The following is a 141,824-nucleotide window of genomic DNA, read 5'->3' as shown; positions in this document are numbered from 1 at the left end:
GTTTGCTTTACAATTACAGTAGGGTACTTGGAAGTCTACAGACCTACCTGATCTAAAAGTGGATGACACTGTGTACTTTATATACGCTGATACTTTGTGTTAAATCAACCATTAACAATATAAATCTGTACCCTTATTTGATACAGTTCAATGACGAGGAAGAACTTCAAACCCCAGACTTCTACCAAGACAATGACAGTGCCAACGGTGGCCCGGAGGAGCCAGAAGAATCCATTGCCAGTGTTCTACCAGGTTCTATTTTTTTTTTTTACTATATTCAATTGTATTTTCTATCCTATTATAGTCTATTATAGTCTATCCTATTATAGTCTATTATAGTCTATCCTATTATAGTCTATTATAGTCTATCCTATTATAGTCTATTATATTATATCCTATTATTTTCTATCCTATTATAGTCTATTATAGTCTATCCTATTATAGTCTATTATAGTCTATCCTATTATAGTCTATTATATTATATCCTATTCTTTTCTATCCTATTATAGTCTATTATAGTCTATCCTATTATAGTCTATTATAGTCTATCCTATTATAGTCTATTATATTATATCCTATTCTTTTCTATCCTATTATAGTCTATTATAGTCTATCCTATTATAGTCTATTATAGTCTATCCTATTATAGTCTATTATATTATATCCTATTATTTTCTATCCTATTATAGTCTATTATAGTCTATCCTATTATAGTCTATTATAGTCTATCCTATTATAGTCTATTATAGTCTATCCTATTATAGTCTATTATAGTCTATCCTATTATAGTCTATTATATTATATCCTATTCTTTTCTATCCTATTATAGTCTATTATAGTCTATCCTATTATAGTCTATTATAGTCTATCCTATTATAGTCTATTATAGTCTATCCTATTATAGTCTATTATAGTCTATCCTATTATAGTCTATTATATTATATCCTATTCTTTTCTATCCTATTATAGTCTATTATAGTCTATCCTATTATAGTCTATTATAGTCTATCCTATTATAGTCTATTATAGTCTATCCTATTATAGTCTATTATATTATATCCTATTCTTTTCTATGCTATTATAGTCTATTATAGTCTATCCTATTATAGTCTATTATAGTCTATCCTATTATAGGCTATTATATTATATCCTATTCTTTTCTATCCTATTATAGTCTATTATAGTCTATCCTATTATAGTCTATTATAGTCTATCCTATTATAGTCTATTATAGTCTATCCTATTATAGGCTATTATATTATATCCTATTCTTTTCTATCCTATTATAGTCTATTATAGTCTATCCTATTATAGTCTATTATAGTCTATCCTATTATAGGCTATTATATTATATCCTATTTTTTTCTATCCTATTATAGTCTATTCCAAAAAAATAATATTGTAAAGACTACTGTAATATTCATATTATCTCTATTTTATTACCTATAATATGTAATTCATGTATTGATTAACAATCTTTCCTTACTATTGCATTATTATTTGAATAGTTTTGACCTTTATATTCACTGCATTATTCCAGAGGAGGACATGGTGAACAGCAATCCATTTACACTATTCAACAAGGCCTGTCTGAAGAACGTGTTCACTGTCCTGCTGCTGTTCATCTACCTGGTGCTGACTGCTGTGGCTGTGTTCCTGGCCTATCAAACCATCACTGACTTCATGGAGAAGCTCAGTCACCCTGTCATGTCTGTCACATACAAGGAGGTGGATGCCTTCTCTCCCCCAGGTTGGTGGAACTGCTCTTAAGTACAGATCTAGGATCAGCTTCCCTCAATCCTAACCTTAAACATTTAGTGTGGGGGGTGGGTTGCAAAAACTGACCCTAGATCAGCGTCCAGGGAATTACAGAATTACATGCTTATATTTACACTTTTTTGAGAGAACAAGTTCATTTTGATTTCATTCTTAGTTTTCTTGATGAAACTTTTCTTGTCTTTGTTTGTGAGCAGGCATCGCCCTGTACCCTGGTTCGGCTCAGCTACTGAGCTGTAAACACCACTACCACGCCCATATCCCACCACTGGTCACCCCAGGGAAGCCCCAGCCAGGAGATTGTGTCATGGAGGAAGTGACCTACACTGGCCCCTACACCAACCACACTGTGGTGAGAATCATACTATTATAGAGCCCCTACACCAACCACACTGTGGTGAGAACAACACGTCTATAGAGCCCCTACACCAACCACACTGTGGTGAGAACAACACGTCTATAGATAGATCACGGCAACATTTCTTCTAAGCATTTTCATTCACTCATTAGTCGCTTGCTTGGTTGATTGGTCGGTTGGTTGCTTGGTTGATTGGTCGGTTGGTTGATTGGTCGGTTGGTTGCTTGATTGGTCAGTTGGTTGCTTGATTGGTTGCTTGGATGGTTGCTTGGTTGGTTGCTTGAGTGGTTGCTTGGTTGATTGGTCGGTTGGTTGATTGGTCGGTTGGTTGCTTGAGTGGTTGCTTGGTTGCTTGATTGGTTGCTTGGTTGATTGGTCGGTTGGTTGATTGCTTATTAATCTCTCATGGACAGGGCACGTAACATAAATGGTATTGGATGGAGTTCTGTAATATTTTAGTTCTGGGTTTCTGAAATTAGTTGGTTGGTTGGTTCAGTCAGCCATTCAGTCATTCATTTAATACATTAATTCCTCTCCTGGTTGTTGTAGAAGCAAGCCTTGGTGGTCAGCGGTCCAACAGATGTCAGAAACAGAGAGTTGATCTTCCTGCAGTTCAGTCAGAACGAGACAGAAGAGGATTTTAGTGCCATCACATACATGCTCTTCGACAAATACAACGACCTGTCCGGGAGGTAATGCACTGGCCCAGTTTAATACAAAGACCTGTCAGCCCAGTTTACTACAACGACCTGTCAGCCCAGTTTAACATAACGACCTGTCAGCCCAGTTTAACACAACGACCTGTCAGCCCAGTTTAATACAACGACCTGTCAGCCCAGTTTAATACAACGACCTGTCAGCCCAGTTTAATACAACGACCTGTCAGCCCAGTTTAATACAACGACCTGTCAGCCCAGTTTAATACAACGACCTGTCAGCCCAGTTTAATACAACGACCTGTCAGCCCAGTTTAATACAACGACCTGTCAGCCAAGTTTAATACAACGACCTGTCAGCCCAGTTTAACATAACGACCTGTCAGCCCAGTTTACTACAACGACCTGTCAGCCCAGTTTACTACAACGACCTGTCAGCCCAGTTTACTACAACGACCTGTCAGCCCAGTTTAACACAACGACCTGTCAGCCCAGTTTAACACAACGACCTGTCAGCCCAGTTTAACACAACGACCTGTCAGCCCAGTTTAACACAACGACCTGTCAGCCCAGTTTAACACAACGACCTGTCAGCCCAGTTTAACACAAAGACCTGTCAGCCCAGTTTACTACAACGACCTGTCAGCCCAGTTTAATATAACGACCTGTCCAGAAGGTAATGCACTGGCCCAGTTTAATACAACGACCTGTCAGCCCAGTTTACTACAACGACCTGTCCAGAAGGTAATGCACTGGCCCAGTTTAATACAACGACCTGTCAGCCCAGTTTACTACAACGACCTGTCAGCCCAGTTTACTACAACGACCTGTCAGCCCAGTTTACTACAACGACCTGTCAGCCCAGTTTACTACAACGACCTGTCAGCCCAGTTTAACACAACGATCTGTCAGCCCAGTTTAACACAAAGACCTGTCAGCCCAGTTTAACACAACGACCTGTCAGCCCAGTTTAATACAACGACCTGTCAGCCCAGTTTAATACAACGACCTGTCAGCCCAGTTTAACACAATGACCTGTCAGCCCAGTTTAACACAACGACCTGTCAGCCCAGTTTAATACAACGACCTGTCAGCCCAGTTTAACACAACGACCTGTCAGCCCAGTTTAATACAACGACCTGTCAGCCCAGTTTACTACAACGACCTGTCAGCCCAGTTTACTACAACGACCTGTCAGCCCAGTTTAATACAACGACCTGTCAGCCCAGTTTAATACAACGACCTGTCAGCCCAGTTTACTACAACGACCTGTCAGCCCAGTTTACTACAACGACCTGTCAGCCCAGTTTAACACAACGACCTGTCAGCCCAGTTTAATACAACGACCTGTCCAGAAGGTAATGCACTGGCCCAGTTTACTACAATGACCTGTCAGCCCAGATTAATACAACGACCTGTCAGCCCAGTTTAATACAACGACCTGTCCAGAAGGTAATGCACTGGCCCAGTTTACTACAACGACCTGTCAGCCCAGTTTAATACAACGACCTGTCCAGAAGGTAATGCACTGGCCCAGTTTAATACAACGACCTGTCCAGAAGGTAATGCACTGGCCCAGTTTAATACAACGACCTGTCAGCCCAGTTTAACATAACGACCTGTCAGCCCAGTTTACTACAACGACCTGTCAGCCCAGTTTAATACAACGACCTGTCCAGAAGGTAATGCACTGGCCCAGTTTGTTCGTTTAGAGCACAGGTTTCAAACTTAATTCCTGGAGGGCCGAGTGTCTGCAGGTTTTTTCACTCCCCCTTATACTTGATAATTGATACTTGGTAATTGATTAGTTAGGAACTCCTCTCACCTCCCCTTATCTAGGTCTTGATTGGACATGAATTGAAAGGAGATTTTAAAAAACACCAGCACAAACTCAGCCCTCCAGGAATAGAGTTTAAAATCTCTGGTTTAGAGTAATAGAGTTTTAAATCCCTGGTTTAGATTAATAGAGTTTTAAATCCCTGGTTTAGAGTGTAATAGTTTTAAATCCCTGGTTTAGAGTAATATTAAAATCCATGGTTTAGAGTAATAGAGTTTTAAATCCCTAGTTTAGAGGAATAGAGTTTAAAATCCCTGGTTTAGAGGAATAGAGTTTATAATCTCTGGTTTAGAGTAATAGAGTTTTAAATCCCTAGTTTAGAGGAATAGAGTTTTAAATCCCTGGTTTAAAGTAATAGAGTTTTACATCTCTGGTTTAGAGTAATAGAGTTTTAAATCCCTGGTTTAGAGTAATAGAGTTTATAATCTCTGGTTTAGAGTAATAGAGTTTTAAATCCCTAGTTTAGAGGAATAGAGTTTAAAATCCCTGGTTTAGAGTAATAGAGTTTATAATCTCTGGTTTAGAGTAATAGAGTTTTAAATCCCTAGTTTAGAGGAATAGAGTTTTAAATCCCTGGTTTAAAGTAATAGAGTTTTACATCTCTGGTTTAGAGTAATAGAGTTTTAAATCTCTGGTTTAGAGTAATATTTAAATCCCTGGTTTAGAGTAATAGAGTTTTACATCTCTGGTTTAGAGTAATAGAGTTTTAAATCCCTGGTTTAGAGTGTAATAGAGTTTTAAATCCCTGGTTTAGAGTGTAATAGAGTTTTAAATCCCTGGTTTAGAGTAATAGAGTTTTAAATCCCTGGTTTAGAGGAATAGAGTTTAAAATCCCTGGTTTAGAGTAATAGAGTTTTAAATCCCTGGTTTAAAGTAATAGAGTTTTACATCTCTGGTTTAGAGTGTAATAGCGTGAATCCTACGTGTAATGAGATGTGCGTTACAACAACAACCGTTTTGCCCTCGACCTTCTATTGTAGCGTGGATAAATCAGGGTTCATGCAGGACTGTGAGAGGAACTACTCCATGGTGACGTTCTCTGGAGGCTTCAGGACCTGGGTCAAGATGTCACTGGTCAAGACCTCTGGGAAGAAAAACGAGTCCATGGAGTTCCGGCAAGAGGTCAGTATATCGTTTGTAAACATTCAGGTGTCCCTTAAATATTGTCAATTTTTTTACATTTTTTTTAAATAAGATTAGCAAAATTATTAATTTTAGCATCTACTGTGGCAGAAAACATACAACATGTCGCACAAAGATGACATGTTCCTTGTTGTAGCTGACATTATTTTGTAACGACAGCTTACAAACATTTTTTTTTCATTTTTTTTTTTTTCATCGTGACAAAGTTCTAGAAAAGTTGTCTGTTCTTCCCAGTCTAGTGTGGTCAAGTACAATGACAAGAGGCCTGTATCAGAGCAAAAAGCCATTCAGCTTTTCTTTGTCGTGTTTGAATGGAGGGATCCTTTTGTACAAGAAGTCAGAGATGTAAGTGAACACATTCATATCGTATTATTAGAAAAGTATCTGGGTTTTTTTTCTCCCCCCTTCTATATTCAGTTTTATTCCATTCTATCCTATTCTGGTTTATCTTATTCTAGACTACTCGTGTAGTTATTTCTCCTATCTCCGTTCTGAGAGGAAGGGGGGGAGGAGCCTATAGTCGTACTCAATTAAATATTTGCCCCATTGTCTCCTCCTCAGATTGTGACAGCCAATCCGTGGAATACCGTAGCCATCCTGTGCGGCGTGTTCATGGCTCTGTTCAAGGCGGCTAACTTTGCCAGTTTTAGTGTGAAATGGGTCATCAAGATTCGTAAGAGGCATCTGAGGAACAGAAACGGGGAACCGACCACATCGTCTCAGAGATACGTAGTAACTAATACCGACATTAATAGAATAGAAGAATAACTTTCATTTTTTCCCCGTGAACGAACTTCTTTCAACAATCAACGAGGCACCTGCTTTGAACTGTATATATTGCCCTAGGTTATGGGCAGCGTTTTAAAAAAAAATGTTGTTTTGGGATCATCAACGTCAACATTTTGTATGTTTAAGTATGGATGAGATTGTAACGTATCTGATTTTAGACAACTCAACTCAAGGTCAAATTCACAACGATTTTTGTTCCTTTATTCATACGTCATATGTAGCGTTCCAAAATGGGACTGGGGAAAATAGGATTGTAAAAAATGTATTTATGAATGTTATGAAACTGGTTTATACCATCAACAGCTGACATGAACTACTGACATGTAAGCCAAAGGGAACTCCCTCAGTTTACCTTCCATAACATTCTTAAATCTGAGTTTCAATTGAGCAGTGAGGTGTTTTAAAACGTGTTTTTATTTTTTTTATTTTTTTTAGAATAACTTAAATTCTTAAGTATCTTATCACCTCTAAATTACTGGATATTTTATGTATATACTGTATATAAAAAAAAATGTAAAGGGAACAATGAGTAATACTTACCAAATGTGGACCATGATGCAATTGCTTATTTGTTTGTTTTTCCGTTGTTTGTTTCCTTTTTTTTATACAAAGAATGGGTGAATCTAGAACGAAGGAGTCAATCTCACTGGATGACTCATACGACTGAACAACTGACTCATACGACTGAACAGGTGCTTCTACACCTGCATTGCTTGCTGTTTGGGGTTTTAGGCTGGGTTTCTGTACAGCACTTTGAGATATCAGCTGATGTACGAAGGGCTATATAAATACATTTGATTTGATTTGATATACAGTCTCATACGACTGAACGACTGACTCATGACTGAACAACTGACTCATACGACTGAACAACTGACTCTTACGACTGAACAACGGACTCATGCGACTGAACAACGGACTCATGCGACTGAACAACGGACTCATGCGACTGAACAACGGACTCATTCGACTGAACAACTGACTCATATGCCTGAACAACTGACTGTTACTGAACCCAGAGTAATAGTCTACTACTGTTTTCTTTGCTTCTACACACTAGGCAAATATTTACGAATACCACCTCATCCTGCCTGTGGGCTTTCTACTTTATTTACACATCTTGGAAAAACTGGACTGATCAACAAGCACCTGGGATTTACTTGAAATTGTGTAGAGCTTTTACTGTGAAATAAAACCATTTGCTGTGCAAATTGATTGTGTTTAGTCACTTTCTATGACCGTGCGCCCCAAATCCACTATAAGAATCTGCAAAACATACTTGCAACTGTACCTACATCAACGTTATGGCCTTCATTCATAAGCAGTCAGTTGTTGGTTAACGAATGATTTATATACAGAATACACTAGATGACTGCTTTGGGGGGAGGGGGGCGCTGTTGAAGCCACCGTGCCTCCATCTTGGAACTCCCCCACCATAGTAACACGTATTTAGGAATCTATAGAAATCCATTTATGAATGTCTACCTTCGTCTTTGCCACATTTCTTCTATTACAGACACCTTCATTCATACTTTTAAATTATATTATGTGAGCTAAACATAACAAATTAAAAATAAAAAAATCCTTTCTAAAGTATATACTTAAATACATGTAATTTTGTCCTTGAAATATTTAATTGAAATATTGTAGAATTCTATTCATTCCTATGGAGGACTGCTCCTACTGGGGAGTACCAAAATGGCCGACCTGGTGGCTTCAATCCCATCAGTACCCTGGGTTGGGGAGTGACAGGTTACATGTAATCCGTCACATGTAAGGGATTACAAAAACGATTGGTAACTGTAATCCGTTAGGTTACCAGCAAAAATATTGTAATCAGATTACAGATTCTTTTGAAAAACTAGATGATCACTTCGAGGATAAAAAAACAAAACACTTCTCTGTTTTCTCAATGTCATTCAAATAAGCATTGAAGAAAGGCGCAAGTTTAAGTTTGTTCCACCTGAGCGAGTTTGACCACTATGATGACACATCAAATGATGACCACCAATCAGAAACCACTATGATGACACACCAAATGATGACCACCAGTCAGAGACCACTATGATGACACACCAAATGATGACCACCAATCAGAAACCACTATGATGACACACCAAATGATGACCACCAATCAGAAACCACTATGATGACACACCAAATGATGACCACCAATCAGAGACCACTATGATGACACACCAAATGATGACCACCAGTCAGAGACCACTATGATGACACATCAAATGTGTTTGATGGACTGCGGGAAAAGAGCAGGAATATACTTTTTTGTGGTCTACAAAATGTATAATACAAAATAAGTGTGCAAAGCCGCCTTCGAGGGAAAGGCTGGCTACTTTGAATAATCTCAAATATAAAACACATTTCAGGTTTGTTTAACACTTTTTTGGTTACTTTCTGAATGGTTCCTTTGTTTGCCATTGGGCATGCATCTGTAGTGTTTTAATTTAAATATCTTAGTGTTGTATTGGCATCCTGGCATCCCCTAATCTACATTGACACACCCATGCACACACACACACACACGCAGATATGCACCCACTCATGCATACACACACTTGCACTTCTACACTTGCATACATTCACACACACACACACACACACACACACACACACACACACACACACACACACACACACACACACACACACACTCACACACACACACGCAGATATGCACCCACTCATGCATACACACACTTGCACTTCTACACTTGCATACATTCACACACACACACACACACACACACACACACACACACACACACACACACACTCACACACACACACGCAGATATGCACCCACTCATGCATACACACACTTGCACTTCTACACTTGCATACATTCACACACACACACACACACACACACACACACACACACACACACACACACACACACACACACACACACTCACACACACACACACACACACGCAGATATGCACCCACTCATACATACACACACTTGCACTTCTACACTTGCATACATTCACACACACACACACACACACACACACACACACACACACACACACACACACACACACACACACACACACACACACACACACACACACGCAGATATGCACCCACTCATACATACACACACTTGCACTTCTACACTTGCATACATTCACACACACACACACACACACACACACACACATTTTCCACCCACACCCGTCTGTTTAAAACATGTATATGTTATCTCTTGTTAGGGTCTATATATATATTTCATAATATAACGTTCGTTCCATCATCGTGTCTCAAATAGTAATTCTATGAGTTATTATTTCCACACTATATTTTTTATTAATTGTTTCTTTCCATTTGGTTATTTGTGGTCCCAGCTGTTTAAGCCAGTTTCTTTCTAGTTATCTGTTTAAACGCTGTTATTCTCATGATTCTGAAGAGGTATATTTATCAGAGTAGAGGAACAGTGCATGAGGGGTTCTCCCCTCAGAGTATGTGTTCTGGATTTAGAGAAAGCGCCAAACGTTTGAAAGTATCGTCCAATACTTTGTATACTTCAATCCAGAAATGATTGAGGACCGGGCAGGAATATAATATGTGAGTTAGCTCTGCTCTCCCTACAGTAACGGCAGCAACTTGGTGTGATGTCACGGTTGTATTTTCATTGTATTATAGGAGTTTTCCAAGAATATTACCTCCTCCAAAGTAGAGAGTTGGTTATCTTGGACGTGTCTCTTGATATGTCCTCTCAGTCCTCTTTGGTTATTACTATTTGCAGCTCATCTTCCCAATTAGTTACCACTGTAATATTCTCATATTTTGTTTCTTCTTGGATAATTCTGTATATGTCCCCCAGCACATTCTTAGCTTTTACTTGGTTATAGGTCTTTGTTATATGTTTAATTAAAGGATGTATATCACTAAGCGTTTTATTACGTTCCACTGCTTTAGTAAGACTTTTTACTTGTAAATAATTGTAAAACTGAGAGTTCTGGATGTTGCACTTTTTTGATAGATTCTCAATTCTATTCAATCAAATAAGCCTCACATAGTAAATTAGCAATTACATTTATTGCTGACCAATTTCGACAATCTCTCTCGGTGACTTCAACACAACAATTCCACACTTCTTGGGCTTATTTTCATGGACAGATTTTGGGTTGAATGAAACCAAAGATTTTATAACTAAACCAAGATAACCCACAGGCTGTCGTTTCAAACGGAAACAAATGAGTCATAGTGGGCAGAACCAAGCACGATTTAGCGAGAACCTATTGGTTCGTTCTGTCATGTATTTGCATATTTCCGTTAGAGAGCGCCTACTCTGCGAAGTGCGCTTGTGCCTTTGCGCCCCTTCTAAACAATGCGAATTTAAAAAAGTCTAACCGGGTAAAGTCTGTCGTAACATATTTTAGTTTTTGGAAAAGAAAACTGTATTGAGATTAAATATTTAATCGATGAGAAAATTAGTAAAATGTTCGAATACATCCAATCTTCTCCCCACTGATTTTGGTATTGGACATATTTGGTAGTGAGGGGAAATGCCAAGCGGAAGCTTCAAATAGATACATCCGGTGAAATATTTGTCTCATTGTTCTATCTGCGGTAAAAACCTTTTTGGCTTCGCGTCTTCACGGCCCGGTCCACATCTGGGAGGGTCAACCGGGTCGATGCAGCGACAAGACGGGAAGTGGATGAACTTGCGCCACTAAACGAGATATTTTCACAGGTATTCTTGCTAAATGTACATGCGTTTAGCTACATACACACAGTTATAACTTAAAATGAGAAGTTTGTTTTGGGTCAGTTTTGAAGACCTTCCGTGAGAACAGTGCGTTTGTTTCCTTGCTAGATAGAAGTAACGTTAGCTAATGTAGCTAGTTAGACATACTTATTTTAGCTAATGGTAGCTAGCTAGCTAACGTTATGTAGTTAGTAGCTAACCTCATGCATATACAAACAACAATATAACAAAGTAGCTAATATATTTACATTTGTGTCTGAAGTAGCTACGTTGGCTAGCCACTTGTTCGCCAGAGCAGTTAGCTAGTTGTGAACAGAGCCATGTGTACGGAAAGGCTCCATCCTAAACAAGGCTAGCTTTGCTAGCAAAACAATGGACTGGATATGGCTGGTGTTGGTTGATAGCCACGCAACGCATGTATTGACAACCCACGCCCCCTCACACACAAAGCAGTGGCGATTTTAGCATGTCAGTCTTGGTGGGCAAACTATTTTAATTTTATTTTTTTAGGTACATGTCAGCAAAGCCAGTACACAATACAACACATTATTTACACTATAACGGTGACGAACGGTGCCCACCAACTGTTAGGGCATACATAAAGCAGTCCCAACAGCAGATATTTTTTTGTTCAGCACCATGGAGTGAATCCTTACCACTGCTACATCTTAATATCAGCAGAGCCTTTTCTGGCAGTGAAACAGTTAGTTCAGCTTCATTTACTGCCTTTGAAAGAAACATAGCTGACATGGCTGACTTGTTTAAACAAATGTGGTTTCTACTGACAATTGAGATGTACAAACTATGGCATAAGGGGATGAGGAGCAGATAAGAGGCCATCTGTAATTTCGATTAAGAAATTAATGGCCGAGCTAGGACGGACGTAGTCAATATAACTAGTTGTTCAGCACTTTTGAAATGTATAGTGACAGAATTCAGAACATGAGCCGTTCTTACAGTATTCTCCCGGTACACCAAGTCATAACTGCGGGATAAATAAAGGGGGCTTATAAGCAGACATTGAAAGCTCTTACAATATTATGTTTATCTTAAACAGGCGATAAGATAGACGTGCACCACCAATTCAGAACAGTAGGCTAAGTTATGAGGGGGAAATGGACCAAATTATTAGGGTGATGCACATGGGCTACTAACAGCTTACTACACAACATACACTTAGTATTACTATCTTAGCTACAGTATACATATCTCCCTGGCATATTACATCATATATGCAGCAGCATACAATGCATATTTGGACTCACCTTGTTGTGCTGTGCTCACTTGAACAGGAAGGTGGCACGGCGGCCCTTCTTGTGGGCAAATTTTGTCAGCAAATTGTGGCGGGGGGGGACGACGACACAATGTTGAATCATGACGTCAGGGATCTTCAGGTTGGAGATCTAGAAAGAGGCCAGAGTTCCCGACTTGGAATACCGAGTCGGAAGACCGTTTTCTTCCCCAGAGTTCCCAGAAGTCATGCAGGATTGACAGCATGACCAATGTTCTCAATCTTTTCTGGCTGATGGTGTTGCATGTGAATGTTTATCCTTTTAAGCTTGGAAAAGAGACCCTTACACACAGCAGGGTATTGATTGCTTTGCAGTTAGCCACTGATTCCTTCCAAACCACTCCGCGTTGAATTTGCGATTTCCAACTTGTTGTGTAATGTTTGTCCAATGGCCGATGAGCTAAGATTTTGAAAGTATGATGTTGACGTGATCAGCCCAATCAAAGCTACGGTAGATATAGTGTGATTTGACCTCATTTTATCTGTGGCCAATGACCTTGAGCGTTCTTGGATGGGCACTTTTAATGTAACTATGGCAGCACCCAAGGGGCTTGAATGTTCGAGCTCTACCCTAAGATTTTGCAGTGATGGGGTGTCCCCATGAGTGACAGAACACTGAGCCAATCACAGCACAACTAGAGAACATTACCAACCCCCATGCTCTGTTTTTTCTGCATTGCTGCCAACCACCACCACCACCACAGAAAGCAGGGATCTAGGCTGAAACACCTGTATTTTGGAGCTGCTTTACTCAAAGAAAACAAAAGAGACCATGTTTGTATGCGGCTTTATTAACTCAATTATTATTATGTATTTTTTTACATTGTTTTCAAACTGATATGTGACATGTATTAAGGCCAAAATAACAAGCAAAACAGGCAATAATAAACTAAAATCTTTATTTTTTTAATAGCCAAACAGGTCAAAGCCCTGAATGACGGGTCGCTACTGGGCGCACACACACACACACACAGCTAGTTAGCAAACTACTAAGGTTCGTCTTATGAATCGGGCTGTAATACACAATGAATTGGTATACATCCTGAAACTAGGTAAAGTTAATTGTATATTTGATGTTCGGTTTTTACCTTTGTGGTAAACTGAACTATGTACACTGCCTTCAGAAAGTATTCACACCCCTGGACTTTTTCCACATGTTGTTGTTGTTACAGCCTGAATTTAAAATGGATTCCATTGAGATGTTTTGTCAATGGCCTACACACAATACCCCATAATGTCAAAGTGAAATACGTTTTCGCCATTTTTTATTTATTTTTAATAATAAAACATTTTAAAAAGTTGACATTTCTTGTGTCAATAAGTATTCAATCCCTTTGTTATGGTAATCCTAAATAAGTTCAGGAGTCAAAATTAGCATAAGTTGCATGGGTTTTGACCCCACGCATAGAATTCTTTAAGGTCCCTTAGTCGAGCAGTGAATTTCAAACACACAGACCAGGGAGGTTTTCCAACTTCCTCACAAAGAAGGGCACCTATTGGTAGCTGGGTAAAAAGCAGACATTGAATATCCATTTGAGCATGGTGAAGTTATTAATTACAATGTGGATGGTGTATTAAAAAACCCAGTCACTACAAAGATACAGGCGTCCTTCCTTACTCAGTTGCTGGAGAGGAAGGAAACCGCTTAGCGATTTCACCATGGAGGGCAATGGTGACTTTAAAACAGTTAGAGTTTAACGGCTGTGATAGGAGAAAACTGAGGATGGATCAACAACATTGTAGTTACCCCACAATACTAACCTAAATGACAGAGTGAGAAGAAGGAAACCTGTACAGATACAAAATATCCCTGGCCTCCCAAAGGGACAACCGGCTGACTTCGGTCGTCAGTTGAACAGCGTTTCCTCTCATTGGTGTTGCTGGCTTCCGGGTTAGGGGAGGGTTTGGCCAGGGGCGGGCTTTACTTGGCTCATCGTCCTCTAGCGACCCCTTGTGGCAGGCCGTGCACCTGCAAGCTGACTCGGTCATCAGTTGACACATTGGTGCTGCTGGCTTCCAGGTTTAAGCGAGCGGGTGTTAAGAAGCGTGGTTAGGCGGGTCATGTTTCGGAGGACGCATGACTCTACCTTCGCCTCTCCTGAGCCCGTTGGGGAGTTGAAGCGATGAGACAAGATGATAATAATCACGAAATTTGAAAAAAAAATACAAATAAAAGACATACTAATATTCCAAAACATTCATCCTGTTTGCAACAAGGAACTAAAGTAAAACTACAAAACATGTGACAAAGCAATTGTTCCTGGAGAGATACCGTCCTGTGAGTTCTCATTCCAGCCCTGTTCCTGGAGAGATACCGTCCTGTGGGTTCTCATTCCAGCCCTGTTCCTGGAGAGATACCGTCCTGTGGGTTTTCACTCCAGCCCTGTTCCTGGAGAGATACCGTCCTGTGGGTTTTCACTCCAACCCTGTTCCTGGAGAGAGACTGTCCTGTGGGTTTTCACTCCAACCCTGTTCCTGGAGAGAGACTGTCCTGTGGGTTTTCACTCCAACCCTGTTCCTGGAGAGAGACTGTCCTGTGCGTTTTCACTCCAACCCTGTTCCTGGAGAGAGACCGTCCTGTGGGTTTTCACTCCAACCCTGTTCCTGGAGAGATACCGTCTTGTGGGTTTGAACTCTAACCCTGTTCCTGGAGAGGGGTTGGAGTTGTTCTCTCCACCAGCTTCTCCACCAGCCCTGCTGTCTGGCTCTAGAGCTGTTCTATCACCAGGTCATCCAAATGGCACCCTATTCCCTATGTAGTGCACTACTTTTAACCACAACTGGCACCCTATTCCCTATGTAGTGCAGTAATTTGTAACAGCAGTGCACTATATATAGGGAAAATTACCATTTGAGATGTACTCTGAGTCTGGAATTAGGCTAGTGTGAACTCTGTGGCACTCTGTGGACTGGCAGAGTCTGTGCTGTAGGGCTGGCATTCAGGGGAGGCCAGATTGGGTTAGGGTTGGGTGGTGATCTTAAGCATGTTGAGGAAGAGCCAGCTAGACGTGGGCGGTGGGAAAGAGCTGACCTCCGCTCCCCTCTGTCCCAGCTGACGGGGCAGAGATGACCTCCGCTCCCGTCTGTCCCAGCTGATGGGGCAGAGATGACCTCCGCTCCCGTCTGTCCCAGCTGATGGGGCAGAGATGACCTCCGCTCTCGTCTGTCCCAGCTGATGGGGAAGAGATGACCTCCGCTCCCCTCTGTCCCAGCTGATGGGGCAGAGCTGACCTCCGCTCCCGTCTGTCCCAGCTGATGGGGCAGAGATGACCTCCGCTCCCGTCTGTCCCAGTTGATGGGGCAGAGATGACCTCCGCTCTCCTCTGTCCCAGCTGATGGGCCTTTGCCAGTCAAGTCTCATATGCACACACACACACACACACACACACACACTCTGCTGGGGCTTTGGGCAGTCAGAGGATAGCTGGTCACTTGGCAGCAGTCCTGCATGCTTGTACGTAACATAATATAGTCCACATGTATTTGGGCAGCTGACGTTTATATATAATTGAGGCAGCCGTGTTATACAAACAATTTGCACAGTGTCAGTTCAGTCAGTGAAGCTTTTTATATCGACCGTTTTCAATAATTCTCCTTTTTTTCCCCCTCTCTCCCCCAACAGTACGTAATGGCCTGATCTCTTTTTGAAACCCATCACCAATATCCACCATGGGGAGGGAAAGGAAGTGTATTCTCTGTCAGATCGTATACAGCTCCAAACAGGTAAAAAAAAACTTTTCAAAGCCCCCTGGAAAGAAATCGAGTCATATAAAACATTTTTATAGCGCTTTTCTAAAACGTAAAGACGGCGTTTTCATCCCCATGGCCTTTTTTGTTGTGATAAATATCATGTCGTCTTTAGGTGTGAATGGTTTGTTGTGATAAATATCATGTCGTCTTTAGGTGTGAATGGTTTGTTGTGATAAATATCATGTCGTCTTTAGGTGTGAATGGTTTGTTGTGATAAATATCATGTCGTCTTTAGGTGTGAATGGTTTGTTGTGATAAATATCATGATGTCTTTAGGTGTGAATGGTTTGTTGTGATAAATATCATGTCGTCTTTAGGTGTGAATGGCTTGTTGTGATAAATGTCATGTCTTTAGGTGTGAATGGTTTGTTTTGATAAATGTAATGTCTTTAGGTGTGAATGGTTTGTTTTGATAAATATCATGATGTCTTTAGGTGTGAATGGTTTGTTTTGATAAATATCATGATGTCTTTAGGTGTGAATGGTTTGTTTTGATAAATGTCATGTCTTTAGGTGTGAATGGTTTGTTTTGATAAATATCATGTCTTTAGGTGTGAATGGTTTGTTGTGATGAATGTCATGATGTCTTTAGGTGTGAATGGTTTGTTGTGATAAATATCATGATGTCTTTAGGTGTGAATGGCTTGTTGTGATAAATATCATGTCTTTAGGTGTGAATGGTTTGTTGTGATGAATGTCATGATGTCTTTAGGTGTGAATGGTTTGTTGTGATGAATATCATGATGTCTTTAGGTGTGAATGGTTTGTTTTGATAAATGTCATGTCTTTAGGTGTGAATGGTTTGTTGTGATAAATATCATGATGTCTTTAGGTGTGAATGGCTTGTTGTGATAAATATCATGATGTCTTTAGGTGTGAATGGTTTGTTGTGATAAATGTCATGTCTTTAGGTGTGAATGGTTTGTTGTGATAAATATCATGTCTTTAGGTGTGAATGGTTTGTTTTGATAACTATCATGTCTTTAGGTGTGAATGGTTTGTTGTGATAAATATCATGTCTTTAGGTGTGAATGGTTTGTTGTGATAAATATCATGTCTTTAGGTGTGAATGGTTTGTTGTGATGAATGTCATGTCTTTAGGTGTGAATGGTTTGTTGTGATGAATGTCATGTCTTTAGGTGTGAATGGTTTGTTGTGATGAATATCATGTCGTCTTTAGGTGTGAATGGTTTGTTGTGATGAATGTCATGTCTTTAGGTGTGAATGGTTTGTTGTGATGAATATCATGATGTCTTTAGGTGTGAATGGTTTGTTGTGATAAATATCATGATGTCTTTAGGTGTGAATGGTTTGTTGTGATAAATATCATGTCTTTAGGTGTGAATGGCTTGTTGTGATAAATATCATGATGTCTTTAGGTGTGAATGGTTTGTTGTGATGAATATCATGATGTCTTTAGGTGTAAATGGTTTGTGTTCTTGTCTCCAGGAGATGGATGAGCATATGAAGAGTATGCTGCATCATCGGGAACTGGAGAACCTTAAGGGCCGGTGAGAACTACTGCTGAACTTACACTAACTTACCCATGCACTGAACTTACCCATGTACTGAACTTACCCTAACTTACCCATGCACTGAACTTACCCATGTATTGAACTTACCCTAACTTACCCATGCACTGAACTTACCCTAACTTACCCATGTACTGAACTTACCCTGACTTACCCATGCACTGAACTTACCCATGTACTGAACTTACCCATGCACTGAACTTACCCATGTACTGAACTTACCCTAACTTACCCATGCACTGAACTTACCCATGTATTGAACTTACCCTGACTTACCCATGCACTGAACTTACCCATGTACTGAACTTACCCATGTACTGAACTTACCCTGACTTACCCATGTACTGAACTTACCCATGTACTGAACTTACCCTGACTTACCCTAACTTACCCATGTACTGAACTTACCTTAACTTACGCATGTACTGAACTTACCCTAACTTACCCATGCACTGAACTTACCCATGCACTGAACTTACCCATGTACTGAACTTACCCATGTACTGAACTTACCCTAACTTACCCATCTACAGGTGCACAAATTGTTGCACATTTACCCTCATTTTTCCTGCAGAGCGAGTTGGATTATGTTTTCTTGAGATGAATGAATTCCCACAACAGGAGATGATGCTGCAACTCCTGCCAAGTCTTGTGATCAGGAAAACCTTCCAGCACTTGACATTGGTCACGAGTGTGTTTATTTTATTTTTTATTTTACCTTTATTTAACTAGGCAAGTCAGTTAAGAACAAATTCTTATTTTCAATGACGGCCTAGGACTGCCTGTTCAGGGGCAGAACGACCTTGTACCTTGTCAGCTCGGGGTTTGAACTTGCAACCTTCCGGTTACTAGTCCAACGCTCTAACCACTAGGCTACCCTGCCGCCCCGTGATGTGATTGGTCACGTGTGCCCAGCCTAGCATTATCTGGAAAATGGGTAGGGGCATAGCTGCCACAACTATGGCATATATTTATATATAGATACAATCAGACTCGAACAACCTGCTGATGACTGGAACAACAGTCTCAGACCAGCTGATGACTGGAACAACAGTCTCAGACCAGCTGATGACTGGAACAACAGTCTCAGACCAGCTGATGACTGGAACAACAGTCTCAGACCAGCTGATGACTGGAACAACAGTCTCGGACCTGCTGATGACTGGAACAACTGGCCCGGACCTGCTGATGACTGGAACAACAGTCTCGGACCAGCTGATGACTGGAACAACTGGCCCGGACCTGCTGATGACTGGAACAACAGTCTCAGACCAGCTGCCTGGAACAACTGGCCCGGACCTACTGATGACTGGAACAACAGTCTCAGACCAGCTGCCTGGAACAACAGTCTCAGACCAGCTGCCTGGAACAACTGGCTGATGACTGGAACAACAGTCTCGGACCTGCTGATGACTGGAACAGGGCCTACATTTTTTATTTTTGGCCCACCAGGTGTTGTGGTAGGTAGATAAAAAAATCTACCAGTCATAAATTTTTACCACCCAAAATATTTTTCCCGACATAATTACATCCAAAAAATTTAAATTAATGGATGACCATACTTTTGTAATGTGATTTTTTTTTAAAGATTTTTTTTACATTTTTTGTTGTTGCCCTGAGTCTTTTAACCAAAATATCAGACGAGACAAAATGTTCAGCTGCCCCTTTTAAGGGTGGGAGGTTACCGTGGTAACGGGGCCTTTGTCTGTGTGTGAGATTTGGGATCTGGCTCTTCACTATCAGCTGAAGCAGCAGGCTCAAACTAACTTTGGAAAAACAACCGAGCTTGGGAACAGAACAATGTAAATAACTAAGAAACAAAAGGACAAAGTCTCACTCTGTAGACTCTGGAGTAAATTAGACTATCTTCTATGCCTGTGTGCAGCGTCTTCCAAAATAAATCCCTCAGCACTTCGCTCAGTGGGCACAGTGGGCTTCCAGGCAGCCAGAGGTGGGATATAAGATTCATATTTATTTGTGCGATTAGCAGCTATGAAACAAAACAGAAGAAATACTTTGAAAACAGCTACTGCAGCATTGAACTGTTATAAAACGCAGCTCGCACGTGCTCGTACATGACTTTGACTATTTTTATTCGCAAATGTAATGTTCCCGCTGTAGCCCTGCGTATTGACCACACGCCAGCACCTAAATCTAACCGTGTTAAATTTATGCCCTGGACGGAAACAACAGGCCCCGGCCGACTGACTGGAGCAACAGGCCCCGACCGACTGATGACCAACTGACTGGAGCAACAGGCCCTGACCGACTGACTGGAGCAACAGGCCCCGACCGACTGACTGGAACAACAGGCCCCGACCGACTGACTGGAACAACAGGCCCCGACCAACTGACTGGAGCAACAGGCCCCGGCCGACTGACTGGAGCAACAGGCTGGAGCAACAGGCCCCGGCCGACTGATTGGAGTAACAGGCTGGAGCAACAGGCCCCGACCGACTGACTGGAGCAACAGGCCCCAACCAACTGATGACCAACTGACTGGAGCAACAGGCCCCGACCAACTGACTGGAGCAACAGGCCCCGACCAACTGACTGGAGCAACAGGCCCCGACCAACTGACTGGAGCAACAGGCACAGACCAACTGACTGGAGCAACAGGCCCCGGCCGACTGACTGGAGCAACAGGCCCCGGCCGACTGACTGGAGCAACAGGCCCCGGCCGACTGACTGGAGTAACAGGCTGGAGCAACAGGCCCCGGCCGACTGATGACCGACTGACTGGAGCAACAGGCCCCGACCAACTGATGACCGACTGACTGGAGCAACAGGCCCCGACCAACTGACTGGAGCAACAGGCCCCGACCAACTGACTGGAACAACAGGCCCCGGCCGACTGACTGGAACAACAGGCCCCGGCCGACTGACTGGAACAACAGGCCCCGGCCGACTGACTGGAACAACAGGCCCCGGCCGACTGACTGGAACAACAGGCCCCGGCCGACTGACTGGAACAACAGGCCCCGGCCGACTGACTGGAGCAACAGGCCCCGACCGACTGACTGGAACAACAGGCCCCGACCGACTGACTGGAGCAACAGGCCCCGGCCGACTGACTGGAGCAACAGGCCCCGGCCGACTGACTGGAGCAACAGGCCCCGACCGACTGACTGGAGCAACAGGCCCCGACCGACTGACTGGAGCAACAGGCCCCGACCGACTGACTGGAGCAACAGGCCCCGACCGACTGACTGGAGCAACAGGCCCCGACCGACTGACTGGAGCAACAGGCCCCGACCGACTGACTGGAGCAACAGGCCCCGACCGACTGACTGGAGCAACAGGCCCCGACCGACTGACTGGAGCAACAGGCCCCGACCGACTGACTGGAGCAACAGGCCCCGACCGACTGACTGGAGCAACAGGCCCCGACCGACTGACTGGAGCAACAGGCCCCGGCCGACTGACTGGAACAACAGGCCCCGGCCGACTGACTGGAGCAACAGGCCCCGGCCGACTGACTGGAGTAACAGGCTGGAGCAACAGGCCCCGGCCGACTGATGACCGACTGACTGGAGCAACAGGCCCCGACCGACTGATGACCGACTGACTGGAGCAACAGGCTGGAGCAACAGGCCCCGGCCGACTGATGACCGACTGACTGGAACAACAGGCCCCGACCGACTGACTGGAACAACAGGCCCCGGCCGACTGACTGGAGCAACAGGCCCCGACCGACTGACTGGAGCAACAGGCCCCGACCGACTGACTGGACCAACAGGCCCCGACCGACTGACTGGAGCAACAGGCCCCGGCCGACTGACTGGAGCAACAGGCCCCGGCCGACTGACTGGAGCAACAGGCCCCGACCGACTGACTGGAGCAACAGGCCCCGGCCGACTGACTGGAGCAACAGGCCCCGGCCGACTGACTGGAGCAACAGGCCCCGGCCGACTGACTGGAGCAACAGGCCCCGGCCGACTGACTGGAGCAACAGGCCCCGGCCGACTGACTGGAGCAACAGGCCCCGGCCGACTGACTGGAGCAACAGGCCCCGGCCGACTGACTGGAGCAACAGGCCCCGGCCGACTGACTGGGGCAACAGGCCCCGGCCGACTGACTGGAACAACAGGCCCCGGCCGACTGACTGGAACAACAGGCCCCGGCCGACTGACTGGAGCAACAGGCCCCGGCCGACTGACTGGAGCAACAGGCCCCGGCCGACTGACTGGAGCAACAGGCCCCGGCCGACTGACTGGAGCAACAGGCCCCGGCCGACTGACTGGAGCAACAGGCCCCGGCCGACTGACTGGAGCAACAGGCCCCGGCCGACTGACTGGAGCAACAGGCCCCGGACGACTGACTGGAGCAACAGGCCCCGGCCGACTGACTGGAGCAACAGGCTGGAGCAACAGGCCCCGGCCGACTGATGACCGACTGACTGGAGCAACAGGCCCCGACCGACTGACTGGAGCAACAGGCCCCGACCAACTGACTGGAGCAACAGGCCCCGACCGACTGACTGGAGCAACAGGCCCCGACCGACTGACTGGAGCAACAGGCCCCGACCGACTGACTGGAGCAACAGGCCCCGACCGACTGACTGGAGCAACAGGCCCCGGCCGACTGACTGGAACAACAGGCCCCGGCCGACTGACTGGAGCAACAGGCCCCGGCCGACTGACTGGAGTAACAGGCTGGAGCAACAGGCCCCGGCCGACTGATGACCGACTGACTGGAGCAACAGGCCCCGACCGACTGATGACCGACTGACTGGAGCAACAGGCTGGAGCAACAGGCCCCGGCCGACTGATGACCGACTGACTGGAACAACAGGCCCCGACCGACTGACTGGAACAACAGGCCCCGGCCGACTGACTGGAGCAACAGGCCCCGACCGACTGACTGGAGCAACAGGCCCCGACCGACTGACTGGACCAACAGGCCCCGACCGACTGACTGGAGCAACAGGCCCCGGCCGACTGACTGGAGCAACAGGCCCCGGCCGACTGACTGGAGCAACAGGCCCCGGCCGACTGACTGGAGCAACAGGCCCCGGCCGACTGACTGGAGCAACAGGCCCCGGCCGACTGACTGGAGCAACAGGCCCCGGCCGACTGACTGGAGCAACAGGCCCCGGCCGACTGACTGGAGCAACAGGCCCCGGCCGACTGACTGGAGCAACAGGCCCCGGCCGACTGACTGGAGCAACAGGCCCCGGCCGACTGACTGGAGCAACAGGCCCCGGCCGACTGACTGGGGCAACAGGCCCCGGCCGACTGACTGGAACAACAGGCCCCGGCCGACTGACTGGAACAACAGGCCCCGGCCGACTGACTGGAGCAACAGGCCCCGGCCGACTGACTGGAGCAACAGGCCCCGGCCGACTGACTGGAGCAACAGGCCCCGGCCGACTGACTGGAGCAACAGGCCCCGGCCGACTGACTGGAGCAACAGGCCCCGGCCGACTGACTGGAGCAACAGGCCCCGGACGACTGACTGGAGCAACAGGCCCCGGCCGACTGACTGGAGCAACAGGCTGGAGCAACAGGCCCCGGCCGACTGATGACCGACTGACTGGAGCAACAGGCCCCGACCGACTGACTGGAGCAACAGGCCCCGACCAACTGATGACCGACTGACTGGAGCAACAGGCCCCGACCTACTGACGACCAGCTGACTGGAACGACGGATTGCGGTTAAATCCCTAATGGCACCCTATTCCCTACATAGTGCACTACTTTTGACTATAGTCCTTTAGGCCTTGGTCAAAAGAAGTGCACTAAATGGGAGACGGGTTGTCATGTGGGACGCAGTCGGCACTCTGCAACTATTTCAAGTGACTGTCCTGGAGATTACTGAAATATGTGACCGCAGCAGGCTCTTAACTAACATCTAGGGGGGAGGCTCTTAACGAACGTCTAGGGGAAAGGAGAGGCTCTTAACTAACATCTAGGGGGGAGGCTCTTAACGAACGTCTAGGGGAAAGGAGAGGCTCTTAACTAACATCTAGGGGGGAGGCTCTTAACTAACATCTAGGGGAAAGGAGGCTCTTAACTAACATCTAGGGGAAAGGAGAGGCTCTTAACTAACATCTAGGGGAAAGGAGAGGCTCTTAACTAACATCTAGGGGAAAGGAGAGGCTTTTAACTAACATCTAGGGGAAAGGAGAGGCTCTTAACTAACATCTAGGGGAAAGGAGAGGCTCTTAACTAACATCTAGGGGAAAGGAGAGGCTCTTAACTAACATCTAGGGGAAAGGAGAGGCTCTTAACTAACATCTAGGGGAAAGGAGAGGCTCTTAACTAACATCTAGGGGAAAGGAGAGGCTCTTAACTAACATCTAGGGGAAAGGAGAGGCTTTTAACTAACATCTAGGGGAAAGGAGAGGCTCTTAACTAACATCTAGGGGAAAGGAGAGGCTCTTAACTAACATCTAGGGGAAAGGAGAGGCTCTTAACTAACATCTAGGGGAAAGGAGAGGCTCTTAACTAACATCTAGGGGAAAGGAGAGGCTCTTAACTAACATCTAGGGGAAAAGAGAGGCTCTTAACTAACATCTAGGGGAAAGGAGAGGCTCTTAACTAACATCTAGGGGAAAGGAGAGGCTCTTAACTAACATCTAGGGGAAAGGAGAGGCTCTTAACTAACATCTAGGGGAAAGGAGAGGCTCTTAACTAACATCTAGGGGAAAGGAGAGGGGAATGTGTTACAATTTAACATTTGTTATTTCTGGTTGTTGTAAGATGAATAAGTGTATTATATTATCATGAGTTCCTAGTCTAGTTGAGAGGTAACTCTTTCTTACGACTTTAAAATATTGTTCCTTTATTGAAAATGAATTAACGTCTTTGTCATTGACAGTAAAATGGACATGCAGACATTACCCCCCCCCCCCCCACTTTGTTTTTGATCAAGTGAGAATTGCAAACCTATGAAAAACACATTTTGATGAGACTATATGCAAAGATATAGCTTGTATTGATTCACTGATTACATTATTGAACCCATTGTTTTTTTAAGAGGGGGGGTCTTTGTGCCCTTTGTACTTTTGCACAAGACAAAACAGTACACTTCTAAATCAACCCCCCCCCCCCCCCCCCCCCCGAACCTTATCAATGAGTTAACGGAACGTCAGGGAGCCGAGTTTCTGAGAGGTTTGAACCCCTAGCCAATGAAGTCATGGTACCTCTCAGCCCTTCTACAGGGAGAGGTTTGTGTAGGTGTCCTAAATAGAACCCTATTCCCTATAGAGGGCTCTGATCAACACTAGTGCACTATGTAGCGTTTTAGGGTACCATATAGGATGCACACTTCTGTGGTGAATTATCTACAGCTGTTACTTGGCCAAGGCTCCGGTTACAACCAGCCTCATGATTGGTTCACAGGCTAAGCAGCTCCACAGTTGGGTATTCAGTAGGATGAAGTGGGAGGGGAGGAGGGTGGGGGGGGGGGGGAGATGTTATCTGAGGTGCATAGCAGAAATAGAGGCTGGCTGAGCACAGCGGACTACCACCACGACAGCAGCAGCGTGCTAGGCTGAGGCTGCCGTCCCTCCCTGCCTGTCTCCACATCGGCCACCGCTCGACCGTGCACCGTCAGCTGTCTGGATGGCTGTGTAGTGTGTATCGTGGGGTAAATGTTACCATGTTACCGACGACACACGAGCCTCCCATCCCCCGCCAAAACTGCCGCCACCGGCCCGCTGGAAACAACTAGAAGCCTCGAAGATGTTCACGAAGACTTAACCAGCTGATCTTAACTCCTTTTTTAAAAAAAAAAAAAAATCTTAAAATGACCGAAAATAATATGTAATTTTGCCTCCTGATCTCTGAAGAACAAAATAAACGGGAAGAGTGTTTTATCTTAATAAGGATTGTTGAGTACTCTCCTTTCCTTTTTTAAAAATAATTGAATAATTCCTTAAACCTAGAGCCGCCGGTATTGTCCAAGTGCTCTGCAGACGAACAGGGAGACCAGACCAGTTGTGAGTAGAAGCGCACATCACCATGCCAGAGGGGGTTATTGAGCGCCCGCTGTCCCCTTCCCTCCCCAGGGACTGTGGCCACGAGTGCCCGGTGTGCCGGGTGACCGTGGTGAGTCTAACGGACTACGCCAACCACATATCCAGCAGGGTGCACAAGCAGCGCGTGGAGACGGCGGAACGCGAGGGTGCCGGGAACGACCAGGAAGAGGAGTACTTCGACAAGGATCTGATCAAATTGATCGAGACCCGGAAGGAAGTGATCAGGTGAGTGATCGAGTGAGTGAGTGAGTGAGTGAGTGAGTGAGTGAGTGAGTGAGTGAGTGATGCTTTTTTTATTTTCTTCTTCTCTCATGTATTTGTCTGTCTGTCTGCTAAACTCTCGATGATTTTGAATAGAGAACATGTGTTCCTGGATTGGGGGAAACCCCCCCTTTTAGAACGAGAGCTGAGAACTTCTCAATGGTCTGATCATAATGTTAATTATCACGATGTTTATCATGATGTTTGGGTCTGTGTGTTCTGGACTAGTGGACCATGTATAGTCACATATTAGGTGTCATGGTTTCGGGTCACTCTTCTCATTTAGCTGTGACGTGAACCATACTGCTGCTCATAGACGTAGAAAGAGGACTCTTAGGTGGAATATAAGGCATCGTCCTGTCACAGACGCCATAAAATGGCACCGTTACAAAGATGAGACCTTCTTTTTTTTTTTTATCTCTATGGTTGCTGCTCATAGAGCCCAGGGTTGGGGAAGGGAGGGGTCGTGTGTGTGTGTGTGTGTGTGTGTGTGTGTGTGTGTGTGTGTGTGTGTGTGTGTGTGTGTGTGTGTGTGTGTGTGTGTGTGTGTGTGTGTGTGTGAGAGAGAGAGAGGTGGGGTCGTGTGCCAGGGAGTCCAGGGCAGAGAGAGGGAGGGGGGGGGTCGTGTGTCAGAGTCCAGGGCAGAGAGGGAGGGGGGGTGTCAGGGAGTCCAGGGCAGAGAGAGAGAGAGAGGGGTTGTGTGCCAGGGTTACATACTAAAAAAAGCATTACAGTCACCGCACCCTCTCACTCACTCCAGCTTGATCACATTCCACATCATGTCCTCTATGGCTTCTAGAAAGAGTGTTCACAGAATCCATCCTCTCACTGGCCTCATGTATTGGAGTGGGAATCCATCCTCTCACTGTCCTCATGTATAGGAGTGGGACACCGTCCTCATGTATAGGAGTGGGACACCGTCCTCATGTATAGGAGTGGGACACCGTCCTCATGTATAGGAGTGGGACACCGTCCTCATGTATAGGAGTGGGACACCGTCCTCATGTATAGGAGTGGGACACCGTCCTCATGTATAGGAGTGGGACACCGTCCTCATGTATAGGAGTGGGACACCGTCCTCATGTATAGGAGTGGGACACCGTCCTCATGTATAGGAGTGGGACACCGTCCTCATGTATAGGAGTGGGACACCGTCCTCATGTATAGGAGTGGGACACCGTCCTCATGTATAGGAGTGGGACACCGTGTCCTCATGTATAGGAGTGGGACACATTGTCCTCATGTATAGGAGTGGGAATCCATCCTCTCACTGTCCTCATGTATAGGAGTGGGAATCCATCCTCTCACTGGCCTCATGTATTGGAGTGGGAATCCATCCTCTCACTGTCCTCATGTATAGGAGTGGGAATCCATCCTCTCACTGGCCTCATGTATAGGAGTGGGAATCCATCCTCTCATTGGCCTCATGTATAGGAGTGGGAATCCATCCTCTCACTGTCCTCATGTATAGGAGTGGGACACCATCCTCTCACTGGCCTCATGTATTGGAGTGGGAATCCATCCTCTCACTGTCCTCATGTATAGGAGTGGGAATCCATCCTCTCACTGTCCTCATGTATAGGAGTGGGAATCCATCCTCTCACTGTCTTCATGTATAGGAGTGGGAATCCATCCTCTCACTGTCCTCATGTATAGGAGTGGGAATCCATCCTCTCACTGTCCTCATGTATAGGAGTGGGAATCCATCCTCTCACTGTCCTCATGTATAGGAGTGGGAATCCATCCTCTCACTGGCCTCATGTATAGGAGTGGGAATCCATCCTCTCACTGGCCTCATGTATTGGAGTGGGAATCCATCCTCTCACTGTCCTCATGTATAGGAGTGGGAATCCATCCTCTCATTGGCCTCATGTATAGGAGTGGGAATCCATCCTCTCACTGTCCTCATGTATAGGAGTGGGACACCATCCTCTCACTGGCCTCATGTATTGGAGTGGGAATCCATCCTCTCACTGTCCTCATGTATAGGAGTGGGACACCGTCCTCATGTATAGGAGTGGGACACCGTCCTCATGTATAGGAGTGGGACACCGTCCTCATGTATAGGAGTGGGACACTGTCCTCTCACTGGCCTCATGTATAGGAGTGGGACATATATAGTTGGTTTTGGGGCATCTCAACTTAGTAATGGATGATAATGATATCTGATTATAAAGATATTGATAATATTGATAGATAATAATAGCACTGAATGCTACCTATAGAATGTATGCTGTGTCACTCAGTATCTGCATTGCACCAGAAACTCTGCAGCCAGGATCACGGTCTGCCAGGATCACGGTCTGCCAGGATCACGGTCTGCCAGGATCACGGTCTGCCAGGATCACGGTCTGCCAGGATCACTGGCTGCCAGGATCACAGGCTTAATCTTTCTGAAGAGAGGTCTGAGTCACAGATAGTGGTGGTAGGATGTTCGGTTGGAAAACACACCAGCCTTCCATAGACCTTTGACCTTTATATCTGGCCCACATGTTATTGACCTTTGACCCGTATATCTGACCTACATGTTATTGACCTTTGACCTTTATATCTGGCCCACATGTTATTGACATTTGACCTGTATATCTGACCTACATGTTATAGACCTTTGACCTTTATATCTGGCCCACAGCCAGTCCTCTTCTGGCTGTGCCGGGTGGAGATTATAACAGAACATGGCCAAGATGTTCAAACGGTCAAAGATGACCAGCAGGGTCAAATAATAATAATCACAGTGGTTGTAGAGGGTGCAGCAAGTCAGCACCTCAGGAGTAAATGTCATTAAGAGTATCTCTACCACTCCTGCTGTCTCTAGAGAGTTGAAAACAGCAGGTCTGGGACAGGTAGCACATCCGGTGAACAGGTCAAGGTTCCATAGCCGCAGGCAGAACAGTTGAAACTGGAGCAGCAGCACGGCCAGGTGGACTGGGGACAGCCAGGAGTCATCAGGCCAGGTTAAGAGTATCTCTACCACACACCACAAGCTAATTATGTGTGTGAATACTTAGGAAACACATTTCCAAAATTCAAATAACTTGGAGCTGGTTTCCTGGTGTTTTTAGTCTTCTTTACAATTTTTTGGGGCTCAGAAAACTAAAATAAAACCACCCGTGGGCCAAAATTGGGCCGTGGGCCACCAGTTGGGGAACCCTGCCCTAGGTTAAAGGAAGGGCTTTCAGTGGAAACTGAAATGGGTCTTAAGATGGATGTTTGAGGCTTGTCCAACTAGAACAGTTGTGTGTGTGTGTGTGTGTGTGTGTGTGTGTGATGATTGTCACCAGCAGCAGAGGGCTTGCAGCTGTCCCTGTCCCCGTGTCATATGACAGACCTTCTGCCCGGGCCGCAGACCTCGTGGAGTTTAACACTCTGGGCAGGAGCCTGTCCCAAATGCCACGTTATTCTTTATAGTGCACTGGAACCTGGTCAAAGGAAGTAGGGTGCTGTTTGGAATTCAACCCCAGGGGCACAAGGAGGGCCGTGCCAGAACTCAGCAGACCACTGGGGGAAATAGATATTGTTCCTAGGCAGACTTTCAAATGTCACGATTTGTATGGTTACATGCACACAATAATATTGTTTGCTGTGTGTAGTCAGATTAATAGAATGGTTTGTTGTGTGTAGTCAGATTAATAGAATGGCTTGTTTTGTGTAGTCAGATTAATAGAATAGCTTGTTGTGTGTAGTCAGATTAATAGAATTGTTTGTTGTGTGTAGTCAGATTAATAGAATAGCTTGTTGTGTGTAGTCAGATTAATAGAATAGTTTGTGTGTAGTCAGATTAATAGAATAGCTTGTTGTGTATAGTTAGATTAATAGAATGGTTTGTTGTGTGTAGTCAGATTAATAGAATAGCTTGTTGTGTGTAGTCAGATTAATAGAATGGTTTGTTGTGTGTAGTCAGATTAATAGAATGGTTTGTTGTGTGTAGTCAGATTAATAGAATAGCTTGTTGTGTGTAGTCAGATTAATAGAATGGCTTGTTGTGTGTAGTCAGATTAATAGAATGGTTTGTTGTGTGTAGTCAGATTAATAGAATGGTTTGTTGTGTGTAGTCAGATTTAATAGAATAGCTTGTTGTGTGTAGTCAGATTAATAGAATAGCTTGTTGTGTGTAGTCAGATTAATATAATGGTTTGTGTGTAGTCAGATTAATAGAATAGCTTGTTGTGTGTAGTCAGATTAATAGAATGGTTTGTTGTGTGTAGTCAGATTAATAGAATAGTTTGTGTGTAGTCAGATTAATAGAATGGTTTGTTGTGTGTAGTCAGATTAAGAGAATAGCTTGTTGTGTGTAGTCAGATTAATAGAATAGTTTGTGTGTAGTCAGATTAATAGAATGGTTTGTTGTGTGTAGTCAGATTAAGAGAATAGCTTGTTGTGTGTAGTCAGATTAAGAGAATAGCTTGTTGTGTGTAGTCAGATTAATAGAATGGTTTGTTGTGTGTAGTCAGATTAAGAGAATAGCTTGTTGTGTGTAGTCAGATTAATAGAATGGTTTGTTGTGTGTAGTCAGATTAATAGAATAGTTTGTGTGTAGTCAGATTAATAGAATGGTTTGTTGTGTGTAGTCAGATTAATAGAATAGCTTGTTGTGTGTAGTCAGATTAATAGAATAGTTTGTTGTGTGTAGTCAGATTAATATAATGGTTTGTTGTGTGTAGTCAGATTAATAGAATGGTTTGTTGTGTGTAGTCAGATTAATAGAATGGTTTGTTGTGTATAGTCGAATAAATGAGTAGCTTGTGGTGTGTAGTTATATCATGAAGGCTCCGTAGACTAGGTCTATGAAGGCTGTTACAGTAGGTTATATCATGAAGGCTCCGTAGACTAGGTCTATGAAGGCTGTTACAGTAGGTTATATCATGAAGGCTCCGTAGACTAGGTCTATGAAGGATGTTACAGTAGGTTATATCATGAAGGCTCCGTAGACTAGGTCTATGAAGGCTGTTACAGTAGGTTATATCATGAAGGCTCTTACAGTAGGTTATATATGAAGGCTGTTACAGTAGGTTATATCATGAAGGCTCCGTAGACTAGGTCTATGAAGGCTGTTACAGTAGGTTATATCATGAAGGCTCTTACAGTAGGTTATATATGAAGGCTGTTACAGTAGGTTATATCATGAAGGCCTCTAGACTAGGTCTATGAAGGCTGTTACAGTAGGTTATATCATGAAGGCTCTGTAGACTAGGTCTATGAAGGATGTTACAGTAGGTTATATATGAAGGCTGTTACAGTAGGTTATATCATGAAGGCTCCATAGACTAGGTCTATGAAGGATGTTACAGTAGGTTATATCATGAAGGCTCCGTAGACTAGGTCTATGAATGCTGTTACAGTAGGTTATATCATGAAGGCTCTTACAGTAGGTTATATATGAAGGCTGTTACAGTAGGTTATATCATGAAGGCTCCGTAGACTAGGTCTATGAAGGATGTTACTGTAGGTTATATATGAAGGCTGTTACAGTAGGTTATATCATGAAGGCTCTGTAGACTAGGTCTATGAAGGATGTTACAGTAGGTTATATCATGAAGGCTCCATAGACTAGGTCTATGAAGGATGTTAGTCGGTTATATCATGAAGGCCCCGTAGACTAGGTCTATGAAGGATGTTACAGTAGGTTATATATGAAGGCTGTTACAGTAGGTTATATCATGAAGGCTCCGTAGACTAGGTCTATGAAGGATGTTACAGTAGGTTATATCATGAAGGCCCCGTAGACTAGGTCTATGAAGGATGTTACAGTAGGTTATATCATGAAGGCTCCGTAGACTAGGTCTATGAAGGATGTTACAGTAGGTTATATCATGAAGGCCCCGTAGGCTAGGTCTATGAAGGCTGTTACAGTAGGTTATATCATGAAGGCTCCGTAGACTAGGTCTATGAAGGATGTTACAGTAGGTTATATCATGAAGGCTCCGTAGACTAGGTCTATGAAGGATGTTACAGTAGGTTATATATGAAGGCTGTTACAGTAGGTTATATCATGAAGGCTCCGTAGACTAGGTCTATGAAGGCTGTTACAGTAGGTTATATCATGAAGGCTCTTACAGTAGGTTATATATGAAGGCTGTTACAGTAGGTTATATCATGAAGGCTCCGTAGACTAGGTCTATGAAGGCTGTTACAGTAGGTTATATCATGAAGGCTCCATAGACTAGGTCTATGAAGGATGTTACAGTAGGTTATATCATGAAGGCTCTGTAGACTAGGTCTATGAAGGCTGTTACATTAGGTTATATCATGAAGGCCCCTTAGGCTAGGTCTATGAAGGATGTTACAGTAGGTTATATCATGAAGGCTCCGTAGACTAGGGCTGATTCAGGACAGACGGTAGAACTGCAGTGTAAAAGTGCATGCCAGTCAGATGAACGGGAGCTGTGAGTGGTTTTGACGCGTGTGTTTTCTCTCGTGTCTCCAGGAGGGAGGAGGAGGCTGCAGCAAAGCGTGCCAGAGAGGAGGAGGCGCAGAGGAGAGAGGAAGAGGAGAGTAGGAAGCGGCAGCAACAGATCCAGAAGTGGAGTGACGCACGGCAGTACTTCTGCCAGAAGGGGGCGTTGTGGGACTGGAGATACCCCAACAAAACCCCTCCAACACCACCACCACCACCACCTCGAAAATGCAAGGGTCCCGCCTGGCAGGAGCAGGGGGGCTGGGACTGCAGCTCTACCCCCGCCGGGTGTCGAGGTCCCTGGGAGACCCAGGAGGACATCAGGTTCAACTGGTACGACAGGAAACAGGGCCGCAGTGCCACCTGGCACGCCCAGGAACCACCCAACGTCTACAAGTGGAGCGCCGGACAGAGAGGCAGTGGCAGCCTGCACAGCAGGGAGGGAACCAATAGGAGATGGCAGCAGGAGGAGTATCTCCATCCCCCAGCACAGCAGCAGAGCGGAGGGAGGGAACCCTGGCAGCAGAACAGCGGAGGAGGAGGTGCTACCGGTCTATACGGCAGCAGCAGAGGGGGTCACGGACTTCCTGGTGTGCTCGCTGACCGTGTCATGACGGAAGGGCCGAGCAGCACGGAGTCTCTTCACAGGATGGACTTCGCCAGCGACCAGCTGGATCCGGTCGGGTCCTTCGACCAGCTACACAGATACGCTCACTTCGAACCGCAGGATGACGGCCGGAAGGGTGGACACCAGAACATGGCCCAGGAAGGGCCAGCCGGTGGAGCAGAACACGATCGTAAAAGTGGCTTGGGGCCCAAGGCGTTCGGTAGTAATCCTAAACTAGACAAGGCCTGTCGCTGGTCCCCTTATCCGTCCCATAAGGAGACTCACCCTCATCCTCAACCCTCAGAGAAGCACCCAAAGGGTCCTCCTCCTCCCCCAACCTTCCAGACCCCCTTGGGCCAGGGCAGAGATGTGGATCTGAGGCCCAGACGTGACATAACGCTGGACCTCCACCGCTCCTCGGGTCTGAAGCCGACTCAATCCAGACAGGACCTGCGAGCAGGCCAGCAGAGAGCAGCCCAGCAGCAGAGGTCTCCTGATCATAGTGTAGAAGGGAGGGAACCCAGGAAGCTTAGAGACATCTCTACAAGGATCAGTAGCAGTGATAACAGCAATAGTTTGAGGACAGACAGACAAACCTCCTCCTCTTCCTCTGGGTCCACCTCCACCAGACGGAGGGCAGCTAAACCATCAGAGTGCCTTGAGAAAGGCCTGTCCTCCTCTTCGACTACCAGCCTCAAGACCCACCTGGGTAGGGCCTCCAGCCCCACCCTCAACCTAACTTCCAGCCCCAAGACCCACCTCAGTAGGGCCTCCAGCCCCAGCCCCACCCTAACTTCCAGCCCCAAGACCCACCTCAGTAGGGCCTCCAGCCCCACCCTCAACCTAACTTCCAGCCCCAAGACCCACCTCAGTAGGGCCTCCAGCCCCACCCTCAATCTAACCTCCAACCCCAAGACCCACCTCAGTAGGGCCTCCAGCCCTAGCCCCTCTACCACCCCCAGGACCCAGCTGAGCCGAGCCTCCAGCCAGGACTCGGACCAGCCTAGGTTGTCCAGACACAGAAGCCAGGATTTGGGGAGGGGGCAGGGATCAAAATCGCCCCAGCAGGACCAGGAGCAGCTGCTGACCGAGATGCTGAGGAGAGCCAAGGAGACACTGCTAGACAAGAGGAGCTCCGTGGAGCTGTCTGCTGTTAACAACAGGACCAAGGGACAGAAGGCAGTGTCCAACGACCATAGGATGGAGAAAAAGGACAGGAAGATGGTGCTACACATCGAGGAACAACAACAGGTGGAGAGCTCTGCTGGCGTTACGGTCGCTGACGACAACAGACAGAAGAGAGGGAAGTCGTCTAGACAGACCAGACAGGACAGAGCTAGCAGCAGAGCTAACCCAGCTGAGGACAGCGCTAACCCAGCTGAGGACAGAGCTAGCAGCAGAGCTAACCCAGCTGAGGACAGAGCTAGCAGCAGAGCTAACCCAGCTGAGGACAGAGCTAGCAGCAGAGCTAACCCAGCTGAGGACAGAGCTAGCAGCAGAGCTAACCCAGCTGAGGACAGAGCTGCTGCTACTGAGCCTTTAGAGACCATGATGGAATTTGTGACGTCTCCCTCAGACAACCACCTGTCTGTTCAGTCTGTCCAGGTCAGCACTTCCACCATGGAGTCCCCAGAGGGGGCTGTGCTCTCTCTCTCTCCCAGGGAGGAGGCGGTGGGGGAGAGGGAGGAGGCGAGGGGCCTGGTGGCTGGAGAGGAGGCCATGGAAGTAGCAGATGCAGGTCTATGGTCAGACAGTGACCCCTTGAGAACCATCGACCCTAACCTTGACCTCCACACGACCTCTGACCCCTCCTCAGGCTCCACCCAGACCAAACCCACCCTGCCCCTCGGCCTAAAGAGGGACCTCACCCGACACATCGGCTCCAAGACCAAGAGCGGCAGCCACGAGCCCAATCTGAACATAGCCCGGCGAATCAGGAACGTGAGCGGGACGAGGAGAGGGGAGGCGGAGAAGGATTTGGGGCTGAAGCCAACGCTAAGACAGCTCATCAGTTCGTCGGGGTCACGACGCTGTGTCAACTGGGACCAGGTGTACCAGGAAGTCCACAGGAAGAAGCAGCAGCAGGGGAAAGGCATGCCCAGGTGAGCGGTCATCTGGAGAATGACCTGCAGCAGGATGCATAACGCATCTCGTGTGGGAGTTCTGCTCTAGGACCAGTTTAGCCTTTTAGATGGTAATATACACTGAGCTCTTTCCATGACGTAGACTGACCAGGTGAATCCAGGTGAAATGTATGATCCCTTAATGATGTCACTTGTTAAATCCACTTCAAATCAGTGTAGATGAAAGGTAGGAGACAGGTGGTTAAAGTAGGCTTTTTAAACCTTGAGACAATTGAGGGGTGGATTGTGTTCGTGTGTCATTCAGAGGGTGAAACGGACAAGACAAAAGATTTGTGACTTTCAACGGGTTACGGGTTATTGTGTCAAGAACTGCAACGCTGCTGGGTTTTTTCACACTCAACAGTTTCCCGTGTGTATCAAGAATGGTCCACCACCCAAAGTACATCCAGCCAACTGGACACAACTGTGGGAAGCATTGGAGACAACATGGACCAGCATCCCTGTGGAACGCTTTAGACACCTTGTAGAGTTCATGTCCCTGACGAATTGAGGCTGCTCTGAGGGGAAAAGGGGGGGTGCAACTCAATACTAGGAAGGTGTTCCTAATGTTTTGTATAGTAATTATAGAGATAAAGGGGTACCTGATCCTAGATTAGCACTGCTACTCTGATGCTTGGTACATGCACTCAGTGGCCTCAGTGCACTCAGTGGCCACCCCGTTTCACGGAAAATGGTTTGCTCCTACAGACAGTGAGTCTCGTGTCCGTGGCTTGCTATATAAAGCCGGCAGACAGGCATCGAGGCATTCAGTTACTGTTGGATTGAACTTTAGAATGGGCAGAACGAGTGACCCAAAGCGACGTTCGGCGTGGTAGGATCGACAGTACCAGGCGTGTCAGATCCAGTATCTCATATCACGCACGGGTGTCAACAGTTTATCGAGAACGACTGCTCGACAACAAAAACAACATCCGGTCAGCTGCGGTCCTGTGGGTGAAAACAGCTTGTTTTTATTTTTTTACCTTTTATTTAACTAGGCAAGTCAGTTAAGAACAAATTCTTATTTTCAATGACGGCCTAGGAACAGGAACGTCCTCTCTCGTTGACGAGAGATGTCCAAGGAGAACGGCCAGAACGGTACAAGCCAATCAGGCGGCCCATAAACAGACCACTAATAACGCAGTACCTAACAGTGGTGTGCAGAACGACATCACGAAAAGCACAATTCGTCACTGAAGGGGCTATTGCAGCAGACTACCGGGTTCCCCTCATAACAGTCCATCCTGCCTGGTGTCAACGGTACTGGCTGGTGGTGCAACGGTGTGGGGAATGTTATTCCTGGCACACGTTAAGTCCCCTTGATACCAATTGAGCAATGTGTTCCATGCCTCGAATAATTCCGGATGTTCTGGAGGCAAATGTGGCGTCGGATCCGGTACCAGATGGTGTACCTAATAAACTGGCCAATGAGTGTATAGCCCCTTGCCTTTTAACAGTAGGCTAGGTGCCAGTCTGTTTCTCATCTCTTGCCAACTCCTTATGGAGTCCATAATGCCCCAAAAAATAGTTTGGCTTGACAATGACAAAAGCACTTAGAGAGATCTGGGACCTTTTTTAAAAGTGCATGTGTCCTTTCAGTCATGTTAAATGTATGTGGAGTTGGTGGTAATGTATGGCTGAACATGAGATGTATCCTGTCTCGTCTTATCAGGTTTGGCATCGAGATGGTGTCCTGTGACCAGGAGGGGGAAGACGTTCCTCTGGCCGAGGGGTTTCAGTGGGAGACCCTCTTCGGCCTCGGAGACTCTGGACCCGCCTTCGCCCCAGTGACTCCTCGCAAACGCAGCCTCTCGGAGAGTAGCGTGGCTCCAGACCGCTCGACCGCCAACCTCTCCTCTCTCTTCGGAGGTCAGACCCCTGGTCAGGCGATGCCAGGAGAGAGGGCACCCGGAGATGGGGCTGGAAGGGAAGTGAGATGCAGCTCAGACCAGCAAAGCTCCTCGTTATTCAGAGACCTCCAGCAGCCTAAAGTGGAGGCTACACCGTGTGAAGACAGAGCACAGAGAGAAGTACAGGGGCCACTACCAGAGGGGCCCCCAGGGGTCGAGCCGAGACCTGACTCCGTGATAGGGGACAGCAGCTCGGGGACGGAGCAGACCGACACGCAGGGAGCCAGGATGAAACGACGTGCTGCTGGGGACATTGCATGTCCTGAAATCCCTCATTCAGAGAGGAAGAATAAAAGAATGAAGGTCAAGTCCAAAAAAGGTGAACATCCTGTTACTGTAGTAACTGTTACTATGGTAACCCCTCTAGGACAGCAGGACACTGGTGAACATCCTGTTACTGTAGTAACTGTTACTGTAGTAACTGTTACTGTAGTAACTGTTACTGTAGTAACCCCTCTAGGACAGCAGGACACTGGTGAACATCCTGTTACTGTAGTAACTGTTACTATGGTAACCCCTCTAGGACAGCAGGACACTGGTGATCATCCTGTTACTGTAGTAACTGTTACTATGGTAACCCCTCTAGAACAGCAGGACACTGGTGAACATCCTGTTACTGTAGTAACCCCTCTAGGACAACAGGACACTGGATGAACATCCTGTTACTGTAGTAACCCCTCTAGGACAGCAGGACACTGGTGAACATCCTGTTACTGTAGTAACTGTTACTGTGGTAACCCCTCTAGAACAGCAGGACACCGGTGAACATCCTGTTACTGTAGTAACTGTTACTATGGTAACCCCTCTAGGACAGCAGGACACTGGTGAACATCCTGTTACTGTAGTAACTGTTACTATGGTAACCCCTCTAGGACAGCAGGACACCGGTGAACATCCTGTTACTGTAGTAACTGTTACTATGGTAACCCCTCTAGGACAGCAGGACACTGGTGAACATCCTGTTACTGTAGTAACCCCTCTAGGACAACAGGACACCGGGTGAACATCCTGTTACTGTAGTAACCCCTCTAGGACAACAGGACAATGGGTGAACATCCTGTTACTGTAGTAACTGTTACTATGGTGTCTGAGATGGTCACTGTTCAGGCCAGGTATTAATTTGTCACTCAGTAAACCATCATTTTATTGTCCTTCAGAGCGTCTACAGGTGGACCATCTCCTTGCTGTGTCTCTGAGAGAGGAGGATCTGAGCCGGTCTCTACAAGGGGTCGACAACAGCCTGATCCAGGCCAGGGCTGCTCTACAGGCTGCCTACATGGAGGTCCAGCGCCTTCTAGTGGTCAAACAGCAGGTACTACACCTCCCAGCCCAGCCTACACTGGTCCTGTCAGATTACATTCATTTCAGTTCAAAAATGACATTCTTAATCCCCGAGTGACAACCAGGAAGTCCTTGTCAGTGTGTGTCCCCCATCATGTGGTATGAGCTGTTGGGGACAACCAGGAAGTCCTTGTCAGTGTGTGTCCCCCCCAATCATTTGGTAAAGAAAGAGGAAGGTACAGCTGTAGAACCCCAGACAGAAATTACCCAGAAGTCCACGATGACAACATGATAAATAAGGAACTTTAACCCATCCATCATGTTATTGTTTTGGACGGTCTCTCAGGTTTCCATGGAGATGAGTACTCTCAGAAGGAAGCGTATTGAGTTGCTCCAAGGGATACAAGGTAAACCAAGGCTTTAACTGATGATTTTGTGTCAACTAAATGAGCACTCTCTCTCTCTTTTTTTAAAAATAAGTCTGGTGTGGATGTGACATCTTGTCTTTTCTCACTATCTGAAATATGGGTAACGGCTTTTCATCGGTTCTGTTTTGACTCTTGGTGTGTGTCTCAGGTGGTGTTGAGAGCCTTTCCCTGCCCAGAGTGAAGAGCTGTGAAGAGGAGATGCCTTTAGAGATGCCCCCCTCCCTGCTGTCGCCTCTAACAGAACCCCCTGTCGCCAGTCCCAACCAGGTTCCCCTCTACCTGCCCCCCTGCTCCACGCCCCCCTCCCTGTCCCCTAGCCACCAGACCCACCCCCAGCCTATCACGCAGTCCGTAGTTATCAAGCAGGAGCCCCTGTCCCCGGGTGGGGTGACCACTAAGACGGAGGATGCGGAGAGCGCAGTGACCGTTCACCACGGCTCTCACAGCACCACATCAGAGCCCACGCCCATCCCTACAGCCCCTCACGCAGGTATGGCCTGTCACCACACACACACACACACACACACACACACACTGGTAAACATTCACTCAGAAATGGCCTGAATTTAATCTGCCGTTTTCTCTCGTTCTCTCTTTTCTTAGATTGTGCCGCCAGCTTCCAACCGGTCCGAGGGAGGAAGTCTGAGCGTCACAGAGTCAGCAGAGAGCTCTCTCAAGAGGGCAGCAGTCTACCCGTAGGAGCATGTGCAGAATGGAAGGACCCCTCGGCAGGTTCACCAGGCCTGGTCCAGTCGGGAGAGAGGGGTGTTCAGGTTTCCACGGAAGACAGGGGTAACTTCAAGCCCCACCCAGCCCCACTGTCGGGCCCATCCAGCCGCAAGAGCTCCAGATCCGGGGTCCAGGACCTAGAAACCTCCCCCGTCCTTCCTCTGTCCCTCGCTCCGTCCAACGTGCCGCCTCAGGCGGAGGTGAAGACCATAAAGCGCGTGAGGAAGTTGAAGAAGAAGAGGGTGCTGAGGAAGGCCAAGGGGGAGGAGCAACAGCTTGACAACAGCGACACAGAACTGGAAGCGGAGACTACCATCTCCCGACCCGTCAGACTCCTCGGAACCCGCAGGAAACCCAACGGCGGATGCCGGCCCCAGGTCATCACATCCTCCTCCACGTCCAGCCCGCCTGGAACATCAGAGGACAGGGGAGAGCATCCAGGACCACCGGGGTCTCCAGCCACGAGACCCGAGGAGAGGCAGGAGGACTCCGACTCCTCTCTGGAGATGGTCGTGCTCCCCCAGGCAGCTCCAGGTGAGGTGGTCACCATTGACACCTCGGGTCCAGAGGATGGAGACGTGGACATCTGCCCCCGGCCACAGCCCGCTGTCTCACCCCCAGCCCCAGACACACTGAAGACGGAGCCCCAGAAGCTGGCCTGCAATGAGGTGACCTCCACAAGCGAGATGGATGGTAGCTCTGTAGGCAAGAGGTGAGAGTGATATGTCATGTACAGGTCTGGACAGATATATTGGCATCTTGACACTTTTCTCAGATAATTCCCTATTTTTTCTTCTAAAATAAGTTGAATTTTAAAATAATAATAAATAAAAAAAGTGTTATTGTATTTTCAACATTGTCAGAAACAATTTTATTTTTGGTACCGCTACGCTAGTACTTGGTTAAACAAACTTTGGCTGAAATAACTGCAGACAAACGCTTCTTGTAGCCATCAGTGAGCTTGCTGCAACTTGGCACGATCTTCAGCATCACACTGCTCTTATTTTTTGTATTTTTTAAAAAATGTTACCTTTATTTAACTAGGCAAGTCAGTTAAGAACAAATTCTTATTTGTCAATGACGGCCTGGGAACTGCCTTGTTCAGGGGGCAGAACGACCTTGTCAGCTCGGGGGTTTTGAACTTGCGACCTTCCTTCCGTTGGACTTCCTTACTAGTCCATGTCTCTAACCACTAGGGTACCCTGCCGCCCCCAAAACATTTTGCCTGGCATTTTGCTCATTTGTTTCATCTATGAAACATTTGATCTCCATAGAGTTATAGAACTGTTAAGAGTGGACTGTGTATTGTAGACTTCACCCTTTGCCAAAGTTTTATTTTTTATTTTTTTAAATGGTGTTGTTTAGAAGGAGTTCAAAGGTGAATTGAGTTATTGCACACGCCCACTTCACAGAGTAGGCGTTCTCAAATGGAAATATGCAAATGCATGCTAGAACACGCCAATAGGATCTCACTAGCTTGTGCTTGGCTCTGCCTACCTCCTTGTTTGTTCTACCCACTATGATTAATTTTCTCCCATTGGAAACGACAGGATGTGGTCTATCTTGGCTTAGTTAGAAAAAATCTTTGCTACCGTGCTCTGAGCACGCAAAACACACAGCAAGCTCATTGATGGTTTACAATAAGCTTTTGTCTCCAGTTATCTTGGCCAAAGGCTGTGCAAGTCCTAGTTCCGTGGTGCCAATAATTAGATCTTAGCTCTGTGGTGCCAATAATTAGGTCTTAGCTCCGTGGTGCCAATAGCTCGGTCTTAGCTCTGTGGTGCCAATAACTAGGTCTTAGCTCCGTGGTGCCAATAGCTCGGTCTTAGCTCTGTGGTGCCAATAATTAGGTCCTAGTTCCGTGGTGCCAATAATTAGGTCCTAGTTCCGTGGTGCCAATAATTTCGTCCTAGTTCCGTGGTGCCAATAATTAGGTCCTAGCTCTGTGGTGCCAATAATTAGGTCCTAGTTCCGCTATAGCATAGGCTAAAAGGCTGTAGATTAGGCTAAAAGGCTATGGATTAGGCTATAGGCTAAAAGGCTATGAATTAGGCTAAAAGTCTATAGGCTAAAAGGCTATAGATTAGGCTAAAAGGCTATAGATTAGGCTAAAAGGCTATAGATTAGACTATAGGCTAAAAGGCTATAGATTAGACTATAGGCTAAAAGGCTATAGATTAGACTATAGGCTAAAATGCTATAGATTAGGCTATAGGCTAAAAGGCTATAGATTAGGCTAAAAGGCTATAGATTAGGCTAAAAGGCTATAGATTAGGCTATAGGCTAAAAGGCTATAGATTAGGCTATAGGCTAAAAGGCTATAGATTAGGCTATAGGCTAAAAGGCTATAGATTAGGCTAAAAGGCTATAGATTAGGCTAAAAGGTTCTGTTTCTCATTCTTGACGTGTCTGTCCTGTCTGCTCCTCCTCCTACAGTGAAGTCCAGCTTCCCCCGACATCTGTCAAGCTGTCCAAGACTTCCTCAGGTAGGTCACATGATCTCACACTGGTCCAAGACTTCCTCAGGGAGGTCACATGATCTCACACTGGTCCAAGACTTCCTCAGGGAGGTCACATGATCTCACACTGGTCCAAGACGTCCTCAGGTAGGTCACATGATCTCACACTGGTCCAAGACTTCCTCAGGGAGGTCACATGATCTCACACTGGTCCAAGACTTCCTCAGGGAGGTCACATGAACTCACCTGCTCAGGTGGGATAGGCTAGATCCAGACGCTTTCACCAGACCAGAATAGTCCATTGGACCTGATTTAGTTCCAGTACCCAGACCCTCGTGCTGTTTGGTCTTGAACTAGACAGACAGCATGGCTATGGCCTGTGATAAATCATATGTATATTTAACGAGACAAATGAATGAGTCATCTCACTCTCCTGGCATTTCAATAAGGACGGCCCGGTTCGGAGTCGGCCCGGTTCGGAGTCGGCCCGGTTCGGAGTCGGCCCGGTTCGGAGTCGTATTTACGTCTCTGTCTTTGTAGATCTGTCTCTGGACGGGTCGTCGGAGCCCGGGGGGGAGGATCTGCCATCTGAGGGGATGTTTGAGGGTCACCAGGAGACTGTTAATGCCATGCAGGTCCACATGGGTCTACTCTATACCTGTTCTGGAGACCGCACTGTTAGAGCCTTCAGCCTGGTGGTAAGTCCACTTCTCTGTGTGTCTCTCACTGTGTGTCTCTCACTGTGTGTGTCTCACTGTGTGTCTCTCTGTGTGTGTCTCTCTGTGTGTGTCTCTCTCTGTGTGTGTGTCTCTCTCTATGTGTCTGTGACAGTTTGTCCTCTCCTGTCCCCTGCAGAGCCGTGAGTGTGTGGCTGTGTGTGTGTGTCTCTGTGTGTGTGTCTCTGTGTGTGTGTGTCTCTGTGTGTGTGTCTCTGTGTGTGTGTGTGTCTGTGTGTGTGTGTCTCTGTGTGTGTGTGTCTGTGACAGTTTGTCCTCTCCTGTCCCCTGCAGAGCCGTGAGTGTGTGGCTGTGTGTGTGTGTCTCTGTGTGTGTGTTTCTGTGTGTGTCTCTCTCTGTGTGTCTGTGACAGTTTGTCCTCTCCTGTCCCCTGCAAAGCCGTGAGTGTGTGTCTCTGTGTGTGTGTCTCTGTGTGTGTGTCTCTGTGTGTGTGTCTCTGTGTGTGTGTCTCTGTGTGTGTCTCTCTCTGTGTGTCTGTGACAGTTTGTCCTCTCCTGTCCCCTGCAGAGCCGTGAGTGTGTGGCTGTGTTTGAGGGCCACAGCACCAAGGTCAACTGTTTGCTGATTTCTTCTGGACCAGGTCTTCAACAACGACTTTACTCTGGCTCCAGTGACCAGACTATCCGCTGCTACAACCTCAGGGTAAGTTACTACTACTACTACTACTACTACACTACTACTACTACTACTACTACTACTACTACTACTATAATACTACTACTATACTACTACTACTATACTACTACTATAATACTACTACTATAATACTACTACTACTATAATACTACTACTACTACTATAATACTACTACTACTATAATACTACTACTACTATAATACTACTACTACTATAATACTACTACTACTACTACTATAATACTACTACTATACTACTACTACTATACTACTACTACTATACTACTACTATAATACTACTACTATAATACTACTACTACTATAATACTACTACTACTACTACTATAATACTACTACTACTATAATACTACTACTACTATAATACTACTACTACTACTACTACTACTATAATACTACTACTACTACAATACTACTACTACTATAATACTACTACTACTACTACTACTATAATACTACTACTACTACTATAATACTACTACTACTATAATACTACTACTACTACTATTATAATACTACTACTACTACTACTACTACTACTACTATAATACTACTACTACTACTATAATACTACTACTACTATAATACTACTACTACTACTACTACTACTACTACTATAATACTACTACTACTATAATACTACTACTACTATACTACTACTATAATACTACTACTGCTATAATACTACTACTATACTACTACTATACTACTACTACTACTACTACTACTGCTATAATACTACTACTACTATAATACTACTACTATACTACTACTACTACTACTACTACTATAATACTACTACTACTATAATACTACTACTACTATAATACTACTACTACTATAATACTACTACTACTATAATACTACTACTACTACTACTACTACTACTACTATAATACTACTACTACTATAATACTACTACTACTATAATACTACTACTACTATAATACTACTACTACTATAATACTACTACTACTACTATAATACTACTACTACTACTACTATAATACTACTACTATAATACTACTACTATAATGCTACTACTACTAATATAATACTACTAATACTACTACTATAATACTACTACTATAATACTACTACTACACTACTACTAATATAATACTACTATAATACTACTACTACCATAATAATACTACTCTACTACTATAATACTACTACTACTATGATGCTACAACTACTACTGCTACACTAATAATACTACTACTACCACTACTACTACTATAATACTACTACTACACTACTACTAATATAATACTATTACTACTATAATACTACCACAATAATACTACTACTACTATTACTACTACTACCACTATAATACTACTACTATATGACTCTGTGTTCTATGTTCTCCACAGTCCAGGGAGTGTGTGGATCAGTTCTCTCTCCCAGACCGGGTTCTTTGCCTCCACAACCGTTGGAAAGTTCTGTACGCTGGCCTAGCTAACGGCTCCGTGGTCACCTTCAGCATCAAGGTCAGAACCAGATCACCGTCTACAACGCATTCTGTTCTAGAACCGTCACTAGAACACATTCTGTTCTAGAACCGTCACTAGAACACATTCTGTTCTAGAACCGACAATAGAACACAGTCTAGAATGCATTGAAATCTAGAACACATTAACAAGCATTATGGAACCACCTCAGTACCACCAAAGGCAGTGTGTCAAACACATTTTGAGATGTTATTTGTATTTCCTGTGTTGTCCTTGTTCAGACCAACAAGCAGCTGGATGTGTTCGAGTGTCACGGGCCGCGGGCGGTGAGTTGCCTAGCGACGGCCCAGGAAGGAGCTCGCCGCATCCTATTGGTCGGGTCCTACGACAGCACCATTAGCATCCGGGATGCCAAGAGTGGCCTGTTGCTACGGACTCTCGAGGGACACACCAAGACAGTACTATGTATGAAGGTGGTCAATGACCTGGTCTTCAGTGGCTCCAGTGACCAGTCGGTCCATGCACACAATATACACGTGAGTTATTTAAATAAAATATCCACTTTGGTTACATGTTTATCTACATTTTGTTTTGTATAGAAGTTGGCAATTTAAAAAAAATGTTTTTTATTTTATTTGACCTTTATTTAAGGCAAGTCAGTTAAGAACAAATTCTTATTTACAATGACGGCCTACCGGGGAACAGTGGGTTAACTGCCTGTTCAGGGGCAGAACGACAGATTTGTACCTTGTCAGCTCGGGGGTTTGAACTTGCAACCTTCCGGTTACTAGTCCAACGCTCTAACCACTAGGCTACCCTGCCGCAATTAGAAGTCATTCTGATGAATATTGGTTGGTTTAATTGGCCTGGGCGTGTCTCTCTCTTCACGTGTGTTAACCATTTGGGCTGTTGCGGTCATCTTATTAACCATCAAATCAGCTGATATCTCAAAGTGTTGTACAGAAACCCAGCCTAAAACCCCCAACAGCAAGCAATGCAGGTGTAGAAGCACGGTGGCTAGGAAAAACTCCCTAGAAAGGCCAAAACCTAGGAGGAAACCTAGAGAGGAACCAGGCTATGTGGGGTGGCCAGTCCTCTTCTGGCTGTGCCGGGTGGAGATTATAACAGAACATGGCCAAGATGTTCAAATGTTCATAGATGACCAGCAGGGTCAGATAATAATAATCACAGTGGTTGTAGAGTGTGCAGCAAGTCAGCACCTCAGGAGTAAATGTCAGTTGGCTTTTCATAGATGATCATTCAGAGTATCTCTACCTCTCCTGCTCTGCTGTAGAGATGGCTGGCTACCCAAATTAAACACACATGTCACATGTTTCCTATAGTCTCTACTTTTTGACCCAAATTAAACACACATGTCTCTAATCTGGTCACATGTTTCCTATTGTCTAATCTGGTCTCTAATCTGGCCACAGGTTTCCTATGGTCTCTAATCTGGTCACGTTTCCTATAGTCTCTAATCTGGTCTCTAATCTGGTCACATGTTTCCTATGGTCTCTAATCTGGCCACAGGTTTCCTATAGTCTCTAATCTGGTCTCTAATCTGGTCACGTTTCCTATAGTCTCTAATCTGGTCTCTAATCTGGTCTCTAATCTGGTCACGTTTCCTATAGTCTCTAATCTGGTCTCTAATCTGGTCACGTTTCCTATAGTCTCTAATCTGGTCTCTAATCTGGTCACATGTTTCCTATGGTCTCTAATCTGGCCACAGGTTTCCTATAGTCTCTAATCTGGCCACAGGTTTCCTATGGTCTCTAATCTGGTCACATGTTTCCTATGGTCTCTAATCTGGCCACAGGTTTCCTATAGTCTCTAATCTGGCCACAGGTTTCCTATGGTCTCTAATCTGGTCACATGTTTCCTATGGTCTCTAATCTGGCCACAGGTTTCCTATAGTCTCTAATCTGGTCTCTAATCTGGTCACGTTTCCTATAGTCTCTAATCTGGTCTCTAATCTGGTCTCTAATCTGGTCACGTTTCCTATAGTCTCTAATCTGGTCTCTAATCTGGTCACGTTTCCTATAGTCTCTAATCTGGTCTCTAATCTGGTCACATGTTTCCTATGGTCTCTAATCTGGCCACAGGTTTCCTATAGTCTCTAATCTGGCCACAGGTTTCCTATGGTCTCTAATCTGGTCACATGTTTCCTATGGTCTCTAATCTGGCCACAGGTTTCCTATAGTCTCTAATCTGGCCACAGGTTTCCTATGGTCTCTAATCTGGTCACATGTTTCCTATGGTCTCTAATCTGGCCACAGGTTTCCTATGGTCTCTAATCTGGTCACATGTTTCCTATGGTCTAATCTGATTATTTAGTGGTATGGATCTCTCTCTCTCTAGACTGGAGAGTTGGTGCGTATCTATAAAGGACATAGTCATGCTGTCACAGTGGTGGCCATCCTGGGGAAGGTGATGGTCACTGCCTGTCTTGACAAACTGGTCCGCGTCTACGAGCTACAGGTCAGTCTCCCCTCTCCAACCCACGGTAGAGCTGGTAGCCATGTGTCTGTCCCTCCACATTAAAGCCAGACTGTACACTAACCAGTTTATTTTTATGCCGTAGTTAATGCTCTGAATTTGATCTACCCCCCCACACAGTCACATGATCGTCTGCAGGTGTACGGTGGACACACAGACATGGTGATGTGTATGGCAATCCACAAGAATATGGTGAGTCCTCTGTCCTCAGTCCCAAATCTATGTGCTACAGGTCAGTCCCCCCTCTCTCAGGTCAGTCCCCTCTCTCGTCAGTCCCCCCTCTCTCAGGTCAGTCCCCCCTCTCAGGTCAGTCCCCCCTCTCAGGTCAGTCCCCCCTCTCTCAGGTCAGTCCCCCCTCTCTCAGGTCAGTCCCCCCTCTCTCAGGTCAGTCCCCCCTCTCTCAGGTCAGTCCCCTCTCTCGCAGGTCAGTCCCCCCTCTCTCAGGTCAGTCCCCCCTCTCTCAGGTCAGTCCCCCCTCTCTCAGGTCAGTCCCCCCTCTCTCAGGTCAGTCCCCCCTCTCTGAGGTCAGTCCCCTCTCTTGCAGGTCAGTCCCCCCTCTCGCAGGTCAGTCCCCCCTCTCGCAGGTCAGTCCCCCCTCTCGCAGGTCAGTCCCCCCTCTCGCAGGTCAGTCCCCCCTCTCGCAGGTCAGTCCCCCCTCTCGCAGGTCAGTCCCCCCTCTCGCAGGTCAGTCCCCCCTCTCGCAGGTCAGTCCCCCCTCTCGCAGGTCAGTCCCCCCTCTCGCAGGTCAGTCCCCCCTCTCGCAGGTCAGTCCCCCCTCTCGCAGGTCAGTCCCCCCTCTCGCAGGTCAGTCCCCCCTCTCGCAGGTCAGTCCCCCCTCTCGCAGGTCAGTCCCCCCTCTCGCAGGTCAGTCCCCCCTCTCGCAGGTCAGTCCCCCCTCTCGCAGGTCAGTCCCCCCTCTCGCAGGTCAGTCCCCCCTCTCGCAGGTCAGTCCCCCCTCTCGCAGGTCAGTCCCCCCTCTCGCAGGTCAGTCCCCCCTCTCGCAGGTCAGTCCCCCCTCTCGCTGGTCAGTCCCCCCTCTGTCTGGTCAGTCCCCCCTCTGTCTGGTCAGTCCCCCCTCTGTCTGGTCAGTCCCCCCTCTGTCTGGTCAGTCCCCCCTCTGTCTGGTCAGTCCCCCCTCTGTCTGGTCAGTCCCCTCTCTCGCAGGTCAGTCCCCTCTCTCGCAGGTCAGTCCCCTCTCTCGCAGGTCAGTCCCCTCTCTCGCAGGTCAGTCCCCTCTCTCGCAGGTCAGTCCCCTCTCTCGCAGGTCAGTCCCCTCTCTCGCAGGTCAGTCTCCTCTCTCGCTGGTCAGTCCCCCCTCTGTCTGGTCAGTCCCCCCTCTGTCTGGTCAGTCCCCCCTCTGTCTGGTCAGTCCCCCCTCTGTCTGGTCAGTCCCCCCTCTGTCTGGTCAGTCCCCCCTCTGTCTGGTCAGTGTCCCCCTCTGTCTGGTCAGTGTCCCCCTCTGTCTGGTCAGTGTCCCCCTCTGTCTGGTCAGTGTCCCCCTCTGTCTGGTCAGTGTCCCCCTCTGTCTGGTCAGTGTCCCCCTCTCTCTGGTCAGTGTCCCCCTCTGTCTGGTCAGTCCCCCCTCTCTCTCTGGTCAGTGTCCCCTCTCTCTCTGGTCAGTGTCCCCTCTCTCTCTGGTCAGTGTCCCCTCTCTCTCTGGTCAGTGTCCCCTCTCTCTCTGGTCAGTGTCTGGTCAGTGTCCCCTCTGTCTGGTCAGTGTCCCCTCTGTCTGTTCAGTCCCCCCCCTCTCTTTCATTAAAACATGTCTGGTGGAACGGAACGTATCAGATGATTACCGATGTTCATCTGTGTTTCAGATCTACACTGGTTGCTATGACGGCAGTGTGCAGGCGGTCAAACTGAACCTGATCCAGAACTATCACTGTCGGGTAAGACTGGGGGAACTGGGATGTGAAGGAGTCTCTGCTGGGTAAGACTGGGGAACTGGGATGTGAAGGGGTCTCTGCTGGGATGTGAAGGGGTCTCTGCTGGGTAAGACAGGGGACTGGGATGTGAAGGGGTCTCTGCTGGGATGTGAAGGGGTCTCTGCTGGGTAAGACAGGGGACTGGGATGTGAAGGGGTCTCTGCTGGGATGTGAAGGGGTCTCTGCTGGGATGTGAAGGGGTCTCTGCTGGGTAAGACAGGGGACTGGGATGTGAAGGGGTCTCTGCTGGGATGTGAAGGGGTCTCTGCTGGGATGTGAAGGGGTCATTGCTGGGTAAGACTGGGGAACCTTTATGGCTCAGTGGATTTAGTTGTTAGTACACTTTCTGAACGCTGTTCTCTGATCTAACGCCCCCCTGTCTCTTCTCTCCTGCCAGTGGCATGGCTGTTCTCTGATCTAAATCCCCCCCTGTCTCTTCTCTCCTGCCAGTGGCATGGCTGTTCTCTGATCTAACTCCCCCCCCCCCCCCCCTGTCTCTTCTCTCCTGCCAGTGGCATGGCTGTTCTCTGATCTAAATCCCCCCCCTGTCTCTTCTCTCCTGCTAGTGGCATGGCTGTTCTCTGATCTAAATCCCCCCCCTGTCTCTTCTCTCCTGCCAGTGGCATGGCTGTTGTCTGATCTAAATCCCCCCCTGTCTCTTCTCTCCTGCCAGTGGCATGGCTGTTCTCTGATCTAACTCCCCCCCCCCCCCCCCTGTCTCTTCTCTCCTGCCAGTGGCATGGCTGTTCTCTGATCTAAATCCCCCCCCTGTCTCTTCTCTCCTGCCAGTGGCATGGCTGTTCTCTGATCTAACTCCCCCCTGTCTCTTCTCTCCTGCCAGTGGCATGGCTGTTCTCTGATCTAACTCCCCCCTGTCTCTTCTCTCCTGCCAGTGGCATGGCTGTTCTCTGATCTTTGGAGTGTTGGATCACCTTCAGCAGCACCTGCTCCAAGACCACGCCTCTCCCAACACACAGAACCTCAAGTGTCGATGGAAGAACTGCGATCAGTATTTCACCGCTCGCAACGGCTCCAAGCAGGTATGGCGTGTTCCTACACAGGACATAGACTGTAACACACGGACTGCTGTGACGGTTATAGGCTCCAAGCAGGTATTGAGTGTTCCTACACAGGACATAGACTGTAACACACGGACTGCTGTGACGGTTATAGGTCGTATTAGTGGGTCAGAGGTAGAGCTGTGATGGTTATAGGTTGTATTAGTGGGTCAGAGGTAGAGCTGTGAAGGTTATAGGTTGTATTAGTGGGTCAGAGGTAGAGCTGTGATGGTTATAGGTCGTATTAGTGGGTCAGAGGTAGAGCTGTGATGGTTATAGGTCGTATTAGTCGGTCAGAGGTAGAGCTGTGATGGTTATAGGTCGTATTAGTGGGTCAGAGGTAGAGCTGTGATGGTTATAGGTCGTATTAGTGGGTCAGAGGTAGAGCTGTGATGGTTATAGGTCGTATTAGTGGGTCAGAGGTAGAGCTGTGATGGTTATAGGTCGTATTAGTGGGTCAGAGGTAGAGCTGTGATGGTTATAGGTCGTATTAGTGGGTCAGAGGTAGAGCTGTGAAGGTTATAGGTCGTATTAGTGGGTCAGAGGTAGAGCTGTGAAGGTTATAGGTCGTATTAGTGGGTCAGAGGTAGAGCTGTGAAGGTTATAGGTTGTATTAGTCGGGGGTAGAGCTGTGATGGTTATAGGTCGTATTAGTGGGTCAGAGGTAGAGCTGTGATGGTTATAGGTTGTATTAGTGGGTCAGAGGTAGAGCTGTGATGGTTATAGGTCGTATTAGTGGGTCAGAGGTAGAGCTGTGATGGTTATAGGTCGTATTAGTGGGTCAGAGGTAGAGCTGTGATGGTTATAGGTCGTATTAGTGGGTCAGAGATAGAGCTGTGATGGTTATAGGTCGTATTAGTGGGTCAGAGGTAGAGCTGTGAAGGTTATAGGTCGTATTAGTCGGGGGTAGAGCTGTGATGGTTATAGGTCGTATTAGTGGGTCAGAGGTAGAGCTGTGATGGTTATAGGTCGTATTAGTGGGTCAGAGGTAGAGCTGTGATGGTTATAGGTCGTATTAGTGGGTCAGAGGTAGAGCTGTGATGGTTATAGGTCGTATTAGTGGGTCAGAGATAGAGCTGTGATGGTTATAGGTCGTATTAGTGGGTCAGAGATAGAGCTGTGATGGTTATAGGTCGTATTAGTGGGTCAGAGGTAGAGCTGTGAAGGTTATAGGTCGTATTAGTCGGGGGTAGAGCTGTGATGGTTATAGGTCGTATTAGTGGGTCAGAGGTAGAGCTGTGATGGTTATAGGTCGTATTAGTCGGTCAGAGGTAGAGCTGTGATGGTTATAGGTCGTATTAGTGGGTCAGAGGTAGAGCTGTGATGGTTATAGGTCGTATTAGTGGGTCAGAGGTAGAGCTGTGAAGGTTATAGGTCGTATTAGTCGGGGGTAGAGCTGTGATGGTTATAGGTCGTATTAGTGGGTCAGAGGTAGAGCTGTGATGGTTATAGGTTGTATTAGTGGGTCAGAGGTAGAGCTGTGATGGTTATAGGTCGTATTAGTGGGTCAGAGGTAGAGCTGTGATGGTTATAGGTCGTATTAGTGGGTCAGAGGTAGAGCTGTGAAGGTTATAGGTCGTATTAGTCGGGGGTAGAGCTGTGATGGTTATAGGTCGTATTAGTGGGTCAGAGGTAGAGCTGTGATGGTTATAGGTCGTATTAGTCAGAGGTAGAGCTGTGATGGTTATAGGTCGTATTAGTGGGTCAGAGGTAGAGCTGTGATGGTTATAGGTCGTATTAGTGGGTCAGAGGTAGAGCTGTGATGGTTATAGGTCGTATTAGTGGGTCAGAGGTAGAGCTGTGATGGTTATAGGTCGTATTAGTCAGAGGTAGAGCTGTGATGGTTATAGGTCGTATTAGTGGGTCAGAGGTAGAGCTGTGATGGTTATAGGTCGTATTAGTGGGTCAGAGGTAGAGCTGTGATGGTTATAGGTCGTATTAGTCAGAGGTAGAGCTGTGATGGTTATAGGTCGTATTAGTGGGTCAGAGGTAGAGCTGTGATGGTTATAGGTCGTATTAGTCAGAGGTAGAGCTGTGATGGTTATAGGTCGTATTAGTGGGTCAGAGGTAGAGCTGTGATGGTTATAGGTCGTATTAGTCAGAGGTAGAGCTGTGATGGTTATAGGTCGTATTAGTGGGTCAGAGGTAGAGCTGTGATGGTTATAGGTCGTATTAGTCGGTCAGAGGTAGAGCTGTGATGGTTATAGGTCGTATTAGTGGGTCAGAGGTAGAGCTGTGATGGTTATAGGTCGTATTAGTGGGTCAGAGGTAGAGCTGTGATGGTTATAGGTCGTATTAGTCAGAGGTAGAGCTGTGATGGTTATAGGTCGTATTAGTGGGTCAGAGGTAGAGCTGTGATGGTTATAGGTCGTATTAGTCGGTCAGAGGTAGAGCTGTGATGGTTATAGGTCGTATTAGTGGGTCAGAGGTAGAGCTGTGATGGTTTTAGGTCGTATTAGTGGGTCAGAGGTAGAGCTGTGATGGTTATAGGTCGTATTAGTCGGGGGTAGAGCTGTGATGGTTATAGGTCGTATTAGTGGGTCAGAGGTAGAGCTGTGATGGTTATAGGTCGTATTAGTGGGTCAGAGGTAGAGCTGTGATGGTTATAGGTCGTATTAGTCGGTCAGAGGTAGAGCTGTGATGGTTATAGGTCGTATTAGTGGGTCAGAGGTAGAGCTGTGATGGTTATAGGTCGTATTAGTGGGTCAGAGGTAGAGCTGTGATGGTTATAGGTCGTATTAGTCGGTCAGAGGTAGAGCTGTGATGGTTATAGGTCGTATTAGTGGGTCAGAGGTAGAGCTGTGATGGTTATAGGTCGTATTAGTCAGAGGTAGAGCTGTGATGGTTATAGGTCGTATTAGTCAGAGGTAGAGCTGTGATGGTTATAGGTCGTATTAGTCAGAGGTAGAGCTGTGATGGTTATAGGTCGTATTAGTGGGTCAGAGGTAGAGCTGTGAAGGTTATAGGTCGTATTAGTCGGGGGTAGAGCTGTGATGGTTATAGGTTGTATTAGTGGGTCAGAGGTAGAGCTGTGATGGTTATAGGTTGTATTAGTGGGTCAGAGGTAGAGCTGTGATGGTTATAGGTCGTATTAGTGGGTCAGAGGTAGAGCTGTGAAGGTTATAGGTCGTATTAGTCGGTCAGACGTAGAGCTGTGATGGTTATAGGTCGTATTAGTCAGAGGTAGAGCTGTGATGGTTATAGGTCGTATTAGTGGGTCAGAGGTAGAGCTGTGATGGTTATAGGTCGTATTAGTGGGTCAGAGGTAGAGCTGTGATGGTTATAGGTCGTATTAGTGGGTCAGAGGTAGAGCTGTGAAGGTTATAGGTCGTATTAGTGGGTCAGAGGTAGAGCTGTGAAGGTTATAGGTCGTATTAGTCGGTCAGACGTAGAGATGTGATGGTTATAGGTCGTATTAGTCGGTCAGAGGTAGAGCTGTGATGGTTATAGGTCGTATTAGTCGGTCAGACGTAGAGCTGTGATGGTTATAGGTCGTATTAGTCAGAGGTAGAGCTGTGATGGTTATAGGTCGTATTAGTCGGTCAGAGGTAGAGCTGTGATGGTTATAGGTCGTATTAGTGGGTCAGAGGTAGAGCTGTGATGGTTATAGGTCGTATTAGTCGGTCAGAGGTAGAGCTGTGATGGTTATAGGTCGTATTAGTGGGTCAGAGGTAGAGCTGTGATGGTTATAGGTCGTATTAGTCAGAGGTAGAGCTGTGATGGTTATAGGTCGTATTAGTCAGAGGTAGAGCTGTGATGGTTATAGGTCGTATTAGTCAGAGGTAGAGCTGTGATGGTTATAGGTCGTATTAGTGGGTCAGAGGTAGAGCTGTGAAGGTTATAGGTCGTATTAGTCGGGGGTAGAGCTGTGATGGTTATAGGTTGTATTAGTGGGTCAGAGGTAGAGCTGTGATGGTTATAGGTCGTATTAGTGGGTCAGAGGTAGAGCTGTGATGGTTATAGGTCGTATTAGTCGGTCAGAGGTAGAGCTGTGATGGTTATAGGTCGTATTAGTCGGTCAGAGGTAGAGCTGTGATGGTTATAGGTCGTATTAGTGGGTCAGAGGTAGAGCTGTGATGGTTATAGGTCGTATTAGTGGGTCAGAGGTAGAGCTGTGATGGTTATAGGTCGTATTAGTCAGAGGTAGAGCTGTGATGGTTATAGGTCGTATTAGTGGGTCAGAGGTAGAGCTGTGATGGTTATAGGTCGTATTAGTCGGTCAGAGGTAGAGCTGTGATGGTTATAGGTCGTATTAGTGGGTCAGAGGTAGAGCTGTGATGGTTTTAGGTCGTATTAGTGGGTCAGAGGTAGAGCTGTGATGGTTATAGGTCGTATTAGTCGGGGGTAGAGCTGTGATGGTTATAGGTCGTATTAGTGGGTCAGAGGTAGAGCTGTGATGGTTATAGGTCGTATTAGTGGGTCAGAGGTAGAGCTGTGATGGTTATAGGTCGTATTAGTCGGTCAGAGGTAGAGCTGTGATGGTTATAGGTCGTATTAGTGGGTCAGAGGTAGAGCTGTGATGGTTATAGGTCGTATTAGTGGGTCAGAGGTAGAGCTGTGATGGTTATAGGTCGTATTAGTCGGTCAGAGGTAGAGCTGTGATGGTTATAGGTCGTATTAGTGGGTCAGAGGTAGAGCTGTGATGGTTATAGGTCGTATTAGTCAGAGGTAGAGCTGTGATGGTTATAGGTCGTATTAGTCAGAGGTAGAGCTGTGATGGTTATAGGTCGTATTAGTCAGAGGTAGAGCTGTGATGGTTATAGGTCGTATTAGTGGGTCAGAGGTAGAGCTGTGAAGGTTATAGGTCGTATTAGTCGGGGGTAGAGCTGTGATGGTTATAGGTTGTATTAGTGGGTCAGAGGTAGAGCTGTGATGGTTATAGGTTGTATTAGTGGGTCAGAGGTAGAGCTGTGATGGTTATAGGTCGTATTAGTGGGTCAGAGGTAGAGCTGTGAAGGTTATAGGTCGTATTAGTCGGTCAGACGTAGAGCTGTGATGGTTATAGGTCGTATTAGTCAGAGGTAGAGCTGTGATGGTTATAGGTCGTATTAGTGGGTCAGAGGTAGAGCTGTGATGGTTATAGGTCGTATTAGTGGGTCAGAGGTAGAGCTGTGATGGTTATAGGTCGTATTAGTGGGTCAGAGGTAGAGCTGTGAAGGTTATAGGTCGTATTAGTGGGTCAGAGGTAGAGCTGTGAAGGTTATAGGTCGTATTAGTCGGTCAGACGTAGAGATGTGATGGTTATAGGTCGTATTAGTCGGTCAGAGGTAGAGCTGTGATGGTTATAGGTCGTATTAGTCGGTCAGACGTAGAGCTGTGATGGTTATAGGTCGTATTAGTCAGAGGTAGAGCTGTGATGGTTATAGGTCGTATTAGTCGGTCAGAGGTAGAGCTGTGATGGTTATAGGTCGTATTAGTGGGTCAGAGGTAGAGCTGTGATGGTTATAGGTCGTATTAGTCGGTCAGAGGTAGAGCTGTGATGGTTATAGGTCGTATTAGTGGGTCAGAGGTAGAGCTGTGATGGTTATAGGTCGTATTAGTCAGAGGTAGAGCTGTGATGGTTATAGGTCGTATTAGTCAGAGGTAGAGCTGTGATGGTTATAGGTCGTATTAGTCAGAGGTAGAGCTGTGATGGTTATAGGTCGTATTAGTGGGTCAGAGGTAGAGCTGTGAAGGTTATAGGTCGTATTAGTCGGGGGTAGAGCTGTGATGGTTATAGGTTGTATTAGTGGGTCAGAGGTAGAGCTGTGATGGTTATAGGTCGTATTAGTGGGTCAGAGGTAGAGCTGTGATGGTTATAGGTCGTATTAGTCGGTCAGAGGTAGAGCTGTGATGGTTATAGGTCGTATTAGTGGGTCAGAGGTAGAGCTGTGATGGTTATAGGTTGTATTAGTGGGTCAGAGGTAGAGCTGTGATGGTTATAGGTCGTATTAGTGGGTCAGAGGTAGAGCTGTGAAGGTTATAGGTCGTATTAGTCGGTCAGACGTAGAGCTGTGATGGTTATAGGTCGTATTAGTCAGAGGTAGAGCTGTGATGGTTATAGGTCGTATTAGTGGGTCAGAGGTAGAGCTGTGATGGTTATAGGTCGTATTAGTGGGTCAGAGGTAGAGCTGTGATGGTTATAGGTCGTATTAGTGGGTCAGAGGTAGAGCTGTGAAGGTTATAGGTCGTATTAGTGGGTCAGAGGTAGAGCTGTGAAGGTTATAGGTCGTATTAGTCGGTCAGACGTAGAGCTGTGATGGTTATAGGTCGTATTAGTCGGTCAGAGGTAGAGCTGTGATGGTTATAGGTCGTATTAGTCGGTCAGACGTAGAGCTGTGATGGTTATAGGTCGTATTAGTCAGAGGTAGAGCTGTGATGGTTATAGGTCGTATTAGTCGGTCAGAGGTAGAGCTGTGATGGTTATAGGTCGTATTAGTCAGAGGTAGAGCTGTGATGGTTATAGGTCGTATTAGTGGGTCAGAGGTAGAGCTGTGAAGGTTATAGGTCGTATTAGTGGGTCAGACGTAGAGCTGTGATGGTTATAGGTCGTATTAGTGGGTCAGAGGTAGAGCTGTGAAGGTTATAGGTCGTATTAGTCGGTCAGTCGTAGAGCTGTGAAGGTTATAGGTCGTATTAGTCGGTCAGAGGTAGAGCTGTGAAGGTTATAGGTCGTATTAGTGGGTCAGAGGTAGAGCTGTGAAGGTTATAGGTCGTATTAGTCGGTCAGACGTAGAGCTGTGATGGTTATAGGTCGTATTAGTGGGTCAGAGGTAGAGCTGTGATGGTTATAGGTCGTATTAGTGGGTCAGAGGTAGAGCTGTGAAGGTTATAGGTCGTATTAGTCGGTCAGACGTAGAGCTGTGATGGTTATAGATTGTATTATACTTTTTGTGAGAGCCAGAAATCTTGCTTGTTTGTAGGTGACTAAATACTTATTTTCCACCATAATTTGCAAATAAATTCATTAAAAATCCTACAATGTGATTTTCTGGTTTTTCTTCCTCATTTTGTCTGTCGTAGTTGAAGTGTACCTATGATGAAAAGTACAGGCCTCTCTCATCTTTTTAAGTGGGAGAACTTGCACAATTGGTGGCTGACTAAATACTTTTTTTGCCCCACTGTAACCGTTCGAATAGCAACAAAAATCCATTCCATTGCATGAGCCACGCCAGGTAAAATCATTAGAATGTACATCATACGTTACCATGGAAATGATTGCATCACAATAGCAGGCAGCCATTGAGTGTGCCCATGATGCGTTTGGTCAAACTGTCTGTCAGCTGTTATTACATCCTATTGTTTTCGTCCGCAACCGTTGGTTACACAGTTTGTACGGTATTTGTGCCAGCCCTAGTAAGAGGCAGACCTTCTTCTGCTAAGTGGATGGGTACTCCAATCACCCCTATTGGTATTGACATATCTACTATCTGAGTTGTGTGTCTCATAGTTGATTTCTTCCTGTGTGTGTTTCTGTCTCCTGTCTTAAAGGGGGCTCCAAGGCACATGCTGCAACATGTTGAGGAGGAGTGGAGTGGACCAGCCCACCCCTGAGGGAGTCTGGAGTGGACCAGCCCACCCCTGAGGGAGTCTGGAGTGGACCAGCCCACCCCTGAGGGAGTCTCATGCTCCTAACCCCCCCCCCCCCCCTCTCTTAATTCCCATATTGGGGTGACCCAGTCTATAAGGTCACCTGGTTGAACCTGAATGATGAGCGTATCAGTGAAACAGTGGGGTGATTCAGCTTGTTGCCAGGTGACTACTAGCCTGAAAACCAGACCTGTTTGGTGCTAACGTTCCACTTCTTGCCAATGTTAGGCATTGACGAGGAGTGGCAATGAGTGGAACGATAGCACAAAACCGACTGGTATCCAGGCTAAGTTGACCATCCATACCAGAGAATAATGATGATGAATCTGTGGGGTTTTTTTATATGAAAGGAGAGATGTGTTCTAGTTCTTTTACCAACTAGAACACATCTCTTCCTCTCCATGGTTCTCTCATGGATAAATAAACACCGCTAAATGTCAGTTGCCTTGAACCACTGACCAAATAAGACAAAGGAACACAGGACTGACTGACTGACTGTTCACCAAGCAAAGAAACCAGGTCTGAAAGAGTCATTGTTATGTTTTCTATTCAAATGGCTGCGAATACATTTTAAAAATGAATCCAACCCTCACTTTTATAAAGACAAATGTTTGACACTGTATGTTTTGTTTTGGAGGGAAGTTGGGGTGCTAGTGTCTTGTGTATGGAGGGACGTCGGGGTGCTAGTGTCTTGTGTTTGGAGGGACGTCGGGGTGCTAGTGTCTTGTGTTTGGAGGGAAGTCGGGATGCTAGTGTCTTGTGTTTGGAGGGACGTCGGGATGCTAGTGTCTTGTGTTTGGAGGGAAGTCGGGATGCTAGTGTCTTGTGTTTGGAGGGAAGTCGGGATGCTAGTGTCTTGTGTTTGGAGGGAAGTCGGGATGCTAGTGTCTTGTGTTTTGGAGGGAAGTCGGGATGCTAGTGTCTTGTGTTTTGGAGGGAAGTCGGGATGCTAGTGTCTTGTGTTTGGAGGGAAGTCGGGATGCTAGTGTCTTGTGTTTGGAGGGAAGTCGGGATGCTAGTGTCTTGTGTTTGGTGGGAAGTCGGGATGCTAGTGTCTTGTGTTTGGAGGGAAGTCGGGATGCTAGTGTCTTGTGTTTGGTGGGAAGTCGGGATGCTAGTGTCTTGTGTTTGGTGGGAAGTCGGGATGCTAGTGTCTTGTGTTTGGAGGGAAGTCGGGATGCTAGTGTCTTGTGTTTGGTGGGAAGTCGGGATGCTAGTGTCTTGTGTTTGGAGGGAAGTCGGGATGCTAGTGTCTTGTGTTTGGTGGGAAGTCGGGATGCTAGTGTCTTGTGTTTGGTGGGAAGTCGGGATGCTAGTGTCTTGTGTTTGGAGGGAAGTCGGGATGCTAGTGTCTTGGTGTGTTGGAGGGAAGTCGGGATGCTAGTGTCTTTGTTGCGACTCTTCTCTTGGTTTGTTTTTGTCACAACCTCTTTGGATACAGCTGTGATTCACTCATTCATCAGACTTGGCTAGCTTTAATGATGTCATGACCTAGATTTTTCTGGGACATATTTCGGTGCAATGGAGTGTAAATTCAGGCGTTTTAAGAAGTAACATTTGTAAAAAAAAATAAATAAAAAATGGTCTGTTTTTGAGAGTGATGTCTCATTTTGATAGACTTGTCACTAGACCCCCCCCCCCTCTCACTGCCATATATTTTTCTTAGTTTATTTTAACAGGGGTTTTTATCTTAGTCTTGATCTTATTCTTTCTGGCATTGAGTGTGGTTGGTCCTTGATATTTTGGTGTTTGTTGAAGGACAGTGTAAAGTGTCTGAGATTGCCATTTGAAAATGTGGTTTTGCAGTGATGAGGAACTGAGAGACATACTAGTGTGTGTGTGTTCTAGTGTTGGTTCTAGAATGTTTTCTCGTGTCGGTTCTAGAATGTGCTGTAGTGTCGGTTCAAGAATGTGCTCTAGAATAGGTTCTAGAATGTGCTCTGGTGTCGGTTCTAGAATATGCTCTAGTGTCGGTTCACTGTGTTCCAATGCGTGAACAGGCGTTTATGATGTGTAGTTGATTTGTCATCATTAAAGACAGACGTGAGAGAAATTCAAAAGAATCACTGTTTGTTAGTTTTTTTTCCTGAATGAGTGAGTTTGTACTTACCAGTAATTGTTGGATATTGCTGTGCATCTTTTGTGGAACTCCTACAGTATATGGGTGTTGTTGTTGTTTATTTAAAAAAATAGGGTGTGTCTATTCCACAGTAAGTAAGGGGTTTGTTTTGAAACACGGCTGTTTTGTTCAGAGATGTAGATGGTACAGAGACGGTGTGTTGAGGGGTTGAAGAACCCAGAGGAACAGAATCAGGATCCACCCCCCCCCTCCCCCCATGCCATACCTCAAAACCCCCTGATGACACACACATCACACAAACCAATATAAACCTCTGACACACACACACACACACACACACATCACACAGACCAATATAAACCTCTGACACACACACACACACACACAAACCAAGCTGATACGTTGATCCATCATGCCTCTTATTTTTTTTTCAAACAGGTTTTTTTCTTATATATTATTATAAAACACGTTTTTAAAATTTAAATTGTAATCAATGTGAAGAAGAAAAGTTAAATCGATGTAACGCTCCTTATCCGTGTAGTGGCAGCTCTGGGGTTGTACATGGTGCTGTTGTAGGTGTGTGTGTGTGTGTTCGGCTGAGGTGAGATCTCATCGACTCTGTTCAACCTGTGATCTTTAACAGCCTCCTCCTCCTCCTCCTTTCGTTGAGAAGACACGCCTCCCAGACGTGTGTAACCCTCTTCCTCTGTTATTTGAGGGGAAAACATGACAGTCGTCCTCTTAACCTGACATTCCTGAGTTTCTTTGACGAGTTTTTTTTTTTTTTTTAGTTCTCGCCCGAACGGTTGTGAACTTGTTTTGTTATTTTATTTTAAAGAAAATGTTACATAAAAAAAACCTGGAGAAAAAAAATTCTACGGCCTTTTTGGTTTTCTGTCTTTCATCTTGTAGTTGTGTTAAATATGGTCTTGAACTGAACTGCATTCAGACACAGAAGCCGCTAAATTCAACTGATTTTTACTGCTTCTACATTCACTTAATAAAGCATGGATAAAACAAACAAACAAACAAACAGTCCAACCAATAACTACACAATTATTTATTGGGTTAAAAATGTTTAAAAAAAATGCATTACACTCATTTGACCAAAACTTTTAATAGGAAACCACAACAAGTCCCAACCCATAGTCATATTCACATCTCCACATGTTGATCCCACCCTGTAGGGAGCTCTTCAACGGGCTAGGGAGGCTTCAGCCTGGTCCTGGTCGTACAGCGGAGTGGGGGGGGGGGGGGATGTTCTTGGCAGGTTCTGTCTGTCCCATTCTGCGTCTCATCCATCCATTGGTAGGACTGGCAGACGAGCAGATTCTATAGCCGTTAACTCTGACACCAGTGTTTCAGAGCTGATAGGGGTGGGGGGGGGGTGTTCTTGGCAGGTTCTGTCAGTCCCATTCTGCGTCTCATCCATCCATTGGTAGGACTGGCAGACGAACAGATTCGATTCGTTCCGGTTCCCACGGACCAACCAATCCGGCGCCGAGTCAGGAAGTCCAAGACTGAAGGAAGGGAGCACTGGTCCTTTTCCAACATCTCCAGTTCATCCATTGGCCATGAGAGGGCCGTGGTCTTCACTGGAGCGATTTAGAGAAGGGGCTTGACAGTGCATCGTGTCAGGGTGGGTTATCAAATGTTATGGGATGGTAGGTGGTATAGGGGAGATGTGGAGGATGGTAGGTGGTATAGGGGAGATGTTGAGGATGGTAGGTGGTATAGGGGAGACGTTGAGGGTGGTAGGTGGTATAGGGGAGACGTTGAGGATGGTAGGCGGTATAGGGGAGACGTGGAGGGTGGTATAGGGGAGATGTTGAGGATGGTAGGTGGTATAGGGGAAATGTGGAGGGTGGTAGGTGGTATAGGGGAGATGTTGAGGGTGGTAGGTGGTATAGGGGAAATGTGGAGGGTGGTAGGTGGTATAGGGGTGACGTTGAGGATGGTAGGTGGTATAGGGGAGACGTGGAGGGTGGTAGGTGGTATAGGGGTGACGTTGAGGATGGTAGGTGGTATAGGGGAGATGTTGAGGATGGTAGGTGGTATAGGGGAGACGTGGAGGGTGGTAGGTGGTATAGGGGTGACGTTGAGGATGGTAGGTGGTATAGGGGAGATGTTGAGGATGGTAGGTGGTATAGGGGAGACGTCGAGGGTGGTAGGCGGTATAGGGGAGACGTTGAGGATGGTAGGTGGTATAGGGGAGATGTTGAGGATGGTAGGTGGTATAGGGGAGACGTCGAGGGTGGTAGGCGGTATAGGGGAGATGTGGAGGATGGTAGGTGGTATAGGGGAGATGTTGAGGATGGTAGGTGGTATAGGGGAGACGTTGAGGATGGTAGGTGGTATAGGGGAGACGTCGAGGGTGGTAGGCGGTATAGGGGAGATGTTGAGGATGGTAGGTGATATAGGGGAGACGTTGAGGGTGGTAGGTGGTATAGGGGAGACGTTGAGGGTGGTAGGTGGTATAGGGGAGACGTTGAGGGTGGTAGGTGGTATAGGGGAGACGTTGAGGGTGGTAGGTGGTATAGGGGAGACGTTGAGGGTGGTAGGTGGTATAGGGGAGACGTTGAGGGTGGTAGGTGTTGGGGAGATGTTGAGGATGGTAGGTGGTATAGGGGAGATGTGGAGGGTGGTAGGTGGTATAGGGGAGACGTCGAGGGTGGTAGGCGGTATAGGGGAGACGTTGAGGGTGGTAGGCGTAACGAGGGAACCTATTCAGTAGGTAGGGTAGGTGAGGGTTGGAGTAGTGTAAATAAAACTGAATATTTTAAGATATATTCAATGGGTTATGGAGAGGTGGCTCTGAGGTATAAAGACAGAAAAAGAGAGGTTATGTGTGTTTGATGCCTGAGAGAGAGAACGGTACATCTGGTAAGGAGTGGGATGTGTTAAAAAAAAAAACATGGCCGATTCAGAAGAGACTGATGTTTCAGCAGTACTGGGACATGGTCAGGAGAGGAAATTAGAGAAGCCTGAGACCTAGAGAGAGGGAAGAGGATAAGGATGGCTAACTGGTATGGACTGGTAGGTAGCAGTCTAATGTGAGGACTGGATTGGTAGGTAGCTGTCTAATGTGAGGACTGGTAGGTAGCAGTCTAATGTGAGGACTGGTAGGTAGCAGTCTAATGTGAGGACTGGACTGGTAGGTAGCAGTCTAATGTGAGGACTGGTAGGTAGCAGTCTAATGTGAGGACTGGATTGGTAGGTAGCTGTCTAATGTGAGGACTGGTAGGTAGCAGTCTAATGTGAGGACTGGACTGGTAGGTAGCAGTCTAATGTGAGGACTGGTAGGTAGCAGGCTAATGTGAGGACTGGTAGGTAGCAGTCTAATGTGAGGACTGGTAGGTAGCAGTCTAATGTGAGGACTGGACTGGTAGGTAGCAGTCTAATGTGAGGACTGGTAGGTAGCAGTCTAATGTGAGGACTGGACTGGTAGGTAGCAGTCTAATGTGAGGACTGGACTGGTAGGCAGCAGTCTAATGTGAGGACTGATAGGTAGCAGTCTAATGTGAGGACTGGACTGGTAGGCAGCAGTCTAATGTGAGGACTGATAGGTAGCAGTCTAATGTGAGGACTGGACTGGTAGGCAGCAGTCTAATGTGAGGACTGATAGGTAGCAGGCTAATGTGAGGACTGGTAGGTAGCAGTCTAATGTGAGGACTGGTAGGTAGCAGTCTAATGTGAGGACTGGTAGATAGCAGTCTAATGTGAGGACTGGACTGGTAGGTAGCAGTCTAATGTGAGGACTGGTAGGTAGCAGTCTAATGTGAGGACTGGACTGGTAGGTAGCAGTCTAATGTGAGGACTGGACTGGTAGGCAGCAGTCTAATGTGAGGACTGATAGGTAGCAGTCTAATATGAGGACTGGACTGGTAGGCAGCAGTCTAATGTGAGGACTGATAGGTAGCAGTCTAATGTGAGGACTGGACTGGTAGGTAGCAGTCTAATGTGAGGACTGGACTGGTAGGCAGCAGTCTAATGTGAGGACTGATAGGTAGCAGTCTAATGTGAGGACTGGACTGGTAGGTAGCAGTCTAATGTGAGGACTGGACTGGTAGGTAGCAGTCTAATGTGAGGACTGGACTGGTAGGCAGCAGTCTAATGTGAGGACTGATAGGTAGCTGTCTAATGTGAGGACTGATAGGTAGCAGTCTAATGTGAGGACTGATAGGTAGGTAGCAGTCTAATGTGAGGACTGGACAGGTAGGTAGCAGTCTAATGTGAGGACTGGACTGGTAGGTAGCAGTCTAATGTGAGGACTGGACTGGTAGGTAGCAGTCTAATGTGAGGACTGGACTGGTAGGTAGCTGTCTAATGTGAGGACTGGACTGGTAGGTAGCTGTCTAATGTGAGGACTGGACTGGTAGGTAGCTGTCTAATGTGAGGACTGGACTGGTAGGTAGCTGTCTAATGTGAGGACTGGACTGGTAGGTAGCAGTGTAATGTGAGGACTGGTAGGTAGCTGTCTAATGTGAGGACTGGTAGGTAGCAGTCTAATGTGAGGACTGGTAGGTAGCAGTCTAATGTGAGGACTGGTAGGTAGCAGTCTAATGTGAGGACTGGACTGGTAGGTAGCTGTCTAATGTGAGGACTGGTAGGTAGCTGTCTAATGTGAGGACTGGACTGGTAGGTAGCTGTCTAATGTGAGGACTGGTAGGTAGCAGTCTAATGTGAGGACTGGACTGGTAGGTAGCTGTCTAATGTGAGGACTGGACTGGTAGGTAGCTGTCTAATGTGAGGACTGGACTGGTAGGTAGCAGTCTAATGTGAGGACTGGTAGGTAGCTGTCTAATGTGAGGACATAAAGTTCTGCTCCGTTCTTCATGTGGGATGGGTCTCACCTGGGAGGACATCCGGCTGAGAAGACCTGTCTGGCAATCTAGGCATACATGGTCAGCTGGAGCCACTGGACAATGAGGAGAGACATAGAGGGGTAGTATCAGTCAGGACATAGAGGGGTAATATCAGTTAGGACATAGAGGAGAGACATAGAGCGGTAGTATCAGTCAGGACATAGAGGGGTAGTATCAGTCAGGACATAGAGGGGTAGTATCAGTTAGGACATAGAGGAGAGACATAGAGGGGTAGTATCAGTCAGGACATAGAGGGGTAGTATCAGTCAGGACATAGAGGGGTAGTATCAGTCAGGACATAGAGGGGTATTATCAGTCAGGACATAGAGGTGAGACATAGAGCGGTAGTATCAGTCAGGACATAGAGAGACAGAGGGGTAGTATCAGTCAGGACATAGAGGGGTAGTATCAGTCAGGACATAGAGGGGTATTATCAGTCAGGACATAGAGGGGTAGTATCAGTCAGGACATAGAGGGGTAGTATCAGTCAGGACATAGAGGGGTAGTATCAATCAGGACATAGAGGGTTATTATCAATCAGGACATAGAGGGGTAGTATCAGTTAGGACATAGAGGAGAGACATAGAGCGGTAGTATCAGTCAGGACATAGAGGAGAGACAGAGGGGTAGTATCTGTTATGACATAGAGGAGAGACAGAGGGGTATTATCAGTCAGGACATAGAGGGGTAGTATCAGTCAGGACATAGAGGGGTATTATCAGTCAGGACATAGAGGGGTAGTATCAGTCAGGACATAGAGGGGTAGTATCAATCAGGACATAGAGGGGTAGTATCAGTTAGGACATAGAGGGTTATTATCAATCAGGACATAGAGGGGTAGTATCAGTTAGGACATAGAGGAGAGACATAGAGGGGTAGTATCAGTTAGAGTGCTGACACACGTCTTCTGTCAACACAGCCCCTAAGGCGGTAGGTAGTAACATCATGTTTGTTCCATGTCATTCATCATCAGACTGTGTATCATTAGCATTAGCAGCTTACCTCCAAGACACTAAGTCTGATCGTACCATCCTGATCAAAAGCCTGGAAGGCCCCTGTAAACAAAAACCCCATTTCATCAATCAATCAATGAAACATGAACATGACCAGACAGAATACTAAGGTGAAGAGCGTGCGTGTGACTTACTGAACATGGCTTCTAGCCAGACCAGACAGAATACTAAGGTGAAGAGCGTGCGACTTACTGAACATGGCTTCTATCCAGACCAGACAGAATACTAAGGTGAAGAGCGTGCGTGCGACTTACTGAACATGGCTTCTAGCCAGACCAGACAGAATACTAAGGTGAAGAGCGTGCGTGTGACTTACTGAACATGGCTTCGAGCCGGACCAGACAGCTGATGAAGCTGTCAAAGTCGATGTTCATACCCTCGTTGGCGTAACGCATGGTGATGATGTCATACAGCTGGTTGTTGAGACGGAAGCCTGAACGGGACACAAGGACACAATAACTGAGTGGTGACAAGACTGTAAAATATATTGGACGTAGAGATTAGACTGTGGAGTGGATGGAGTCCGTTTTCAGGCGGCCATTTAACGATAATTCTAGGGTCTGGATACATTTACTCTTGACTTTTAAATGACCTCTAACAATGTCACAGATGTTCTTGAACACTTTTCTTACCTCGTCCCTCGGACTTGAATTCCTGGCTCATAGACCCTGGTAACATTGTGCAACAAAGTGGGCCTTTGGGTGTGGTTAAAATAGAGGCTGGAGAGCGCTATATATATATATGCTGAGTTTATTTCACTGAAAACAAACTTTAGTGATCCCAAAAAAAAACGATTTTGTCCAAGAAATGCGGCTAAATATCATGTGGCTGTGCTTGGTACTGATTTCTATGTGTTTGGGTTGCAAGTAAAGGACAATTGGGAACTCGCTCTACTTGTCGACTAGTTGAACTCCAATGCTCTTATCTTTCCCTTTAACGGAACGGTCGATGGCTCTCATAGCTTTTTACTTTTTTGTTTTCATAAGCTAGCTCAAGCATTTTAGCTACGGGTAGGCAGCCTTACTTCCTCACATGGGCAACAATGAACGACCTAAGTGAGCTAGCTAGTTAACGTGAGCCTACCAGGCTACATATTGAACTTTGATCGTCTCAGGCCAGTGGCACAATATGTAAATGTATGGTTAGATCAGACTCGCTGTCGTAATCATTGGCAACGATTTAAGTCAAAATCACAAATCCAAATCCCCGTTTCCATGCATGGTTTAGGAAAGGGCCGATTTAGCAAGCTAGCTACTGCAGGACAACAACGCCAGCAGACCAAAAACAGACGTTTTTCTGACAATGATAACGTTTTGCTCCGGGCGTGATTTGATTGGTGTGAAGCCAAATCCAAACTGGCCTCCCTTGGGGGCGTTTTGCTGTGCCAGGACAACCCACAGTTGAGCTCAGCTCAATGCTGATTGGCTAATTATTATTATTTTTTTTATCAAGGGAGGTCAAATGCTTGCTGGCATCAATCAATCAAATTCTACAGAAGCAACATGTCATACATACTCTTTCATTCCAGACAGCATCCGTTACATGGTCTACACATACTGAGACCGCATCCGTTACATGGTCTACACATACTGAGACAGCATCCGTTACATGGTCTACACATACTGAGACCGCATCCGTTACATGGTCTACACATACTGAGACAGCATCAGTTACATGGTCTACACATACTGAGACAGCATCAGTTACATGGTCTACACATACTGAGACAGAGAGGTGCTGTTTCACTGTCCAGACAGCATCAGATACATGGTGTACACACACTGAGACAGAGAGATGCTGTTTCACTGTCCAGACAGCATCAGATACATGGTCTACACATACTGAGACAGAGGGGTGCTGTTTCACTGTCCAGACAGCATCAGAGAGGTGCTGTTTCACTGTCCAGACAGCATCAGATACATGGTCTACACATACTGAGACAGAGGGGTGCTGTTTCACTGTCCAGACAGCATCAGATACATGGTCTACACATACTGAGACAGAGGGGTGCTGTTTCACTGTCCAGACAGCATCAGATACATGGTCAACACATACTGAGACAGAGAGGTGCATTTTCACTGTCCAGACAGCTGTCCAGACAGCATCAGATACATGGTCTACACATACTGAGACAGAGGGGTGCTGTTTCACTGTCCAGACAGCATCAGAGAGGTGCTGTTTCACTGTCCAGACAGCATCAGAAACATGGTCTACACATACTGAGACAGAGAGATGCTGTTTCACTGTCCAGACAGCATCAGAAACATGGTCTACACATACTGAGACAGAGAGATGCTGTTTCACTGTCCAGACAGCATCAGATACATGGTCTACACATACTGAGACAGAGAGATGCTGTTTCACTGTCCAGACAGCATCAGATACATGGTCTACACATACTGAGACAGAGAGATGCTGTTTCACTGTCCAGACAGCATCAGAAACATGGTCTACACATACTGAGACAGAGAGATGCTGTTTCACTGTCCAGACAGCATCAGAAACATGGTCTACACATACTGAGACAGAGAGGTGTTGTTTCACTGTCCAGACAGCATCAGAAACATGGTCTACACATACTGAGACAGAGAGATGCTGTTTCACTGTCCAGACAGCATCAGAAACATGGTCTACACATACTGAGACAGAGAGATGCTGTTTCACTGTCCAGACAGCATCAGAAACATGGTCTACACATACTGAGACAGAGAGGTGTTGTTTCACTGTCCAGACAGCATCAGAAACATGGTCTACACATACTGAGACAGAGAGATGCTGTTTCACTGTCCAGACAGCATCAGAAACATGGTCTACACATACTGAGACAGAGAGATGCTGTTTCACTGTCCAGACAGCATCAGATACATGGTCTACACATACTGACTGACACAGAGGGGTGCTGTTTCCCTGTCCAGACAGCATCAGATACATGGTCTACACATACTGACTGACACAGAGGGGTGCTGTTTCCCTCGCTCGGATGATTTCTCTGGTGAGATTCAGCGACTTGCGAAATTGATTGAACATTAAAAAAAAATAAAAAAACAGAGACGAAAGTTAAATTTATTTTATAATTTTAATGTTTTTATTGGTCAAATGTTTGGATAAGCCTGGCTTCCCTTGGCTTCCCTTGGCTTCCCCTGGCTTCCCTTGGCTTCCCTTATAAATACACGCCACTGGTTCGGGCATATCAAGTTATGTGAGACCAGTTAGATGACTGCTACTTTTCAAACTACGTTTCTATTCAGGGCGACTGTACTGAGCCAAACAGCATTGTGTCGACTTGGCTGCCCGAGCCATGGATAACATTTTTAAAAGCCCAGCAACAACATATAATGTTAGCAAAATAGCTAACTAGCTAATCTTAGCATGCTAGCTACCTAAACTGACAGCTGTCAGTTCCCTATTTGTTGATGTTTGTCCACTCACAACGTTCCATCCCCCTAATCTCGTGAATATGTACGAGTAGCTTGCGTCATTCTTCGGAGGTGGAAGTGAAACAAGCGTTTCCGCTCTAGGGCAGGAATTACGTGGAAATAGGGGCTGCATTGATCTCTGGTGGGTGCCTTTTTTAAATCACTTGTGCCGCTCGCTCTTTAAACTATGTAGGGCGGAGATTCTAAGGCTGGTGATGGACTGAGAGATGAGCCAATTAAAACCGGGTGGCAAGTCCCGTTGTGAGGCGTTGAGAAAACCAGACATCTCGACAGAGAGAGCCCGGCTGGTGGTCGAGACTAACAGTTTTCCTCCTTCTAGAAGTATCTACCGTAACATCACCTCGATGCTCTGGATCATTTTCCAGACAGAGGACCCTTTTTATAATACAGTTCATTCGGAAAGTATTCAGACCCCTTTTTCCACATTGTTACGTTACAGCCTTATTCAAAAAAATTCATTTTTGCAAATGTATTTAAAAAAAAAGGTATATATATATATATATATATATATATATATATATATATATATATATATATACCTTACTTACATAATAAGTATTCAAACCTTTTGCTAATGAGACTTGAAATTGAACTCGGGTGTATTCTGTCTCCATTGATCATCCTTTATGTTTCTACAAGTTGATTGGAGTCCACCTGTGGTAAATTCATTTGATTGGACATGATTTGGAAAGGCACACACCTGTCTATATAAGATCCCACAGTTGACAGTGCATGTCAGAGCAAAACCCAAGCCACGAGGTTGAAGGAATTGTCCTTAGAGCTCCGAAACAGGATTGTGCCAAGCTACAGATCTGGGGAAGGGAACCAAAACATTTCTGCTGCATTGAAGGTCCCCAAGAACACAGTGATCTCCATTATTCTTAAATGGAAGAAATTTGGAACCACCAAGACTCTTCCTAGCTCTGGCCACCCAGCCAAACTGAGCAATCAGGGGAGAACGGCCTTTGTCAGGGAGGTGACCAAGAACCTGATGGTCACTCTGACAGAGCTCCAGAGTTTCTCTGTGGAGATGGGAGAACATTCCAGAAGGACAACCAGCTCTGCAGCACCACCAATCAGGCCTTCATGGTAGATTTGCCAGACGGAAGCCACTCCTCAGTAAAAGGCACATGACACGTCTGAAGGAAACCTGGCACCATCCCTACGGTGAAGCATGGTGCTGGCAGCATCATGCTGTGGGGATCCTAGTCAGGATTGAGGGAAAGATGAACGAAGCAAAGTACAGAGAGATCCTTGATGAAAACCTGCTCCAGAGCGCCCAGGACCTCAGACTGTGGTGAAAGTTCACCTTCCAAATACAGGTGTGCCAAGCTTGTAGCGTCATACCCAAAAAGACTTGAGGATGTAATCGCTGCCAAAGGTGCTTCAACGATGAACTGAGTAAAGGTTCTGAACACTTATGTAAATGTGATATCTTATTTTTTATTCATTTGCGAAAATGTCTAAAAACCTGTTTGCATCGTCATTATAGGGTATTGTGATGTCATTATGGGGTATTGTGATGTCATTATGGGGTATTGTGCTGTCATTGTGGGGTATTGTGCTGTCATTGTGGGGTATTGTGATGTCATTATGGGGTATTGTGTGTAGATTGATGAGGGGGGAAAAAACGAATCCATTTTAGAATAAGGCTGTAACGTAATAAAGTGTGAAAAATGTGGAGGGGTCTGAATACCTTCCGAATACACTGTATATCTACTGTAGTACTCAAGGTTAAGAACTTAACTTCATTGCTGAGAGTGTTCTGGAACGTAAAGGGTATAAATCACCATATGAAGATAAATAAAAATTATATCCTTCCTGGAAAGGAGAGGGCGGCCATTTGCTTTCTATAGGGCTGTGGTGGAAAAAATACCCAACTGTCATACTTGAGTAAAAGTAAACAGGAAATTATTCAAATAAAAGTTAAAAATGTACTACTCGAGTAAAAGTCTAAATATATTTTGTTTTAAATATACTTAACTATCAAAAGTAAATTTAATTGCTAAAATATACTTAAGTAGTACAAGTGTAAGCATTTGTGTTTAGTGAGTCTGCCAGATCAGAGGCAGTAGGGATGACCAGGGATGTTCTCTTGATAAGTGTGTGAATTGGATAATTTTCCTGTCCTGGTTAGCATTTTTAATTTTTTAAATTTCACCTTTATTTATCCAGGTAGGCCATTTGAGAACAAGTTCTCATTTACAACTGCGACACAAACAAACCCGGAGTTACACATGGAATAAACAAACATACAGTCAAGAATACAATAGAGAAAAGTGTATATATACAGTGTGTGAAAATTCTAAATGTAACGAGTACTTTTGGGTGTCAGGGGAAATGTAAGGAGTAAAAAGTCCATTATTTTCTTCAAGAATGTAGTGAAGTAAAAGTTGTCAAAAGTACAAATAGTAAAGTACAGATACCCCCAGAAAGTACTTAAGTAAAGATACTTTAAAGTACTACTTAAATACTTTACACCACTGCTATAGAGGACATGTCTTTCCATCTTGTTGTAGATGCCGAAACAGGGATACGATCTGTTCTATTAACTAACCTGCATCGTTGATGGCGTTTCTCATCTCGTAGCTGTTGATGATACCAGCCTGGTCCGAGCTGTAGTGTCTAAAGATCCCCTGAGAAACAGAGCATTTATTAAATCTACTAATCTGACCCTATTTACAGTGTCATTGGGAGTGGAGATAAACCCTGTACTCTGAAGAAGAAGAAGATGACGAAGAAGAGCATTCTCACCTGCCACTGTTTGATCTTGTTCCAGAGATGTCTGAACTCCTGCAGGCTGAGTCTGCCAGTCCCGTCCATCTAGACATTAGCTTTAGTTAAGACCACAGTGACGGACGTCAACATGGAACACTTTACAATCACTTCCTGTTCAACGAAGTCACTTACTCTGAATAAGCTATTTCAACACTTCCTGGTTGTTACATTAGTAACCTCCATGACCTCGGTAAACACCCATGACCTCGGTAACACCCATGACCTCGGTAACACCCATGACCTCGGGCACGTGCTACTGAGAACTACTGCAGTAAAAGGTGAATTTGGCCCTGATGTTTGTCCACCGTAGGCCCTGTCTGTGATACCAACAGGCTGTGCTCTCTCTAGATAATTCAGACCTCTCATGGGGACCCACAACTGCTGCATGTTCTACATGTATTCCCGAGATGGCACATCGGATTCACATTGTAAACTAATCCTCAAGGCGTTTTACTAAGTGAATCAGGTGATCTAGTTCAGGACTACAACTCAACTGTGAAAATGTCTGGGGGTCCCGAGGAGAGGTTTGAGAACAACTGCTATAGACAACACAACCTGACCCGGACGGGTCTCTATCTACAGACAACACAACCTGACCCGGGTCTGACAACACAACCTGACCCGGGAGGGTCTCTATCTACAGACAACACAACCTGACCCAGGCGGGTCTCTATCTACAGACAACACAACCTGACCCGGGAGGGTCTCTGTCTACAGACAACACAACCTGACCTGGGCGGGTCTCTCTCTACAGACAACACAACCTGACCCGGGCGGGTCTCTATCTACAGACAACACAACCTGACCCGGGCGGGTCTCTCTCAACAGACAACACAACCTGACCCGGGCGGGTCTCTGTCTACAGACAAAACAACCTGACCCGGACGGGTCTCTGTCTACAGACAACACAACCTGACCCGGGCGGGTCTCTGTCTACAGACAACACAACCTGACCCGGGCGGGTCTCTCTCTACAGACAACACAACCTGACCCGGGCGGGTCTCTCTATACAGACAACACAACCTGACCCGGGAGGGTCTCTGTCTACAAACAACACAACCTGACCCGGGTGGGTCTCTCTCTACAGACAACACAACCTGACCCGGGCGGGTCTCTCTCTACAGACAAAACAACCTGACCCGGACGGGTCTCTGTCTACAGACAACACAACCTGACCCGGGCGGGTCTCTCTCTACAGACAACACAACCTGACCCGGGCGGGTCTCTCTATACAGACAACACAACCTGACCCGGGCGAGTCTCTATCTACAGACAACACAACCTGACCCGGGCGGGTCTCTGTCTACAGACAACACAACCTGACCCGGGCGGGTCTCTATCTACAGACAACACAACCTGACCCGGGCGGGTCTCTGTCTACAGACAACACAACCTGACCCGGGGGGGTCTCTCTCTACAGACAACACAACCTGACCCAGGCGGGTCTCTCTCTACAGACACCACAACCTGACCCGGGGGGGTCTCTCTCTACAGACACCACAACCTGACCCGGGAGGGTCTCTCTCTACAGACACCACAACCTGACCCGGGAGGGTCTCTCTCTACAGACACCACAACCTGACCCGGGAGGGTCTCTCTCTACAGACACCACAACCTGACCCGGGAGGGTCTCTCTCTACAGACACCAAAGATACAGAGGATACGTCCACGAGTGCAATCATGCTCCTGCAGCACTCCAGGCTAAAACCCTCTGTGTTCAGGTCCTTATCTGTGGAAGAGTGAGATAGAGATACTGTAACTAATCAACCAATCACTAACCAACCCTAACTTAGTTGAATCAGGTGTCAGTGCAGGGCTAATCTGTCATTGGCAGACTACGCAAACATAAACGGGGCCTTGTTGAAGACCTTCTCTAATGATGCAGAAGATGACTGTAATGTGAAGTTTTAGGATGTTTCTTAATATGCATGCGAATTGGAGCACACAACGGTCAGGGTACGAGTCCAAATCAAAGTATTCCGAATTGGAGGACACAACGGTCGGGGTACGAGTCCAAATCAAAGTATGCCGAAACGGAGCACGGAGGGCCCTTCTCTTCTCGGAGAACCTCCTCGGAGAACGTACTCAAGAGAACCTCCTCTGAGAACGTACTCAAGAGAACCTCCTCTGAGAATGTACTCAAGAGAACCTCCTTGGAGAATGCACTCAAGAGAACCTCCTCGAGGAACGAACTCAAGAGAACCTCCTCTGAGAACGTACTCAAGAGAACCTCCTCGGAGAACATACTCAAGAGAACCTCCTCTGAGAACGTACTCAAGAGAACCTCCTTGGAGAACGTACTCAAGAGAACCTCCTCTGAGAACATACTCAAGAGAACCTCCTCGAAGAACGTACTCAAGAGAACCTCCTCGGAGAACGTACTCAAGAGAACCTCCTCGGAGAACGTACTCAAGAGAACCTCCTCGGAGAACCTACTCAAGAGAACCTCCTCGGAGAACGTACTCAAGAGAACCTCCTCGGAGAACCTACTCAAGAGAACCTCCTCGGAGAACGTACTCAAGAGAACCTCCTCGGAGAACCCCCTCGAAGAACGTACTCAAGAGAACCTCTTCGGAGAACGAACTCGGAGCATAAGCGTGTGGAGTACGGTTGTATGCATATTGAGAAACACGTCTTAGTCTTACGTTTGGAGACAACCCTGTTGAGGACATTCTTCAGCTCGTTGGCGGTAACTTCCATTTCCTGTGAGAGAGGAGAAAGCGGGAGAAGGACATGTGGACTCACCTGAGTGTGTATCTGGACACTTCTAACATTTTAAACATGAACATTGTTAACGTTTCAATGCCAGTAGTTATTTTGTGTTTATCTTTTGATGTCTGAAAGCCTCCTCACCTGATACATTGAACCTCATCAAATTCATTTGATAACCAGATCTGAGTTCAAATAGTTTTTTAAAAACATTTTTGTTAATACTTAAATCATTTGATTGAGCCATTCATTTCACCAGGCAAGCTCAGTCAAATGTTGAACCCAGGTCTGATGACAACAGGACAGGTATACAGGAGGCCTGACAACTACAGGACAGGTATACAGGAGGCCTGACAACAACAGGACAGATATACAGGAGGCCTGACAACAACAGGACAGGTATACAGGAGGCCTGACAACAACAGTAACAGGACAGGTATACAGGAGGCCTGACAACAACAGGACAGATATACAGGAGGCCTGACAACAACAGGACAGGTATACAAGAGGCCTGACAACAACAGGACAGGTATACAGGAGGTCTGACGACAACAGGACAGGTATACAGGAGGCCTGACAACAACAGGACAGGTATACAGGAGGCCTGACAACAACAGGACAGATATACAGGAGGCCTGACAACAACAGGACAGGTATACAGGAGGCCTGACAACAACAGTAACAGGACAGGTATACAGGAGGTCTGACAACAACAGGACAGGTATACTGGAGGCCTGACAACAACAGTAACAGGACAGGTATACAGGAGGCCTGACAACAACAGGACAGATATACAGGAGGCCTGACAACAACAGGACAGGTATACAAGAGGCCTGACAACAACAGGACAGGTATACAGGAGGTCTGACGACAACAGGACAGGTATACAGGAGGTCTGACGACAACAGGACAGGTATACAGGAGGCCTGACAACAACAGGACAGGTATACAGGAGGCCTGACAACAACAGTAACATGACAGATATACAGTAACATGACAGATATACAGGAGGTGTAATACAGTAACATGACAGATATACAGCAGGACTGATAACAACAGTAACATGACAGATATACAGTAACATGACAGATATACAGCAGGTGTAATACAGTATAATAACCCAGGCAGGATTGAATCTGATTGAGGGGTTTTAGACCATGCAGCTTTTAAAGGGAATGTTCCCGTGTTGTGAAGAGAGATAGAGAAAGGTAAACGCTGCTCAATCTGAAAATTACCTTTAAATGTCAAGCGCGCTATAACACGGATCTGACGCAGATCGGATTGAATCCGGCACTAAATTGGGAGCACATTGGTTGACCACCCACCCCAGCACTATAGTCACACTCCCCCAAGCGCTCACTGACCTCTCTGGACTCCCTGGCCTCTCTCCCTGGCCCCCCTGGCCTCTCTCCCTGGCCTCCCTGTACTCACCGTACTCACATCCCCGGCTATCTGCTGAAAGAGGCTGCGGAACTGCTGGTCCTCTTCACTCTCCTCCCCCGCATTGGCTGGGGCCGGCTGAGAAGGAGAAGACGACACAGAGGAGAGAGAGAGGGAGGGAGGGGGAGACGGAGAGAAAGAGATAATGGGAGGGGGAGACGGGGAGAAAGAGATACAGAGATGGGGAGGGGGAGAGGGGGGAGAGAGAGATACAGAGATGGGGAGAGGGGGAGAGGGGGGGAGAAAGAGGTACAGAGATGGGGAGGGGGAGAGGGGGGGAGAGAGAGATAATGGGAGGGGGAGAGGGGGAGACAGGGAGAAAGAGGTACAGAGATGGGGAGGGGGAGAGGGGGGAGAGAGAGATAATGGGAGGGGGAGAGGGGGAGAAAGAGGTAATGGGAGGGGGAGAGGGGGAGACGGGGAGAAAGAGGTAATGGGAGGGGGAGAGAGGGGGAGGGGGGAGAAAGATATGGAGAGGGGGAGACGGGGAGAAAGAGATACAGAGATGGGGAGTGGGAAAGAGGGGGAGAAAGAGATAATGGGAGGGGGAGAAAGAGATAATGGGAGGGGGAGAGAAAGAGTGTCTGAGAGGCAAATACGATCAGCCAATATCACTTCTGAATACTGATGTAAAAATGTTAACACAAAAAAATAAATACTGTCCTTTTCATTTAATATAGGCCTGTTTCAGGGCTGACGTAAACATCCAAGCTACCATCTTATTGTCATCTCTCACTGATCCAAGACAAGCCTTGTCTCAGGATGGTAAGTTGGTGGTTGAAGATATCCCTCTAGTGGTGTGGGGGCTGTGCTTTGGCAAAGTGAGTGGGGTTATATCCTTCCTGTTTGGTCCTGTCCGGGGGTGTCCTCGGATGGGGCCACAGTGTCTCCTGACCCCTCCTGTCTCAGCCTCCAGTATTTATGCTGCAGTAGTTTACGTGCCGGGGGGCTAGGGTCAGTTTGTTATATCTGGAGTACTTCTCCTGTCCTATTCGGTGTCCTGTGTGAATTTAAGTATGCTCTCTCTAATTCTCTCTTTCTCTCTTTCTTTCTCTCTCTCGGAGGACCTGAGCCCTAGGACCATGCCTCAGGACTACCTGGCATGATGACTCCTTGCTGTCCTCAGTCCACCTGGCCGTGCTGCTGCTCCAGTTTCAGCTGTTCTGCCTTATTGTTATTGGACCATGCTGGTCATTTATGAACATTTGAACATCTTGGCCATGTTCTGTTATAATCTCCACCCGGCACAGCCAGAAGAGGACTGGCCACCCCACATAGCCTGGTTCCTCTCTAGGTTTCTTCCTAGGTTTTGGCCTTTCTAGGGAGTTTTTCCTAGCCACCGTGCTTCTACACCTGCATTGCTTGCTGTTTGGGGTTTTAGGCTGGGGTTTCTGTACAGCACTTTCAGATATCAGCTGATGTACGAAGGGCTATATAAATACATTTGATTTGATTTGATGACGTTGACAGAATAAAGAACCCGAGAACTTTACTCACCACTGTATGGTCAGCCTCGATCCTGTTCTCTATCTCCCTGAGTAGAAACCAACAAACCGCAGTCACCATTGTGACACTAGCAGGACTTTAAACATCTCATTGGACCATAAAGCCTCACACATTTCCTGGCAAAGAGCCAAACACTCTACAACATCCTGACTAAACATTTCCTCACATTTACAAAGTTGTCTATGGGTATTCCTACGTGTCTATATATCTCTGAATATTGTTCCTAACTGTACTAAGCAACATCAATAATATTGCAGCTATAATGTTCTCTGTACATCCTAAAGGATTATGGTTCCATACCCAATAGCATTGAGTTGAATGACAATATTGTACAACACACTCTTACCGCCTTGCACCAAGCTGTGAACAAAATGTTAGTCACATTTACCTCGTGTTATAATATATATATATTATTTTATCAGTGTCTTGTTATTTTTCCTCTTCTTCTTGAGAACTTGTTTTCTTTTAATAAACTTCTAATATATTTGGTCTTATTGACCATATTCTTCTGAAGGCCAATATTTAAGACCAAGGACTCTTGTGGGCAATTTTCTGCCTTTTCTCGGCCTCTTAGGTTCAGTCCATGTTTGTTGGTCATGTCTACTCTGTAGGAGACGTTGGGTCCAGACCTGGTCTTCTCTGTAGGAGACGTTGGGTCCAGACCTGGTCTTCTCTGTAGGAGCGTTGGGTCCAGACCTGGTCTACTTTGTAGGAGCGTTGGGTCCAGACCTGGTCTACTTTTTAGGAGCGTTGGGTCCAGACCTGGTCTACTCTGTAGGAGACATTGGGTCCAGACCTGGTCTACTCTGTAGGAGCGTTGGGTCCAGACCTGGTCTACTCTGTAGGAGCGTTGGGTCCAGACCTGGTCTACTCTGTAGGAGACGTTGGGTCCAGACCTGGTCTACTCTGTAGGAGACGTTGGGTCCAGACCTGGTCTTCTCTGTAGGAGCGTTGGGTCCAGACCTGGTCTACTTTGTAGGAGCGTTGGGTCCAGACCTGGTCTACTCTGTAGCAGCGTTGGGTCCAGACCTGGTCTACTCTATAGGAGCGTTGGTTCCAGACCTGGTCTACTCTGTGGGAGCGTTGGGGCTGGACCTGGTCTACCCTGTGGGAGCGTTGGGTCCAGTCCTGGTCTACTCTGTAGGAGCGTTGGGTCCAGACCTTGTCTACTCTGTAGGAGCGTTGGGTCCAGACCTGGTCTACTCTGTAGGAGCATTGGGTTCAGACCTGGTCTACTCTGTAGGAGCGTTGGGTCCAGACCTGGTCTACTCTGTAGGAGCGTTGGGTCCAGACCTGGTCTACTCTGTAGGAGCGTTGGGTCCAGACCTGGTCTACTCTGTAGGAGCGTTGGGTCCAGACCTGGTCTACTCTGTAGGAGCGTTGGGTCCAGACCTGGTCTACTCTGTAGGAGCGTTGGGTCCAGACCTGGTCTACTCTGTAGGAGCGTTGGGTCCAGACCTGTCTACCCTATAGGAGTGTTGGTTCCAGACCTGGCCTACTCTATAGGAGCGTTGATTCCAGACCTGTCTACTCCGTAATAGCGTTGGGTCCAGACCTTGTCTACTCTGTAATAGTGTTGGGTCCAGACCTGGTCTACTCTGTAGGAGCGTTGGGGTCAGACTTGGTCTACTCTATAGGAGTGTTGGGTCCAGACCCGTCTACTCTGTAGGAGCGTTGGGTCCAGACCTGGTCTACTCTGTAGGAGCGTTGGGTCCAGACCTGGTCTACTCTGTAGGAGCGTTGGGTCCAGTCCTGGTCTACTCTGTAGGAGCGTTGGGTCCAGACCTTGTCTACTCTGTAGGAGCATTGGGTCCAGACCTGGTCTACTCTGTAGGAGCGTTGGGGTCAGACTTGGTCTACTCTATAGGAGTGTTGGGTCCAGACCCGTCTACTCTGTAGGAGCGTTGGGTCCAGACCTGGTCTACTCTGTAGGAGCGTTGGGTCCAGACCTGGTCTACTCTGTAGGAGCATTGGGTCCAGACCTGTCTACTCTGTAGGAGCGTTGGGTCCAGACCTGGTCTACTCTGTAGGAGCGTTGGGGCCAGACCTGTCTACTCTGTAGGAGCGTTGGGGCCAGAACTGGTCTACTCCGTAATAGCGTTGGGTCCAGACCTGGTCTACTCTGTAGGAGCATTGGATCCAGACCTGGTCTACTCTGTATGAGCGTTGGGGCCAGACCTGTCTACTCTGTAGGAGCGTTGGGGCCAGAACTGGTCTACTCCGTAATAGCGTTGGGGCCAGACCTGGTCTACTCTGTAGGAGCATTGGGTCCAGACCTGTCTACCCTATAGGAGTGTTGGTTCCAGACCTGGCCTACTCTATAGGAGCGTTGATTCCAGACCTTGTCTACTCTGTAATAGTGTTGGGTCCAGACTTGGTTTACTCTGTTGGAGTGTTGGGTCCAGACCTGGTCTACAACTTGATTATATAACCTAAAATCTGACACATACTCTGTCCATGTTTCTTTAAAACAAATGGATGAAAACAGTGACTCCCACTGAGATTAAATAAAAGCCAGGCTTTGTTATGTCAAAACTGTTAGGGGCGGTTTCCAGACACAGACTAAAAAACATTTTCAATGGAGATTCTCTTAAGATCTTGCTTCATCTATGTCCAGGAAACTGGCCCATAATCAAGTTGGTGTGTTGTTCTGTCTGTCATACTGTATCTCTTTACAGCTTCTTCCTGTAGGTCCCCCTCTTCCATCAGAGCTAGGAGCTCTTGTCGTCTAGGGTGGAAATTGTTTCGGGATGCTTGGAGTCAGAGCAGGAGGTTTATTTTAATACTGAAAGAAAATGTTTACCCGAGCATGGCCAAATCTGAAGTCGCTTGTCCTAAAAAGGATTCCATAACAGCTTCAAACTGTGGCTGATTCCTTCCAACTCTACAAATCAAATCGCAGTTAAAATAGTTTGTCCTTTAGCGGTCTGACCCCACCACTATAACCCCAGTACCCCCCTCTCCCCAAAGGGCTCTAACCTGACAATAACCCAACACACACCCACCCACATTGGTTAGCCCATCTTAAACATGGGGCCAGATACTGTGACATAAGGCCAGATACTGTGACATAAGGACAGATACTGTGACATAAGGCCAGATACTGTGACATAAGGCCAGATACTGTGACATAAGGCCAGATACTGTGACATAGGGCCAGATACTGTGACATAAGGCCAGAAACTGTGACGTAAGGCCAGATACTGTGACATAGGGCCAGATACTGTGACATAAGGACAGATACTGTGACATAAGGACAGATACTGTGACATAAGGCCAGATACTATAACTGTTCACCCATCTTAAACATAGGGCCAGATACTATAACTGTTCACCCATCTTAGACATAGGGCGAGATACTAAAACTGGGAAACACCAGAGAAGCTGGCGATAACAAATACTAATTTCCCATCTCATACTATTACCAAGATAGCAGTTAAGTACATAGAATGGATACGTGTATTTGCAGATCTATTGATATATATATAGTTAACCAGTGGCCAAGGAAAACATACGCCGGGATTCAAACAAACGCAGATAAACGACCTACGACCTGTCGGGCTGCGATTTACTTTTTAAAAGGATGATTTAATCTTTAAACAACGACATCTGCAACACGATCGCAGGCAAAACATCTGCGGGGGTAAAAATGGCCTTTTAAAAAGTATATCGCAGTGCATCAGGCCGTTTATCTGCGTTTGTTTAAGTCCCGGACATACTGCGAATAAAACCTCTTAGACACTTCACTATGGCCTTGCATTGCTTTTCCCCGGGGGACTAGGTATATTCCCTCTGCGCTCCACCACCACCCAGCTCTCTCTCTCACTCACTCTGAGGTGTTCCTCTTTTCGGAGAAGACTCTGAGGATGAACTCTCCCTCCTGGTGAGGCTCGTAGGTAGACGGGATGATCACGTACTCCCCGGGGCTCAGACGGAAGCGCTGGGTCACCTCCCTCAGGTTGATGTAGGACTTGCAGCGAGCCTTGGATGAGTTGAACAGGAAGAAGTCCTTCTGCATGTGCTGCTTGTTGCCGTGCATCTGGTCAGAAACACACAGACACAGACGGAGGAGGCAGGAGAAGAAAGACTGGGAATGAAAAGTACGAAAACAAAAGTGTTGAATTAGTTATTGTTGTTAGACTATTAATCAAACAAACTTTCATAGTAACACATTTATAAATAAATATGGCAGTGATAAAACCTCAATGTGTAAACAAATACATTCCACATCTCCTGTCCTTACCTCCTTCGGCACCTGCAGACAGACAGAGAGAAGAGTTGTGTTTACACCAGAAACACCGCTCTGCTCAAAACTAAACCGTGTTACAACAGAAGGCGGCTTGTACACAACGTATGTGGTCATGCGTTAAAAGGGGCAATCTGTGATTTGTATATCCATTTTGGGACTTTTTAAACTAACTATGTGCTTTGTTGTTGTTCTGATCTGCAGATTTCCCCTTTAAAGAATAATAAAAGTTATCTTAGATTCTTTAGTAGTGGATTTTTTTTGTTTCGTTTTTTTTGTGGGGAGGGCAGACACCTCGTAGATGGCAAATCCGATGGTGAAGAGATTGGCTCCCAACTTCCTCTCTTTCCGTCTGTTCTTCTGCATCAGAGAGACCACAAAGGAACACGCCACCTCGTTGTCCTCTGAGTCATCATCCTCCTCCAAGAGACACAGGCGGAACTGAGGGTTGGTCCAGAATGTATCTGCAGGTAGGGGAGCGGGTCCAGAACCAAACACATCACTTAAAAGTCCAATGCTACTGTTTTTATCTTAATATAAAATCATGTAAGTACAATTAAGTACCTTTCTATGATTGTTTTCAATTAAAATTGTCAAAAATAAACAAAAATATTTTCTTAGCGAAGAGCAATTTCTGAAGCAAAACATGTTCTAGGAATGTCTGGGAGTGGTCTGAGTGGGGAGGGGAAAACTGAAAACTAGCTGTTATTGGCAGAGAGGTTTGGAACTCTCTTTGTTATTGGTCTATTACCTCATTTACAGCCTGGTGATGTCACCAGGCAGGCCAAAACTCCTACCAAAACAGCTGAAATTTCATGCAATCTTTTCAAGCAGCTTTTACACTAAAAAAATCATTATTATAATTTTCACAATTTCCCAGTATTATTCTAACTTCAAAGTGTGGAAATATAATTTTGGACTACTACGTAATGGTGCCCCGTATGAGGACAATCCTATACACGACGCAACAAGTCCTGGATTAAAATAACATTTGATTTAGCCTGACCCTGAGTGCCAGGTGGAAGGGAAGTGCAATTGTCTATTCAATTGGTTCCATTGCATCAGGCAAGCTCAATCAACCACAGCTAAAGGATTTAAAATAAAACAATTATTCCTGTCGTTACTACCCAAGTCTGAATTCAACTAAAATAATAACAAATTACAGATGAGGGTTCATATAATACAGGGTTAGAGTTTAGAGGTCATCTCCTACCTGGGTAGTTCCTGCAGCCCCCGGCAGAGCAGCCTCTGACCCAACGACCCTCGTTCACAGACACCGTCCACTTGTGGATCTTATCGTCCTCCAGGGCATCAGGGGTCAGGTTGCAGATCTCAATCTTGGTGTAGTTCTTCTTGAAGTCCTCAAAGGACATCCTGGGGAGACAGAGGAGAGGGATAGGGAGACAGAGGAGAGAAAGGGAGAGAGTAGAGAGAAAGAGGGAGAGAGAGAGGGAGACAGATAAGAGGGAGACAGAGGAGAGAAAGAGGGAGACAGGAGAGGATTCAGACCCCGTGACTTACAGTTTCACAACCTGGTTTCAGCCTTATTCTAAAATGGATTGAAGTGTTATTATTTTCTCATCAATCTGCACACAATACCCCATAATGACAAAGCAAAAACTTTTTATTAGACATTTCTGCAAATATATATATATATACAGTGCCTTGCGAAAGTATTCGGCCCCCTTGAACTTTGCGACCTTTTGCCACATTTCAGGCTTCAAACATAAAGATATAAAACTGTATTTTTTTGTGAAGAATCAACAACAAGTGGGACACAATCATGAAGTGGAACGACATTTATTGGATATTTCAAACTTTTTTAACAAATCAAAAACTGAAAAATTGGGCGTGCAAAATTATTCAGCCCCTTTCCTTTCAGTGCAGCAAACTCTCTCCAGAAGTTCAGTGAGGATCTCTGAATGATCCAATGTTGACCTAAATGACTAATGATGATAAATACAATCCACCTGTGTGTAATCAAGTCTCCGTATAAATGCACCTGCACTGTGATAGTCTCAGAGGTCCGTTAAAAGCGCAGAGAGCATCATGAAGAACAAGGAACACACCAGGCAGGTCCGAGATACTGTTGTGAAGAAGTTTAAAGCCGGATTTGGATACAAAAAGATTTCCCAAGCTTTAAACATCCCAAGGAGCACTGTGCAAGCGATAATATTGAAATGGAAGGAGTATCAGACCACTGCAAATCTACCAAGATCTGGCCGTCCCTCTAAACTTTCAGCTCATACAAGGAGAAGACTGATCAGAGATGCAGCCAAGAGGCCCATGATCACTCTGGATGAACTGCAGAGATCTACAGCTGAGGTGGGAGACTCTGTCCATAGGACAACAATCAGTCGTATATTGCACAAATCTGGCCTTTATGGAAGAGTGGCAAGAAGAAAGCCATTTCTTAAAGATATCCATAAAAAGTGTCGTTTAAAGTTTGCCACAAGCCACCTGGGAGACACACCAAACATGTGGAAGAAGGTGCTCTGGTCAGATGAAACCAAAATTTAACTTTTTGGCAACAACGCAAAACGTTATGTTTGGCGTAAAAGCAACACAGCTGAACACACCATCCTCACTGTCAAACATGGTGGTGGCAGCATCATGGTTTGGGCCTGCTTTTCTTCAGCAGGGACAGGGAAGATGGTTAAAATTGATGGGAAGATGGATGGAGCCAAATACAGGACCATTCTGGAAGAAAACCTGATGGAGTCTGCAAAAGACCTGAGACTGGGACGGAGATTTGTCTTCCAACAAGACAATGATCCAAAACATAAAGCAAAATCTACAATGGAATGGTTCAAAAATAAACATATCCAGGTGTTAGAATGGCCAAGTCAAAGTCCAGACCTGAATCCAATCGAGAATCTGTGGAAAGAACTGAAAACTGCTGTTCACAAATGCTCTCCATCCAACCTCACTGAGCTCGAGCTGTTTTGCAAGGAGGAATGGGAAAAAATGACAGTCTCTCGATGTGCAAAACTGATAGAGACATACCCCAAGTGACTTACAGCTGTAATCGCAGCAAAAGGTGGCGCTAGAAAGTATTAACTTAAGGGGGCTGAATAATTTTGCACGCCCAATTTTTCAGTTTTTGATTTGTTAAAAAAGTTTGAAATATCCAATAAATGTCGTTCCACTTCATGATTGTGTCCCACTTGTTGTTGATTCTTCACAAAAAAATACAGTTTTATATCTTTATGTTTGAAGCCTGAAATGTGGCAAAAGGTCGCAAAGTTCAAGGGGGCCAAATACTTTCGCAAGGCGCTGTATATATACAGCTCAATATATCTGAGCTGTCTCATAAATACAAGTAGTGGTGAAGTCAATCTCTCCTCCACTTTGAGCCAGGAGAGATTTGCATGCTTATTATTATGCTCTCTGTGTACAATTAAGGGTCAGCCGTGCTGCCCTGTTCTAAGCCAATTGTAATTTTCTGAGGTCAGTCTTTGTGGCACCTGGCCACACGACTGAACAGTAGTCCAGGTGTGACAAAACTATGGCCTGTCGGACCTGCCTTGTTGATAGTGTTGTTAAGAAGGTAGAAACTAGGGCCTGTAGGACCTGCCTTGTTGATAGTGTTGTTAAGAAGGCAGAGCAGTGCTTTATTATGGACAGACCTCTCTCCATCTTAGCTACTGTTGTATCAATATGTTTTGACCATGACAGTTTACAATCCAGGGTTATCTCAAGCAGTTCAGTCATCTCAACTTGCTCAATTTCCACATTATTCATTACAATATTTAGTTGAGGTTTAGAGTTTAGTGAATGATTTGTCCCAAATACAATGCTTTTAGTTTTTGAAATATTTCGGACTAACTTGTTCCTTTCTGAAACTAACTGCAGCTATTTGTTAAGTGTTGCAGTCATTTCAGTCGCTGTAGTAGCTAACGTGTATCATGTTGAGTCATCGGCATACATAGATACACTGGCTTCACTCGTTAGTAAAGATTTTTAAAAGTAAGGGCCTTAGACAGCTGCCCTGGGGAATTCCTGATTCTACCAGGATTTTGTTGGAGTTCTGTCCCTGAGCTGTCCTTGTCTATTAATGTTCTGTATTATGTTTCATGTTTTGTGTGGACCCCAGGAAGAGTAGCTGCTGCTTTCGCAACAGCTAATTGGGATCCTAATCAAATACCAAATACCATTAAATACCTCTGTGTTCTGATAGACAGGTAACGCTTTATCTACAATATAGAAGGGGGTGTAAAGCCAAAACACATACATTCAGAAGACTATGATTGACAGAGGAGAGGGAGAAAGAGGAGAGGGAGACGGAGACAGAGGAGTGGGAGACAGAGGAGTGGGAGACGGAGAAAGAGCAGTGGGAGACAGGAGTGGGAGACAGAGGAGAGGGAGACAGAGGAGTGGGAGACGGAGGAGTGGGAGACGGAGGAGTGGGAGATAGAGCAGACGGAAACAGCAGGATGGGGACAGAGGAGTGGGAGAGGGAGACAGAAGAGAGAGAGAGACAGGGGAGAGAGAGACAGAGGAGAGGGAAAGAGAGGAGAGGGAAACAGCTGGATGGGGACAGAGGAGTGGGAGAGGGAGACAGAAGAGAGAGAGACAGGGGAGAGAGAGACAGAGGAGAGGGAAACAGGGGAGAGGGAGGCAGATGGAGACATAGGGAGAGGGAGACAGAGGAGTAGGAGACAGAGGAGAGGGAGAGTCAAGAATTGGCATGCTCTACTCAATCATTTGTAATCAAACATATTTTGTTACACTGGAAAAGGAAGACTGAGACAGTCTGTACATTTAGCTGTTCTTCAGCAGCAGAAGAACTGTAAAACTGAAAGACCATTTCAGTGAGTCTTCCTTTTCCAGTCGAGACAGACGAGAGGACACGAAAAGTGGGTAGAGACAACAACAAGTGTACATTTTCAATGAAGCAAACTAGAAGGACATTGTTGAAGAGAGGTACAATACTCACCAGAACTCCCCATCCTCAGCACTCTGATGCTGGAGCTGGTCCTTCTCTCCCTTAGACAGAGACACCCACTCCTTAGAGCTGTGGACGGGAGGCAACAACATCAACAACAACAGACAAACTTAATAGTATGATACATGGACCTTCCCTGACATGGGAATATACAGCTGTAGGATCTTCATTTGATCACTCCGTTGTCGCAGAGATTTTTCCTGGGCTGCAGAAAATTCAAAAGGAGCCTTAAGATTTACATAAATTAACAGAAAACCCGCAGGTCTCTTTACCAGTAATGTAATCCTTTGGATTACTCAAAACGAGTACTGTAATCTGAATACTTGTCACGCCCTGACCTTAGAGAGACTTTTTATTTCTCTATTTGGTTAGGTCGTGGTGTGATTTGGGGTGGGCGTTCTAGTTTTCTATTTCTTTGTTGTCCGGGTGTGTTTCCCAATCAGAGGCAGCTGTCTATCGTTGTCTCTGATTGGGAATCATACTTAGGCAGACCTTTTTCCCACCTGAGTTTGTGGGATCTTGTTTTTGCACAGTAGCTGTAGAGCCATGCAGAACTTTACGTTTGTTTATCTTTTGGTTGTTGTTTTTGGGTGTTCATTCTAAATAAAGAACATGTACACTTTCCACGCTGCGCTGTGGTCTCATTCCGACGACGGGCGTACCAATACTGTGGGATTACTGTCCCTTCTAACAACCAGACATAGTTTTAAAAATGTTTTAAAAATGTGCACCTGATAAAGCATTATTTAATTTAGCAACATTACTACTTTCAAATTAGGGACTATTGTGAGACGATATGTCACGTCCTGACCTTAGAGAGAGAGAGAGAGCGAGTGATAGAGAGAGAGAGACATGCTCAACATGAGTGTCACGTCCTGACCTTAGTTCCTTTTTTATGTCTCTATTTTAGTTTGATCAGGGTGTGATGAGGGTGGGTATTCTATGTTGTTGTTCTATGTTTTGTATTTCTATGTGTTTGGCCTGGTATGGTTCCCAATCAGAGGAAGCTGGCAATCGTTGTCTCTGATTGAGAACCATACTTAGGTAGCCTATGATTTGTGGGTAGTTGTTTTCTGTTTGGTATCTGTGCCAGACAGAACTGTTTCGTTTTCGTTCGTTCGTTCACGTTGCTGTTGTTGTTTTTTTTCAGTGTTCTATTAAAATATTATGAACACGTACCACGCTGCACCTTGGTCCTCACCTTCTTCCACCCACGACAGCCGTTACAGCATAAATACTCTATCATTCATCCTATAGTAATATATTATCGTGTATGTGTGAGAGCATAAATACTCTATCATTCATCCTATAGTTCTAATTTTATTGTGTATGTGTGAGAGCATAAATACTCTATCATTCATCCTATAGTTCTAATTTTATCGTGTATGTGTGAGAGCATAAATACTCTATCATTCATCCTATAGTTCTAATTTTATCGTGTATGTGTGAGAGCATAAATACTCTATCATTCATCCTATAGTAATATATTATTGTGTATGTGTGAGAGCATAAATACTCTATCATTCATCATTCACCATAACCCCACCCACCCACTCTGCTCACAACGTTGACATCAGCAAACCGCACAATGCCACATGCTGTCTGCCATCTGCCCGGTACAGTTGAAATCGAGATTGCTCCGTGAAGAGCACACTTCTCAAGCGAGGCCAGTGGCCATCGAAGGTTGAGCATTTGCCCACTCAATTCGGTTCCGAAGCCGAACTGCAGTCAGGTCAAGATCCGGGTGAGGATGACGAGCACTCAGATGAGCTTCTCTGAGACGGTTTCTGACAGTTTGTGCAAACCACTGCACAAGTGAAGAAGCCGGATGTGGAGGTCCTGAGCTGGTTAAACATGATCTGCGTTTGTGAGGCCAAATTTTCTAAAACGATGTTGGAGGCGGCTTATGGTAGAGTCATTCCTACAGTCAACATGCCAATTGCACGCTCCCTCAAAATTTGAGACATGTGTGGCATGGTGTTGTGTTGACAAAACTGCACATTTTAGAGTGGCCATTTATTGTCCCCGGCACAAGATGCACCTGTGTAATGATCGTGCTGTTTAATCAGCTTCTTGATAGGCCACACCTGTCAGGTGGATGGATTATCTTGGCGAAGGAGAAATGCTCACTAAAGGGGATGTAAAGAAATTTGTGCCCAAAAATTAAAATTTAGATGAATAAGCTTTTGGTGTGTATGGAACATTTCTGGGATCTTTTATTTCAGCTCATGAAACAGGGGACCAACACTTGCGTTTTATATTTTTGTTCAGTGTAAATCCTCCTGCTGCAGGATTATTTTACTCCTGCAACGAAACTGGTCAAATTAAGATCCTACACATGTACAATAATTGAGCAGAATTGTATAAATTACATTCCAATACCTACTCTAGACTGATTGGCTGGCTGATTGGTTGTCTGATTGGCTGATTGGTTGACTAGGTACTGGGAATGTATTGGGAATGTTAGCATGGACATCGGAACACAACCTGTGTCTATCACTGGTGCCAGTTCAACCAATCAGTTAATCAGTCAACCAATCAACCAGTCTACCAATCAGTCAACCAACCAATCAGTCAACCAATCAATCAACCAACCAACCAATCAGTCAACCAATCAGCCAATCAGTCCAACCAATCAGCCAATCAGTCCAACCAACCAATCAGCCAATCAGTCCAACCAATCAGGTTTATCTTACTTGTCACTCCAGGGCCCGTTCCACTCCACCTGACCCCAGGGGTTCCTGAGGCGCACCAGACGCACCTTAGACGCTTTGTGCTGGGACTGCTTACACAGAGGAGAAACACACACCCCGCTCCATGTAACAATGGAAACAACCACTGGCCCAGTCAGTCAGCTTCCAAAAGGCCTACAGTCATCTAACCACAGCTCTGTATCTCATGGTCTATCTAATAATGTAGTGTTTCTCATGGTCTATCTAATAATGTAGTGTATCTTATGGTCTATCTAATAATGTAGTGTTTCTCATGGTCTATCTATCTAATAATGTAGTGTATCTGATGGTCTATCTATCTAATAATGTAGTGTATCTCATGGTCTATCTATCTAATAATGTAGTGTATCTGATGGTCTATCTAATAATGTAGTGTATCTCATGGTCTATCTATCTAATAATGTAGTGTATCTTATGGTCTATCTAATAATGTAGTGTATCTCATGGTCTATCTAATAATGTAGTGTATCTTATGGTCTATCTATCTAATAATGTAGTGTATCTGATGGTCTATCTATCTAATAATGTAGTGTATCTGATGGTCTATCTAATAATGTAGTGTATCTCATGGTCTATCTATCTAATAATGTAGTGTATCTCATGGTCTATCTATCTAATAATGTAGTGTTTCTGATGGTCTATCTAATAATGTAGTGTATCTCATGGTCTATCTATCTAATAATGTAGTGTATCTCATGGTCTATCTATCTAATAATGTAGTGTATCTGATGGTCTATCTATCTAATAATGTAGTGTATCTGATGGTCTATCTAATAATGTAGTGTATCTCATGGTCTATCTATCTAATAATGTAGTGTATCTCATGGTCTATCTATCTAATAATGTAGTGTTTCTGATGGTCTATCTAATAATGTAGTGTATCTCATGGTCTATCTATCTAATAATGTAGTGTATCTCATGGTCTATCTATCTAATAATGTAGTGTATCTGATGGTCTATCTATCTAATAATGTAGTATATCTCATGGTCTATCTATCTAATAATGTAGTGTATCTCATGGTCTATCTAATAATGTAGTGTATCTCATGGTCTATCTACTAATGTCATCCAATAACTCACGATACTTGGCGTAAAGTGAATCTATGTGTTTCTATAGTTGTATCTCACCTCCTCGACGGCAGTCACAGAGTAGGCATGGCCCTTCACAAGGCCAGTCACTGTGCGCGTCTCGAAACGAGCAGGAACCAGGGACTGGAGAATGGAATGAACAACGAGACAGGATCACAATTCCGGATCGTCAACGGCGACATGAGGTACAGCACTGATTGGATACAGTTGGTTAAACCAATGGAAGGGGACAGTTTTGAAATTGCACGTGATCATCGATGAGTTCCAACACTCAGTACATTTAGTTAAACCTATGGAATAGCTATTTTTATTCTTGGCGGGGGGGGGGGTTCCAATCCTCTTGTAATTCTACATACATTAATGGACAGGACAATGAGTAGAGGAAGCAGGAAAGACAGAAGAAGATATTGTGTTAAAAACAGGTATTAGGATGGATTTGTACCCACACCGACACGGTACATGTGTGGATTTGTACCCACACCGACACTGAGGGTAGCGGCACTAATTGCGGGCAAGACCTCCACAGACAGGCCATTTAGCATTTTTATTTACTGAAATGGCTACTAGGTCTGTTCTGAATTGTAACTAAAGAGCGAGGCTCCCTGATGGGCTGCTCTATTTACAGGAGACTCTTCCATTACGGGTTCATGAGGTCAGGGGTCACGCTACTAAGGTCAGAGACTCACATCGATAGAGCAGCCCATCATAGAGCCTCTCTCCAGGGCCTTCTTCATGATCTTGTACAGCTCCTTGGGCGCCTCCTTCATCTCATAGAACTCTGTCACGCCCCCGGTGAAGTCTTCCATGGCCTCTGTGGTGTTACCGCCCTTCAGGGCCTCATAGGAACCGTGAAGCCTGGGGGAGGAGGAGGGAGGGTTAGGGTCATGGTGTTACCGCCCTTCAGGGCCTCGTAGGAACCGTGAAGCCTGGGGGAGGAGGAGGGAGGGTTAGGGTCGTGGTGTTACCGCCCTTCAGGGCCTCGTAGGAACCGTGAAGCCTGGGGGAGGAGGAGGGAGGGTTAGGGTCGTGGTGTTACCGCCCTTCAGGGCCTCGTAGGAACCGTGAAGCCTGGGGGAGGAGGAGGGAGGGTTAGGGTCGTGGTGTTACCGCCCTTCAGGGCCTCGTAGGAACCGTGAAGCCTGGGGAGGAGGGGGGATGGGAGAGGGAGGGTTAGGGTCGTAGTGTTTCCGCCCTTCAGGGCCTCGTAGGAACCGTGAAGCCTGGGGAGGAGGGGGGATGGGAGAGTGAGGGTTAGGGTCGTGGTGTTACTGCCCTTCAGGGCCTCGTAGGAACCGTGAAGCCTGGGGGAGGAGGAGGGAGGGTTAGGGTCGTGGTGTTTCCGCCCTTCAGGGCCTCGTAGGAACCGTGAAGCCTGGGGAGGAGGGAGGATGGGAGAGGGAGTGTTAGGGTCGTGGTGTTACTGCCCTTCAGGGCCTCGTAGGAACCGTGAAGCCTGGGGAGGAGGGGGGATGGGAGAGTGATGGTTAGGGTCGTAGTGTTACCGCCCTTCAGGGCCTCGTAGGAACCGTGAAGCCTGGGGAGGAGGGGGGATGGGAGAGTGAGGGTTAGGGTCGTAGTGTTACCGCCCTTCAGGGCATCATAGGAACCGTGAAGCCTGGGGAGGGGGGATGGGAGAGTGAGGGTTAGGGTCGTGGTGTTACCGCCCTTCAGGGCCTCGTAGGAACCGTGAAGCCTGGGGAACAGGGGGGATGGGAGAGTGAGGGTTAGGGTCATGGTGTTTCCGCCCTTCAGGGCCTCGTAGGAACCGTGAAGCCTGGGGAGGAGGAGGAATGGGAGAGGGAGGGTTAGGTTCATGGTGTTACCGCCCTTCAGGGCCTCGTAGGAACCGTGAAGCCTGGGGAGGAGGGGGGATGGGAGAGTGAGGGTTAGGGTTGTGGTGTTACCGCCCTTCAGGGCCTCGTAGGAACCGTGAAGCCTGGGGAGGAGGGAGGATGGGAGAGTGAGGGTTAGGGTAGTGGTGTTACCGCCCTTCAGGGCCTCGTAGGAACCGTGAAACCTGGGGGGGAGGGGGGATGGGAGAGGGAGGGTTAGGGTCGTGGTGTTACCTCCCTTCAGGGCCTCATAGGAACCGTGAAGCCTGGGGAGGAGGGGGGATGGGAGAGTGAGGGTTAGGGTCGTGTTGTTACCGCCCTTCAGGGCCTCATAGGAACCGTGAAGCCTGGGGAGGAGGGGGGATGGGAGAGTGAGGGTTAGGGTCGTGGTGTTACCGCCCTTCAGGGCCTCATAGGAACCGTGAAGCCTGGGGAGGAGGGGGGATGGGAGAGTGAGGGTTAGGGTCGTGGTGTTACCGCCCTTCAGGGCCTCGTAGGAACCGTGAAGCCTGGGGAGGAGGGGGATGGGAGAGGGAGGGTTAGGGTCGTGGTGTTATTGCCCTTCAGGGCCTCGTAGGAACCGTGAAGCCTGGGGAGGAGGGGGGATGGGAGAGTGAGGGTTAGGGTCGTGGTGTTTCCGCCCTTCAGGGCATCATAGGAACCGTGAAGCCTGGGGAGGGGGGATGGGAGAGTGAGGGTTAGGGTCGTGGTGTTACTGACCTTGAGGGCCTCGTAGGAACCGTGAAGCCTGGGGAGGAGGGGGGATGGGAGAGGGAGGGTTAGGGTCGTGGTGTTACCGCCCTTCAGGGCCTCATAGGAACCGTGAAGCCTGGGGAGGAGGGGGGATGGGAGAAGGAGGGTTAGGGTTGTGGTGTTACCGCCCTTCAGGGCCTCGTAGGAACCGTGAAGCCTGGGGAGGAGGGGGGATGGGAGAGTGAGGGTTAGGGTTGTGGTTTTACCGCCCTTCAGGGCCTCGTAGGAACCGTGAAGCCTGGGGAGGAGGGGGATGGGAGAGTGAGGGTTAGGGTCGTGGTGTTACCGCCCTTCAGGGCCTCGTAGGAACCGTGAAGCCTGGGGAGGAGGGGGGATGGGAGAGTGAGGGTTAGGGTCGTGGTGTTACCGCCCTTCAGGGCCTCGTAGGAACAGTGAAGCCTGGGGAGGAGGATGGATGGGAGAGTGAGGGTTAGGGTCGTGGTGTTACCGCCCTTCAGGGCCTCGTAGGAACTGTGAAGCCTGGGGAGGGGGGATGGGAGGGTGAGGGTTAGGGTCGTGGTGTTACCGCCCTTCAGGGCCTCGTAGGAACCGTGAAGCCTGGGGAGGAGGGGGGATGGGAGAGTGAGGGTTAGGGTCATGGTGTTACCGCCCTTCAGGGCCTCGTAGGAACCGTGAAGCCTGGGGAGGTGGGGGGATGGGAGAGTGAGGGTTAGGGTCGTGGTGTTACCGCCCTTCAGGGCCTCGTAGGAACAGTGAAGCCTGGGGAGGAGGATGGATGGGAGAGTGAGGGTTAGGGTCGTGGTGTTACCGCCCTTCAGGGCCTCGTAGGAACCGTGAAGCCTGGGGAGGGGGGATGGGAGGGTGAGGGTTAGGGTCGTGGTGTTACCGCCCTTCAGGGCCTCGTAGGAACCGTGAAGCCTGGGGAGGGGGGATAGGAGAGTGAGGGTTAGGGTTGTGGTGTTACCGCCCTTCAGGGCCTCGTAGGAACCGTGAAGCCTGGGGAGGGGGGATGGGAGAGTGAGGGTTAGGGTCGTGGTGTTACCGCCCTTCAGGGCCTCGTAGGAACCGTGAAGCCTGGGGAGGAGGAGGGATGGGAGAGGGAGGGTTAGGGTCGTAGTGTTACCGCCCTTCAGGGCCTCATAGGAACCGTGAAGCCTGGGGAGGGGGGATGGGAGAGTGAGGGTTAGGGTCGTGGTGTTACTGCCCTTCAGGGCCTCGTAGGAACCGTGAAGCCTGGGGAGGAGGGGGGAAGGGAGAGTGAGGGTTAGGGTCGTAGTGTTACCGCCCTTCAGGGCCTCGTAGGAACCGTGAAGCCTGGGGAGGAGGGGGGATGGGAGAGTGAGGGTTAGGGTCGTAGTGTTACCGCCCTTCGGGGCCTCGAAAGAACTGTGAAGCCTGGGGAGGAGGGGGGATGGGAAAGGGAGGGTTAGGGTCGTGGTGTTACTGCCCTTCAGGGCCTCGTAGGAACCGTGAAGCCTGGGGTGGAGGGGGGATGAGAGAGTGAGGGTTATGGTCGTTGTGTACCGCCCTTCAGGGCATCGTAGGAACCGTGAAGCCTGGGGAGGAGGGGGGATGAGAGAGTGAGGGTTAGGGTCGTGGTGTTACCGCCCTTCAGGGCCTCGTAGGAACCGTGAAGCCTGGGGAGGAGGGGGGATGGGAGAGGGAGGGTTAGGGTCGTGGTGTTACCGCCCTTCAGGGCCTCGTAGGAACCGTGAAGCCTGGGGAGGAGGGGGGATGGGAGAGTGAGGGTTAGGGTCGTGGTGTTACCGCCCTTCAGGGCCTCGTAGGAACCGTGAAGCCTGGGGAGGAGGGGGGATGGGAGAGGGAGGGTTAGGGTCGTAGTGTTACCGCTCTTCAGGGCCTCGTAGGAACCGTGAAGCCTGGGGAGGAGGGGGGATGGGAGAGTGAGGGTTAGGGTCGTGGTGTTACAGCCCTTCTGCCTGGGGAGGAGGGGGATGGGAGAGTGAGGGTTAGGGTCGTGGTGTTACCGCCCTTCAGGGCCTCGTTGGAACCGTGAAGCCTGGGGAGGAGGGGGGGTGGGAGAGTGAGGGTTAGGGTCGTGGTGTTACCGCCCTTCAGGGCCTCGTAGGAACCGTGAAGCCTGGGGAGGAGGGGGGATGGGAGAGTGAGGGTTAGGGTCGTGGTGTTACTGCCCTTCAGGGCCTCATAGGAACTGTGAAGCCTGGGGAGGGGGGGTGGGAGAGTGAGGGTTAGGGTCGTGGTGTTACTGCCCTTCAGGGCCTCATAGGAACCATGAAGCCTGGGGAGGGGGGATGGGAGAGTGAGGGTTAGGGTCGTGGTGTTACCGCCCTTCAGCCTGGGGAGGGGGGATCGGAGAGTGAGGGTTAGGGTCGTGGTGTACCGCCCTTCAGGGCATCTTAGGAACCGTGAAGCCTGGGGAGGAGGGGGGATGAGAGAGTGAGGGTTAGGGTCGTGGTGTACCGCCCTTCAGGGCATCGTAGGAACCGTGAAGCCCGGGGAGGGGGGATGGGAGAGTGAGGGTTAGGGTCGTGGTGTTACTGCCCTTCAGGGCCTCGTAGGAACCGTGAAGCCTGGGGAGGAGGAGGGATAGGAGAGGGAGGGTTAGGGTCGTAGTGTTACCGCCCTTCAGGGCCTCATAGGAACCGTGAAGCCTGGGGAGGGGGGATGGGAGAGTGAGGGTTAGGGTCGTGGTGTTACTGCCCTTCAGGGCCTCGTAGGAACCGTGAAGCCTGGGGAGGAGGGGGGAAGGGAGAGTGAGGGTTAGGGTCGTAGTGTTACCGCCCTTCAGGGCCTCGTAGGAACCGTGAAGCCTGGGGAGGAGGGGGGATGAGAGAGTGAGGGTTAGGGTCGTGGTGTTACCGCCCTTCAGGGCATCTTAGGAACCGTGAAGCCTGGGGAGGAGGGGGGATGAGAGAGTGAGGGTTAGGGTCGTAGTGTTACCGCCCTTCAGGGCATCTTAGGAACCGTGAAGCCTGGGGAGGAGGGGGGATGAGAGAGTGAGGGTTAGGGTCGTGGTGTACCGCCCTTCAGGGCATCGTAGGAACCGTGAAGCCTGGGGAGGGGGGATGGAAGAGTGAGGGTTAGGGTCGTGGTGTTACTGCCCTTCAGGGCCTCGTAGGAACCGTGAAGCCTGGGGAGGAGGAGGGATGGGAGAGGGAGGGTTAGGGTCGTAGTGTTACCGCCCTTCAGGGCCTCATAGGAACCGTGAAGCCTGGGGAGGGGGGATGGGAGAGTGAGGGTTAGGGTCGTGGTGTTACTGCCCTTCAGGGCCTCGTAGGAACCGTGAAGCCTGGGGAGGAGGGGGGAAGGGAGAGTGAGGGTTAGGGTCGTAGTGTTACCGCCCTTCAGGGCCTCGTAGGAACCGTGAAGCCTGGGGAGGAGGGGGGATGGGAGAGTGAGGGTTAGGGTCGTAGTGTTACTGCCCTTCGGGGCCTCGAAAGAACTGTGAAGCCTGGGGAGGAGGGGGGATGGGAAAGGGAGGGTTAGGGTCGTGGTGTTACTGCCCTTCAGGGCCTCGTAGGAACCGTGAAGCCTGGGGAGGAGGGGGGATGGGAGAGTGAGGGTTAGGGTCGTGGTGTTTCCGCCCTTCAGGGCCTCATAGGAACCGTGAAGCCTGGGGAGGGGGGATGGGAGAGTGAGGGTTAGGGTCATGGTGTTACCGCCCTTCAGGGCCTCGTAGGAACCGTGAAGCCTGGGGAGGAGGGGGAATGGGAGAGTGAGGGTTAGGGTCGTGGTGTTACCGCCCTTCAGGGCCTCGTAGGAACCGTGAAGCCTGGGGAGGAGGGGGGATGGGAGAGTGAGGGTTAGGGTCATGGTGTTACCGCCCTTCTGGGCCTCGTAGGAACTGTGAAGCCTGGGGAGGAGGGGGGATGGGAGAGTGAGGGATAGGGTCATGGTGTTACCGCCTTTCAGCCTGGGGAGGGGGTATGGGAGAGTGAGGGTTAGGGTCGTGGTGTACCGCCCTTCAGGGCATCGTAGGAACCGTGAAGCCTGGGGAGGAGGGGGGATGAGAGAGTGAGGGTTATGGTCGTGGTGTACCGCCCTTCAGGGCATCGTAGGAACCGTGAAGCCTGGGGAGGAGGGGGGATGAGAGAGTGAGGGTTAGGGTCGTGGTGTTACCGCCCTTCAGGGCCTCATAGGAAACGTGAAGCCTGGGAAGGGGGGATGGGAGAGTGAGGGTTAGGGTCGTGGTGTTACCGCCCTTCAGGGCCTCGTAGGAACCGTGAAGCCTGGGGAGGAGGGGGGATGGGAGAGGGAGGGTTAGGGTCGTGGTGTTACCGCCCTTCAGGGCCTCGTAGGAACCGTGAAGCCTGGGGAGGAGGGGGGATGGGAGAGTGAGGGTTAGGGTCGTGGTGTTACCGCCCTTCAGGGCCTCGTAGGAACCGTGAAGCCTGGGGAGGAGGGGGGATGGGAGAGTGAGGGTTAGGGTCGTAGTGTTACCGCCCTTCAGGGCCTCGTAGGAACCGTGAAGCCTGGGGAGGAGGGGGGATGGGAGAGTGAGGGTTAGGGTCGTGGTGTTACAGCCCTTCTGCCTGGGGAGGAGGGGGATGGGAGAGTGAGGGTTAGGGTCGTGGTGTTACTGCCCTTCAGGGCCTCGTTGGAACCGTGAAGCCTGGGGAGGAGGGGGGGTGGGAGACTGAGGGTTAGGGTCGTGGTGTTACTGCCCTTCAGGGCCTCATAGGAACCATGAAGCCTGGGGAGGGGGGATGGGAGAGTGAGGGTTAGGGTCGTGGTGTTACCGCCCTTCAGGGCCTCGTAGGAACTGTGAAGCCTGGGGAGGGGGGGTGGGAGAGTGAGGGTTAGGGTCGTGGTGTTACTGCCCTTCAGGGCCTCGTAGGAACCGTGAAGCCTGGGGAGGAGGGGGGTTGGGAGAGTGAGGGATAGGGTCGTGGTGTTATCGCCCTTCAGGGCATCGTAGGAACCGTGAAGCCTGGGGAGGGGGGATGGGAGAGTGAGGGTTAGGGTCGTGGTGTTACCGCCCTTCAGCCTGGGGAGGGGGGATGGGAGAGTGAGGGTTAGGGTCGTGGTGTACCGCCCTTCAGGGCATCGTAGGAACCGTGAAGCCTGGGGAGGAGGGGGGATGAGAGAGTGAGGGTTAGGGTCGTGGTGTTACCGCCCTTCAGGGCCTCGTAGGAACCGTGAAGCCTGGGGAGGAGGGGGGATGGGAGAGTGAGGGTTAGGGTCATGGTGTTACCGCCCTTCAGGGCCTCGTAGGAACCGTGAAGCCTGGGGAGGAGGGGGGATGGGAGAGGGAGGGTTAGGGTCGTGGTGTTACCGCCCTTCTGCCTGGGGAGGAGGGGGATGGGAGAGTGAGGGTTAGGGTCGTGGTGTTACCGCCCTTCAGGGCCTCGTAGGAACCGTGAAGCCTGGGGAGGAGGGGGGAAGGGAGAGTGAGGGTTAGGGTCGTGGTGTTACCGCCCTTCAGGGCCTTGTAGGAACCGTGAAGCCTGGGGAGGAGGGGGGATGGGAGAGTGAGGGTTAGGGTCGTGGTGTTACTGCCCTTCAGGGCCTCATAGGAACTGTGAAGCCTGGGGAGGGGGGGTGGGAGAGTGAGGGTTAGGGTCGTGGTGTTACTGCCCTTCAGGGCCTCATAGGAACCATGAAGCCTGGGGAGGGGGATGGGAGAGTGAGGGTTAGGGTCGTGGTGTTACCGCCCATCAGGGCCTCGTAGGAACCGTTAAGCCTGGGGAGGAGGGGGGATGGGAGAGTGAGGGTTAGGGTCGTGGTGTTACCGCCCTTCAGGGCCTCGTAGGAACTGTGAAGCCTGGGGAGGGGGGGTGGGAGAGTGAGGGTTAGGGTCGTGGTGTGACTGCCCTTCAGGGCCTCGTAGGAACCGTGAAGCCTGGGGAGGAGGGGGGATGGGAGAGTGAGGGTTAGGGTCGTGGTGTTACCGCCCTTCAGCCTGGGGAGGAGGGGGATGGTAGAGTGAGGGTTAAGGTCGTGGTGTTACCGCCCTTCAGGGCCTCGTAGGAACCGTGAAGCCTGGGGAGGAGGGGGGTTGGGAGAGTGAGGGTTAGGGTCGTGGTGTTACTGCCCTTCAGGGCCTCGTAGGAACCGTGAATTCTGGGGAGGAGGGGGGATGGGAGAGTGAGGGTTAGGGTCGTGGTGTTACCGCCCTTCTGCCTGGGGAGGAGGGGGATGGGAGAGTGAGGGTTAGGGTTGTGGTGTTACCGCCCTTCAGGGCCTCGTAGGAACCGTGAAGCCTGGGGAGGAGGGGGGATGGGAGAGTGAGGGTTAGGGTCGTGGTGTTACCGCCCTTCAGGGCCTCGTAGGAACCGTGAAGCCTGGGGAGGAGGGGGGATGGGAGAGTGAGGGTTAGGGTCGTGGTGTTACCGCCCTTCAGGGCCTCGTAGGAACCGTGAAGCCTGGGGAGGGGGGATGGGAGAGTGAGGGTTAGGGTCGTGGTGTTACCGCCCTTCTGCCTGGGGAGGAGGGGGATGGGAGAGTGAGGGTTAGGATCGTGGTGTTACCGCCCTTAAGGGCCTCGTAGGAACCGTGAAGCCTGGGGAGGAGGGGGGATGGGAGAGTGAGGGTTAGGGTCATGGTGTTACCGCCCTTCAGGGCCTCATAGGAACCGTGAAGCCTGGGGAGGAGGGGGGATGGGAGAGTGAGGGTTAGGGTCATGGTGTTACCGCCCTTCAGGGCCTCTTAGGAACCGTGAAGCCTGGGGAGGAGGGGGGATGGTAGAGTGAGGGTTAGGGTCGTGGTGTTACCGCCCTTCAGGGCCTCGTAGGAACCGTGAAGCCTGGGGAGGAGGGGGGAAGGGAGAGGGAGGGTTAGGGTCGTAGTGTTACCGCCCTTCAGGGCCTCGTAGGAACTGTGATGCCTGGGGAGGAGGAGGGATGGGAGAGGGAGGGTTAGGGTCGTGGTGTTACTGCCCTTCAGGGCCTCGTAGGAACCGTGAAGCCTGGGGAGGAGGGGGGATGGGAGAGTGAGGGTTAGGGTCGTGGTGTTTCCGCCATTCAGGGCCTCATAGGAACCGTGAAGCCTGGGGAGGGGGGATGGGAGAGTGAGGGTTAGGGTCATGGTGTTACCGCCCTTCAGGGCCTCTTAGGAACCGTGAAGCCTGGGGAGGAGGGGGGATGGGAGAGTGAGGGTTAGGGTCATGGTGTTACCGCCCTTCAGCCTGGGGAGGGGGGATGGGAGAGTGAGGGTTAGGGTCGTGGTTTTACCGCCCTTCAGGGCTTCGTAGGAACTGTGAAGCCTGGGGAGGAGGGGGGATGGGAGAGTGAGGGTTAGGGTCGTTGTGTTACCGCCTTTCAGGGCCTCGTAGGAACCGTGAAGCCTGGCGTGGAGGGGGGATGGGAGAGTGAGGGTTAGGGTCGTGGTGTTACCGCCCTTCAGGGCCTCGTAGGAACCGTCAAGCCTGGGGAGGAGGGGGGATGGGAGAGTGAGGGTTAGGGTCGTGGTGTTACCGCCCTTCGGGGCCTCGTGGGAACCGTGAAGCCTGGGGAGGAGGGGGGTTGGGAGAGTGAGGGTTAGGGTCGTGGTGTTACCGCCCTTCAGGGCCTCGTAGGAACCGTGAAGCCTGGGGAGGAGGGGGGATGGGAGAGTGAGGGTTAGGGTCGTGGTGTTACCGCCCTTCAGGGCCACGTAGGAACCGTGAAGCCTGGGGAGGAGTGGGGATGGGAGAGTGAGGGTTAGGGTCATGGTGTTACCGCCCTTCTGGGCCTCGTAGGAACTGTGAAGCCTGGGGAGGAGGGGGGATGGGAGAGTGAGGGTTAGGGTCATGGTGTTACCACCCTTCAGCCTGGGGAGGGGGGATGGGAGAGTGAGGGTTAGGGTCGTGGTGTACCGCCCTTCAGGGCATCGTAGGAACCGTGAAGCCTGGGGAGGAGGGGGGATGAGAGAGTGAGGGTTAGGGTCGTGGTGTACCGCCCTTCAGGGCATCGTAGGAACCGTGAAGCCTGGGGAGGGGGGATGGGAGAGTGAGAGTTAGGGTCGTGGTGTTACCGCCCTTCAGGGCCTCGTAGGAACCGTGAAGCCTGGGGAACAGGGGGGATGGGAGAGTGAGGGTTAGGGTCATGGTGTTTCCGCCCTTCAGGGCCTCGTAGGAACCGTGAAGCCTGGGGAGGAGGATGGATGGGAGAGGGAGGGTTAGGGTCATGGTGTTACCGCCCTTCAGGGCCTCTTAGGAACCGTGAAGCCTGGGGAGGAGGGGGGATGGTAGAGTGAGGGTTAGGGTCGTGGTGTTACCGCCCTTCAGGGCCTCGTAGGAACCGTGAAGCCTGGGGAGGAGGGGGGATGGGAGAGGGAGGGTTAGGGTCGTAGTGTTACCGCCCTTCAGGGCCTCGTAGGAACTGTGATGCCTGTGGAGGAGGGGGGATGAGAGAGGGAGGGTTAGGGTCGTGGTGTTTCCGCCATTCAGGGCCTCATAGGAACCGTGAAGCCTGGGGAGGAGGGGGGATGGGAGAGTGAGGGTTAGGGTCGTGGTGTTTCCGCCATTCAGGGCCTCATAGGAACCGTGAAGCCTGGGGAGGGGGGATGGGAGAATGAGGGTTAGGGTCATGGTGTTACCGCCCTTCAGGGCCTCTTAGGAACCGTGAAGCCTGGGGAGGAGGGGGGATGGTAGAGTGAGGGTTAGGGTCATGGTGTTACCACCCTTCAGGGCCTCGTAGGAACCGTGAAGCCTGGGGAGGAGGGGGGATGGGAGAGTGAGGGTTAGGGTCGTGGTGTTACCGCCCTTCAGGGCCTCGTAGGAACTGTGAAGCCTGGGGAGGGGGGGTGGGAGAGTGAAGGTTAGGGTCGTGGTGTTACTGCCCTTCAGGGCCTCGTAGGAACCGTGAAGCCTGGGGAGGAGGGGGGTTGGGAGAGTGAGGGATAGGGTCGTGGTGTTATCGCGCTTCAGGGCCTCGTAGGATCCGTGAAGCCTGGGGAGGGGGGATGGGAGAGTGAGGGTTAGGGTCGTGGTGTTACCGCCCTTCAGCCTGGGGAGGAGGGGGATGGGAGAGTGAGGGTTAAGGTCGTGGTGTTACCATCCTTCAGAGCTTCGTAGGAACCGTGAAGCCTGGGGAGGAGGGGGGATGGGAGAGTGAGGGTTAGGGTCATGGTGCTACCGCCCTTCATCCTGGGGAAGGGGGATGGGAGAGTGAGGGTTAGGGTCGTGGTGTTACCGCCCTTCGGGGCCTCGTAGGAACCGTGAAGCCTGGGGAGAAGGGGGGATGGGAGAGTGAGGGTTAGGGTCATGGTGTTACCATCCTTCAGAGCTTCGTAGGAACCGTGAAGCCTGGGGAGGAGGGGGGATGGGAGAGTGAGGGTTAGGGTCATGGTGCTACCGCCCTTCATCCTGGGGAAGGGGGATGGGAGAGTGAGGGTTAGGGTCGTGGTGTTACCGCCCTTCGGGGCCTCGTAGGAACCGTGAAGCCTGGGGAGGAGGGGGGTTGGGAGAGTGAGGGTTAGGGTCATGGTGTTACCGCCCTTCAGGGCCTCGTAGGAACCGTGAAGCCTGGGGAGGAGGGGGGATGGGAGAGTGAGGGTTAGGGTCGTGGTGTTACCGCCCTTCTTTCTGGGGAGGAGGAGGATGGGAGAGTGAGGGTTAGTGTCGTGGTGTTACCGCCCTTCAGGGCCTCGTAGGAACCGTGAAGCCTGGGGAGGAGGGGGGATGGGAGAGTGAGGGTTAGGGTCGTGGTGTTACCGCCCTTCAGGGCCTCGTAGGAACCGTGAAGCCTGGGGAGGAGGGGGGATGGGAGAGTGAGGGTTAGGGTCGTGGTGTTACCGCCCTTCTGCCTGGGGAGGAGGGGGATGGGAGAGTGAGGGTTAGGGTCGTGGTGTTACCGCCCTTAAGGGCCTCGTAGGAACAGTGAAGCCTGGGGAGGAGGGGGGATGGGAGAGTGAGGGTTAGGGTCATGGTGTTACCGCCCTTCAGGGCCTCGTAGGATCCGTGAAGCCTGGGGAGGAGGGGGGATGGGAGAGTGAGGGTTAGGGTCATGGTGTTACCGCCCTTCAGCCTGGGGAGGGGGGATGGGAGAGTGAGGGTTAGGGTCATGGTGTTACCACCCTTCAGGGCCTCGTAGGAACCGTGAAGCCTGGGGAGGAGGGGGGATGGGAGAGTGAGGGTTAGGGTCGTGGTGTTACCGCCCTTCAGGGCCTCGTAGGAACCGTGAAGCCTGTGGAGGAGGGGGGATGGGAGAGTGAGGGTTAGGGTCGTGGTGTTACCGCCCTTCAGGGCCTCGTAGGAACCGTGAAGCCTGGGGAGGAGGGGGGATGGGAGAGTGAGGGTTAGGGTCGTGGTGTTACCGCCCTTCAAGGCCTCGTAGGAACCGTGAAGCCTGGGGAGGAGGGGGGATGGGAGAGTGAGGGTTAGGGTTGTGGTGTTACCGCCCTTCAGGGCCTCGTAGGAACTGTGAAGCCTGGGGAGGGGGGGTGGGAGAGTGAGGGTTAGGGTCGTGGTGTGACTGCCCTTCAGGGCCTCGTAGGAACCGTGAAGCCTGGGGAGGAGGGGGGATGGGAGAGTGAGGGTTAGGGTCGTGGTGTTACCGCCCTTCAGCCTGGGGAGGAGGGGGATGGTAGAGTGAGGGTTAAGGTCGTGGTGTTACCGCCCTTCAGGGCCTCGTAGGAACCGTGAAGCCTGGGGAGGAGGGGGGTTGGGAGAGTGAGGGTTAGGGTCGTGGTGTTACTGCCCTTCAGGGCCTCGTAGGAACCGTGAATTCTGGGGAGGAGGGGGGATGGGAGAGTGAGGGTTAGGGTCGTGGTGTTACCGCCCTTCTGCCTGGGGAGGAGGGGGATGGGAGAGTGAGGGTTAGGGTTGTGGTGTTACCGCCCTTCAGGGCCTCGTAGGAACCGTGAAGCCTGGGGAGGAGGGGGGATGGGAGAGTGAGGGTTAGGGTCGTGGTGTTACCGCCCTTCAGGGCCTCGTAGGAACCGTGAAGCCTGGGGAGGAGGGGGGATGGGAGAGTGAGGGTTAGGGTCGTGGTGTTACCGCCCTTCAGGGCCTCGTAGGAACCGTGAAGCCTGGGGAGGGGGGATGGGAGAGTGAGGGTTAGGGTCGTGGTGTTACCGCCCTTCTGCCTGGGGAGGAGGGGGATGGGAGAGTGAGGGTTAGGATCGTGGTGTTACCGCCCTTAAGGGCCTCGTAGGAACCGTGAAGCCTGGGGAGGAGGGGGGATGGGAGAGTGAGGGTTAGGGTCATGGTGTTACCGCCCTTCAGGGCCTCATAGGAACCGTGAAGCCTGGGGAGGAGGGGGGATGGGAGAGTGAGGGTTAGGGTCATGGTGTTACCGCCCTTCAGGGCCTCTTAGGAACCGTGAAGCCTGGGGAGGAGGGGGGATGGTAGAGTGAGGGTTAGGGTCGTGGTGTTACCGCCCTTCAGGGCCTCGTAGGAACCGTGAAGCCTGGGGAGGAGGGGGGAAGGGAGAGGGAGGGTTAGGGTCGTAGTGTTACCGCCCTTCAGGGCCTCGTAGGAACTGTGATGCCTGGGGAGGAGGAGGGATGGGAGAGGGAGGGTTAGGGTCGTGGTGTTACTGCCCTTCAGGGCCTCGTAGGAACCGTGAAGCCTGGGGAGGAGGGGGGATGGGAGAGTGAGGGTTAGGGTCGTGGTGTTTCCGCCATTCAGGGCCTCATAGGAACCGTGAAGCCTGGGGAGGGGGGATGGGAGAGTGAGGGTTAGGGTCATGGTGTTACCGCCCTTCAGGGCCTCTTAGGAACCGTGAAGCCTGGGGAGGAGGGGGGATGGGAGAGTGAGGGTTAGGGTCATGGTGTTACCGCCCTTCAGCCTGGGGAGGGGGGATGGGAGAGTGAGGGTTAGGGTCGTGGTTTTACCGCCCTTCAGGGCTTCGTAGGAACTGTGAAGCCTGGGGAGGAGGGGGGATGGGAGAGTGAGGGTTAGGGTCGTTGTGTTACCGCCTTTCAGGGCCTCGTAGGAACCGTGAAGCCTGGCGTGGAGGGGGGATGGGAGAGTGAGGGTTAGGGTCGTGGTGTTACCGCCCTTCAGGGCCTCGTAGGAACCGTCAAGCCTGGGGAGGAGGGGGGATGGGAGAGTGAGGGTTAGGGTCGTGGTGTTACCGCCCTTCGGGGCCTCGTGGGAACCGTGAAGCCTGGGGAGGAGGGGGGTTGGGAGAGTGAGGGTTAGGGTCGTGGTGTTACCGCCCTTCAGGGCCTCGTAGGAACCGTGAAGCCTGGGGAGGAGGGGGGATGGGAGAGTGAGGGTTAGGGTCGTGGTGTTACCGCCCTTCAGGGCCACGTAGGAACCGTGAAGCCTGGGGAGGAGTGGGGATGGGAGAGTGAGGGTTAGGGTCATGGTGTTACCGCCCTTCTGGGCCTCGTAGGAACTGTGAAGCCTGGGGAGGAGGGGGGATGGGAGAGTGAGGGTTAGGGTCATGGTGTTACCACCCTTCAGCCTGGGGAGGGGGGATGGGAGAGTGAGGGTTAGGGTCGTGGTGTACCGCCCTTCAGGGCATCGTAGGAACCGTGAAGCCTGGGGAGGAGGGGGGATGAGAGAGTGAGGGTTAGGGTCGTGGTGTACCGCCCTTCAGGGCATCGTAGGAACCGTGAAGCCTGGGGAGGGGGGATGGGAGAGTGAGAGTTAGGGTCGTGGTGTTACCGCCCTTCAGGGCCTCGTAGGAACCGTGAAGCCTGGGGAACAGGGGGGATGGGAGAGTGAGGGTTAGGGTCATGGTGTTTCCGCCCTTCAGGGCCTCGTAGGAACCGTGAAGCCTGGGGAGGAGGATGGATGGGAGAGGGAGGGTTAGGGTCATGGTGTTACCGCCCTTCAGGGCCTCTTAGGAACCGTGAAGCCTGGGGAGGAGGGGGGATGGTAGAGTGAGGGTTAGGGTCGTGGTGTTACCGCCCTTCAGGGCCTCGTAGGAACCGTGAAGCCTGGGGAGGAGGGGGGATGGGAGAGGGAGGGTTAGGGTCGTAGTGTTACCGCCCTTCAGGGCCTCGTAGGAACTGTGATGCCTGTGGAGGAGGGGGGATGAGAGAGGGAGGGTTAGGGTCGTGGTGTTTCCGCCATTCAGGGCCTCATAGGAACCGTGAAGCCTGGGGAGGAGGGGGGATGGGAGAGTGAGGGTTAGGGTCGTGGTGTTTCCGCCATTCAGGGCCTCATAGGAACCGTGAAGCCTGGGGAGGGGGGATGGGAGAATGAGGGTTAGGGTCATGGTGTTACCGCCCTTCAGGGCCTCTTAGGAACCGTGAAGCCTGGGGAGGAGGGGGGATGGTAGAGTGAGGGTTAGGGTCATGGTGTTACCACCCTTCAGGGCCTCGTAGGAACCGTGAAGCCTGGGGAGGAGGGGGGATGGGAGAGTGAGGGTTAGGGTCGTGGTGTTACCGCCCTTCAGGGCCTCGTAGGAACTGTGAAGCCTGGGGAGGGGGGGTGGGAGAGTGAAGGTTAGGGTCGTGGTGTTACTGCCCTTCAGGGCCTCGTAGGAACCGTGAAGCCTGGGGAGGAGGGGGGTTGGGAGAGTGAGGGATAGGGTCGTGGTGTTATCGCGCTTCAGGGCCTCGTAGGATCCGTGAAGCCTGGGGAGGGGGGATGGGAGAGTGAGGGTTAGGGTCGTGGTGTTACCGCCCTTCAGCCTGGGGAGGAGGGGGATGGGAGAGTGAGGGTTAAGGTCGTGGTGTTACCATCCTTCAGAGCTTCGTAGGAACCGTGAAGCCTGGGGAGGAGGGGGGATGGGAGAGTGAGGGTTAGGGTCATGGTGCTACCGCCCTTCATCCTGGGGAAGGGGGATGGGAGAGTGAGGGTTAGGGTCGTGGTGTTACCGCCCTTCGGGGCCTCGTAGGAACCGTGAAGCCTGGGGAGAAGGGGGGATGGGAGAGTGAGGGTTAGGGTCATGGTGTTACCATCCTTCAGAGCTTCGTAGGAACCGTGAAGCCTGGGGAGGAGGGGGGATGGGAGAGTGAGGGTTAGGGTCATGGTGCTACCGCCCTTCATCCTGGGGAAGGGGGATGGGAGAGTGAGGGTTAGGGTCGTGGTGTTACCGCCCTTCGGGGCCTCGTAGGAACCGTGAAGCCTGGGGAGGAGGGGGGTTGGGAGAGTGAGGGTTAGGGTCATGGTGTTACCGCCCTTCAGGGCCTCGTAGGAACCGTGAAGCCTGGGGAGGAGGGGGGATGGGAGAGTGAGGGTTAGGGTCGTGGTGTTACCGCCCTTCTTTCTGGGGAGGAGGAGGATGGGAGAGTGAGGGTTAGTGTCGTGGTGTTACCGCCCTTCAGGGCCTCGTAGGAACCGTGAAGCCTGGGGAGGAGGGGGGATGGGAGAGTGAGGGTTAGGGTCGTGGTGTTACCGCCCTTCAGGGCCTCGTAGGAACCGTGAAGCCTGGGGAGGAGGGGGGATGGGAGAGTGAGGGTTAGGGTCGTGGTGTTACCGCCCTTCTGCCTGGGGAGGAGGGGGATGGGAGAGTGAGGGTTAGGGTCGTGGTGTTACCGCCCTTAAGGGCCTCGTAGGAACAGTGAAGCCTGGGGAGGAGGGGGGATGGGAGAGTGAGGGTTAGGGTCATGGTGTTACCGCCCTTCAGGGCCTCGTAGGATCCGTGAAGCCTGGGGAGGAGGGGGGATGGGAGAGTGAGGGTTAGGGTCATGGTGTTACCGCCCTTCAGCCTGGGGAGGGGGGATGGGAGAGTGAGGGTTAGGGTCATGGTGTTACCACCCTTCAGGGCCTCGTAGGAACCGTGAAGCCTGGGGAGGAGGGGGGATGGGAGAGTGAGGGTTAGGGTCGTGGTGTTACCGCCCTTCAGGGCCTCGTAGGAACCGTGAAGCCTGTGGAGGAGGGGGGATGGGAGAGTGAGGGTTAGGGTCGTGGTGTTACCGCCCTTCAGGGCCTCGTAGGAACCGTGAAGCCTGGGGAGGAGGGGGGATGGGAGAGTGAGGGTTAGGGTCGTGGTGTTACCGCCCTTCAAGGCCTCGTAGGAACCGTGAAGCCTGGGGAGGAGGGGGGATGGGAGAGTGAGGGTTAGGGTTGTGGTGTTACCGCCCTTCAGGGCCTCGTAGGAACTGTGAAGCCTGGGGAGGAGGGGTGGGAGAGTGAAGGTTAGGGTCGTGGTGTTACTGCCCTTCAGGGCCTCGTAGGAACCGTGAAGCCTATGGAGGAGGGGGGTTGGGAGAGTGAGGGATAGGGTCGTGGTGTTATCGCCCTTCAGGGCCTCGTAGGAACCTTGAAGCCTGGGGAGGAGGGGGGATGGGAGAGTGAGGGTTAGGGTCGTGGTGTTACCGCCCTTCAGGGCCTCGTAGGATCCGTGAAGCCTGGGGAGGGGGATGGGAGAGTGAGGGTTAGGGTCGTGGTTTTACCGCCCTTCAGCCTGGGGAGGAGGGGGATGGGAGAGTGAGGGTTAAGGTCGTGGTGTTACCGCCCTTCAGGGCCTCGTAGGAACCGTGAAGCCTGGGGAGGAGGGGGGATGGGAGAGTGAGGGTTAGGGTCATGGTGTTACCGCCCTTCAGAACTTCGTAGGAACCGTGAAGCCTGGGGAGGAGGGGGGGATGGGAGAGTGAGGGTTAGGGTCATGGTGCTACCGCCCTTCAGCCTGGGGAAGGGGGATGGGAGAGTGAGGGTTAGGGTCGTGGTGTTACCGCCCTTCGGGGCCTCGTAGGAACCGTGAAGCCTGGGGAGGAGGGGGGTTGGGAGAGTGAGGGTTATGGTCATGGTGTTACCGCCCTTCAGGGCCTCGTAGGAACCGTGAAGCCTGGGGAGGAGGGGGGATGGGAGAGTGAGGGTTAGGGTCATGGTGTTACCGCCCTTCAGGGCCTCGTAGGAACCGTGAAGCCTGGGGAGGAGGGGGGATGGGAGAGTGAGGGTTAGGGTCGTGGTGTTACCGCCCTTCTGCCTGGGGAGGAGGGGGACGGGAGAGTGAGGGTTAGGGTCGAGGTGTTACCGCCCTTCAGGGCCTCGTAGGAACCGTGAAGCCTGGGGAGGAGGAGGGATGGGAGAGTGAGGGTTAGGGTTGTGGTGTTACCGCCCTTCAGGGCCTCGTAGGAACCGTGAAGCCTGGGGAGGAGGGGGGATGGGAGAGTGAGGGTTAGGGTCATGGTGTTACCGCCCTTCAGCCTGGGGAGGGGGGATGGGAGAGTGAGGGTTAGGGTCATGGTGTTACCACCCTTCAGGGCCTCGTAGGAACCGTGAAGCCTGGGGAGGAGGGGGGATGGGAGAGTGAGGGTTAGGGTCGTGGTGTTACCGCCCTTCAGGGCCTCGTAGGAACCGTGAAGCCTGTGGAGGAGGGGGGATGGGAGAGTGAGGGTTAGGGTCGTGGTGTTACCGCCCTTCAGGGCCTCGTAGGAACCGTGAAGCCTGGGGAGGAGGGGGGATGGGAGAGTGAGGGTTAGGGTCGTGGTGTTACCGCCCTTCAAGGCCTCATAGGAACCGTGAAGCCTGGGGAGGAGGGGGGATGGGAGAGTGAGGGTTAGGGTCGTGGTGTTACCGCCCTTCAGGGCCTCGTAGGAACTGTGAAGCCTGGGGAGGGGGGGTGGGAGAGTGAAGGTTAGGGTCGTGGTGTTACTGCCCTTCAGGGCCTCGTAGGAACCGTGAAGCCTTGGGAGGAGGGGGGATGGGAGATTGAGGGAAAGGGTCGTGGTGTTACCGCCCTTCAGGGCCTCGTAGGATCCGTGAAGCCTGGGGAGGGGGATGGGAGAGTGAGGGTTAGGGTCGTGGTGTTACCGCCCTTCAGCCTGGGGAGGAGGGGGATGGGAGAGTGAGGGTTAAGGTCGTGGTGTTACCGCCCTTCAGGGCCTCGAAGGAACCGTGAAGCCTGGGGAGGAGGGGGGATGGGAGAGTGAGGGTTAGGGTCATGGTGTTACCGCCCTTCAGAGCTTCGTAGGAACCGTGAAGCCTGGGGAGGAGGGGGGGATGGGAGAGTGAGGGTTAGGGTCATGGTGCTACCGCCCTTCAGCCTGGGGAAGGGGGATGGGAGAGTGAGGGTTAGGGTTGTGGTGTTACCGCCCTTCGGGGCCTCGTAGGAACCGTGAAGCCTGGGGAGGAGGGGGGTTGGGAGAGTGAGGGTTAGGGTCATGGTGTTACCGCCCTTCGGGGCCTCGTAGGAACCGTGAAGCCTGGGGAGGAGGGGGGTTGGGAGAGTGAGGGTTATGGTCATGGTGTTACCGCCCTTCAGGGCCTCGTAGGAACCGTGAAGCCTGGGGAGGAGGGGGGATGGGAGAGTGAGGGTTAGGGTCATGGTGTTACCGCCCTTCAGGGCCTCGTAGGAACCGTGAAGCCTGGGGAGGAGGGGGGATGGGAGAGTGAGGGTTAGGGTCGTGGTGTTACCGCCCTTCTGCCTGGGGAGGAGGGGGACGGGAGAGTGAGGGTTAGGGTCGTGGTGTTACCGCCCTTCAGGGCCTCGTAGGAACCGTGAAGCCTGGGGAGGAGGAGGGATGGGAGAGTGAGGGTTAGGGTTGTGGTGTTACCGCCCTTCAGGGCCTCGTAGGAACCGTGAAGCCTGGGGAGGAGGGGGGATGGGAGAGTGAGGGTTAGGGTCATGGTGTTACCGCCCTTCAGCCTGGGGAGGGGGGATGGGAGAGTGAGGGTTAGGGTCATGGTGTTACCACCCTTCAGGGCCTCGTAGGAACCGTGAAGCCTGGGGAGGAGGGGGGATGGGAGAGTGAGGGTTAGGGTCGTGGTGTTACCGCCCTTCAGGGCCTCGTAGGAACCGTGAAGCCTGTGGAGGAGGGGGGATGGGAGAGTGAGGGTTAGGGTCGTGGTGTTACCGCCCTTCAGGGCCTCGTAGGAACCGTGAAGCCTGGGGAGGAGGGGGGATGGGAGAGTGAGGGTTAGGGTCGTGGTGTTACCGCCCTTCAAGGCCTCATAGGAACCGTGAAGCCTGGGGAGGAGGGGGGATGGGAGAGTGAGGGTTAGGGTCGTGGTGTTACCGCCCTTCAGGGCCTCGTAGGAACTGTGAAGCCTGGGGAGGGGGGGTGGGAGAGTGAAGGTTAGGGTCGTGGTGTTACTGCCCTTCAGGGCCTCGTAGGAACCGTGAAGCCTTGGGAGGAGGGGGGATGGGAGATTGAGGGAAAGGGTCGTGGTGTTACCGCCCTTCAGGGCCTCGTAGGATCCGTGAAGCCTGGGGAGGGGGATGGGAGAGTGAGGGTTAGGGTCGTGGTGTTACCGCCCTTCAGCCTGGGGAGGAGGGGGATGGGAGAGTGAGGGTTAAGGTCGTGGTGTTACCGCCCTTCAGGGCCTCGAAGGAACCGTGAAGCCTGGGGAGGAGGGGGGATGGGAGAGTGAGGGTTAGGGTCATGGTGTTACCGCCCTTCAGAGCTTCGTAGGAACCGTGAAGCCTGGGGAGGAGGGGGGGATGGGAGAGTGAGGGTTAGGGTCATGGTGCTACCGCCCTTCAGCCTGGGGAAGGGGGATGGGAGAGTGAGGGTTAGGGTTGTGGTGTTACCGCCCTTCGGGGCCTCGTAGGAACCGTGAAGCCTGGGGAGGAGGGGGGTTGGGAGAGTGAGGGTTAGGGTCATGGTGTTACCGCCCTTCAGGGCCTCGTAGGAACCGTGAAGCCTGGGGAGGAGGGGGGATGGGAGAGTGAGGGTTAGGGTCGTGGTGTTACCGCCCTTCTGCCTGGGGAGGAGGGGGACGGGAGAGTGAGTGTTAGGGTCGTGGTGTTACCGCCCTTCAGGGCCTCGTAGGAACCGTGAAGCCTGGGGAGGAGGAGGGATGGGAGAGTGAGGGTTATGGTCATGGTGTTACCGCCCTTCAGGGCCTCGTAGGAACCGTGAAGCCTGGGGAGGAGGGGGGATGGGAGAGTGAGGGTTAGGGTCATGGTGTTACCGCCCTTCAGGGCCTCGTAGGAACCGTGAAGCCTGGGGAGGTGGGGGGATGGGAGAGTGAGGGTTAGGGTCGTGGTGTTACCGCCCTTCTGCCTGGGGAGGAGGGGGACGGGAGAGTGAGGGTTAGGGTCGTGGTGTTACCGCCCTTCAGGGCCTCGTAGGAACCGTGAAGCCTGGGGAGGAGGAGGGATGGGAGAGTGAGGGTTAGGGTTGTGGTGTTACCGCCCTTCAGGGCCTCGTAGGAACCGTGAAGCCTGGGGAGGAGGGGGGATGGGAGAGTGAGGGTTAGGGTCATGGTGTTACCGCCCTTCAGCCTGGGGAGGGGGGATGGGAGAGTGAGGGTTAGGGTCATGGTGTTACCACCCTTCAGGGCCTCGTAGGAACCGTGAAGCCTGGGGAGGAGGGGGGATGGGAGAGTGAGGGTTAGGGTCGTGGTGTTACCGCCCTTCAGGGCCTCGTAGGAACCGTGAAGCCTGTGGAGGAGGGGGGATGGGAGAGTGAGGGTTAGGGTCGTGGTGTTACCGCCCTTCAGGGCCTCGTAGGAACCGTGAAGCCTGGGGAGGAGGGGGGATGGGAGAGTGAGGGTTAGGGTCGTGGTGTTACCGCCCTTCAAGGCCTCATAGGAACCGTGAAGCCTGGGGAGGAGGGGGGATGGGAGAGTGAGGGTTAGGGTCGTGGTGTTACCGCCCTTCAGGGCCTCGTAGGAACTGTGAAGCCTGGGGAGGGGGGGTGGGAGAGTGAAGGTTAGGGTCGTGGTGTTACTGCCCTTCAGGGCCTCGTAGGAACCGTGAAGCCTTGGGAGGAGGGGGGATGGGAGATTGAGGGAAAGGGTCGTGGTGTTACCGCCCTTCAGGGCCTCGTAGGATCCGTGAAGCCTGGGGAGGGGGATGGGAGAGTGAGGGTTAGGGTCGTGGTGTTACCGCCCTTCAGCCTGGGGAGGAGGGGGATGGGAGAGTGAGGGTTAAGGTCGTGGTGTTACCGCCCTTCAGGGCCTCGAAGGAACCGTGAAGCCTGGGGAGGAGGGGGGATGGGAGAGTGAGGGTTAGGGTCATGGTGTTACCGCCCTTCAGAGCTTCGTAGGAACCGTGAAGCCTGGGGAGGAGGGGGGGATGGGAGAGTGAGGGTTAGGGTCATGGTGCTACCGCCCTTCAGCCTGGGGAAGGGGGATGGGAGAGTGAGGGTTAGGGTTGTGGTGTTACCGCCCTTCGGGGCCTCGTAGGAACCGTGAAGCCTGGGGAGGAGGGGGGTTGGGAGAGTGAGGGTTAGGGTCATGGTGTTACCGCCCTTCAGGGCCTCGTAGGAACCGTGAAGCCTGGGGAGGAGGGGGGATGGGAGAGTGAGGGTTAGGGTCGTGGTGTTACCGCCCTTCTGCCTGGGGAGGAGGGGGACGGGAGAGTGAGTGTTAGGGTCGTGGTGTTACCGCCCTTCAGGGCCTCGTAGGAACCGTGAAGCCTGGGGAGGAGGAGGGATGGGAGAGTGAGGGTTAGGGTCGTGGTGTTACCGCCCTTCAGGGCCTCGTAGGAACCGTGAAGCCTGGGGAGGAGGGGGGATGGGAGAGTGAGGGTTAGGGTCGTGGTGTTACCGCCCTTCAGGGCCTCGTAGGAACTGTGAAGCCTGGGGAGGGGGGGTGGGAGAGTGAAGGTTAGGGTCGTGGTGTTACTGCCCTTCAGGGCCTCGTAGGAACCGTGAAGCCTGGGGAGGAGGGGGGTTGGGAGAGTGAGGGTTAGGGTCATGGTGTTACCACCCTTCAGGGCCTCGTAGGAACCGTGAAGCCTGGGGAGGAGGGGGGATGGGAGAGTGAGGGTTAGGGTCGTGGTGTTACCGCCCTTCAGGGCCTCGTAGGAACCGTGAAGCCTGTGGAGGAGGGGGGATGGGAGAGTGAGGGTTAGGGTCGTGGTGTTACCGCCCTTCAGGGCCTCGTAGGAACCGTGAAGCCTGGGGAGGAGGGGGGATGGGAGAGTGAGGGTTAGGGTCGTGGTGTTACCGCCCTTCAGGGCCTCGTAGGAACTGTGAAGCCTGGGGAGGGGGGGTGGGAGAGTGAAGGTTAGGGTCGTGGTGTTACTGCCCTTCAGGGCCTCGTAGGAACCGTGAAGCCTTGGGAGGAGGGGGGATGGGAGATTGAGGGAAAGGGTCGTGGTGTTACCGCCCTTCAGGGCCTCGTAGGATCCGTGAAGCCTGGGGAGGGGGATGGGAGAGTGAGGGTTAGGGTCGTGGTGTTACCGCCCTTCAGCCTGGGGAGGAGGGGGATGGGAGAGTGAGGGTTAAGGTCGTGGTGTTACCGCCCTTCAGGGCCTCGAAGGAACCGTGAAGCCTGGGGAGGAGGGGGGATGGGAGAGTGAGGGTTAGGGTCATGGTGTTACCGCCCTTCAGAGCTTCGTAGGAACCGTGAAGCCTGGGGAGGAGGGGGGGATGGGAGAGTGAGGGTTAGGGTCATGGTGCTACCGCCCTTCAGCCTGGGGAAGGGGGATGGGAGAGTGAGGGTTAGGGTTGTGGTGTTACCGCCCTTCGGGGCCTCGTAGGAACCGTGAAGCCTGGGGAGGAGGGGGGTTGGGAGAGTGAGGGTTAGGGTCATGGTGTTACCGCCCTTCAGGGCCTCGTAGGAACCGTGAAGCCTGGGGAGGAGGGGGGATGGGAGAGTGAGGGTTAGGGTCGTGGTGTTACCGCCCTTCTGCCTGGGGAGGAGGGGGACGGGAGAGTGAGTGTTAGGGTCGTGGTGTTACCGCCCTTCAGGGCCTCGTAGGAACCGTGAAGCCTGGGGAGGAGGAGGGATGGGAGAGTGAGGGTTAGGGTAGTGGTGTTAACGCCCTTCAGGGCCTCGTAGGAACCGTGAAGCCTGGGGAGGAGGGGGGATGGGAGAGTGAGGGTTATGGTCGTGGTGTTACCGCCCTTCAGGGCCTCGTAGGAACTGTGAAGCCTGGGGAGGGGGGGTGGGAGAGTGAAGGTTAGGGTCGTGGTGTTACTGCCCTTCAGGGCCTCGTAGGAACCGTGAAGCCTGGGGAGGAGGGGGGTTGGGAGAGTGAGGGATAGGGTCATGGTGTTATCGCCCTTCAGGGCCTCGTAGGAACAGTGAAGCCTGGGGAGGGGGAGGGGGGATGGGAGAGGGAGGGTTAGGGTCGTGGTGTTACTGCCCTTCAGGGCCTCGTAGGAACCGTGAAGACTGGGGAGGAGGGGGGATGGGAGAGTGAGGGTTAGGGTCGTGGTGTTAATGCCCTTCAGGGCCTCATAGGAACTGTGAAGCCTGGGGAGGGGGGGTGGGAGAGTGAGGGTTAGGGTTGTGGTGTTACTGCCCTTCAGGGCCTCATAGGAACCATGAAGCCTGGGGAGGGGGGATGGGATAGTGAGGGTTAGGGTCGTGGTGTTACCGCCCTTCAGGGCCTCATAGGAACCGTGAAGCCTGGGGAGGAGGGGGGATGGGAGAGTGAGGGTTAGGGTCGTGGTGTTACCGCCCTTCAGGGCCTCGTAGGAACCGTGAAGCCTGGAGAGGAGGGGGGATAGGAGAGTGAGGGTTAGGGTCGTGGTGTTACCGCCCTTCAGGGCCTCGTAGGAACTGTGAAGCCTGGGGAGGGGGGGTGGGAGAGTGAGGGTTAGGGTCGTGGTGTTACTGCCCTTCAGGGCCTCGTAGGAACCGTGAAGCCTGGGGAGGAGGGGGGTTGGGAGAGTGAGGGATAGGGTCGTGGTGTTATCGCCCTTCAGGGCCTCGTAGGAACCTTGAAGCCTTGGGAGGAGGGGGGATGGGAGAGTGAGGGTTAGGGTCGTGGTGTTACCGCCCTTCAGGGCCTCGTAGGATTCGTGAAGCCTGGGGAGGGGGGATGGGAGAGTGAGGATTAGGGTCGTGGTGTTACCGCCCTTCAGTCTGGGGAGGAGGGGGATGGGAGAGTGAGGGTTAAGGTCGTGGTGTTACCGCCCTTCAGGGCCTCGTAGGAACCGTGAAGCCTGGGGAGGAGGGGGGATGGGAGAGTGAGGGTTACGGTCATGGTGTTACCGCCCTTCAGAGCTTCGTAGGAACCGTGAAGCCTGGGGAGGAGGGGGGGATGGGAGAGTGAGGGTTAGGGTCATGGTGCTACCGCCCTTCATCCTGGGGAAGGGGGACGGGAGAGTGAGGGTAAGGGGCGTGGTGTTACCGCCCTTCGGGGCCTCGTAGGAACCGTGAAGCCTGGGGAGGAGGGTGGTTGGGAGAGTGAGGGTTAGGGTCGTGGTGTTACCGCCCTTCAGGGCCTTGTAGGAACCGTGAAGCCTGGGGAGGAGGGGGGATGGGAGAGTGAGGGTTAGGGTCGTGGTGTTACCGCCCTTCTGCCTGGGGAGGAGGGGGATGGGAGAGTGAGGGTTTGGGTCGTGGTGTTACCGCCCTTCAGGGCCTCGTAGGAACCGTGAAGCCTGGGGAGGAGGGGGGATGGGAGAGTGAGGGTTAGGGTCGTGGTGTTACCGCCCTTCAGGGCCTCGTAGGAACCGTGAAGCCTGGGGAGGGGTGATGGGAGAGTGAGTGTTAGGGTCGTGGTGTTACCGCCCTTCAGGGCCTCGTAGGAACCGTGAAGCCTGGGGAGGGGGGATGGGAGAGTGAGGGTTAGGGTCGTGGTGTTACCGCCCTTCTGCCTGGGGAGGAGGTGGATGGGAGAGTGAGGGTTAGGGTCGTGGTGTTACCGCCCTTAAGGGCCTCGTAGGAACCGTGAAGCCTGGGGAGGAGGGGGGATGGGAGAGTGAGGGTTAGGGTCATGGTGTTACCGCCCTTCAGGGCCTCGTAGGATCCGTGAAGCCTGGGGAGGAGGGGGGATGGGAGAGTGAGGGTTAGGGTCATGGTGTTACCGCCATTCAGCCTGGGGAGGGGGGATGGGAGAGTGAGGGTTAGGGTCATGGTGTTACCACCCTTCAGGGCCTCGTAGGAACCGTGAAGCCTGGGGAGGAGGGGATGGGAGGGTGAGGGTTAGGGTCATGGTGTTACCGCCCTTCAGGGCCTCGTAGGAACCTTGAAGCCTGGGGAGGAGGGATAGGAGAGTGAGGGTTAGGGTCATGGTGTTACCGCCCTTCAGGGCCTCGTAGGAACCGTGAAGCCTGGGGAGGGGGGATGAGAGAGTGAGGGTTAGGGTCGTGGTGTTACCGCCCTTCAGGGCCTCGTAGGAACCGTGAAGCCTGGGGAGGGGGAGGGGGGATGGGAGAGGGAGAGGGAGGGTTAGGGTCGTGGTGTTACTGCCCTTCAGGGCCTCGTAGGAACCGTGAAGCCTGGGGAGGAGGGGGGATGGGAGAGTGAGGGTTAGGGTCGTGGTGTTACTGCCCTTCAGGGCCTCATAGGAACTGTGAAGCCTGGGGAGGAGGGGTGGGAGAGTGAGGGTTAGGGTCGTGGTGTTACTGCCCTTCAGGGCCTCATAGGAACCATGAATTCTGGGGAGGGGGGATGGGAGAGTGAGGGTTAGGGTCGTGGTGTTACCGCCCTTCAGGGCCTCGTAGGAACCGTGAAGCCTGGGGAGGAGGGGGGATGGGAGAGTGAGGGTTAGGGTCGTGGTGTTACCGCCCTTCTGCCTGGGGAGGAGGGGGATGGGAGAGTGAGGGTTAGGGTCGTGGTGTTACCGCCCTTCAGGGCCTCGTAGGAACCGTGAAGCCTGGGGAGGAGGGGGGATGGGAGAGTGAGGGTTAGCGTCGTGGTGTTACCGCCCTTCAGGGCCTCGTAGGAACCGTGAAGCCTGGGGAGGGGTGATGGGAGAGTGAGGGTTAGGGTCGTGGTGTTACCGCCCTTCAGGGCCTCGTAGGAACCGTGAAGCCTGGGGAGGGGGGATGGGAGAGTGAGGGTTAGGGTCGTGGTGTTACCGCCCTTCTGCCTGGGGAGGAGGTGGATGGGAGAGTGAGGGTTAGGGTCGTGGTGTTACCGCCCTTAAGGGCCTCGTAGGAACCGTGAAGCCTGGGGAGGAGGGGGGATGGGAGAGTGAGGGTTAGGGTCATGGTGTTACCGCCCTTCAGGGCCTCGTAGGATCCGTGAAGCCTGGGGAGGAGGGGGGATGGGAGAGTGAGGGTTAGGGTCATGGTGTTACCGCCATTCAGCCTGGGGAGGGGGGATGGGAGAGTGAGGGTTAGGGTCATGGTGTTACCACCCTTCAGGGCCTCGTAGGAACCGTGAAGCCTGGGGAGGGGGGATGGGAGGGTGAGGGTTAGGGTCATGGTGTTACCGCCCTTCAGGGCCTCGTAGGAACCTTGAAGCCTGGGGAGGGGGGATAGGAGAGTGAGGGTTAGGGTCATGGTGTTACCGCCCTTCAGGGCCTCGTAGGAACCGTGAAGCCTGGGGAGGGGGGATGAGAGAGTGAGGGTTAGGGTCGTGGTGTTACCGCCCTTCAGGGCCTCGTAGGAACCGTGAAGCCTGGGGAGGGGGAGGGGGGATGGGAGAGGGAGAGGGAGGGTTAGGGTCGTGGTGTTACTGCCCTTCAGGGCCTCGTAGGAACCGTGAAGCCTGGGGAGGAGGGGGGATGGGAGAGTGAGGGTTAGGGTCGTGGTGTTACTGCCCTTCAGGGCCTCATAGGAACTGTGAAGCCTGGGGAGGGGGGGTGGGAGAGTGAGGGTTAGGGTCGTGGTGTTACTGCCCTTCAGGGCCTCATAGGAACCATGAAGCCTGGGGAGGGGGGATGGGAGAGTGAGGGTTAGGGTCGTGGTGTTACCGCCCTTCAGGGCCTCATAGGAACCGTGAAGCCTGGGGAGGAGGGGGGATGGGAGAGTGAGGGTTAGGGTCGTGGTGTTACCGCCCTTCAGGGCCTCGTAGGAACCGTGAAGCCTGGGGAGGAGGGGGGATGGGAGAGTGAGGGTTAGGGTCGTGGTGTTACCGCCCTTCAGTCTGGGGAGGAGGGGGGATGGGAGAGTGAGGGTTAGGGTCATGGTGTTACCACCCTTCAGGGCCTCGTAGGAACCGTGAAGCCTGGGGAGGGGGGATGGGAGGGTGAGGGTTAGGGTCATGGTGTTACCGCCCTTCAGGGCCTCGTAGGAACCTTGAAGCCTGGGGAGGGGGGATAGGAGAGTGAGGGTTAGGGTCATGGTGTTACCGCCCTTCAGGGCCTCGTAGGAACCGTGAAGCCTGGGGAGGGGGGATGAGAGAGTGAGGGTTAGGGTCGTGGTGTTACCGCCCTTCAGGGCCTCGTAGGAACCGTGAAGCCTGGGGAGGGGGAGGGGGGATGGGAGAGGGAGGGTTAGGGTCGTGGTGTTACTGCCCTTCAGGGCCTCGTAGGAACAGTGAAGCCTGGGGAGGAGGGGGGATGGGAGAGTGAGGGTTAGGGTCGTGGTGTTACTGCCCTTCAGGGCCTCATAGGAACTGTGAAGCCTGGGGAGGGGGGGTGGGAGAGTGAGGGTTAGGGTCGTGGTGTTACTGCCCTTCAGGGCCTCATAGGAACCATGAAGCCTGGGGAGGGGGGATGGGAGAGTGAGGGTTAGGGTCGTGGTGTTACCGCCCTTCAGGGCCTCATAGGAACCGTGAAGCCTGGGGAGGAGGGGGGATGGGAGAGTGAGGGTTAGGGTCGTGGTGTTACCGCCCTTCAGGGCCTCGTAGGAACCGTGAAGCCTGGGGAGGAGGGGGGATGGGAGAGTGAGGGTTAGGGTCGTGGTGTTACCGCCCTTCAGTCTGGGGAGGAGGGGGGATGGGAGAGTGAGGGTTAGGGTCATGGTGTTACCGCCCTTCAGAGCTTCGTAGGAACCGTGAAGCCTGGGGAGGAGGGGGGGATGGGAGAGTGAGGGTTAGGGTCATGGTGCTACCGCCCTTCAGCCTGGGGAAGGGGGATGGGAGAGTGAGGGTTAGGGTCGTGGTGTTACTGCCCTTCGGGGCCTCGTAGGAACCGTGAAGCCTGGGGAGGAGGGGGGTTGGGAGAGTGAGGGTTAGGGTCGTGGTGTTACCGCCCTTCTGCCTGGGGAGGAGGGGGATGGGAGAGTGAGGGTTAGGGTCGTGGTGTTACTGCCCTTCAGGGCCTCATAGGAACTGTGAAGCCTGGGGAGGGGGGGTGGGAGAGTGAGGGTTAGGGTCGTGGTGTTACTGCCCTTCAGGGCCTCATAGGAACCGTGAAGCCTGGGGAGGGGGGATGGGAGAGTGAGGGTTAGGGTCGTGGTGTTACCGCCCTTCAGGGCCTCATAGGAACCGTGAAGCCTGGGGAGGAGGGGGGATGGGAGAGTGAGGGTTAGGGTCGTGGTGTTACCGCCCTTCAGGGCCTCGTAGGAACCGTGAAGCCTGGGGAGGAGGGGGGATGGGAGAGTGAGGGTTAGGGTCGTGGTGTTACCGCCCTTCAGGGCCTCGTAGGAACTGTAAAGCCTGGGGAGGGGGGGTGGGAGAGTGAGGGTTAGGGTCGTGGTGTTACTTCCCTTCAGGGCCTCGTAGGAACCGTGAAGCCTGGGGAGGAGGGGGGTTGGGAGAGTGAGGGATAGGGTCGTGGTGTTATCGCCCTTCAGGGCCTCGTAGGAACCTTGAAGCCTGGGGAGGAGGGGGGATGGGAGAGTGAGGGTTAGGGTCGTGGTGTTACCGCCCTTCAGGGCCTCGTAGGATCCGTGAAGCCTGGGGAGGGGGATGGGAGAGTGAGGGTTAGGGTCGTGGTGTTACCGCCCTTCAGTCTGGGGAGGAGGGGGATGGGAGAGTGAGGGTTAAGGTCGTGGTGTTACCGCCCTTCAGGGCCTCGTAGGAACCGTGAAGCCTGGGGAGGAGGGGGGATGGGAGAGTGAGGGTTAGGGTCATGGTGTTACCGCCCTTCAGAGCTTCGTAGGAACCGTGAAGCCTGGGGAGGAGGGGAGGATGGGAGATTGAGGGTTAGGGTCATGGTGCTACCGCCCTTCAGCCTGGGGAAGGGGGATGGGAGAGTGAGGGTTAGGGTTGTGGTGTTACCGCCCTTCGGGTTCTCGTAGGAACCGTGAAGCCTGGGGAGGAGTGGGGTTGGGAGAGTGAGGGTTAGGGTCGTGGTGTTACCGCCCTTCAGGGCCTCGTAGGAACCGTGAAGCCTGGGGAGGAGGGGGGATGGGAGAGTGAGGGTTAGGGTCGTGGTGTTACCGCCCTTCTGCCTGGGGAGGAGGGGGATGGGAGAGTGAGGGTTAGGGTCGTGGTTTACCGCCCTTCAGGGCCTCGTAGGAACCGTGAAGCCTGGGGAGGAGGGGGGATGGGAGAGTGAGGGTTAGGGTCGTGGTGTTACCGCCCTTCAGGGCCTCGTAGGAACCGTGAAGCCTGGGGAGGGGTGATGGGAGAGTGAGGGTTAGGGTCGTGGTGTTACCGCCCTTCAGGGCCTCGTAGGAACTGTGAAGCCTGGGGAGGGGGGATGGGAGAGTGAGGGTTAGGGTCGTGGTGTTACCGCCCTTCTGCCTGGGGAGGAGGGGGATGGGAGAGTGAGGGTTAGGGTCGTGGTGTTACCGCCCTTAAGGGCCTCGTAGGAACCGTGAAGCCTGGGGAGGAGGGGGGATGGGAGAGTGAGGGTTAGGGTCATGGTGTTACCGCCCTTCAGGGCCTCGTAGGATCCGTGAAGCCTGGGGAGGAGGGGGGATGGGAGAGTGAGAGTTTCAGGCGCAACCTTTACGGTCATGTTGCAGCCGTGTGTAGAAGGGAGATTCCAAGATGTGGGAAGTGTGCAGGAGGTCATGGGATAGAGGATTGTGCCGTTTCTGTGGATAAAGTTGTGTGAGTCAACTGTAGGGGTGCCCATGTTGCTGGGGATTGGAAGTGTCTTGTGGGAGAGAGGCAGGTTGAGGTGGCTAGAATCAGAGTAATGCAGAAGGTGTCATGCTGAGGCAGTGAAGAAAGTAGTCTATATCTAGCGTATAGACTTCTACAGTATATAGATTTCATTTCCCTTATTCATCTAGACTTGGCGAAGGAATAGGGGTACGTACTTGGCATAGAGTTAGGGGTACATACTTGGCATAGAGTTAGGGGTACATACTTGGCATAGAGTTAGGGGTCGTATTTGGCATAGAGTTAGGGGTACATACTTGGCATAGAGTTAGGGGTCGTATTTGGCATAGAGTTAGGGGTACATACTTGGCATAGAGTTAGGGGTCGTATTTGGCATAGAGTTAGGGGTCGTACTTGGCATAGAGTTAGGGGTCGTACTTGGCATAGAGTTAGGGGGTCGTACTTGGCATAGAGTTAGGGGTCGTACTTGGCATAGAGTTAGGGGTCGTACTTGGCATAGAGTTAGGGGTCGTACTTGGCATAGAGTTAGGGGGTCGTACTTGGCATAGAGTTAGGGGTACGTATTTGGTATAGAGTTAGGGGTACGTATTTGGCATAGAGTTAGGGGGGCGTACTTGGCATAGAGTTAGGGGTCGTACTTGGCATAGAGTTAGGGGTACATACTTGGCATAGAGTTAGGGGTACGTACTTGGCATAGAGTTAGGGGTCGTATTTGGCATAGAGCTAGGGGTACATACTTGGCGTAGGCCTTCTCCAGCAGGGCGCTCCAGAACTCGTTCCTCTCAGCAGACTTGGTGAACACCAGCTGGTTGTTGAAGGTGGGGATGCGGTCGTCAATGACAACGTCAACCCAGTCGCCATAGCGCCAGAACTTGGTGGAGGAAAAGATGTGCCATGCAGGAAAAGACACGGTTGAAGACATTTGACAGGAGTTGATAATGTATTGCAATCAGGGTCTGGGGGGTTGATTTCAGTTCATTTCAGTCAAGCACACCCAGGAATGCCTATCCCACTTTTGAGGAAATTCAATTTCAGTTTGATATGTCAGTGTACTTCCTGAACTCACTGACTTGAAATGGAATCGAGCCCTTCCCTGATTACAATACACCATGGAAATAGACAGTCTACGTAAAATGTGTTATTGTTTCTAGTTATCTAATAATGAGGGTTGTTTTGATTGGTGAGTTTCTGACCTGGAAGTGAAAGATTCCTCCATATCCCTCGGAGTAGCTCTGATCCTGAGGAACGACCCGGTAGAGAAGCTTCTCATTCAGAGTCAGACAGGCTATAGCAGCCAGCAGCCAGCAGTCACCTAGGAAACACACAGTTAGTTACCAACAGACACACACCTAGGAACACCCAGTCAGACAGGCTATAGCAGCCAGCAGCCAGCAGTCACCTTTGGAAACACGCAGTGAGACACACACCAATAACATAGTTGTTTATTTGTATAACAACAACACTGTGATGTGAATCTAAAAATACTGATACAATATTTTCAGCCAGCAGTCACACACACACACACACACACACACACACACATCATCATCATCATCACACACTTACACACAATGAACACAGTCAATGATTCTTGTAAAATGTACACAACATGTAAAATCATTGTTCTCTGAAGCCATTACAATTGATTGGAGTTAATGGACGAGAGCTGTCATTTTTTCCCCTTATTGTTTGACTATTGAGTAGTGGCCATCATCCCATTGGTTGTCAGTGGCCATCATCCCATTGGTTGTCAGTTGCCATCATCATCCCATTGGTTGTCAGTGGCCATCATCCCATTGGTTGTCAGTTGCCATCATCATCCCATTGGTTGTCAGTGGCCCTCATCCCATTGGTTGTCAGTGGCCATCATCATCCCATTGGTTGTCAGTGGCCAAAATCCCATTGGTTGTCAGTGGCCATCATCTCATTGGTTGTCAGTGGCCAAAATCCCATTGGTTGTCAGTGGCCATCATCCCATTGGTTGTCAGTGGCCATCATCCTATTGGTTGTCAGTGGCCAAAATCCCATTGGTTGTCAGTGGCCATCATCCCATTGGTTGTCTCCAGATGTGACTTGATATCTGAATAATATTAATGCAATATTTCCTCTGATATCTTTGTGTTGTTGAGAAAAAGTCTCCTTCCTGACCTCAGTGTTTGCTGGTTGTCCCTCAGTGTTTGCTGGTTGTCCCTCAGTGTTTGCTGGTTGTCCCTCAGTGTTTTCTGGTTGTCCCTCAGTGTTTTCTGGTTGTCCCTCAGTGTTTGCTGGTTGTCCCTCAGTGTTTGCTGGTTGTCCCTCAGTGTTTTCTGGTTGTCCCTCAGTGTTTGCTGGTTGTCCCTCAGTGTTTTCTGGTTGTCCCTCAGTGTTTGCTGGTTGTCCCTCAGTGTTTTCTGGTTGTCCCTCAGTGTTTTCTGGTTGTCCCTCAGTGTTTTCTGGTTGTCCCTCAGTGTTTGCTGGTTGTCCCTCAGTGTTTTCTGGTTGTCCCTCAGTGTTTTCTGGTTGTCCCTCAGTGTTTTCTGGTTGTCCCTCAGTGTTTGCTGGTTGTCCCTCAGTGTTTGCTGGTTGTCCCTCAGTGTTTTCTGGTTGTCCCTCAGTGTTTTCTGGTTGTCCCTCAGTGTTTTCTGGTTGTCCCTCAGTGATTTCTGGTTGTCCCTCAGTGTTTTCTGGTTGTCCCTCAGTGTTTTCTGGTTGTCCCTCAGTGTTTGCTGGTTGTCCCTCAGTGATTGCTGGTTGTCCCTCAGTGTTTTCTGGTTGTCCCTCAGTGTTTGCTGGTTGTCCCTCAGTGTTTGCTGGTTGTCCCTCAGTGATTTCTGGTTGTCCCTCAGTGTTTTCTGGTTGTCCCTCAGTGTTTGCTGGTTGTCCCTCAGTGATTGCTGGTTGTCCCTCAGTGTTTTCTGGTTGTCCCTCAGTGTTTGCTGGTTGTCCCTCAGTGTTTGCTGGTTGTCCCTCAGTGTTTGCTGGTTGTCCCTCAGTGTTTTCTGGTTGTCCCTCAGTGTTTGCTGGTTGTCCCTCAGTGTTTTCTGGCTGTCCCTCAGTGTTTTCTGGTTGTCCCTCAGTGTTTGCTGGCTGTCCCTCAGTGTTTGCTGGCTGTCCCTCCACCCCGGTGTGGAGGATGTGCCCAGTCAGGGAAGTTAACTGTTGAACAATGTCAGTTTTGAGCATTTAGACTATTTTGGTCCCAGCCTGCATGGATCTTTGTTCCCCAGGATGGACGGACAGCTCAACAATGAGAAGTGCTGCTAGCTGGAATCTCTTCCATAGAGCCAGTACAATATAGAGAGGCCCCTGGTAGAGAGGTGGAGAGGCCCCTGGTAGAGAGGTGGAGAGGCCCCTGGTAGAGAGGTGGAGAGGCCCCTGGTAGAGAGGTGGAGAGGCCCCTGGTAGAGAGGTGGAGAGGCCCCTGGTAGAGAGGTGGAGAGGCCCCTGGTAGAGAGGTGGAGAGGCCCCTGGTAGAGAGGTGGAGAGGCCCCTGGTAGAGAGGTGGAGAGGCCCCTGGTAGAGAGGTGGAGAGGCCCCTGGTAGAGAGGTGGAGAGGCCCCTGGTAGAGAGGTGGAGAGGCCCCTGGTAGAGAGGTGGAGAGGCCCCTGGTAGAGAGGTGGAGAGGCCCCTGGTAGAGAGGTGGAGAGGCCCCTGGTAAAGAGGTGGAGAGGCCCCTGGTAGAGAGGTGGAGAGGCCCCTGGTAGAGAGGTGGAGAGGCCCCTGGTAGAGAGGTGGAGAGGCCCCTGGTAGAGAGGTGGATAGGCCCCTGGTAGAGAGGTGGAGAGGCCCCTGGTAGAGAGGTGGAGAGGCCCCTGGTAGAGAGGTGGAGAGGCCCCTGGTAGAGAGGTGGAGAGGCCCCTGGTAGAGAGGTGGAGAGGCCCCTGGTAGAGAGGTGGAGAGGCCCCTGGTAGAGAGGTGGAGAGGCCCCTGGTAGAGAGGTGGAGAGTTCCCTGGTAGAGAGGTGGAGAGGCCCCTGGTAGAGAGGTGGAGAGGCCCCTGGTAGAGAGGTGGATAGGCCCCTGGTAGAGAGGTGGAGAGGCCACTGGTAGAGAGGTGGAGAGGCCACTGGTAGAGAGGTGGAGAGGCCCCTGGTAGAGAGGTGGAGAGGCCCCTGGTAGAGAGGTGGAGAGGCCCCTGGTAGAGAGGTGGAGAGGCCCCTGGTAGAGAGGTGGAGAGGCCCCTGGTAGAGAGGTGGAGAGGCCCCTGGTAGAGAGGTGGAGAGGCCCCTGGTAGAGAGGTGGATAGGCCCCTGGTAGAGAGGTGGAGAGGCCCCTGGTAGAGAGGTGGAGAGGCCCCTGGTAGAGAGGTGGAGAGGCCCCTGGTAGAGAGGTGGAGAGGCCCCTGGTAGAGAGGTGGAGAGGCCCCTGGTAGAGAGGTGGAGAGGCCCCTGGTAGAGAGGTGGAGAGGCCCCTGGTAGAGAGGTGGAGAGTTCCCTGGTAGAGAGGTGGAGAGGCCCCTGGTAGAGAGGTGGAGAGGCCCCTGGTAGAGAGGTGGAGAGGCCCCTGGTAGAGAGGTGGAGAGGCCCCTGGTAGAGAGGTGGAGAGGCCCCTGGTAGAGAGGTGGAGAGGCCCCTGGTAGAGAGGTGGAGAGGCCCCTGGTAGAGAGGTGGAGAGGCCCCTGGTAGAGAGGTGGAGAGGCCCCTGGTAGAGAGGTGGAGAGGCCCCTGGTAGAGAGGTGGAGAGGCCCCTGGTAGAGAGGTGGAGAGGCCCCTGGTAGAGAGGTGGAGAGGCCCCTGGTAGAGAGGTGGAGAGGCCCCTGGTAGAGAGGTGGAGAGGCCCCTGGTAGAGAGGTGGAGAGGCCCCTGGTAGAGAGGTGGAGAGGCCCCTGGTAGAGAGGTGGAGAGTTCCCTGGTAGAGAGGTGGAGAGGCCACTGGTAGAGAGGTGGAGAGGCCGGTTATGAGGCTCGCAGGGGGAGAGATTAGATGTTTTCTCCCTTGAAGGGACAGGTTACCAGGGCTATAATGAGACAGGTTCCCAGGGCTATAATGGGATGGGTTACCAGGGCTATAATGGGACAGGTTACCCAGGCTATAGTGGGACAGGTTACCAGGGCTATAATGGGACGGGTTGCCAGGGCTATAATGGGACAGGTTACCTGGGCTATAATGGGACAGGTTACCAGGGCTATAATGGGACAGGTTGCCAGGGCTATAATGGGACAGGTTACCAGGGCTATAGTGGGACAGGTTACCAGGGCTATAATGGGACAGGTTACCGGGCCTATAATGGGACAGGTTGCCAGGGCTATAATGGGACAGGTTACCAGGGCTATAGTGGGACAGGTTACCAGGGCTATAATGGGACAGGTTACCAGGGCTATAATGGGACAGGTTACCAGGGCTATAATGGGACAGGTTACCGGGCCTATAATGGGACATGTTACCAGGGCTATAGTGGGACCAGTCAATACATAACACACCTGACCTCTCCTCAATACATCACACACCTGACCTCTCCTCAGTACCAGTCAATACATCACACACCTGACCTCTCCTCAGTACCAGTCAATACATCACACACCTGACCTCTCCTCAGTACCAGTCAATACATCACACACCTGACCTCTCCTCAGTACCAGTCAATACATCACACACCTGACCTCTCCTCAGTACTAGTCAATACATCTCACACCTGACCTCTCCTCAGTACCAGTCAATACATCTCACACCTGACCTCTCCTCAGTACCAGTCAATACATCTCACACCTGACCTCTCCTCACCATAAGCATCCACAGGCGTAGCAACAACAGAGGATAAGGGGGACAAGTCCCCCACAAATATTCAAAATACTCAACTCAACTGTCCAAAGTTAACAGCAAACTAGCAAGAGAAGAGACAATCGTGTTCGGGTCAGTGTAGTGATGTGTTGGGGTCAGTGTAGTGATGTGTTCGGGTCAGTGTAGTGATGTGTTGGGGTCAGTGTAGTGATGTGTTGGGGTCAGTGTAGTGATGTGTTGGGGTCAGTGTAGTGATGTGTTGGGGTCAGTGTAGTGATGTGTTCGGGTCAGTGTAGTGATGTGTTGGGGTCAGTGTAGTGATGTGTTGGGGTCAGTGTAGTGATGTGTTGGGGTCAGTGTAGTGATGTGTTCGGGTCAGTGTAGTGATGTGTTCGGGTCAGTGTAGTGATGTGTTCGGGTCAGTGTAGTGTTGTGTTGGGGTCAGTGTAGTGATGTGTTCGGGTCAGTGTAGTGATGTGTTGGGGTCAGTGTAGTGATGTGTTCGGGTCAGTGTAGTGATGTGTTCGGGTCAGTGTAGTGATGTGTTCGGGTCAGTGTAGTGTTGTGTTGGGGTCAGTGTAGTGATGTGTTGGGGTCAGTGTAGTGATGTGTTCGGGTCAGTGTAGTGATGTGTTCGGGTCAGTGTAGTGATGTGTTGGGGTCAGTGTAGTGATGTGTTCGGGTCAGTGTAGTGATGTGTTCGGGTCAGTGTAGTGATGTGTTGGGGTCAGTGTAGTGATGTGTTGGGGTCAGTGTAGTGATGTGTTCGGGTCAGTGTAGTGATGTGTTCGGGTCAGTGTAGTGATGTGTTGGGGTCAGTGTAGTGATGTGTTGGGGTCAGTGTAGTGATGTGTTGGGGTCAGTGTAGTGATGTGTTCGGGTCAGTGTAGTGATGTGTTGGGGTCAGTGTAGTGATGTGTTGGGGTCAGTGTAGTGATGTGTTCGGGTCAGTGTAGTGATGTGTTCGGGTCAGTGTAGTGATGTGTTCGGGTCAGTGTAGTGATGTGTTGGGGTCAGTGTAGTGATGTGTTGGGGTCAGTGTAGTGATGTGTTGGGGTCAGTGTAGTGATGTGTTGGGGTCAGTGTAGTGATGTGTTGGGGTCAGTGTAGTGATGTGTTGGGGTCAGTGTAGTGATGTGTTGGGGTCAGTGTAGTGATGTGTTGGGGTCAGTGTAGTGATGTGTTGGGGTCAGTGTAGTGATGTGTTGGGGTCAGTGTAGTGATGTGTTGGGGTCAGTGTAGTGATGTGTTGGGGTCAGTGTAGTGATGTGTTCGGGTCAGTGTAGTGATGTGTTGGGGTCAGTGTAGTGATGTGTTCGGGTCAGTGTAGTGATGTGTTGGGGTCAGTGTAGTGATGAGTTCGGGTCAGTGTAGTGATGTGTTGGGGTCAGTATAGTGATGTGTTGGGGTCAGTGTAGTGATGTGTTGGGGTCAGTGTAGTGATGTGTTGGGGTCAGTGTAGTGATGTGTTCGGGTCAGTGTAGTGATGTGTTCGGGTCAGTGTAGTGATGTGTTGGGGTCAGTGTAGTGATGTGTTCGGGTCAGTGTAGTGATGTGTTGGGGTCAGTGTAGTGATGTGTTGGGGTCAGTGTAGTGATGTGTTGGGGTCAGTGTAGTGATGTGTTGGGGTCAGTGTAGTGATGTGTTGGGGTCAGTGTAGTGATGTGTTGGGGTCAGTGTAGTGTTGGGGTCAGTAAAGTGTTGGGGCCAGTGTCGTGTAGTGTTGGGGTCAGTGTAGTGTTGTGTTGGGGTCAGTGTAGTGTTGGGGTCAGTGTATTGTTGGGGTCAGTGTAGTGTTGTGTTGGGGTCAGTGTAGTGTTGGGGTCAGTGTGGTGTTGGGGTCAGTGTAGTGTTGGGGTCAGTGTTGTGTAGTGTTGGGGTCAGTGTAGTGTAGTGTTGGGGTCAGTGTAGTGTAGTGTTGGGGTCAGTATAATGTAGTGTTGGGGTCAGTGTAGTGTTGGGGTCAGTGTAGTGTAGTGTTGGGGTCAGTGTAGTGTAGTGTTGGGGTCAGTGTAGTGTTGGGGTCAGTGTAGTGTTGGTCATTGTAGTGTTGGGTTGGGGTCAGTGTAGTATTGGGGTCAGTGTAGTGTTGGGGTCAGTGTAGTGTTGTGGTCAGTGTAGTGTAGTGTTGGGGTCAGTGTAGTGTAGTATTGGGGACAGTGTAGTGTTGTGTTGAAGTCAGTATAGTGTAGTGTTGGGGTCAGTGTAGTGTTGGGGTCAGTGTAGTGTAGTGTTGGGGTGAGTCTAGTGTTGTGTTGGGGTCAGTGTAGTGTAGTGTTGGGGTCAGTGTAATGTTGGGGTCAGTGTAATGTTGGGGTCAGTGTAATGTTGTGTTGGGGTCAGTGTAGTGTAGTATTGGGGTCAGTGTAGTGTAGTGTTGGGGTCAGTGTAGTGTAGTGTTGGGGTCAGTGTAGTGTTGGGGTCAGTGTAGTGTAGTGTTGGGGTCAGTGTAGTGTAGTGTTGGGGTCAGTGTAGTGTAGTGTTGGGGTCATTGTAGTGTTGGGGTAAGTGTAGTATTGAGGTCAGTGTAGTGTAGTGTTGGTGTCAGTGTAGTGTTCGGGTCAGTGTAGTGTAGTGTTGGGGTCAGTGTAGTGTAGTGTTGGGTCAATGTTATGTAGTGTTGGGGTCAGTGTAGTGTTGGGGTCAGTGTAGTGTTGGGGCAGTGTAGTGTTGTGTTGGGGTCAGTGTAGTGTTGTGTTGGGGTCAGTGTTGTGTTGTGTTGGGGTCAGTGTAGTGTAGTGTTGGGGTCAGTGTAGTGTTGTGTTGGGGTCAGTGTAGTGTAGTGTTGGGGTCAGTGTAGTGTAGTGTTGGGGTCAGTGTAGTGTTGTGTTGGGGTCAGTGTAGTGTAGTGTTGGGGTCAGTGTAGTGTTGTGTTGGGGTCAGTGTAGTGTAGTGTTGGGGTCAGTGTAGTGATGTGTTGGGGTCAGTGTAGTGATGTGTTGGGGTCAGTGTAGTGATGTGTTGGGGTCAGTGTAGTGATGTGTTGGGGTCAGTGTAGTGATGTGTTGGGGTCAGTGTAGTGATGTGTTCGGGTCAGTGTAGTGATGTGTTCGGGTCAGTGTAGTGATGTGTTCGGGTCAGTGTAGTGATGTGTTGGGGTCAGTGTAGTGATGTGTTGGGGTCAGTGTAGTGATGTGTTGGGGTCAGTGTAGTGATGTGTTGGGGTCAGTGTAGTGATGTGTTGGGGTCAGTGTAGTGATGTGTTGGGGTCAGTGTAGTGATGTGTTGGGGTCAGTGTAGTGATGTGTTGGGGTCAGTGTAGTGATGTGTTCGGGTCAGTGTAGTGATGTGTTGGGGTCAGTGTAGTGATGTGTTGGGGTCAGTGTAGTGATGTGTTCGGGTCAGTGTAGTGATGTGTTGGGGTCAGTGTAGTGATGTGTTCGGGTCAGTGTAGTGATGTGTTGGGGTCAGTGTAGTGATGTGTTCGGGTCAGTGTAGTGATGTGTTGGGGTCAGTATAGTGATGTGTTGGGGTCAGTGTAGTGATGTGTTGGGGTCAGTGTAGTGATGTGTTGGGGTCAGTGTAGTGATGTGTTCGGGTCAGTGTAGTGATGTGTTCGGGTCAGTGTAGTGATGTGTTGGGGTCAGTGTAGTGATGTGTTCGGGTCAGTGTAGTGATGTGTTGGGGTCAGTGTAGTGATGTGTTGGGGTCAGTGTAGTGATGTGTTCGGGTCAGTGTAGTGATGTGTTGGGGTCAGTGTAGTGATGTGTTGGGGTCAGTGTAGTGATGTGTTGGGGTCAGTGTAGTGTTGGGGTCAGTAAAGTGTTGGGGCCAGTGTCGTGTAGTGTTGGGGTCAGTGTAGTGTTGTGTTGGGGTCAGTGTAGTGTTGGGGTCAGTGTATTGTTGGGGTCAGTGTAGTGTTGTGTTGGGGTCAGTGTAGTGTTGGGGTCAGTGTGGTGTTGGGGTCAGTGTAGTGTTGGGGTCAGTGTTGTGTAGTGTTGGGGTCAGTGTAGTGTAGTGTTGGGGTCAGTGTAGTGTAGTGTTGGGGTCAGTATAATGTAGTGTTGGGGTCAGTGTAGTGTTGGGGTCAGTGTAGTGTAGTGTTGGGGTCAGTGTAGTGTAGTGTTGGGGTCAGTGTAGTGTTGGGGTCAGTGTAGTGTTGGTCATTGTAGTGTTGGGTTGGGGTCAGTGTAGTATTGGGGTCAGTGTAGTGTTGGGGTCAGTGTAGTGTTGTGGTCAGTGTAGTGTAGTGTTGGGGTCAGTGTAGTGTAGTATTGGGGACAGTGTAGTGTTGTGTTGAAGTCAGTATAGTGTAGTGTTGGGGTCAGTGTAGTGTTGGGGTCAGTGTAGTGTAGTGTTGGGGTGAGTCTAGTGTTGTGTTGGGGTCAGTGTAGTGTAGTGTTGGGGTCAGTGTAATGTTGGGGTCAGTGTAATGTTGGGGTCAGTGTAATGTTGTGTTGGGGTCAGTGTAGTGTAGTATTGGGGTCAGTGTAGTGTAGTGTTGGGGTCAGTGTAGTGTAGTGTTGGGGTCAGTGTAGTGTTGGGGTCAGTGTAGTGTAGTGTTGGGGTCAGTGTAGTGTAGTGTTGGGGTCAGTGTAGTGTAGTGTTGGGGTCATTGTAGTGTTGGGGTAAGTGTAGTATTGAGGTCAGTGTAGTGTAGTGTTGGTGTCAGTGTAGTGTTCGGGTCAGTGTAGTGTAGTGTTGGGGTCAGTGTAGTGTAGTGTTGGGTCAATGTTATGTAGTGTTGGGGTCAGTGTAGTGTTGGGGTCAGTGTAGTGTTGGGGCAGTGTAGTGTTGTGTTGGGGTCAGTGTAGTGTTGTGTTGGGGCCAGTGTTGTGTTGTGTTGGGGTCAGTGTAGTGTAGTGTTGGGGTCAGTGTAGTGTTGTGTTGGGGTCAGTGTAGTGTAGTGTTGGGGTCAGTGTAGTGTAGTGTTGGGGTCAGTGTAGTGTTGTGTTGGGGTCAGTGTAGTGTAGTGTTGGGGTCAGTGTAGTGTTGTGTTGGGGTCAGTGTAGTGTAGTGTTGGGGTCAGTGTAGTGTAGTGTTGGGGTCAGTGTAGTGTTGTGTTGGGGTCAGTGTAGTGTAGTGTTGGGGTCAGTGTAGTATTCGGGTCAGTGTAGTGTAGTGTTGGGGTCAGTGTAGTGTAGTGTTGGGTCAATGTTATGTAGTGTTGGGGTCAGTGTAGTATTGGGTCAGTGTTATGTAGTGTTGGGGTCAGTGTAGTATTGGGGTCATTGTAGTGTAGTGTTGGGGTCAGTGTTATGTAGTATTGGGGTCAGTGTAATGTTGTGGTAGTGTAAGTGTAGTATTGGGGTCAGTGTTATGTAGTGTTGGGGTCAGTGTAGTGTAGTGTTGGGGTCAGTGTAGTGTTGGGGTCAATGTAGTGTAGTATTGGGGTCAGTGTTGGGGTCAGTGTAGTGTAGTGTTGGGGTCAGTGTATTGTTGGGGTCAGTGTAGTGTAGTGTCGGGGTCAGTGTAGTATTGAGGTCAGTGTAGTGTTGGGGTCAGTGTAGTGTTGGGGTCAGTGTAGTGTTGGGGTCAGGGAGGTGTTGTGTTGGGGTCAGTGTAGTATTGGGGTCAGTGTTGTGTTGGGGTCAGTGTAGTGTTGGGGTCAGGGAGGTGTTGTGTTGGGGTCAGTGTAGTATTGGGGTCAGTGTTGTGTTGGGGTCAGTGTAGTGTTGGGGTCAGTGTAGTGTTGGGGTCAGGGAGGTGTTGTGTTGGGGTCAGTGTAGTATTGGGGTCAGTGTTGTGTTGGGGTCAGTGTAGTGTTGGGGCAGTGTAGTGTTGTGTTGGGGTCAGTGTAGTGTAGTGTCGGGGTCAGTGTAGTATTGAGGTCAGTGTAGTGTTGGGGTCAGTGTAGTGTTGGGGTCAGTGTAGTGTTGGGGTCAGGGAGGTGTTGTGTTGGGGTCAGTGTAGTATTGGGGTCAGTGTTGTGTTCGGGTCAGTGTAGTGTTGGGGCAGTGTAGTGTTGTGTTGGGGTCAGTGTAGTGTAGTGTCGGGGTCAGTGTAGTATTGAGGCCAGTGTAGTGTTGGGGTCAGTGTAGTGTTGGGGTCAGTGTAGTGTTGGGGTCAGGGAGGTGTTGTGTTGTGTTGGGGTCAGTGTAGTGAAGTGTTGGGGTCAGTGTAGTGTTGTGTTGAAGTCAGTATAGTGTTGGGGTCAGTGTTATGTAGTGTTGGGGTCAGTGTTATGTAGTGTTGTAGTGGAGTGTAGTTATTATTTACCAAGGTCTCCCTGGCAAATGTCTGTCCTGCTGGCTCCGCCCACAATGAACTGAGGGTTCTCACAGATCTCCTGAAGACACACAGAAACAGATAGACATGTGGATTAGCTGACTAGGGGGATATATATTGAAGACACACAGAAACAGATAGACATGTGGATTAGCTGACTGGAAGGATATATATTGAAGACACACAGAAACAGACAGACATGTGGATTAGCTGACCAGGGGGATATATATTGAAGACACACAGAAACAGACAGACATGTGGATTAGCTGACTAGGGGGATATATATTGAAGACACACAGAAACAGACAGACATGTGGATTAGCTGACTGGGAGGATACAGTTGAAGTCAGAAGTTTACATATACTTAGGTTGGAGTCATTAAAACTCATTATTCAACCACTCCACAAAATTTTTGTTTAACAAACTATAGTTTTGGCAAGTCGGTTAGGACATCTACTTTGTGCATGACACAAGTAATTTTTCCAACAATTGTTTACAGACAGATTATTTCACTTATAATTAGCTGTATCACAATTCCAGTGGGTCAGAAGTTTACATACACTAAGTTGACTGTGCCTTTAAACAGCCTGGAAAATTCCAGAAAATGATGTTTCTGATAGGCTAATTGACATCATTTGAGTCAATTGGAGGTGTACCTGTGGATATATTTCAAGGCCTACCTTCAAACTCAGTGCCTCTTTGCTTGACAAAATGGGAAAATCAAAAGAAATCAGCCAAGACCCCAGAAAAACAATTGTAGATCTCCACAGGTCTGGTTCATCCTTGGGTGTAATTTCCAAACGCCTAAAGGTACCACGTTCATCTTTACAAACAATAGTACACAAGTATAAACATCATGGGACCACGCAGCCATCATACCGATCAGGAAGGAGAAGCGTTCCGTCTCCTAGAGATGAACGTACTTTGGTGCGAAAAGTGCAAATCAATCCCAGAACAGCAGTAGAGGACCTTGTGAAGATGCTGGAGGAAACAGGTACAAAACTATTTATATCCACAGTAAAACGAGTCCTATATCGACATAACCTGAATGCCCGCTCAGCAAGGAAGGAGCCACTGCTCCAAAACCACCATAAAAAAGCTAGACTACGGTTTGCAACTGCACATGGGGACAAAGATCATACTTTTTGGAGAAATGTCTTCCAGTCTGATGAAACAAAAATAGAACTGTTTGGCCATAATGGCCATAGTTATGTTTGGAGGAAAAAGGGGGAGGCTTGCAAGCCGAAGAACACCATCCCAACCTTGAAGCACGGGGGTGGCAGCATCATGTTGTGGTGGTGCTTTGCTGCAGGAGGGTCTGGTGCACTTCACAAACTAGATGGCATCATGAGGGAAGAAAATTATGTGGATATATTGAAGCAACATCTGAAGACATCAGTCAGGAAGTTAAAGCTTGGTCGCAAATGTCTTCCAAATAGACAATGACCCCAAGTATACTTCCAAAGTTGTGGCAAAATGGCTTAAGGACAACAAAGTCAAGGTATTGGAGTGGCCATCACAAAGCCCTGACCTCAAACCTATAGAAAATTTGTGGGCAGAACTGAAAAAGCGTGTGTGAGCAAGGAGGCCTACGTACCTGACTCAGTTACACCAACTCTGTCAGGAGGAATGGGCCAAAATTCACCCAACTTATTGTGGGAAGCTTGTGGAAGGCTACCTGACACGTTTGACCCAAGTTAAACACTTTAAAGGCAATGCTACCATATACTAATACTAATGAGTGCATGTAAACTTCTGACCCACTGGGAATGTGATGAAAGAAATAAAAGCTGAAATAAATCATTCTCTCAACTATTATTCTAACATTTCACATTCTTAAAATAAAGTGGTGATCCTAACTGACCTGAGACAGGGAATTTTTACTAGGATTAAACGTCAAGAATTGTGGAAAAACTGAGTTTAAATGTATTTGGCTAAAGTGTATGTAAACTTCTGACTTCAACTGTATATCTGTCACTTTAGGTTTGCATGTATTCTAAACTAGTTCACTGCTGTGAAATAGTGGCCCATTACAGTGAATAACAACAGTGTGGAGCTGATGAAGCACTTTCATTGTTTGGAAATAGAAGGAACGTACTGGCAAACACTATGCCAATACTCACATAGAAACACAGACACGTGGATGAGTTAACATGTGATCTAGCTGGGTGGTTCCAGCTCGAGAATGCTGATTGGGCTGACAGCTGTGGTATATCGGAGTGTATACCACGGGTACGACAAAATATCAGATTTTTGCTGCTCTAATTACGTTGATAACCAGTTTATAGTAGCAATGAGGCGCCTCGGGGGCTGTGGTATACGGCCAATATACCACGGCTAAGGGCTGTGTCCAGGTGTTGCGTCGTGCATAAGAACAACACTTAGCCTTATTGCTTAAATATTCTATACTGAACAAAAAATTAAACCGCAACATACAACAATTTCAATGATTTTACTGTTACAGTTCATATGAAGAAATTAGTCAATTGAAATAAATTAATTAGGCCCTAATCTATGGATTTCACATGACTTGGCAGGGGCGCAGCCATGGGTGGGCCTGAGCGGGCATAGGCCCACCCACTTGGTCCCTGGTTCGAGCCCAGGTTGGGGCGAGGAGAGGGACGAAAGCTGTACTGTTACACATGCAGACTCAATTAGCCAACTAGCTTCTCTCGGTTTGATGCAGTCAAGACAGGTACTAGTAATCCTAAACTCAGCAAAAAAAGAAACGCCCTCTCACTGTCAACTGCGTTTATTTTCAGCAAACTTAACATGTGTAAATATTTGTATGAACATAACAAGATTCAACAACTGAGACATAAACTGAACAAGTTCCACGGACATGTGACTAACAGAATGGAATAATGTGCCCCTGAACAAAGGGGGGATCAAAATCAAAAGTAACAGTCAGTATCTGGTGTGGCCACCAGCTGCATTAAGTACTGCAGTGCATCTCCTCCTCATGGACTGCACCAGATTTGCCAGTTCTTGCTGTGAGATGTTACCCCACTCTTCCACCAAGACACCTGCAAGTTCCTGGACATTTCTGCGGGGAATGGCCCTAGACAATGGCCCTAGCCAATGGCCCTAGACAATGGCCCTAGCCAATGGCCCTAGACAATGCCAGGAACATTGTGAATTATCTCACAGAAACTGGACTTGGGCCACAAATAGTGTGCTTTTGATTTAGCGTATTTTGCCAAATAAACAGAAATTCACTTCAGTAGCTGTTATTAAATGTAATTTTTACGTTGTACTGTATCCGAACAGTAACCCCAAAACCGCAGTACATACCGAACAGTGGGTTTGGTGAACTGTTACTCCCCTATACCCATTCATTACCTTGCATAGTTTTGTTTAACCAACCAAAGTCACATACTGCTACATTCAGCCTTTTTCTAACCTAAAGCCGATGTAACCCATGCTAATCACCTCAAAGTACATTCGCATCCAGGCAATAAGATACTCAATCCACTTCAGAGACGTCGGACCTGTTTCCATCTTACTTTAACCATATGATTCAGAACCATTTCTAACCAAATGATTCAGAACCATTTCTAACCATTCTATAACCATATGATTCAGAACCATTTCTAACCATATGATTCAGAACCATTTCTAATCATATGATTCAGAACCATTTCTAACCATATGATTCAGAACCATTTCTAACCATATGATTCAGAACCATTTCTAACCATATGATTCAGAACCATTTCTAACCATATGATTCAGAACCATTTCTAACCATATGATTCAGAACCATTTCTAACCATATGATTCAGAACCATTTCTAACCATTCTATAACCATATAATTCAGAACCATTTCTAACCATTCTATAACCATATAATTCAGAACCATTTCTAACCATTCTATAACCATATAATTCAGAACCATTTCTAACCATATGATTCAGAACCATTTCTAACCATTCTGATACATCCATATTTTAAGCAGCCATAACAACAGTTATTCTAGCCCATAATGCTAAACACTTAGATCCAGATAAGTTTATACAAAATCTGTGAGAAATATTTGTTTTGCCATCATGAATCCCTTTCAAAAGCATCCTGAAACGTCCTTGTTGTTGACTTGGTATTGTAGGATATCATCCCACCTCCCACATGCGTTTCCATTCCTTCCCCCTCTTTATTGAATAATCTTCCTCTCCTGTATGTCCCCCCCCCCCTCCTCTCCTACCTTGGGTCTCCTCCAGATCCACCCCCCCTCTCCTACCTTGGGTCTCCTCCAGATCCCCCCCCCCCCCCCACGCTCCTCTCCTACCTTGGGTCTCCTCCAGATCCCCCCCCCCTCTCCTACCTTGGGTCTCCTCCAGATCCACCCCCCCTCCTCTCCTACCTTGGGTCTCCTCCAGATCCACCCCACTCCCCCCCCCCCCCCTCCTAACTTGGGTCTCCTCCAGATCCACCCCCCCCCCCACCCTCCTCTCCTACCTTGGGTCTCCTCCAGATCCACCCCACTCCCCCCCCCCCCCCTCCTACCTTGGGTCTTCTCCAGATCCACCCCACTACCCCCCTCTCCTCTCCTATCTTGGGTCTCCTCCAGATCCACCCCACTACCCCCCTCTCCTCTCCTACCTTGGGTCTCCTCCAGATCCACCCCCTCCCCCCTCCTCTCCTACCTTGGGTCTCCTCCAGATCCACCCCCCCTCCTCCCTCCTACCTTGGGTCTCCTCCAGATCCCCCCCTCCTCCTCTCCTACCTTGGGTCTCCTCCAGACGATGTTCTTGACCTTGTTGGACTTGTGTCCCAGCTCCTTGTACCCCAGAGACTCCACGGAGGCTGGGAAGGTGTCATCCTCAAACAGGCACTTCTTGGTGAGGCACTCTTGTTTGAGTGCGGTAAAGTCCTGCCCGCTGAAGCGCAGGGGCTTGCTGAGGGATCCTTCTCCATCTCTTCTCTCTCTCTCCCGGATCAGCCGGTCACAGAAGAAGCCGGACGGTGTATAGGGCATTCTGGATTATTATTTTTTTTACTGCCGGCTTTTGCCACTTCCACTAAAGTCTTTACAAGCCTAAAAAGCTAACCTCTGATTGGCTGTGTCGTTGTATGACGTCCCCCTCTCTCTTGATCATAGAGTAGACTCTAAAAGGCATGCCGGGGCGAACAAGACTCCACATGCATTCACATTCACCTGCATTAACACACACACACTGACACACATACTGACACACACACACACACACTGACACACACACACACACACACTGACACACATGCGCTCACACGCAGACACACACACACACACACACACACACACACACACACACACACACATGCGCTCACATGCAGACACACACACACACACTGACGCACATGCGCTCACATGCAGACACATACACACACACACTGACGCACGCACACACTGATGCACGCACGCACACACACGCACACGCTCTCACACACACAAAAAGGTTGTCTATTTGTTGCATTCCCATTGGTCCCCGAACAATGCCCCCCAACGTTCCTTAGCAGTGGTCATTTCAGTGGCGTTATTGTGTTGCCACACAAAGGGAGTGGGGATGGGGGGGTGTACCGGGCCACGCCACCGCCCATGTAAACAGTGGTCAGTAGATGGTCTGCCTCTGCAGAAGGCATTCAGTCCATTTAGCCCTATTCCATTCTCTCCATGGAGCTCAGTATCCAGCGGTCTCAGCACATCTCCACTACAGCAGCAGGCCGAGCTCTCTCTGTGGTAAACTAGCTAGCGAGGTGAGGGGGAACTCCCAGCACCCCTTTAATCAGTCAGGTACGTTTTAATCAAGGGAACACCCCCTAATGATATACACAGGGATCTTAGGTTCTACATGCACAAAGCATAGTTCTGGAGATATTGAGCATCAAAAATGGTTTTCACATCCCAGATTTCAGAATTATTTTTTTGAAGTGAATTCTTCTTTCATAACTCATTAAGGAACGTCACCTCAAAGGTACCTACCTACCTCTTCCTCTTTTCATGACTCAATAAGTAAATCCTTACATACAGTTATTTTTGATTGTGTCACGGATTCCTCCGGAACTTTCATTGCGTCACACGCGGCGCCTCCCAGTGGTAATTGTATAAGTGTGCAACTTGGTTCATCGTTGATGCGTTCGATTATTGTTACACTGTCCGTTGGGGGCGTGTGAGTACCTGTGTGTTCTGGGCTTTCGTGCCATTTGTGGATTATGCTTTCATGTTTCCGTGTAACGAGATTCGTCTTCCTCTGACGAGGAGTATGAAGGATCGGACCAATTTGCAGCGTGATACGTGTCCATGTTGAACACAAAAAAAAACGAAATAACGAAACCGTTCTGTCTGGTGAAGACACAGAGACAGAAAAACAATCACCCACAACTAAAATGGGGAAACCAAGGCTACCTAAGTATGATTCTCAATCAGAGACAACGAACGACACCTGCCTCCGATTGAGAATCATACCAGGCCAAACACATAAATACAACATAGAAAAAATAACATAGACTACCCAGCCCATCTCACGCCCTGACCAAACTAACACAAAGACATAATAAAGGAACTACGGTCAGAATGTGTTTGCATGTTTCCTCCTCCATGTATATCTCACTAGGTCAGGATATTAAACCTCCTCCATGTATATCTCACTAGGTCAGGATATTAAACCTCCTCCATGTATATCTCACTAGGTCAGGATATTAAACCTCCTCCATGTATATCTCACTAGGTCAGGATATTAAACCTCCTCCATGTATATCTCACTAGGTCAGGATATTAAACCTCCTCCATGTATATCTCACTAGGTCAGGATATTAAACCTCCTCCATGTATATCTCACTAGGTCAGGATATTAAACCTCCTCCATGTATATCTCACTAGGTCAGGATATTAAACCTCCTCCATGTATATCTCACTAGGTCAGGATATTAAACCTCCTCCATGTATATCTCACTAGGTCAGGATATTAAACCACCTCCATGTATATCTCACTAGGTCAGGATATTAAACCTCCTCCATGTATATCTCACTAGGTCAGGATATTAAACCTCCTCCATGTATATCTCACTAGGTCAGGATATTAAACCTCCTCCATGTATATCTCACTAGGTCAGGATATTAAACCTCCTCCATGTATATCTCACTAGGTCAGGATATTAAACCTCCTCCATGTATATCTCACTAGGTCAGGATATTAAACCTCCTCCATGTATATCTCACTAGGTCAGGATATTAAACCTCCTCCATGTATATCTCACTAGGTCAGGATATTAAACCTCCTCCATGTATATCTCACTAGGTCAGGATATTAAACCTCCTCCATGTATATCTCACTAGGTCAGGATATTAAACCTCCTCCATGTATATCTCACTAGGTCAGGATATTAAACCTCCTCCATGTATATCTCACTAGGTCAGGATATTAAACCTCCTCCATGTATATCTCACTAGGTCAGGATATTAAACCACCTCCATGTATATCTCACTAGGTCAGGATATTAAACCTCCTCCATGTATATCTCACTAGGTCAGGATATTAAACCTCCTCCATGTATATCTCACTAGGTCAGGATATTAAACCTCCTCCATGTATCTCTCACTAGGTCAGGATATTAAACCTCCTCCATGTATATCTCACTAGGTCAGGATATTAAACCTCCTCCATGTATATCTCACTAGGTCAGGATATTAAACCTCCTCCATGTATATCTCACTAGGTCAGGATATTAAACCTCCATGTATATCTCACTAGGTCAGGATATTAAACCTCCTCCATGTATATCTCACTAGGTCAGGATATTAAACCTCCTCCATGTATATCTCACTAGGTCAGGATATTAAACCTCCTCCATGTATATCTCACTAGGTCAGGATATTAAACCTCCTCCATGTATATCTCACTAGGTCAGGATATTAAACCTCCTCCATGTATATCTCACTAGGTCAGGATATTAAACCTCCTCCATGTATCTCTCACTAGGTCAGGGTATTAAACCTCCATGTATATCTCACTAGGTCAGGATATTAAACCTCCTCCATGTATATCTCACTAGGTCAGGTTATAAAACCTCCATGTATATCTCACTAGGTCAGGATATTAAACCTCCTCCATGTATCTCTCACTAGGTCAGGGTATTAAACCTCCATGTATATCTCACTAGGTCAGGATATTAAACCTCCTCCATGTATATCTCACTAGGTCAGGATATTAAACCTCCTCCATGTATATCTCACTAGGTCAGGATATTAAACCTCCTCCATGTATCTCTCACTAGGTCAGGGTATTAAACCTCCATGTATATCTCACTAGGTCAGGATATTAAACCTCCTCCATGTATATCTCACTAGGTCAGGTTATAAAACCTCCAT

General features: G+C 49.8%; 3 protein-coding genes across 5 annotated transcripts in view; 2 read left to right on the top strand and 1 right to left on the bottom strand.

The window, feature by feature from the left end:
* The window catches only part of pacc1 (proton activated chloride channel 1), an 8,249-nt gene extending 479 nt beyond the window's left edge, over positions 1-7,770 (top strand). Inside the window, exons 2-8 of one of the 2 annotated variants that reach the window (XR_016492094.1) lie at positions 147-252; positions 1,541-1,750; positions 1,974-2,128; positions 2,684-2,826; positions 5,608-5,749; positions 6,010-6,115; positions 6,332-7,770. Coding sequence is in view for 1 of the 2 variants with exons in the window: in XM_021585403.3 (XP_021441078.3) it covers positions 147-252; positions 1,541-1,750; positions 1,974-2,128; positions 2,684-2,826; positions 5,608-5,749; positions 6,005-6,115; positions 6,332-6,538 (1,074 nt within the window). In the remaining variant the exon portion in view is untranslated. Of the gene's footprint in view, positions 1-146; positions 253-1,540; positions 1,751-1,973; positions 2,129-2,683; positions 2,827-5,607; positions 5,750-6,004; positions 6,116-6,331 lie in introns of both variants that reach the window. The other variant, XM_021585403.3, reaches the window with a different exon arrangement.
* A 3,076-nt stretch (positions 7,771-10,846) lies between these two features.
* znf106a (zinc finger protein 106a) lies at positions 10,847-59,531 on the top strand. Of its 2 annotated transcripts, XM_036963088.2 has the most exons (20): positions 10,847-11,282; positions 16,211-16,311; positions 17,788-17,849; positions 25,885-26,079; positions 32,540-35,218; positions 36,912-37,468; positions 38,307-38,461; positions 38,777-38,837; positions 39,007-39,348; positions 39,462-40,299; positions 42,024-42,073; positions 42,587-42,744; positions 43,291-43,425; positions 44,816-44,932; positions 45,175-45,429; positions 47,252-47,371; positions 47,510-47,581; positions 49,207-49,278; positions 50,208-50,354; positions 57,843-59,531. In XM_036963088.2, the coding sequence occupies exons 2-20, from the start codon at positions 16,258-16,260 to the stop codon at positions 57,903-57,905; spliced, it is 6,132 nt and encodes a 2,043-aa protein (XP_036818983.2). In that variant the 5' UTR covers positions 10,847-11,282; positions 16,211-16,257; the 3' UTR covers positions 57,906-59,531. The 2 variants fall into 2 exon arrangements, with proteins under 2 accessions (XP_036818983.2, XP_036818988.2); XM_036963093.2 differs by lacking the exons at positions 50,208-50,354; positions 57,843-59,531 and adding an exon at positions 49,712-49,813.
* Positions 59,532-61,064: 1,533 nt separating this feature from the next.
* Positions 61,065-138,552, bottom strand: capn3a (calpain 3a, (p94)). The gene is made up of 22 exons (XM_036963110.2): positions 138,204-138,552; positions 133,471-133,540; positions 122,809-122,927; positions 122,353-122,486; positions 91,471-91,639; positions 90,824-90,907; positions 89,660-89,745; positions 86,955-87,032; positions 83,229-83,389; positions 82,310-82,479; positions 82,013-82,024; positions 81,600-81,808; positions 77,761-77,797; positions 76,255-76,341; positions 74,760-74,817; positions 73,779-73,843; positions 72,091-72,159; positions 71,894-71,972; positions 66,216-66,332; positions 65,889-65,941; positions 64,875-64,939; positions 61,065-63,012 (listed from the first exon to the last, which is right to left on the bottom strand). Exons 1-21 carry the CDS (start codon positions 138,453-138,455, stop codon positions 64,913-64,915), a joined length of 2,136 nt encoding a protein of 711 aa, XP_036819005.1. The 5' UTR covers positions 138,456-138,552; the 3' UTR covers positions 61,065-63,012; positions 64,875-64,912.
* Positions 138,553-141,824: the final 3,272 nt, after the last annotated feature.

The sequence above is a fragment of the Oncorhynchus mykiss genome, chromosome 25, assembly GCF_057628025.1.
Source record: "Oncorhynchus mykiss isolate SJ-2025 chromosome 25, ASM5762802v1, whole genome shotgun sequence".
Lineage (NCBI taxonomy): Eukaryota > Metazoa > Chordata > Actinopteri > Salmoniformes > Salmonidae > Oncorhynchus > Oncorhynchus mykiss.
Note: the sequence above shows the minus strand (reverse complement) of the source record. Positions and strands in the feature narration are given on the sequence as shown.

Excerpts from the sequence above, each read along its gene's own strand:
- znf106a (XM_036963088.2), top strand. The coding sequence starts at position 16,258 with ATGGGGAGGGAAAGGAAGTGTATTCTCTGTCAGATCGTATACAGCTCC. Across the intron at positions 42,074-42,586 it reads GCTGTCCAAGACTTCCTCAG|ATCTGTCTCTGGACGGGTCG; the intron begins GTAGGTCACATG and ends CTGTCTTTGTAG. Across the intron at positions 47,582-49,206 it reads TGGCAATCCACAAGAATATG|ATCTACACTGGTTGCTATGA; the intron begins GTGAGTCCTCTG and ends TCTGTGTTTCAG.
- capn3a (XM_036963110.2), bottom strand. The coding sequence starts at position 138,455 with ATGCCCTATACACCGTCCGGCTTCTTCTGTGACCGGCTGATCCGGGAG. Across the intron at positions 122,487-122,808 it reads GAGGAATCTTTCACTTCCAG|TTCTGGCGCTATGGCGACTG; the intron begins GTCAGAAACTCA and ends TCCTCCACCAAG. Across the intron at positions 65,942-66,215 it reads CCGGCTCGAAGCCATGTTCA|GGGCCTTCCAGGCTTTTGAT; the intron begins GTAAGTCACACG and ends TTTTGTTTACAG.